General features: G+C 42.6%; 6 protein-coding genes and 1 pseudogene across 13 annotated transcripts; 3 read left to right on the forward strand and 4 right to left on the reverse strand.

Annotated features, from left to right (window-relative positions):
* The first annotated feature begins 978 nt into the window (after nt 1-978).
* LOC110525560 (E3 ubiquitin-protein ligase RNF34) lies at nt 979-28,093 on the forward strand. 3 transcript variants are annotated; one of them, XR_005052046.1, is made up of 10 exons: nt 979-1,613; nt 5,847-6,065; nt 8,727-9,116; nt 12,340-12,402; nt 14,870-15,071; nt 15,219-15,248; nt 15,530-15,574; nt 24,633-24,714; nt 24,990-25,327; nt 27,014-27,149. XR_005052046.1 is itself a non-coding variant. In XM_036979686.1 (8 exons), the coding sequence occupies exons 1-8, from the start codon at nt 1,608-1,610 to the stop codon at nt 27,199-27,201; spliced, it is 1,161 nt and encodes a 386-aa protein (XP_036835581.1). In that variant the 5' UTR covers nt 980-1,607; the 3' UTR covers nt 27,202-28,093. The 3 variants fall into 3 exon arrangements, 2 of the variants coding, with proteins under 2 accessions (XP_036835581.1, XP_036835582.1); XM_036979686.1 differs by lacking the exons at nt 24,633-24,714; nt 24,990-25,327 and having other exon boundaries at nt 980-1,613; nt 15,530-15,592; nt 27,014-28,093; XM_036979687.1 differs by lacking the exons at nt 24,633-24,714; nt 24,990-25,327 and having other exon boundaries at nt 984-1,613; nt 27,014-28,091.
* A 3,685-nt stretch (nt 28,094-31,778) lies between these two features.
* Nucleotides 31,779-54,864, reverse strand: LOC110525561 (lysine-specific demethylase 2B). 5 transcript variants are annotated; one of them, XM_036979691.1, is made up of 12 exons: nt 54,736-54,864; nt 54,106-54,201; nt 52,822-53,022; nt 38,863-39,087; nt 38,224-38,364; nt 37,315-37,401; nt 36,310-36,609; nt 35,321-36,129; nt 34,837-35,000; nt 34,567-34,728; nt 34,092-34,310; nt 31,779-33,607 (listed from the first exon to the last, which is right to left on the reverse strand). In XM_036979691.1, exons 3-12 carry the CDS (start codon nt 52,873-52,875, stop codon nt 33,426-33,428), a joined length of 2,343 nt encoding a protein of 780 aa, XP_036835586.1. In that variant the 5' UTR covers nt 52,876-53,022; nt 54,106-54,201; nt 54,736-54,864; the 3' UTR covers nt 31,779-33,425. The 5 variants fall into 5 exon arrangements, with proteins under 5 accessions (XP_036835586.1, XP_036835585.1, XP_036835584.1 ...); XM_036979690.1 differs by having other exon boundaries at nt 36,310-36,600; nt 52,822-53,236; XM_036979689.1 differs by having other exon boundaries at nt 52,822-53,236.
* Nucleotide 54,865: 1 nt separating this feature from the next.
* Nucleotides 54,866-57,422, forward strand: LOC110525563 (calcium release-activated calcium channel protein 1). Its single transcript, XM_021605779.2, has 2 exons — nt 54,866-55,212; nt 56,822-57,422. The coding sequence occupies exons 1-2, from the start codon at nt 55,099-55,101 to the stop codon at nt 57,374-57,376; spliced, it is 669 nt and encodes a 222-aa protein (XP_021461454.1). The 5' UTR covers nt 54,866-55,098; the 3' UTR covers nt 57,377-57,422.
* Nucleotides 57,423-58,920: 1,498 nt separating this feature from the next.
* LOC110525564 lies at nt 58,921-61,189 on the reverse strand (annotated as a pseudogene).
* A 7,781-nt stretch (nt 61,190-68,970) lies between these two features.
* LOC110525298 (histone-lysine N-methyltransferase SETD1B) lies at nt 68,971-85,003 on the forward strand. The gene is made up of 17 exons (XM_036981737.1): nt 68,971-69,108; nt 69,277-69,375; nt 69,486-69,750; nt 69,896-70,008; nt 74,167-75,238; nt 75,895-76,220; nt 76,357-76,473; nt 76,588-76,681; nt 76,797-76,993; nt 77,105-77,191; nt 77,282-77,828; nt 77,972-79,077; nt 79,277-79,423; nt 79,517-79,642; nt 79,746-79,865; nt 80,046-80,183; nt 83,391-85,003. The coding sequence occupies exons 1-17, from the start codon at nt 68,971-68,973 to the stop codon at nt 83,562-83,564; spliced, it is 4,866 nt and encodes a 1,621-aa protein (XP_036837632.1). The 3' UTR covers nt 83,565-85,003.
* Nucleotides 85,004-87,010: 2,007 nt separating this feature from the next.
* Nucleotides 87,011-91,628, reverse strand: LOC110525565 (4-hydroxyphenylpyruvate dioxygenase). 2 transcript variants are annotated; one of them, XM_036979693.1, is made up of 15 exons: nt 91,477-91,628; nt 91,086-91,188; nt 90,920-90,946; nt 90,548-90,610; nt 90,079-90,183; nt 89,931-89,973; nt 89,723-89,805; nt 89,432-89,521; nt 89,238-89,341; nt 89,031-89,108; nt 88,456-88,618; nt 88,203-88,274; nt 87,974-88,096; nt 87,678-87,794; nt 87,011-87,513 (listed from the first exon to the last, which is right to left on the reverse strand). In XM_036979693.1, exons 2-15 carry the CDS (start codon nt 91,086-91,088, stop codon nt 87,403-87,405), a joined length of 1,182 nt encoding a protein of 393 aa, XP_036835588.1. In that variant the 5' UTR covers nt 91,089-91,188; nt 91,477-91,628; the 3' UTR covers nt 87,011-87,402. The 2 variants fall into 2 exon arrangements, with proteins under 2 accessions (XP_036835588.1, XP_036835589.1); XM_036979694.1 differs by lacking the exon at nt 91,477-91,628 and having other exon boundaries at nt 91,086-91,363.
* Nucleotides 91,629-113,212: 21,584 nt separating this feature from the next.
* Nucleotides 113,213-115,398, reverse strand: LOC110525566 (apelin receptor A). Its single transcript, XM_021605782.2, has one exon. The coding sequence runs from the start codon at nt 115,210-115,212 to the stop codon at nt 114,115-114,117; it is 1,098 nt and encodes a 365-aa protein (XP_021461457.1). The 5' UTR covers nt 115,213-115,398; the 3' UTR covers nt 113,213-114,114.
* Between the last annotated feature and the right edge of the window lie 28,781 nt (nt 115,399-144,179).

A 144,179-nucleotide genomic window follows, 5' to 3' on the forward strand; every position in this document is an offset into this window, starting at 1 on the left:
GAACAGTGGGTTAACTGCCTTGTTCAGGAGCAGAACGACAGATTTTTCCTTTGTCGGCTCAGGGATTCGATCCAGCAACCTTTTGGTTACTGGTCCGACGCTCTAATACTGTATTCTAAACTATCTTCTGTATCTTAGTCTATGCTGCTCTGACATTGCTCATCCATATATGTATATATTCTTAATTCCATTAATTTACTTAGATTTGTGTGTATTAGGTATTTGTTGTGAAATTGTTCGATATTACTTGTTAGATATTGCTGCACTGTAGGAACTAGAAGCACAAGAATTTCGCTAACATCTGCTAAACACGTGTATGTGACTAATAACATTTGATTTGATTTGTTCAGCGATATATGAATGGGAGGGGTTGAGTGGAGCTGAAGGATAGGACTAAAAACAAACAAAAGATAACTACTGTAAAACATATTGTCTGTAAAATGTATATATTATGTATAAGCTGGAAGTAGAAGCCTAAGTGTCGTTGTCCATTAGTTTACTCCAATTAGGGTCGAGTTAGGGGAAATAATAAAGGAAAATACATACATACATTTTAAAAGTATATATTTTATATAGATATATTTACAAAAAGTATATATATATGCGGGTTTGGAAATGATGCAGACATTACATTGATAGAAGCCACAATTTATATGCAATATTAAAGCTGATCAACCCCCTAAAAATAAAATTTAAGCCAAGTTTAAGTTTTAAAAAACGTTATTCTTTACTTCGAAAATACATTAATTGCTTAATCAAACGATAAAGCTGTTAAAACAAAGTTATGACTGGATAGATAAATAAAGTAAGGATACAGGGTTGGAAGACCTAATGGATGGAGGGATTAATGTATGGTTGGATGAAACGAATATGAGGGCAGGTGTTCGGCAGTTGGGAGCGAAGGACACTGTTCATGCTCGATGCCCAAATGCAGAAACGCCCCTAATTGCGGCTTGCAGTTGTACACTATTGGACATGACGGGATATTTTTGTGGTGGTACAATTAGAAAATGACGGTGGAAGAAATGACGGTGGAAATATTTTGATTTGGTACATGAAAATGTAACAGGAAAAGTAAATTTGATGGAAACAAATCTCTGATGAGAAAATGTGCATATTGTTTTTATGCGGATGTGAGAATATGCGCATGAAATTCTGTCGACAATTGGATGTGAAGAAGACATACCTACACAAATCAAGTTTAAGACGGCTCTCTACTAAACGAGCACAAATTTTAGGTAGCCTATCGGTTATGGCTTGAATCCCCGAGCTGACTAGCTATCGATGTGCCCTTGAGCAAGGCACTTAACCTTAATCGCTACTGTACGTCGTCTGCTAAATTATTAAAACGTACAATGGTGGATAGCAGTGAACAGCAGCAGTAAAGTTAACGCCCTTAAAATTGTGATTGGACATTATGGATACTGCTGCACGAGACTTCGATTCAATTGGTGGAATTTATGTCCATCAAATTACTCTCGCTGTCTAGTTTAATGCTCTAAATGCTGGTGGAAAGAAGGAAGATGTACATGAAGTGAGGATTCCTGAGTTTTTGCAATGGTCAGACTATCCCTTTATTGCCACACATTCCACAACTCGGAGTTGATATGAAGGTACAATTATTTCACAATTATTTGTAGTTGAAATTATACTTTCCTCAATAATCAATAGGTGATTGCTGCCAAGCTAGTTGACTGTCAGCAAATGTGTTCGCTAGCTAGCTAGCTCTAGCTGTCTACCCAGATAGATATAGCTAGCTAGCTATGTTGAATGATCTGAGCTCAATCATCTCTAGCTCTTGGCTAGCTAATGCAGTTAGCGTTATTGCCAGCTACTGTACTGTCAGTATGTACAGTGCCTAAATAAAGTATCACATCACTTGTCCTTTTTACACATTTTATGTTACAGCCTGAATTTAAAAATGTATTACATTTAAATGTGTCACTGACCAACACACAAAACCCAATAATGTCGAAGTGGAATTATGTTTTTCGATTATTTTTAATCAAAAATGAAAAGCTGAAATGTCTTGAGTCAGTAAGTATTCAAACTATTTGTTATGGCAAGCATAAATAAGTTAAGGAGTGAACATAGGTTAAACAAGTCACATAATAAGTTGCATGAACTCTCTCTCTGTGCAATAATAGTGTTCAGCATGGTTTTTGAATGACTACCTCATCTCTGTACCCTACACATACAGTTATCTGTAAAAGGTCCCTTAGTCGAGCAGTGAATTTCAAACACAGATTCAACCACAAAGACCAGGGATGTTTTCCAAAGCCTCGCAAAGTAGGGCACCTATTCCTTTGAGTATGTTGAAGTTATTATTTGCACTTTAGATGGCGTATTAATACACCCAGTCACTACAAATATACAGGCGTCCTTCCTAACTCAGTTTCCGGCTCAGGGTTTCACAATGAGCCCAATGGGGAATTTAAAACAGAGTTTAATGGCTGTGATAGGAGAAAACTGAGGATGTATCAACAACATTGTAGTTACTCCAGAATACTAACCTAAATGACAGAGTGAAAAGAAGGAAGCCTGTACAAAATACAATTATTCCAAAACATGCATCCTGTTTGCAATAAGGCACAAATGTGGCAAATAAATATACTTTATGTCCTGAATACAAAGTGTTATGTTTGTGGCAAATCCAACACATCACTGAGTACCACATGGTGACTGTATCATGTTATGGGTATGCTTGTCATCGGCAAGGACTAGGGAGTTTTTGGGGATAAAAAGAAAGTAGAGTAGAGCTAAGCACAGGCAAAATCCCAGATGAAAACTTGGTTCAATCTCCTTTCTAACAGACACTGGGAGACAAATGCACCTTTCAGCAGGACAATAACCTAAACACAAGGCCAGATATTACTTACCATAATGAGATTTGCTTACCATGATGACATTGAATGTTTCTGAGTGGCCTAGTTACAGTTTTTATTTATATCTACTTGAAAATCTATGACAAACATGAAAATAGTTATATAGCAATAATCAACAACAAATTTAACAGAGATTAAAGAATTTTGAAAACAATAATGGTCAAGTGTTGCACAATCCAGATGTGGAAAGCTCTTAGAGACTTACCCAAAAAGACTCAGCTGTAATCGCTGCCAAAGGTGTTTCTATAAAGTATTGACTCAGAGGTGTGAATACTTATATTAATGAGATATTTCTGTATTTCATTTTCAATACATTTGCAAAAACGTGTACATTTTTTTTCTTCACTTTGTCAATAATGGGTATTGTGTGAGGATGGGTGAGATTTAAAACAATTTTTTTAATTAATTTTGAATTCAAGCTGCAACACAACAAAATGTGGAATAAGTCAAGGGGTATGAATACTTTCAGAAGGCACTGTAGCTAGCTAAGTTACAATGATGCCGAAATAAGGTTAGCTAGCTACTATTAGCTAGATTGTATTTTCTAACTGTAAGAGCTAGCTAGATTACACTATCTACTCATCTAGGAAATTCTCATTAACCAGCTTTAATTTGCAATATCAGTACTATTGAAGATTGCCCCCAAGACCAAGGGTAGCTTGATGTTTTGCATCTGTACCTACTGCTAGTTGTAGCCAGCTTTGTGAAAGCACAGCAGATTGATTGAAATCTTTCCTTGCTTGTGACTGATATTTGTGATTTGAATGGATATTTATAGCATAGTTCAAATCCTCCCTCCTAGGAAGCACGCTTCCTGTCAATGAATGATTCTATTTGTTTAATGTATGTTGCCATTGTCTGTAGGCTGTTTGGTTGCACATCTGTAGAAATCATGAAGTTCATTCATTGGGCATAATTTTGACTTGATTTATTAGGATCCCCATTAGCTGACGCCAATGACGACAGCTAGTCTTACTGGGGTCCGACACATGATGAAAAAAACATTACAGACAAAAGACTTCACAATTTACACACATTTAAAAACATGAACGTGTGTGTGTGCATCTATCAAATTATGTTTAGCCAAGTTTATAGCGGGAGTTATAATGTTCAAAAACAATCATCATCACATTGTTGCCCACCTAATGCAATTTTGTAATTGTTGTACTATCTCTCTTCAATCAATATGTAGTAGTAAAGATTATTGAACAAGTACTGTATTTCATTTCATCATAATACAATCTCAAACTGAGAGACAACTGAGGCATTTTGCTGATATGAATGAATGATTATTGGTAGAACTAGATCAGCAGGGGACTCAATGCAGATACAGGTCAATGTACCAGGATAAACTGCATCTTCAAGAGAAACACCCTGGCAACACATCCATTAAAAAATAAGTTAATATAGACTCCCATTTAGACTAACAACTTGAGAGCAGAAAATGCAAAGTTATTGGAACAGTAGTAACAATCATAATATAGCAATTGACCTGTTGCCTGAGTAACTACACTAATATATACAAAATCAAATTAGTGGATTCGATTATTTCAGCCACACCCATTGCTGACAGGTGTATAAAATCAAGCACACAGCCATGCAATCTCCATAGACAAATATTGGCAGTAGAATGGCCTTACTGAAGAGCTCTGTAACTTTCAACTTGGCACTGTCATAGGATGCCACCTTTCCAACAAGTCAGTTTGTAAAAATTCTGCCCTGCTAGAGCTGCCTTGGACAACTGTATGGGCTGTTATTGTGAAGTAGAAATATCTATGAGCAACAATGGCTCAACCGTGAGGTGGTAGGCAACACAAGCTCACAGAATGGGACCGCCGAGTGCTGAAGCTTGTAGCGTGTAAAAATCTTCGGTCCTCAGTTGCAACACTCACTACCGAGTTCCAAACTGCCTCTGGAAGCAGCGTCAACACAATAACTGTTCGTCGGGAGCTTCATGAAATGGATTTCCATGACCGAGCAGCCGCACACAAGCCTAAGATCTCCATGCACAATGCCAAGCGTCGGCTGCTGTGGTGTAAACCTTGCCGCCATTGGACTCTGGAGCAGTGGATGCGCATTCTCTGGTGTGATGAATCACGCTTCACCATCTGGCAGTTTGACGGACAAATCTGGGTTTGGCGGTTGCCAGAAGAACGCTACCTGCCCCAAAGCATAGTGCCAACTGTAAAGTTTGGTGGAGGAGCAATAATGATCTGGGGCTGTTTTTCATGTTTCGGGCTAGGCCTCTTAGTTTCAGTGAAGGGAAATCTTAAAGCTACTGCATACAATGACATTCTAGACGATTCTATGCTTCTAACTTTGTGGCAACAGTTTGGGAAGGCCCTTTCCTGTTTCAGCATGACAATGCTCCCGTGCACAAAGCGAGGTCTGAAATTGAGTATGTGGAATTATCTTCCCATGGTAATACAGGGCAATGCATTCTCTCGTGTTATATTTCCAGGGAACAGATATGGAGTTAAACTAACCTCGATGAGCTAATTCTATCTGATACATTAATCATTTCTCCACCACATGCCTCACAAATTTTCCCCTGCAGACAAAGTATCCAATTTAGGGAAAGAATGATAGGATGTGCTAGATGTAGGTCTATTAGGGCTGGTCTGCATGCGGTCCCTGGGCATGTCTATTCTGTTGTGCCATTCTCAACTTATGCTTTTAATTTCCTCAGCCATAACAACGTGATGCCCCCAGTTTCTCATGTGGCTGCATAATAGTCGGTGTTTCCATGACCACTCTATTTTTAGGAGATGTTATCAGACTTGCAGTAACCGTTGCAATACATTGTAGAACCTAGCCAATCCGTTTGTAGGTATCACTGTGAAAATGACTATAGGTGTTGCACAGATAGGTCTCAGCTAAAGGAGAGGAAGGGGAGACCCCTTCACACATCTGTGGAGCTCTGCAGTCTGAAAACTGCTGTCTGTATTTTGTGTTCTCCAGGCAGGGGCCTCGTCCATGTGGGCTTCATGCTGTGGTCTGCTGAATGAAGTCATGGGCACAGGGGCAGTGAGGGGCCAGCAGCCCGGGTTCGGAGCCAGTGCTGGACCCTTCCGGTTTGCCCCCAGCGCAGGATACTCCACATACCCACCCACAACCTCAGGGAGCCCCAGCCTTGTATGTAAGGCCTGTGGCCAGGCATTCTCGGTCTTCAGGAGGAAGGTAGGTGTTTGGTTTGGGGACTATTGAGGTAGCTAGTAGACTGACTGTGAATGTCCTATATGATTGTAGGCCAGTCCCAGATGGTTAGGGGTTGTTTGATGGGCTTTGGGGTGATGGTTAGGGGTTGTTTGATAGGCTTGGGGTGATCAAGAAGGAACCTGATAGGGTTTTTGATCCAAGGAATAGTTTATGAATTGGTATGGACTGAGAGACTATTACATTCAATACACCAATATTATTTGAGATTTTATTTGAGTAGGCTTTTGAGTAGCCATCATGTTTATTTTGCCACTCATCCTCAAACAGACACACTCTACTACAGTACTGTTGTAAAGTGAGGGCCAGTATTGATTAGTTACGTCCTAATACATTAACTGTCCTTGCAGAGAGCCAAGATAAGAGACGCCAAAAGCAGCCAGTTACTTCATGAGACTGCACTTACTACAGGCCTGGGGCACATCAGTTGTAATTGCTACACTCCACCACCATAGGTATTTTGTGAAAACCACGTTTTAATTAAGTGGGCTAAAAATAGACAATGACTTAGGCTATGTATTTAGTGTAGATTTACAGTGCATTCGGAAAGTATTCAGACCCCTTGACTTTTTCCACATTTTGGTACCTTACAGCCTTATTCTAAAATTGATTAAATTGTTTGTTTCCCCCTCATCATTCTACACACACTACCCCATAATGACAAAGCAAAAAACGTTCATTTTTATTTTTTGCACAGATCTGGGGAAGGGTACCAAAACATTTCTTCAGTATTGAAGGTCTCCAAGAACACAGTGGCCTCTATCATTCTTAAATGGAAGAAATTTGGAACCACCAAGATTCTTCCTAGAGCTGGCCGCCGGGAGGTGACCAAGAACCCTATGGTCACTCTGACAGAGCTCCAGAGTTCCTTTCTGGAGATGGGAGAACCTTCTCTGCAGCACTCCACCAATCAGGCCTTTATGGTAGAGTGGCCAGAAGGAAGCCACTCCTCAGTATAAGGCACATGACAGCCCGCTTGAAGTTTGCCAAAAGGCACCTAAAGACTGATGAAACCAAGATTGAACTCTTTGGGCTAAATGCCATTTGTCACTTCTTGAAGAAACCTTACACAATCCCTACGGTGAAGCATGGTGGTGGCAGCATCATGCTGTGGGGATGTTTTTCAGGGAATGGGAGACTAGTCAGGATCGAGGGAAAGATGAATGGAGAAAAGTACATAGAGATCCTTGATGACAACCTGTTCCAGAGCGCTCAGGACCTCAGACTGGGGTGCAGGCAATGATCGCTGAGATCTTGGTTGACAACAGCAGAGGTGTATTTAGAGGGCAAGTTGGTTAGGATGATATCTATGAGGGTGCCCGTGTTTACGGCTTTGGGGTGGTACCTGGTAGGTTCATTGATCATTTGTGTGAGATTGAGGGCATCAAGCTTAGATTGTAGGATGGCTGGGGTGTTAAGCATGTTCCAGTTTAGGTCGCCTAGCAGCACAAGCTCTGAAGATAGATGGGGGGGGCAATCAGTTCACATATGGTGTCCAGAGCACAGCTGGGGGCAGAGGGTGGTTTATAGCAGGCGGCAACGGTGAGAGACTTGTTTTTAGAGAGGTTTATTTTTAAAAGTAGAAGTTCAAATTGTTTTGGTACAGACCTGGAGAGTGGGACAGAACTCTGCAGGCTATATTTGCAGTAGATTGCAACACCGCCCCCTTTGCAACACCGCCCCCGTTCTATCTTGTCTGAAAATGTAGTTAGGGATGAACATTTCAGAACTTTTGGTGGGCTTCCATACCAGGATTCAGACACGGCTAGAACATCCGGAGAACATCCATCCATGCACTGTAGATCAGTCTGGGGTTTTGTTGATGAGACACCCTAATGCTATTGTTTGATAAAGTTCGTTAGAACAAAATGTAAAATTAAAAAGTAAGAATTGGCAGGTAATGAGTGTGAGACTGTGCCTTATCAAATTTCTAGCCAGAATTTAATCAAATGTGTGGTGGTCCCCTCCCACTGGTGAGACACACCTGTCTGTGATTTGGGAGGGGTTGTTCTGTTGTTATGACAGAGGGAGAGATCCTCTCCATATTGCAGGGTTGAATTCCATTACTTGTCTGGTTTGGTCCCTCTGATACTCTGAGTCACCATGCCAATACAGCGTCTAATCCCGAGGCTTGCATGTTATTACTGTTTGATGTTTGTGACATGAAAGAAATTAACTGCCTGCCTCCTGTCCGACTGTCTAGAGAGGGAGTGGAACAGATGCACAAGATTGAAAAATACAGTAACAAGACATTGATATTCTGCTTCCTGATGCCTTGTTTGAGCTCCAATACCCCACATTCCTCTCATCTGTCCACTACAGCCGGTGAAGGTTCTATTGAATATTAAACATGTGTAGCTTTGTTAAGAACAAACGACCGTTCAAGGTACTGTATATAGAGCCAGATGAGGGAGGTGATTGCTTATCTGAGATTTAATCATTTTGAATCTTCCTTCCGTGCTAATGTTTTAATGGAGATACATTCTAAATGCTGAATATTGGGCAGGCTTTGCAGATCCTATTAAGGCACAGTGTGCCCTGGAGCCTACATTACTGTCAATGTCACTTCTCCTGTATCTTCTACTTGGTTAATGCCTACACGCTCTCTATCACTCTCTCCCCCAGTATATCTGCTGCGACTGTAAGAAGAGCTTCTGCACGCTGTGCTCCATGCTTCAGGAGAACTTGCGTATATGTGCCACATGTCACCTGCTGAAGGGGACAGCCTTCCAGAGACCACAGCTGATGCGGCTGAGGGTCAGAGACCTGCGGCAGTACCTGCTGCTACGCAACGTCCCCACAGACACATGCAGGGAGAAGGAGGACCTGGTGGAACTGGTGCTGTGTCACCAGGGGACCGAAAGGGAGGGGGACCCCGACATGGCTAGCTTCAACTCCCGCTCCCTCTACACCCCGCCCCCTTCCACCACACGCTCCGCCTCCGAGCTGTCTACTCTCTCCGCCTCTCAGGGGGAAGCGCTCAGCAGGAGCGACAGCTCAGGGACTACCAACCAGGTACACATACTTCTTCTACACCCTCCCCAACTACCAACCAGGTACACATACTTCTTCTACACCCTCCCCAACTACCAACCAGGTACACATACTTCTTCTACACCCTCCCCAACTACCAACCAGGTACACATACTTCTTCTACACCCTCCCCAACTACCAACCAGGTACACATACTTCTTCTACACCCTCCCCAACTACCAACCAGGTACACATACTTCTTCTACACCCTCCCCAACTACCAACCAGGTACGTCATGCAGATAATGTGTAAAAAGTATTAGGTCTGCTCTGGAAGTGACTGAGGCAAAGACAGTACAGTATGAAGATAGGCAGAAACTGCTTCTCCAATAGAAATCCTGATCACACTTGTAGGCGATGTCTTGGCGACGTCCGCTTTCAAAGCTTATGTACAGAAACACGTAATCGTGTCTAACGGTCGACTCACGCCGAACTGCGCATGTGCAGGCTGTCAGATCAAAGGCATTCCTTCAATATATATATATATATTTTTTTACAAAAATGAGAACGGGTCAGTTTGACACGTTCAAGAGGTTTGAGTAATAACATGTTAAACTACTTAAGAAATTGGCTCGAATTGAATTGTGCCTTTAGAGTTCAAGAAAATTAACAACTAAGGAAGATCTTTTCACTTTTCTCATTGACTTCTCAAACTCTGACTGAGGTATACATTTCAGGGTTGTGATTCTTATGGATTAATCCGTAATGTCTGGTACTCAGACTAGCAAAGAGCATGTGAACACTGACTGTTGATGTTCTGTGTGTGAAAGTACATTCAAGACGTCTGAAATATGGAGCTTCACAGTTCGTTTCTACTTATGTCAGCTTTAGAAAGCATTTATTTTGCTTGTCCTTATCAGACTGTCAACCCCTGGTGACTAAAATTGATGGGAGTGATTTGGTAAATTCTGTTGATTTAATAGACCCATCATCTTCATTGTTGGACTCTTAGAAAGATGAGGCCTCCTGTTGGACTCTTCCCCTCCATAGAGAGATGAGGCCTCCTGTTGGACTCTTCCCCTCCATAGAGAGATGAGGCCTCCTGTTGGACTCTTCCCCTCCATAGAGAGATGAGGCCTCCTGTTGGACTCTTCCCCTCCATAGAGAGATGAGGCCTCCTGTTGGACTCTTCCCCTCCATAGAGAGATGAGGCCTCCTGTTGGACTCTTCCCCTCCATAGAGAGATGAGGCTTCCTGTTGGACTCTTCCCCTCCATAGAGAGATGAGGCTTCCCGTTGGACTCCCCCCACCCCCAATAGAGATTTTATTTTATTATTATTTGCTTTTTTTAAACCAGGTAGGCCAATTGAGAACAAGTTCTCATTTACAACTGCGACCTGGCCAAGATAAAGCAAAGCTGAGTGACAAAAATAAACAGAGTTACACATGGGATAAACAAACGTACAGTCAATAACACAATATAAAAATCTGTATACAGTGTGCAAAGGAAGTAAGGAGGTAAGGCAATAAATAGGCCATAGTGGCGAAGTCATTACAATTTAGAAATTAACACTGGAGTGATAGATGTGCAGATGAGGATGTGCAAGTAGAAGTACTGGTGTGCAAAAGAGCAGAAAAACAAATATGGGGATGAGGTAGGTAGTTGATTAGATGGGCTATTTACAGATGGGCTATGTACAGCTGCAGCGATTGGTAAGCTGCTCTGACAGCTGACGCTTAAAGTTAGTGAGGGAGATAGAAGAGATAGTCTCCAACTTCAGTGATTTTTGCAATTCGTTCCAGTCATTGGCAGCAGAGAACTGGAAGGAAAGGAGGCCAAAGGTGATGTTGGCTTTGGGGATGACCAGTGAAATATACCTGCTGGAGCGCCTGCTACGCGTGGGTGTTGCTATGGAGACCAGTGAGCTGAGATAAGGCGGGGCTTTACCTAGCAAAGACTTATAGATGACCTGGAGCCAGTGGGTTTGGCGACGAATATGTAGCGAGGACCAGCGAACAGGAGCATACTGGTCGCAGTGGTGGGTAGTATATGGGGCTTTGGTGACAAAACGGATGGCACTGTGATAGACTACATCCAGTTTGCTGAGTAGAGTGTTGGAGGCTGTTTTGTAAATGACATCGCCAAAGTCAAGGATCGGTAGGATAGTCCGTGTTACGATGGTATTTTTGGCAGCGTGAGTGAAGGAGGCTTTGTTGCGAAATAGGAAGCCGATTCTAGATACTCATTTTGGATTGGAGGTGCTTAATATAAGTCTGGAAGGAGAGTTTACAGTCTAGCCAGACACCTTGGTATTTATAGTTGTCCACATAAGTCAGAACCGTCTACAGTAGTGATGCTGGACAGGCGGGCGGGTAGCGATCAGTTGAAGAGTGTGCATTTCGTTTTACTAGCATTTAAGACCAGTTGGAGGCCACGGAACCAGTGATGTATGGCATTGAAGCTCGTTTGGAGGTTTGTTAACACAGTGTCCAAAGAAGGGCCAGAAGTATACAGAATGGTGTCGTCTGCGTAGCGGTGGATCAAAGAATCACCCGCAGCAAGAGCGACATCATTGATGTATACAGAGAAGAGAGTCGGCCTGAGAATTGAACACTGTGGCACCCTCATAGAGATGGCCAGAGGTCTGGACTCTATCTGAGAAGTAGTTAGTGAACTAGGCGAGGCAGTCATTAGAGAAACCAAGGCTGTTGAGTCTGCGGATAAGAATATGGTGATTGACAGAGTCGAAAGCCTTGGCCAGGTCGATGAAGACGGCTGCACAGTACGGTCTTTTTTCGATGGGTGTTATGATATCGTTTAGGAACATGGAATCCAGATTGCATAGCGCAGAAGGTACGGTGGGATTGGAAATGGTTGGTGATCTGTTTGTTCACTTGGCTTTCAAAGACTTTAGAAAGGCAGGGCAGGATGAATATAGGTCTGTAACAGTTTGGGCCTAGAGTGTCTCCCCCTTTGAAGAGATGAGGCATCTTGTTGGACTCTCCCCTAGCCTCCTCTCTCAAAGATGTAGGAAGTAGCCCTGCCCTGTTTTTCTATTCCTGTAAACAAAAAGCTTAGCTGGTGCAGACAGCAGTAGAAGCTTTACTATGAATGGAAGGTAAACATAGTAGTCCCCGAGGTATCTATGGACTAAGCAGCAGGTGACTGACTAATCCTTATCCCTGCCTGTACAGTAAGTATTTATAGTTCTCTGTGGAGGTTTCCGTCTGAGTCATGTGTTTTTGTGTTTGTTTTGGCTGTATAGGATATAGGAGACGCTACATCTCTCTCCACCCTGAACCTGGAACCCAGTGAACACACACCAGAGGTAAATAAACACAATCCAGTAGGCTCTACCTCTCACAGCATCTGGAGCTTATTCAGAGGGGTGCAACTTTCTCTCCAATGCAGTATGTGTCATGTACAGTTGAAGTCGGAAGTTTACATACACTTAGGTTGGTGTCATTAAAACTTGTTTTTCAACCACTCCACACATTGTTTGTTCACAATCTATAGTTTTGGCAAGTTGGTTAGGAAGTAATTTTTCCAACAATTGTTTACAGATAAATTATTTCACTTATAATTCATTTGTATCACAATTCCAGTGGCTCAGAAGTTTACATACACTAAGTTGACTGTGCCTTTAAACAGCTTGGAAAATTCCAGAAAATGATGTCATGGCTTTAGCAGCTTCTGATAGGCTAATTGACATCATTTAAGTCAATTGGAGGTGTACCTGTGGATGTATTTCAAGGCCTACCTTCAAACTCAGTGCCTCTTTGCTTGACATCATGGGAAAATCAAAATAAATCAGCCAAGACCTCAGAAAAAAATTGTAGAACTCCATAAGTATAGTTCATCCTTGGGAGCAATTTCCAAATGCCTAAAGTTGTAACGACCGTTGGTGGAAGAAGGTGAGGACCAAGATGCAGGGTGGTAAGTGATCATCATTATTTTAATGAACTGAACACTAAATACAACAAGGAACAAACGAAACAGCTCGGTCAGGTGCAAAACACACTAAACAGAAAATAACTACCCACAACCCATAGTGGGAAAACAGGCTGCCTAAGTATGGTTCTCAATCAGAGACAACAATTGACAGCTGCCTCTGATTGGGAATCATACCAGGCCAAAACCAGAAATACAAAACATAGAACAAAAACATAGAATGCCCACCCCAACTCACGCCCTGACCAAACTAAAATAGAGACATAAAAAAGGAACTAAGGTCAGGACGTGGCAAACGTTACCAAGTTCATTTGTATAAACAATAGTACGCAAGTATAAACACCATGGGACCACGTAGCCGTCATACCGCTCAGGAAGGAGACACGTTCTGTCTCCTAGAGATGAGTGTACGGTAATGAAACAGGCAGGGAGCAGGTCTGGTACCCTCAACCTTTTAGCCCGAAGTCCCGAGCACTATCGACTGTGCCCCAAAAGCATGCTCGAGTCGATATCCGCGCTTTTAAACCCAGGGTCGTTACACTACTCCCTCCTTTCAAAGAGCGCGTCCTCGCACTAGCTTGCGACTCTACGTCTTATAGGAACACGCTCACAGGCCATGCACACGCACTGTCGTGGATGCAAGGTCCGATCCCACTTCTGACACCAATGTAGTGAAACAGGCAGGGAGCAGGTCTCGAACCCTCGACCTTCTAGCCTGAAGTCCAGCGAGCTATCGACTGTGCCCCAAAGGCATGCTCGAGCGGCAGAGTCGATATCCGCGCTTATAAACCCAGGGTCGTTACAGTACTTTGGTGCGAAAAGTGCAAATCAATCCCAGAACAACAGCAACGGACCTTGTGAAGATGCTGGAGGAAATGGGTACAAAAGTATCTATATCCACACTAAAACGAGTCCTAAAGCAACATAACCTGAAAGGCCACTTAGCATGGAAGAAGCCACTGCTTCAAAACCGCCATAAAAAAGCCAGACTACGGTTTGCAACTGCACATGGGGAAAAATATCATACTTTTTGGAGAAATGTCCTCGGTTCTAAAGAAACAAAAATAGAACTGTTTGGCCATAATGACCATCGTTATGTTAGGAGGAAAAAGGGGGAGGCTTGCAAGCTGAAGAACACCATCCCAACCCATGAAGCACGGGGGTGGCGGCATCATGTTGTTTGGGTGCTTTGCTGCAGGAGGGACTGGTGCACTTCACAAAATAGCTGGCTAAATGAGGAAGGAATATTATGTGGATATTTTGAAGCAACATCTCAAGACATCAGTCAGGAAGTTAAGGCTTGGTCGCAAATGTGTCTTCCAAATGGACAATGACCCCAAGCATACTTCCAAAGTTGTGGCAAAATGGCTTAAGGACAACAAAGTCAAGGTATTGGAGTGGCAATCACAAAGCCCTGACCCCAATCCCATAGAAAATGTGTGGACCTACAAACCTGACTCAGTTACACCAGTTCTGTCAGGAGGAATCGGCCAATATTCACCCAACTTATTGTGGGAAGCTTGTGGAAGGCTACCCGAAAAGTTTGACCCAAGTTAAACAATTTAATGGCAATGCTACCAAATACTAATTGAGTGTATGTAAACTTCTGACCCACTGGGGAATGTGATGAAATAAATAAAAGCTGAAATAAATCATTCTCTGCTATTATTCTGACATTATACATTCTTAAAATAAAGTGGTGATCCTAACTGACCCAAGACAGGGAATTTTTACTTGGATTAAATGTCAGGAATTGTGAAACTGAGTTTAAATGTATTTGGCTAAGGTGTATGTAAACTTCCGACTTCAACTGTATGTAATGGCTCCCCTCTCTCATCCTATAGGTGATCCCTCAGACGTGGCAGCGAGCACGGGCCTCTCTCTCAGACATCTCTTGCCTGAGGGACATCGAGGGTCTGTCCGTCAGACAACTGAAGGAGATCCTGGCCAGGAATTTTGTCAACTATTCAGGCTGCTGCGAGAAGTGGGAGCTGGTAGAGCGCGTCAGCCGCTTGTACAGAGAGACAGAGGAGAACAGGAAGTCATGTGAGTAGCAGTGAGCCTGGTCCCAGATCTGTTTGAGCTGTCCCATCAACTCCTATGGTCATTACCACGCCATGTTTGCCAATTAAAATGGTGTACGATAGTTTTATTAGCTTGAGTACCTAAATGTTTTTTCTTACTTTCCTCTAGTGGAAAACGTGAACACAGCTGTAACTTCAGGTAAGAAATCACTGCTCTGTCTGTCTTTTGTGATGGTACATGATGATATGTAAAGTTTGGAACAGGAATTGAAAGTACAGCTACTTAACATGTAACCCTTCAGTCTCTGTCTCGTCAGTGATATTCTAGCTTAGGTATGTTCATATTCAGTATGTTTATTACCGTAGCTGCCTTTAATACTGTACCTTCAGAGTTCCTTCAGAGTTGATTTCTGTAGTGTTTAAAAAAATAATAATCAGAATCAGTATTTACTGACAGTTGCTTTACTCCTTCCTTTCAAGTGGTGGCCTTGCCCCTTCCTCCCATCTGCATTGGAGGGATTGGAGGTAAGGTATCTGAAAAAGGCAAGTGTGCCCCTGGTCACTCCTACTGTTGACCTGGTCACTCTTACCATCTCATGGCCCGGCCCCTCCGCATGCATGTAACACAGGCATCCATCCTCATATACAGCCCTTAGTGATGCATGCAGGAGTTTCACCTTACTTACTGCATCTGGTTCCACCACCACCACTACTACTCCTGCTGCACATCAATCATGGTGTTTTTGTATCTCATCCATACCAAGGGTACCTCCATGCATTCTGAGCATGTTTAGCTATTGGACGCCATCTTTGCCCCTTTCCATTGGTGTATAAGAACCGGTCACCCAAGTGCAATCCTTAAGTGTATTACCTCTTGGAAAGCCCAATATAGTATTTAATAACTTCACACACATACAGTGCCTTCAGAAAGTATTAGGGCCCTATGATTTCCACGATGTGGAAAAGACGGATGGAATCCCTGAATTTGGTATTAAAAATGGAATCAACTGTAAAATGTGAAATATTGCAGAATTGTCCATAATTTGCCTGAAATGTATTTAAAAAATAAAGTAGGCCTAATTATTGTAGTGACCTAAATTATTGAATAATTGTAAAATTACAGGTGAGTAGGCCTAGACAAATAATTTCATTTTCGATTGGGGTGTTTTGAGAGGGTGGTCGGTCGTGCGTGAGACCCTTACGTCACCTCACAACTTGGCTGTCATTTTGAGAAACATTTAGAAGAGGTCGTCTAAGACGTCCAAGTCGTAAAAAAAAAATTCAGAGCAGAGCAGAGCAATGCCCAAAGGACTATTATGAGTCAGGTGATAAGCTGTTTTGCAAATTCTGTCAACATAGTATTGATTGGACCTGTAAAAATATGTGTGATGACCACTTAAAGTGTAAAGCTCATGTGAACAAGAACAAGGAAAAGCACCGTGTTAGCCAGAGCATGCCTCTTCAAACGACCTATTACTTGTGCAAGCGCATCAGCAGATTCAAGATGAGAATTTATTCAGGACTTTGTGGCTGTGTGCGCTGAATCTGACATCCCCTTACACCGTACCCAAACTGGACGCGTGCGTGCCATCGTGCGCAAATTGATTTTGTCCCCCCACACCAAACGCGATCACGACACGCAGGTTGAAGTATCAAAACAAATTATATTAATTTGGGGACAGGTCGAAAAGCATTAAACATTTATGGCAATTTAGTTAGCTATCTAATTTTCCCTGGTATATAAATATTGAGTTGATATTTTACCTGAAATGCACAAGGTCCTCTACTCCGACAGTTAATCTACACATAAAACGGTCAACCGAATCGTTTCTAGTCATCTCCCCTTCCAGGCTTTTTCTTCTTTGGACTTTATATGGCGATTGGCATCTAATCTCATAGTATTACCACAACCGACCGACCTCAGTTCATCTTTTAATCACCCACTTGGGTATAACCAATGAGGAGATGGCACATGGGGATCTGCTTCTATAAACCAACGAGGAGATGTGAGAGGCAGGACTTGCACCGTGTTCAGCGTCACAAATAGAACTGACTTCTATTTTAGCACTTGGCAACCCAGACGCTCGTTGGCTTGCGCAACCAGTGTGGGTGCAATGATTGCATAACATGTAAACTCAGCAAAAAAAGAAACGTCCTCTCACTGTCAACTGCGTTTATTTTCCGCAAACTTAACATGTGTAAATATTTGTATGAACATAACAAGATTCATCAACTGATACATAAACTGAACAAGTTCCATAGACATGTGACTAACAGAAATGGAATGATGTGTCCCTGAACAAAGGGGGGTCAAAATCAAAAGTAACAGTCAATATCTGGTGTGGCCACCAGCTGCATTAAGTACTGCAGTGCATCTCCTCATGGACTGTACCAGATTTGCCAGTTCTTGCTGTGAGATGTTACCCCACTCTTCCACCAAGGAACCTGCAAATTCAAGGACATTTCTGGGGGGAATGGCCCTAGCCCTCACCGCTCCGATCCAACAGGTCCCAGGCGTGCTCAATGGGATTGAGATCCGGGCTCTTTGCTGGCCATGGCAGAACACTGGCATTCCTGTCTTGCAGGAAATCACGCACAGAACGAGCAGTATAGCTGGTAGCATTGTCATGCTGGAGGGTCATGTCAAGATGAGCCTGCAGGAAGGGTACCACATTAGAGAGGAGGATGTCTTCCCTGTAACGCACAGCATTGAGATTCCCTGCAATGACAACAATCTCAGTCCGATGATGCTGTGACACACCGCCCCAGACCATGATGGACCCTCCACCTCCAAACCCTCCACCTCCGATCCTGCTCCAGAGTACAGGCCTTGGTGTAACGCTCATTCCTTCAATGATAAACGCAAATCCGACCATCACCCCTTGGTGATACAAAACCGCGACTCGTCAGAGAAGAGCACTTTTTGCCAGTCCTGTCTGGTCCTGTGACGGTGGGTTTGTGCCCATAGGCGACGTTGTTGCTGGTGATGTCTGGTGAGGACTTGCCTTACACCAGGCCTACAAGCCCTCAGTCCAGCCTCTCTCAACCTATTGCGGACAGTCTGAGCACTGATGGAGGGATTGTGCGTTCCTGGTGTAACTCGGGCAGTTGTTGCCATCCTGTACCTTTTCTTTACATTTTTTATTTCACATTTATTTAACCAGGTAGGCCAGTTGAGAACAAGTTCTCATTTACAACTGCGACCTGGCCAAGATAAAGCAAAGCAGTGCGACAAAAAACAGAGTTACACATGGGATAAACAAAAGTACAGTCAATGACACAATAGAGAAATGTATATACAGTGTGTGCAAATGGAGTAAGGAGGTAAGGTAATAAATAGGCCATAGTGGCGACGTAATTACAAATAAGCTAATTAACACTGGGAGAGATTGATGTGCAAGTAGAAATACTGGTGTGCAAAAAAGTAAAAAACAATATGGCGATGAGGTAGGTAGTTGGATGGGCTATTTCCGGATGGGCTATGTACAGCTGCAGTGATCGGTAAGCTGCTCAGATAACTGTTGCTTAAAGTTAGCGAGGGAGATAGAAGTCTCCAACTTCAGTGATTTGTGCAATTCGTTCCAGTCATTGGCAGCAGAGAACTTGAAGGAAAGGCGGCCAAAGAGGTGTTGGCTTTGGGGATGACCAGTGAGATATACCTGCTGGAACGTGTGCTACGGGTGGGTGTTGTTATGGTGACCAGTGAGCTGAGATAAGGAGGAGCTTTACCTAGCAAAGACTTATAGATGACCTGGAGCCAGTGGGTCTGGCGACGAATACGTAGCAAGGGCCAGCCGACGAGAGCATACAGGTCGCAGTGGTGGGTAGTATATGGGGCTTTGGTGGCAAAACGGATGGCACTGTGATGGACTGCATCCAGTTGGCTGAGTAGAGTGTTGGAGGCTATTTTGTAAATGACATCGCCAAAGTCAAGGATCGGTAGGATATTCAGTGTTACGATGGTATTTTTGGCAGCGTGAGTGAAGGAGGCTTTGTTGCGAAATAGGAAGCCAATTCTAGATTTAATTTTGGATTGGAGATGCTTAATATGAGTCTGGAAGGAGAGTTTACAGTCTAGCCAGACACCTAGGTATTTATATATTCTAAGTCAGAACCGTCCAGAGTAGTGATGCTAGTCGGGCGGGCGGGTGTGGGCAGCGATCGGTTGAAGAGCATGCATTTAGTTTTACTAGCATTTAAGACCAGTTGGAGGCCACAGAAGGAGTGTTGTATGGCATTTAAGCTCATTTGGAGGTTTGTTAACAGTGTCCAAAGAAGGGCCAGATGTATACAGAAGAGGTGCGTAGAGGTGGATCAAGGAATCACCCACAGCAAGAGCGACATCATTGATATATACAGAGAAGAGAGTCGGCCCGAGAATTGAATCTTGTTGTACCCTCATAGAGACTGCCAGAGGTCCGAACAACAGGCTCTCTGATTTGACACACGGAACTCTGAGAAGTAGTTGGTGAATCAGGCGAGGCAGTCATTAGAGAAACCAAGGCTGTTGAGTCTGCCGATAAGAATACGGTGATTGACAGAGTCGAAAGCCTTGGCCAGGTCGATGAAGATGGCTGCACAGTACTGTCTTATCGATGGCGGTTTAGTACCTTGAGCGTGGCTGAGGTGCACCGGTGACCAGCTCGGAAACCGGATTGCACAGCGGAGAAGGTGCGGTGGGATTCGAAATGGTAGGTGATCTGTTTGGCTTTCAAAGACTTTAGAAAGGCACGGCAGGATGGATATACAGTGCCTTGCGAAAGTATTCGGCCCCCTTGAACTTTGCGACCTTTTTCCACATTTCAGGCTTCAAACATAAAGATATAAAACTGTATTTGTTTTTGTGAAGAATCAACAACAAGTGGGACACAATCATGAAGTGGAACGACATTTATTGGATATTTCAAACTTTTTTTAACAAATCAAAAACTGAAAAATTGGGCGTGCAAAATTATTCAGCCCCCTTAAGTTAATACTTTGTAGCGCCACCTTTTGCTGTAGTCGCTTGGGGTATGTCTCTATCAGTTTTGCACATCGAGAGACTGACATTTTTTCCCATTCCTCTTTGCAAAACAGCTCGAGCTCAGTGAGGTTGGATGGAGAGCATTTGAACAGCAGTTTTCAGTTCTTTCCACAGATTCTCGATTGGATTCAGGTCTGGACTTTGACTTGGCCATTCTAACACCTGGATATGTTTATTTTTGAACCATTCCATTGTAGATTTTGCTTTATGTTTTGGATCATTGTCTTGTTGGAAGACAAATCTCCGTCCCAGTCTCAGGTCTTTTGCAGACTCCATCAGGTTTTCTTCCAGAATGGTCCTGTATTTGGCTCCATCCATCTTCCCATCAATTTTATCCATCTTGCCTGTCCCTGCTGAAGAAAAGCAGGCCCAAACCATGATGCTGCCACCACCATGTTTGACAGTGGGGATGGTGTGTTCAGCTGTGTTGCTTTTACGCCAAACATAACGTTTTGCATTGATGCCAAAAAGTTCAATTTTGGTTTCATCTGACCAGAGCACCTTCTTCCACATGTTTGGTGTGTCTCCCAGGTGGCTTGTGGCAAACTTTAAACAACACTTTTTATGGATATCTTTAAGAAATGGCTTTCTTCTTGCCACTCTTCCATAAAGGCCAGATTTGTGCAATATACGACTGACTGATTGTTGTCCTATGGACAGAGTCTCCCACCTCAGCTGTAGATCTCTGCAGTTCATCCAGAGTGATCATGGGCCTCTTGGCTGCATCTCTGATCAGTCTTCTCCTTGTATGAGCTGAAAGTTTAGAGGGACGGCCAGGTCTTGGTAGATTTGCAGTGGTCTGATACTCCTTCCATTTCAATATTATCGCTTGCACAGTGCTCCTTGGGATGTTTAAAGCTTGGGAAATATTTTTGTATCCAAATCCGGCTTTAAACTTCTTCACAACAGTATCTCGGACCTGCCTGGTATGTTCCTTGTTCTTCATGATGCTCTCTGCGCTTTTAACGGACCTCTGAGACTATCACAGTGCAGGTGCATTTATACGGAGACTTGATTACACACAGGTGGATTGTATTTATCATCATTAGTCATTTAGGTCAACATTGGATCATTCAGAGATCCTCACTGAACTTCTGGAGAGAGTTTGCTGCACTGAAAGTAAAGGGGCTGAATAATTTTGCACGCCCAATTTTTCAGTTTTTGATTTGTTAAAAAAGTTTGAAATATCCAATAAATGTCGTTTCACTTCATGATTGTGTCCCACTTGTTGTTGATTCTTCACAAAAAAATACTGTTTTATATCTTTATGTTTGAAGCCTGAAATGTGGCAAAAGGTCGCAAAGTTCAAGAGGGCCGAATACTTTCGCAAGGCACTGTAGGTCTATAACAGTTTGGGTCTAGAGTGTCACCCCCTTTGAAGAGGGGGATGACTACGGCAGCTTTCCAATCTTTAGGGATCTCGGACGATACGAAAGAGAGGTTGAACAGACTGGTAATAGAAGTTGCAACAATGGCTGCGGATAATGTTAGAGAGAGAGGGTCCAGATTGTCTAGCCCAGCTGATTTGTACGGGTCCATGTTTTGCAGCTGTTTCAGAACATCTGCTATCTGGATTTGGGAAGGAGAAGCTGAGGAAGTTTGGGCAAGTAGCTGAGGGGGGTGTGCTGTGGGAGAGAAATGCTTCTTGAAATTCTCGATTATCGTGGATTTATCGGGGGTGACAGTGTTTCCTAGCCTCAGTGCAGTGGGCAGCTGGTAGGAGGTGCTCTTATTTTCCATGGACTTTAGTGTCCCAGTACTTTTTGGAGTTAGAGCTACAGGATGCAAATTTCTGTTTGAAAAACCTAGCCTTAGCTTTCCTAACTGACTGTGTGTATTGGTTCCTGACTTCCCTGAAAAGTTTCATTTCGCGGGTACTATTCGACGCTAGTGCAGTCCGTCACAGGATGTTTTTGTGCTGGTTCACTCCAGACCCGACTGCCCTCGACCAAGGGCTATATCTGTTCTTAGTTCTACATTTTATGAAAGGGTCATGCTTATTTAAGATGGTGAGGAAATGACCTGTCAAGAACAACCAGGCATCCTCTACTGACGGGATGAGGTCAATATCCTTCCAGGATACCCAGGCTAGGTTGATTAGAAAGGCCTGCTCGCAGAAGTGTTTTAGGGAGCATTTGACAGTGAGGGCTGGTCGTTTGACCGCGGACCCATAACTGATGCAGGCAATGAGGCAGTGATCGCTGAGATCCTGGTTGAAAACAGAGGTGTATTTAGAGAGCAAGTTGGTCAGGATAATATCTATGAGGGTGTCCCATGTTTACAGATTTAGGGTTGTTCCTGGTGGGTTCCTTGATGATTTGTTTGAGATTGAGGGCATCTAGCTTAGATTGTAGGACGGCCGGGGTGTTAAGTATATCCCAGTTTAGGTCACCTAACAGAACGAACTCTGAAGATAGATAGGGGGCAATCAATTCATATACAGTGGGGAGAACAAGTATTTGATACACTGCCGATTTTGCAGGTTTTCCTACTTACAAAGCATGTAGAGGTCTGTAATTTTTATCATAAGTACACTTCAACTGTGAGACTGAATCTAAAACAAAAATCCAGAACACCACATTTTATGATTTTTAAGTAATTAATTTGCATTTTATTGCATGACATAAGTATTTGATACATGTGAAAAGCAGAACTTAATATTTGGTACAGAAACCTTTGTTTGCAATTACAGAGATCATACGTTTCCTGTAGTTCTTGACCAGGTTTGCACACACTGCAGCAGACATCCATACAGACCTACTCCAGATCCTTCGGGTTTCGGAGCGGTCGCTGGGCAATACGGACTTTCAGCTCCCTCCAAAGACTTTCTATTGGGTTCAGGTCTGGAGACTGGCTAGGCCACTCCAGGACCTTGAGATGCTTCTTACGGAGCCACTCCTTAGTTGCCTGTGTGTTTCAGGTCATTGTCATGCTGGAAGACCCAGCCACAACCCATCTTCAATGCTCTTACTGAGGGAAGGAGGTTGTTGGCCAAGATCTAGCGATACATGGCCCCGTCCATCCTCCCCTCAATACGGTGCAGTCGTCCTGTCCCCTTTGCAGAAATGCATCCCCAAAGAATGATGTTTCCACCTCCATGCTTCACGGTTGGGATGGTGTTCTTGGGGTTGTACTCATCCTTCCTCCAAACACGGCGAGTGGAGTTTAGACCAAAAAGCTATTTTTGTCTCATCAGACCACATGACCTTTCTCATTCCTTCTCTGGGTCATCCAGGTGGTCATTGGCAAACTTCAGACAGGCCTGGACATGCGCTGGCTTGAGCAGGGGGACCTTGCGTGCGCTGCAGGATTTTAATCCATGACGGCGTAGTGTGTTACTAATGGTTTTCTTTGAGACTGTGGTCCCAGCTCTCTTCAAGTCATTGACCAGGTCCTGTCGTGTAGTTCTGGGCTGATCCCTCACCTTCCTCATGATCATGATCATGATCATTGATGTCTACAATTTTATCCCTGATGTCCTTACACAGCTCTCTGGTCTTGGCCATTGTGGAGAGGTTGGAGTCTGTTTGAGTGTGTGGACAGGTGTCTTTTATACAGGTAACGAGTTCAAACAGGTGCAGATAATACGGTTAATGCGTGGAGAACAGGAGGGCTTCTTAAAGAAAAACTAACAGGTCTGTGAGAGCCGGAATTCTTACTGGTTGGTAGGTGATCAAATACTTATGTCATGCAATAAAATGCAAATTAATTACTTAAAAATCATACAATGTGATGTTCTGGATTTTTGTTTTAGATTCCGTCTCTCACAGTTGAAGTGTACCTATGATAAAAATGACAGACCTCTACATGTTTTGGAAGTAGGATAACCTGCAAAATTGGCAGTGTATCAAATACTTGTTCTCGCCACTGTATGTCCCGCAGGTTTGATGTTTGGATGTACCGATCCTGTGCAGGTGTTGTTACACATGGTCTGCCACTGCGAGGACGATCAGCTCTCCGTCCTGTCTCCCTGTAGCTCTGTCTCTGGCGTCTCACATTACTGACATTGCAATTTATTGCCCTGGCCACATCTGCAGTCCTCATGCCCCCTTGCAGCATGCCTAAGGCACGTTCACGTAGATGAGCAGGGACCCTGGGCATCTTTCTTTTGGTGTTTTTCAGAGTCAGTAGAAAGGCTAAGTAGAAAAAGCTAAACTCCTAAGTTTTCATAACTGTGACCTTAATTGCCTACTGTCTGTAAGCTGTCTTAACGACCATTTCACAGGTGCATGTTCATTAATTGTTTATGGGTCATTGAACATGCATGGGAAACAGTGTTTAAACGCTTTACAATGACGATCTGTGAAGTTATTTGGATTTTTACGAATTATCTTTGAAAGACAGTGTCCTGAAAAAGGGACTTTTCTTTCTTTGCTAAGTTTGTGTAAATGTATTTTGCAACGCGAGCTGTGTGGTCAGCATGTTAGAAAAGCTAAGAAAGCTACAGCCCTTTCTAGTGAAGCATTTTAAACAGTGAGGAGCGTTGCCCGAAAATGAGAGCAGCCCCTGTCAAACTCACCTGCCTGTGTGTTCGACCAACATATGACTGCCGTTCTACAGAAGATCCGTGGCATGAAGTTTGAGGTGGTTGTTGACGAGACAACAGATGCAAGGGATTACAGCGTTCTAAACATCGTCATTGGTGAGTTAACTAAACAGCCTATTAATATACCATTGTAATAGCTTACATTTACATTCTGCAATGTGAATTGTCCGCATGCAAATTGTGATATTCCAAATGACGAGCTATCGTGTTGAAATATAGTGATGCATAATGTCAGCAGCTGTCTGCCTCTCCATCTAGCTAACTATCGCTGTATCTATATTGTGTTTACACTTGGAATTTAAATAAGACCTTTATTTTGTCACAGTATTATTTTAGGTTAAATCAAAGTTTTTCCTTATCTTTAATTACAGGTGTTGAAAACCAGTACTTTCTGATGGATGTCATTTTCATGGACAAATGCAACTACTCAACGTTTTCCCAATCATTACTAGCCTCCCTCCACAGCAACCATCTGAACCTGAATGATGCCTGGGCAGTGGTCACAGATAATGCCTCCTACTGACTGAAGGCATACAAGAAGGTTCTGAAAGGAGTGTTGCCCAACAGTGTTCATGTAGCCTGTCTCTGTCATGTCATCAATCTGGTGGGTGAGACCTAGCAGCACAACAAATACTTCTCTGAAGTTACATCACTTGTGACATGGATGAGATCTGTCTTCTTCGAGAAGTCTGCCAGAAAGAGAAGATGGGTGAGCTTCCTCATTATGAAGTAGTTTGTGCAGGACAAGGCTCCTCCTGAAGCAGTGAGCTCCAGATGGAATAGCTGGTTTGAGGCAGTGAAGTACCATGCAGAGAATGTTAATCTGTACAGAGATTTATTAAATAAAAAAATAGATAATGGAACATGGGACCAACACTTAACATGTTGCGTTTACATTTTTGCTCAGTGTATTTTGGAGCAGATTCAAAAGGGTAACTAGTTCACTCAGGAACATTTAATGTTGTCTTGGTAAGCAACTCCAGTGTATATTTGGCCTTGTGTTTTAGGGTATTGACCTGCTGAAAGGTGTATTTGTCTCCGTGTCTGCTAGGAAGCAGACTGAACTAGGTTTTTCTTTAGGATTTTGCCTGTGCTTAGCTCTATTCTGTTTCTGTTTATCCTAATAAAAATAACTCCTTAGTCCTTGCCGATGATAAGCATACCCATAACATGATTCAGTCACCACCATGCTTGAAAATATGAAAAGTGGTACTCAGTGATGTGTTGGATTTGCCCCAAACATAATTATTTGTATTCAGGACATGAAGTTTATTTCTTTGTCACATTTTTGCCAGTTTTACTTTAGTGCCTTATTGCAAACAGGATGCATGTTTTGTTATATTTGTATTTTGTTCTTTTCACTCTATCATTTAGGTTAGTATTGTGGAGTAACTACAATGTTGATACATCTTGAGTTTTCTCCTATCATAGCCGTTAAACTCTGTAACTGTTTTAAAGTCACCATTGGCCTCATGGTGAAATCTCTGAGTGGTGTTCTTCCTCTGTGGTAACTGAGTTAGGAAGGACGCCTGTATCTTTGTAGTTACTGGGTGTATTGATACACCATCCAAAGTGTAATTAATAACTTCACCATGCTCAAAGGGATATTCAATGTCTGCTTCTTTTTTTTTTTACCCATCTACCACTAGGTGCCCTTCTTTGCAAGGCTTTGGAAAACCTCCCTGGTCTTTGTGTTTGAATCTGTGGTTGAAATTCACTGCTCGACTGAGGGACCTTACAATTATCTGTATGTGTAGGGTACAGAGATGAGGTAGTCATTTAAAAAATCATGTTATAACACTTGCCCACAGTGAATCCGCACAATTTATGTGACTTAGGAAATGCTTTATTCCTTAACTTATTTAGGCTCTCCATAACAAAGGGGTTGAATACTTACTGACTGAAGACATTTCAGCTTTTCATTTTTAATAATAAAAAATAAAACATCTATTAACATTCCGTTTTGACATTATGGGGCATTGTGTTTAGGCCAGTGACACAAAGTCTCAATTTACTTTCTGAAGGCACTGTATTTCTATAAAGCTAAATATGTCCAGCTGCATGATGTCGGAATTCAAACATCCACTGATACACCGTCAGGATGAGGAAGAGGTCTCGTTGTCATGGAAACTCCTCGTATGGAAGCCTTTTTATCCAGCTCTGCTATTTCCAGGAGCCTCTATGGAGCTTGCCCTCTGCTTTGTACCAGCCAGGACCTTCCTATGATAAGGCACCCTAGATAAGAGAGAGGAGATATTGGGATCTCTCTTCAAGGCAGTGTCACTCTCTTCTACCACTTCGGGGCATGACATCATCATTGCTCTCCTCCACTCTCTTCTGTATGTCATGTTGTTCTTTTACTTTTTTCTGATTCCTCCCCTCTGTCTTCCTCCAGATCGGGAGAAGGCCCAGCTGACCAACCTGGATGACAGCCTGTGTAGGATCTGCATGGATGCTGCGATTGACTGCGTCCTTCTGGAGTGTGGTCACATGGTCACCTGCACCAAGTGTGGTAAGCGGATGAGCGAGTGTCCCATCTGCAGGCAGTACGTTGTGAGAGCTGTGCACGTCTTCAAGTCCTAATGTCTCAACCCATCACCACCGTCTCAGAACATCTTCAACAAAACATTAATCTCCAGAGAAACGGAGATCTGTTCCGTCACAGTCCATACTGGGAGACTGCCTCCATGCTCTTACCACCAGTACTTCTTGTTGTGGGACTTCATGTTTTCATCCCCTGAAACGCTTACATTATTTGCACACTTAAACATGACTATTAAAAATGCAGTGTTCTCTTTTTACCTTGTATTATTTAGTCTGACTAATCAGTATTTGAAGGAAAAAAGGGCAGCAGTCTACCCTCGTATTATTCCATTACTAAACACAACCTTGACTTGTTCCTATCAAGAATGTGAGCTATTCAATCACATGTGCATTGTTGTCTAACATGACGAATCACTTTCGAATCTGCCTGCTATGAACTGTAGCATTTGCTGCAAATAACTGCATATCTTAGTAATTCTGAAGAAAATACTGTACTGTGCAACAGGATGGGGGATGAGCAAATTAGAGGTCTATTTGGATTCAAAACAAATATCCAATGTCATTTGCTCTTTTGTCATGTCTTAGCACTGAGTGTTAAGATGGAAAAGAAAAACAGGTGCTAAATACATTCAAATGTTTTTCCAACTTAAAAATTGTGGATTTCTTTTTCATTAATATTTTCCATTTTCTTTTGAAAGTGGAAGGAATAGTTTGTTATTAATTGATAAATGATTGTAGTCAACACAGAACTAACTAATCAAAGAGAGCTACAACTTAATTAACACTGGAATATAAAGTGTGTCTATACATATATATATATATTAGTACCATTGTAGAATAATAGGGAAGACATCAACACTAGGAAATAACACATGGAATCATGTAAAAATAAATAATGTTAAAGCAATCTATTTTACATGTGATATTCTTCAAAGTAGCCACCCTTTGCCTTGCACACTCTTGGAACCTTTTTTTTACTATTTTCTACATTGTAGAATAATAATGAAGACATCAAAACTATGAAATAACACATACCAAGAGTGTGCAAAGGTTGGCTGCTTTGAAGAATCTCAAATCTATTTTTAACACTTTTTTTTGTTACTACACTATATGTGTTATTTCATAGTTTTGATGTCTTCACTTATTCTACAATGTAGAAAATAGTAAAAAATAAAGAAACCCTTGAATGAGTAGGTGTGTTCAAACAGAGTGCAAGTGAGAGAGAGGTGACTTGCAGTACATTTGCATATGTTTCATATCACTATGAGATGTTCATATCTATATTTTTTTCCATTTGATTTGAACGTGTAATATTGAATTATTTAAGATGTCCCTCAGATTAGGCTAGTTTATAATGAAAGAGTTGTTTCACTGTCAGGTGGATTGAAATGTGTTGTTACTGCATTGGTTTGCTTGAGTTGTGTTCCCAAATGAGAAGCAGAGTATAAAGACATGCACAGGTGCGTCTGAAATGGCACCCTATTCCTTATCAAGTGCACTACTTTTGACAAGAACCTATGGGGCTTTGGTCAAAAGTAGTGCACTTATATAGGCCAGGGAATAGGGTGCCATTTGTTACATAGGGTTAGAGATGTTATTTGCATACTGATCTGTTTGTTTTCTACCCTTTTAAAATACTAAGCACTGTACTGTATCACACAAAGTCAACGTTGCTGCTATTTCAGAAAATGTCACATGCAAGCACCTAGAGTAGCTGAGCAGGTTGTACTTCACTTTGGAAGGGTATGCTAAACAGTGTGTAAGGTCTGGTCTTTGGGAATGTTGAACTTTTTATTTTGGTAATTAAATATTTTTATTAAAATACATGACTGTTTACTTGTCTAGTATGCTGTGATGCGCAGACCACTTGTTCTTGGCACCCTTTGAAAAATGTAATGAACATAATTTGATTAATGGGGAAATGCTTTAAGAAAATTAAAGCAATCCTGTAGGGCAGTGGTTCCCAAACATTTTATAGTCCCGTACCCCTTCAAACATTCAACCTCCAGCTGTGATACGCTGACCCCTAGCACCAGGGTCAGCACAATCTCAAATGTTGTTTTTGCCATCATTGTAAGCCTGCCACACACACACACTATAAGATACATTTATTAAACATAACAATGAGTGTGAGTTTGTCACTTTCCCCTAGCCGGGTTGTGACAAAGAGCTCTTATAGGACCAGGGTACAAAATATAATACATTTTTCTCTTTACTTAGCCATCTTACATATAAAACCTTATTTGTGCATCAACAATTGTGAATAGCTCATCACAGGTTAATGATAAAGGTGTGTTTGAAAGGATACACATAACTCTGGGCTGTATTGGAGAGAGTGTCTTTTTCTACACAGTCTGTGCCTGTATTTCGTTGTCATGCTAGTGAGGGCCGAGAATCCACTCTCACATAGGTACGTGGTTGCAAAGGGCATCAGTGTCTTAACAGTGTGATTTGCAAAGGCAGGATACTCTGAGCGCAGCCCAATCCAGAAAAGTAAGTGAACTGGAGGCAGGGCATGAAACGGATAACGAATCCAGTTGTTTGTGTCATCCGTTTCGGGAAAGTACCTGTCTAATTGCGCACCCAACTCACTCAGGTGCTTTGTTATATCACATTTGACATTGTCCGGCAAGCTTGAGTTCATTTGCACACAAAAAATGATACACTGATAGAAAGACCTGTGTGTTGTCCTTAAGCTCGTCTCTCAATTCAAAAAAACGTGTCACTACTTTGCACCATGATAACCAGCGCTCTTCTTCTGTATGTTGTAAAAGCGTTAAATTGTCGCTGCCCATATCATTGCATAGTGCAGAAAATACATGAGAGTTCAGGGGCCTTGCTTTAACAAAGTTAACCATTTTCACTGTAGTGTCCAAAACATCTTTCAAGTTGTCAGGCATTCCCTTGGCAGTGAGAGCCTCTTGGTGGATGCTGCAGTGTACCCAAGTGGCGTCGGGAGCAACTGCTTGCATGCGCATTACCACTCCACTATGTCTCCCTGTATTGGCTTTTGCACCATCAGTACAGATACCAACACATCTTGACCATCAAAGTCCATTTGATGTCACAAAGTTGTCCAGTACTTTAAAAATATCCTCTCCTGTTGTCCTGGTTTCCAGTGGTTTGCAGAAGATGTCTTCCTTAATCGACCCCCCATAAACGCAACGGACATATACCAGGAGCTGTGCCAGGCCCGCCATGTCTGTTGACTCCAGCTGTAAAGCACAGAATTCACTGGCTTGTATGTAAAGCAGTAATTGTTTCAAAACATGTCACTAATGCGTCGTGAAACAGTGTTGTTTGATGGCATTGTCTGTATAGGTTTTTGGGCCTTTTCCCCCAGCATTGTCCCAGCCATATCCGCAGTAGCAGGAAGAATGAAGTCCTCCACAATAGTATGGCGCTTGCCTGTCCTAGCCACTCAGTAGCTCACCATATAACACGCTTCTAGCCCCTTCTTATTAATGGTATCTGTTGGTTTTATACATGTCTTACTACTCGAAATTCATCTTAATTCTCACTCAAATTGGCGTGTTTTGTTTCTAAATGTCTGCGCAAGAGTGAAGGTTTCATCGAGTTGTGAGTTATGTGCAAAAGTACTATAACACACAGTGGCTAAGGAAAGGCACTACTTCCAATACAAGTGAAACCCAAATCAATGTAGTTCTCATCATATTTGAGCCTCTTCGATGTTCCAACATCCCTGTCTGTTGTTAGGTGCTTTCCCGGGCAAGGGGGCAGTAGCTCTTCAGCTGCATCAGATTCACAACTGTCAGTGTCCATGCTAGCTGGGCTAACAACAAATGTAGAACAAAACTGGTGCTAGCATTGGATGTGCTCGTGGAAGCAGAACAACTTGTGTCATCAACAGATGCAGTACTGCTACTACCAGCAGTACTACCAGTCTCTATGGATGAGGGCCTTACTTTTTTTTAACCATTTATCAAGTTTTCGAGCAAACTGAATGAGCAGCAGCTACATTTGGCTACATATGGACCTTTAGTGGAATTCCCGCGAGAGAGTAACGGTTAATGTGATTGGATGTTAATTATTTGACTAGGCTACTTGTATTTGACATTGTTATTTCGCTGAACACTAGATGGTTTAATTTTATTTTTGGCAGTGAAACGAGGCTACTCAGTTGAGAAAAAAAACTCACCAAAATGTATCGCCCCGTTGGAATATATAAATGGACTGTTTGAAAATGTGAAGATTTTTTTTTTTTAAATAACAACATTTTTATGTGAATCACATTTTTATTTGGCGTACCCCCGACGGCATTGCGCATATCCCAGTTTGGGAATACCTGCTGTAGGTTGAACTAGTGTTTAGAGTGCCAGATTAGGCCTTTGTCTAGGAGAGGACAGCTGCAGACAGCAGCTTCCATGTGACAGACGTTTGAATGTAAAACTAAAAAACATGGTTAATACATGACCCGAGTTGGGTGAGAAGGTTCCAGAAAGGTCCATTTACCAATGTCCTTTCCTGCTCCTTGAATGCTAAGCCACCCGAGGTCACCAGTGTTACCCTGGCATTTAGGAAATTCTCTGCTGTGCCTTATCAAAAGGCCACACAACTGAGGGTAAAAACAAAATGTTATAGTATATGAAAATACATTTTATACATAGAAATATACTTTTAATGACAATCATAGCACTAGATTTTAGATTTAAACAACTACATCTTGTGCATCTGTATTCAAGGTGGCCAATATCATTCACTTGTGACATTGTAGGTCACGGTCAACAGAAAATGGCAAATTATAATTACATCACAATTATGGATGATAACTAATATAAATAAATACAAAATGAATAGATAGTCGATCTTGAATTAAAAATAGGATGATCAAATGCTCTTTCAAAGAAACTCATTACATGCCAAGTCTGTGGAGGCCACTGTGACTGTATGCACCTGTGGAAACAGTGAAGGGGCAGTCTGCAGTTGCTACACTCATTTTTGGATTAGAAATTAATGATATATACTCATTGATTCTTGAATATACCTTACAAATGCCTCATGAGCTTAGTTCAACTATCGTATCCCATCAGAACTCAAAATATAAGCTTGTATTCCTCCAATGTTTGTAAACAAACTGTATTGCCTCAAAACATGGTTAAAACTATAATTATGATATCATGGATGGTCAGTCTTTGCATTCTTGTAAGTCTTCGATTAGAGAGGGATTACATTTCTCCAGGCCCAGCCCTCAGCCTTTTACCAAAACAGAGGCGGGGAACGCTTGGTTATTGTTTTAAATGTGGATTGGCCCTTTAAAGCAGATGATTCAATTACTTGACAGAATCTCACATTATGGGCTCTTGAGTGCTAAAACATGTGAAACAACAGATTGGCATATGTACGAAACATAGGAAAATGCAGAAGGTACTGAGAGATTGAAAAAATACATTTGACTAACATTCCTTATGTCAATATTTATTGACTGATTAATTTCAAGATATATTCATTAACCTAACCATATTTGCAACATTTATTTAATTCTTATTTACTTAAACATTTAAAACATGTATTATTTTATAATAATAGTCTTATGTTCATTTTTGAAAGTAAAGTATTAAATTAATTCCAGTCCAAGTCAGTAACTACCATTAACTTGTAATGTCACCATCAGAATTTGGCACATGATATCAGGTAAAAAAAAATAACATCCAAAAATATATATTACCATCGGTGTCAAGGCAAGCTGATTTAAAGTACGGTAGGTCAATATTCAGATGTAAGAGTTGAAATCTGGGGTGTGTATGGTACTGCATACTTAAAACTTCACTATAACCTCAAATGTTAGCCCAATGCGTGAATTATTGTTGTACAAAAAAATGTCTTAAACATTTAACATGTATAAGTAATAGAAAACAAATCCCCCAACAAATGAAATCCAACAAACACAAGCCTTTGAAAAAGGTACAATCTTAACACCAAAATGAACGAATGCATGCTTTGTTTTCCCTCCCCATCTCCTGTCCAGGACATCTTTGCCTTTCAGTACAAGGATGGGTTTGTAACATCCAGAAAGACATTGATGCAAACATTTTGACCATCCCCCTTGTTCATTTACACACTTCTGCTCCTCTCATCAACTCGTGTGACATTGTTCGTTCACAAATCTAACACAGTAGATTCTCCAATGAAGAAGAAACAAACATACAAAACCAACCAGTGCAGGCTTGATGGGGGAAACCTTGTCTTGCTCCATTTAGTGCAAAGGGTAGTTCTTTTTTGCTGTTTGGCCTTGATGTCAATGTCTAACTGAGTTTCTGCAGTAATTTGTCCTCTTTGAGTCCAAACTGTACACTCACAGACATCTCTGCTATGAACTGTTCACAGGCCATCTTGGTCACCTGTTTGCAATAGCGCAGGTCAATGTGACAGATGCTTCCACAGCGCTTGAAGAAGGTAAGGGATTGGTCTGTCACCCTATTACAAACTTGAGGCGGAGACAAAAACAGAGCCAGGCATGAGGAAACTGAAGAGCCGGATTGAATATTATGAAGCCTAAATGCAACATAAAGACTTGCAAACTATTATAGAAATAACTGAAATCAAGATAAGACAGAAAATAAATACATCTTCGATATTCTTTAATATTAAGAGAAAAATAAGTGAAATAGCTTGATCTATAATAGTTATGACTGATAACACGATGTATAATGTAAAATTGTATAATGTAACTACTGTAAAAAAAATAAAGTTTAAATAAGTGGTATGTATCTAAAATGTGTTTAGAATGTACATGTAACAACAAAAGAAAAAGCTGTAAAAAGTTACATTTTGTCCTCCGAAGGTAGCCCAAAAAAATAAACAAGTGACAGCAGAGTAAATAAAAACAGCCTCTGTGCTGTTGTATTACTCTAGCCCCTAGTGCTAATACTGAGGTTGTGAGAGTGGTGTGATTGACTGAGGGTTCCTACCTGACAGGTTGATCTCCGTGAGTGAATCTCTGGTTGTGGTCCCTGCGGCCGTCAGCAGGTTGACCGAATGGTCGTTGATGTGGTTGCAGTAGCTCAGGTCCAGTCGGGAAAGTAGCGGCATATGTCTGATAATCAGACGCAGAGAGGCATCTGTGATATCCAGCCCGGCCAGACGCAAGTCCAGGATGTTCCTCAGTTTACAGCGGTTGTCCAACTGACCTGAGGGTGGAGAGCAGGAACAAAACAGGAGTGATTTCTCATCTCGCAGTCAAACATGGCGAGTAATCTCATACATTTTCGTTAACATCCTTTAATTAAACGTGAACTATCTTAAGATACACTCATTTTTCTTCTTAATGGGTTTTTAGAAAGAAAAGCCTCCCAGTCCTGTCACACCCAGGAGAACCACCAGAGGTTGCTATAATACACTCATGTCAATTTCACCTAACTCTCCCCTCTTGTTGCAGGTGGTTACCTGGTCTGTTATCGGTCGGGGGCGAGAGCAGGTCCCTCATCTGGGCATCTTTGAGCCCTTCCACCCACTGCACATCCAGGGTGCGCAGCAGAGGGCAGCTAGAGGTGCAGAGGGCAGACACAGCCACCCACGAGCACCCTGAGAGCAGCAACACCCGCAGACCTGCAGGACACAGAGCGAAGACACAATCACATATGGACAGTCTCTGGTGTCTGGCCGAAACATTTTCCTCTCCCATAGATCACAGGTTCACGTGGTCCTGGTATGTACCTGGTAAGCGGTTTATTAGCCAGCTCAGCTGCTTCTTGGAGATGTTGGTCCAGCTGAGGTCCAGTGAGAGGGGCTGTCTGCGGATGATGCCACTCAGCATGAGGGGAGTGATAGATTTACAGCGGTTCAGATCGATGTTGGTCCACAGTCTTTTATCACAGCACCTGTCAGAGATAGACAATATAAATACACACCTACTATCTGGCTTGGACTAAAATTCACAATGTTCTAGATAATTAGTATATTTGAATGTGAGTGTTAAAGAGATTGAACGGGATCTTAAGCACTTACAAATTAGTAACATATTTTACGAATTGGAATTCCTAACAATTTTTTGTTACGTTTTTATGACGTAACACATCATGACGTGCACAATGGTGCACAATTATCAGGGACCCAACTTTTATAACGCATCTTTATTTTATGTTTTATAGGCCCTTAAATGTAAAGTAAAAATATGAGTGGGAATAGTAAGAGCTCTCACCATCTATTCCATGTCTTGCAGACACGCATGCAGACACACAGCTCCTTGTGTGTGAAGTGCCCAAAGAGCTTCATCCAGACCTCTCGCTGAACTGCATGGGTCTTCCCGTCCACCAGGGGCAGTCTGTCCGGCGGGGGGCTGATGGGGGGTGGCCGGATTACGTGCCGCTCCATTTGGACACACTTGGGTGGGGAGCGTGGGGGCAGGGGCCGGGTGCCAGGGGAGCTCCTGTTGAAGCCCAGAGGGGTGATCTGGCTGGGGTAGAAGTGGCGCAGCTCCCAGGGGGTGCCGTTCATTTCCTTGGTCCGGAGGTGGGGGCGCTCCCCTCCCAGGTCACTGCCGATGCGGAAGCCCCTCTTGGGCTCCTCATTCTCACTCTCTGGCTCCACCTTGAGGGGTTGGCGGTTCTCATTGGCTAGGCAGTCCTCAGTCTTTTGGATCTCCTGGTTCAGTGCTTTGCTCAGCTCCTTGTTGGGTAAACGGCGTTTGCGGCGCGCTTTGGGGCGTGGGCCCTTCTCCTGGGGTTCACTGCCACCCTCGCTGCTGGGGCCAGCCTGTGGAGAGCTGCAGTGAGACTGGTCACTGTCTAGAACAGGAGTTTTGAGAGGAGGCCTTGGAAAGTTTGTCTTTGTGTCTTTGCCATCCCCGTCCTCTGCCCAGTCCTCGGTATCTTCTAAACGATCTCTCCTCTCCAGGCCTCGCCAGAACAGAGAGTCTGTCTCCTCCTCATCCACTTCCTCCTCCTGGTCTTCCTCCTCAGTCTTGATCTGATGAAGGAGTTTGGGGAACAGAGGTTCATCTGCCTTTCCCTGTGGAGGAGAGGGAGGTTTAGTTAGAGAGCATGTTCAACTATGGATACCAGAGCACATATCAACATCCAAACATTTTACAAAAGGAGTTGCTTGGCACAGCATGAAAATTGCCATGCATAGTCAATGAGTAACATTATACTAACAGACACTGAAACATAAACCACATTCGGAGTCTACCTTCTTCCTCACACTGAAGTCCTCTTCCTCGTCATCGTCGAAGAGCTTCCTCTTCTTCCTCAGTTTATCCTCAGGTCTGGGCCGAGGCAGGGTGCTGGGGGTCAGGACAGGGGGGTGTCTGTGGAGGGGCTCCCGTTCCTCAGGTCTGTGTCTTGAGATTTCATCCCCCTCAGGCTTCCTCTTGGCTGTAGACGTAGATGTGGCCTCACCCTCCTCCTTGACTGCCTTCTGCTCCTTCAGCAGGGAGCCAGGGAGGTTAGACGCATACTTGAACCCTGGTCCCCTTTTTTGCTTGCAGACCAAAAGGTGGAAAAACAGGGAAGACAACTTTATATATTTTGCCTATCACGACAGGGTCACCAAACTGAGACACTGTACTTGTTTCAATGGTGAAACAAGTCAGACATTGTAAACTACTTAGACTGTGACTGTGCCACTACTAGAGAATTAGATGTTTGTTTCCTTCCCGTGTAACAGACACAGGGCATTGAACCATGTGATATAGTAAGTAGATGAACAGGAAGTAAGAAACCACAAAGTAAAGACATTATGAAATGCCTCTGACGTTAAAGAATAATTATTTGGAGAGTGTTTTCCAAAGATGGTTCACAGCACTGTTTCCTAATCCAACATCAGATGACAAAATTGGTGTGTGCTTTATCTTTGGAGAAAGGGGAAATTAAAACATCAATTTCAAATTAATGCTTTTGAACTTGAGAATATATAGTATTCTATGATGGGCTGCCTACAGTAAGTCCTTAAAATGATGCATTCATATACAGATGTATGATCATCCTGTTGCAGGAGAACTGTCCTGCAAAGCAGGACATTTAAAACTTGTAGTGAATTTGAGGTTTAAAAGGTCTTCTGAAGTTTATAATTTCAAATGTATCAACCGCTACAAAGTATCAAAGAACTATAATCCACATATCCTTTAGCTGCAGGATTAAGTTCCTGCTGTAGCAAACAGGCTCAAATTACGATCCTACATTTGTAGGTACTCACTTTTCCGGTTTTCCCAGCGTAGTTGCATTTGGGACATTCCCAACAGTTAGGAAGTTCATCGTTCACCACGCCAGAAGCCTCTTTTACCTGAAAAGCATGAAGTAAAAGAGAGAGTTAAGACGAAAAGGGCAGAAGGGGAGTCAGTCTAATGTACAATGTGTTCAGCACAGAGAGAAATTAACAGGGAACTGAAAGTGACTGTTGTCACCTCTTTGTGTGAGGCAGTTTAACACTTTATTTTCTGACACATTTAAAAAGTGAGAAACTCTAGCAAACAACCTCCTCTAACAATGAAAAATCAATATTCTCCGGAAATACCTTACCATAAGTGTGTTATGTGCCTGGAATACAACAAACACAAAGGCTGTGTTCCTAATATCTGATGTAGTTCACTTCACTTCATTAGAACAGGTTCGAGCAAGGACATGCTATGTATGACATGTTATGCTTTGGCTGAATGGCTCCTAAGAGTGCATGGGCAGCTTTGCATTTTATTTGCATCCGGCTCCACCCAGCAATGTCGACAACACTGCAAAGTCGTATTCAAGCATTATGTGATTTCAACTGGACACAGCAAGTCTGGCTGGAGGAGGGAAAATGATGAGGGGATTCAGTGTCAAACAACAACAGGAAGTCCCCACCACACCAATGACTCATCAAGTTGCCTTGTAAAACTGTTTGACAGTCAAAACACAGTGAATCACCTGCCGTTAGTACAAAGGCAAACATTCCAGGATTTTGCCTTCATTTGTGTGTCAAAGCATATAAATCCCTCAACCGTATCATAAACATTCAGGTGAATCTCACTCACACAAATAAGGAATCATCAAACTCATCAGGTGGAGGCTTGGCCTCGTGTTCAGTCATGGTTGTGTTCAATCACGACTCGACATGCTCATCTTGTCTCACCTTTAAGCAGTTGGGGTGGACAATCTCATTGCAGATGGAGCACTCCATGAGCATGACGTTGAACTTGTCCTCCTCCTCCAATGTGTCCTCCTTCCCTGCTTCTCCGCACACCACACACACAGCTGTGTGGGGCAGGACAGGCTGCAAAGGACAAATACAAAAACACATTCACTGACAACTGTCAAACTCATTGACAGTAACACACACAGTGTCTCCATTATGCCGGTGTGCAATAATATTTGCAAATAGTGTTGATAAGCTGCTACTGGTCATTCTGTTTCCTGTTTTAGGAAAATCATTAACAGACATTGGCGACTATGCCAAGCCGTAGACAAATATCCACTGAATGGACTCAACAGAATCGAGATACCTTTGACACATGAATGAGTCATACTGTTGCAAAAATAAAAATGTTAGCACTCACTTCCTGAGGTCTCGCTCTGTATCATTGTACTTCTGGTTGGTTCTTGCTTACACTGACCATTCTTTCAGACCCTGAACTGTGAACCTGTCTTATGGTTTTCATTGCATTTGTGACACAACACTGTAGCACTGGATAAGACAATATAGGCTAACTGAACGATCTGCTAAATAGTATGAATGATGAAAAGCCTGTGTGGTTACTATGGCTTTACTCACTGCAATGCACTGCCTCATGATACAGGACTGCTTCATGCGCCCAGGTCCTCCAAACTTCTTCATGTCTTTACAGAAGTGACATTCTCCACACTCAGTTCGGAGGCACGCCTCACACTTTCGGCAGCGTGTTCTCCTGCGTCTGGCACCAGACGCACTGCGATTGGACGGAAGCTTGACCGCTGCTGAAGTCCCCATCTTGGGCTTTGGCCGGTTGGCTTCTCGTTGCTGCAGAGAGAAAAATAACACAATTTATGTTAAAACATCCATTAGCTCTTGTCCCTGGAAGTAGACTTTTTGAGTCCGGTCATTGGCTCCCTGGTCCTCTCCAACCAATATTCAAACCTGAGTATTTGGAAACTACTTTAGAAAGGAAATTCAAATGGGCATTATTGCCTAAGACAGTAACCTACATTCTGCTTCATTATGGAACACAAAACATCTAGTATGGTCTACTCCTGACAGTCATAAAGCTAGTGAAACAGTACTGCACTGAAGCCACCGGCTGCAAGCCACATACAGTACCTTTCTAAACCTCTCTAAATGCCAAATCTGTAAATCAGCCTCTGTCCAAGAAAATAAAAAGATTCTCTCCCACCCCGTGACACCACAAATAGTTAGAGGTTCACAGGTAAAAATTAATTTCAATGCTCTTTACCCGAGCCTAGAGCCACCAGAACAATAAACATGAGATATTCCCTACGCCATTACTGAGAAATGTATTTTTTGCTGCAGAGGCGAGTGTTTCCTTGGCAACACAGTTCCCCTGCTTTTCCTAACCATTTGAATAGAATAATGAAAGGAGATGAGAACTAGCAGAGACATATTGTACTTTAGCTTTAAATGGGAGGGCTGTGGAGAGGTTAGGATTGTTTTGAAATTGAACATTTTCATGGCTCCTCTGGCAGTACTAAAACTGTTACTTTATTTTCTCATAAAGTACAAATATCGCTTCAGGCCCTAGGAGACACACTGGAAAAACAGAGTTGAATATGCTACTGTAGATTGGGTCATTCATTCCTCTGGAAGCTGTTCTTACTGGCACTAAAAACACTGTTTATGGGGTGAGATTGATTAGTGTAGTGTAGAATCTGCTGCTTGTCACTCAGTCTCAGTCGAGCATTATGTCCTGCCTCTGATCTCCTGCAAAGGACATCTATAAGGCTGATACGCTGTTTACACAACCTACTCCACAAAATAAAAGGAGGTACAACCAATTCCATGGTGTAAAATATGAATGTTTTCATCTGGAGGTTTGCATGTGTATTTCTGGGAAAATTATCTACCACTGTGTGAGCCAGTAGGTCCATCCATTAAAGAAACTAAATCACAAGACAGCAACACACACAGGTCCACAAAATATGTCTTACCACCTGGCAATGCTCCTCAGTTAAGGATTAATACACAACAGTGAAAACCTTCCACTCCCAAACAAATACTGATAAACATTGCCACGTCACAGCCCTTACATAACCATCCTCCTGGAACAGATATAGCTAATAGGGACCAAACCGCCATCATATAAAAGCAGATGGAATTCTTGCAGAGGGCTTAAAGAGAGAGAAGAAAACCCCTAGACCAGGGTCATTGAGAACAAAGTGTTCCTTCATGAATCCTAGAATAAGATGTCCCTGGAGAGACATACCACAAGACGATCCTTCACCAGAAAACTTTTCTTCAGGTCTGGAAAGAGAGTTGTTATAATAACCTTTCACCTTCGTCTCATCTTTGGCCATCCTCAAGCATCACTCCAGATCCTAAACAGATTCTCAAGCCTACACGGTTGTTGTTGAAGCAACATCCAACTGGAAATGGGAAACAGACTACAATCTGATGGTTTTCCGAAGAAATCTGTTCAACCAAGGAGTGTATGGAAAGGTGTACAAGGAAGACATCAGAAGGAGGGCTGAGGCTGCAAATGCTATGACTATCAGCATTGCGCAACATTCAAGTGTGATTGGCACATTCCTGGCATTGTCTTAAAATGTTGAAATTCCTCTGATTTTTTAGAGAGCTTTAAACAGAAATCTCTACAACATTATATCCAACACAACAGATCACCAAAGCAATCAATGTGGGACTATTAGAAACCCACGTGTGCTATATGACCTATTTTCCTCTCAAACAAACTCCTGTTCACCCTGAAGGAGTCCTTGAATAAAGTAGCCGATACCCTCTTGTTCCAAATATTCAAGTTAATTGTGCAACAGCGTTAGCATGACAAAATGCTTAACAAAGTGTTCTGTGTATGTGAGTTATGAAAAGAGTGATGTTCTTCAAATATCTGTTCTGCCAAGGGGGCATGAGTTTGTTTATCTTTTATTTAGTTTAATCAACAAGTGTATGGTCCATCCAGGCCATGTTATGTGAAACCTCTGAATTACAGGAGAAAGTATTAAATATGGTGGCTAAAATGAGGAGTGATCCTCCTCCTATGCCTCTCTTCCAAGAAATCATAACTCCAATCTTTAAGACGTGTATCGTCTTTAAAAAAAAAAACTAAAGTCGTCTGAGTCAAAAGTAGGCCTATGAAACACTAATGTGTTGATTGTTTACAAAAGCATCTTGACCTATAATAGACCCAGACTGATTACCAACACTTACTGTAACTTGGCTGACTAATGTGCTAGGAATGTTAGGTTTGTTTGATGAGGCCCTAAAACACTAGGCCGAGATGGGGGCCTTATCTGATCAGTTTCACTGTGGATCCCAGTGCTGTGGGAGGAAGTCACTGGGTTCACCATCTGCCTGGCTTCAGTGGACCACAGCACACCACAACAATGCACACAAAAGGGAGGGAAGTCCATGACATCTCCACAACTGCGCCAAAAGAATAACATTAAAATAACCCACTTCATAAACAATGACTGAGTGGGTGTGTGGGTTTCATTTTGTATTTCACCTTTATTTAACCAGGTAGGCTAGTTGAGAACAAGTTCAACTGCAACCTGGCCAAGAATAAACCAAAGCAGTTCAACACATACAACAACAGAGTTACACATGGAATAAGCAAACATACAGTCAACACCGTAGAAAAAAATGTATATACAGTGAGTGCAAATGAGGTAAGATAAGGGAGGTAAGGCAATAAATAGGCCATGGTGGCAAAGTAATTACAATATAGCAATTAAACACTGGAGTGATTGATGTGCAGAAGATGAATGTGCAAGTAGAGATACTGGGGTGCAAAGGAGCAAGATGAATAAATAAATACAGTATGGGGATGAGGTAGTTCGATGGGCTATATTACAGATGGGCTATGTACAGGTGCAGTGATCTGTAAGCTGCTCTGACAGCTGATGCTTAAAGCTAGTGAGGGAGATATGAGTCTCCAGCTTCAGTGATTTTTGCAGTTCGTTCCAGTCATTGGCAGCAGAGAACTGGAAGGATAGGCGGCCAAAAGAGGAATTGGCTTTGGGGGGTGACTAGTGAGATAGATCTGCTGGAGCGTGTGCTACGGGTGGGTGTTGCTATGGTGACCAGTGAGCTGAGATAAGGCGGGGCTTTACCAAGCAGAGACTTGTAGATGACCTGGAGCCAGTGGGTTTGGCGATGAGTATGAAGCGAGGGCCAGCCAACGAGAGCGTACAGGTCGCAGTGGTGGGTAGTATATGGGGCTATGGTGACAAAACGGATGGCACTGTGATAGACTGCATCCAATTTGTTGAGTAGAGTGTTGGGGGCTATTTTGTAAATGACATCGCCGAATTCGAGGATCGTTAGGATGGTCAGTTTTACGAGGGTATGTGTGGCAGCATGAGTGAAGGAGGCTTTGTTTTGCGAAATAGGAAGCCGATTCTAGATGTAATTTTGGATTGGAGATGCTTAATGTGAGACTGAAAGGAGAGTTTAAAGTCTAACCAGACACCTAGGTATTTATAGTTGTCCACATATTCTAAGTCAGAACCGTCCAGAGTAGTGATGCTGGACGGGCGGGCAGGTGCGGGCAGCGATCGGTTGAAGAGCATGAATTTAGTTTTACTTGCATTTAAGAGCAGTTGGAGACCACGGAAGGAGTGTTGTACGGCATTGAAGCGCGTCTGAAGGTTAGTTAACACAGTGTCCAAAGAAGGGCCAGAAGTACACAGAATGGTGTCGTCTGCGTAGAGTTGGATCAGAGAATCACTAGCAGCAAGAACGACATCATTGATGTATACAGAGAAGAGAGTCTGCCCGAGAATTGAACCCTGTGGCACCTCCATAGAGACTGCCAGAGGTCCGGACAACAGGCCCTCTGATTTGACACACTGAACTCTATCAGATAAGTAGTTGGTGAACCTGGAGAGGCAGTCATTTGAGTAACCAAGGCTGTTGAGTCTGCCGAAAAGAATGTGGTGATTGACAGAATCGAAAGCCTTGGCCAGGTCGATGAATACGGCTGCACAGTAATGTCTCTAATCTATGGCGGTTATGATATCGTTTAGGACCTTGAAGTCGGAAGTTTACATACACTTAGGTTGGAGTCATTAAAACTTGTTTTTCAACCACTCCACAAATTTCTTGTTAACAAACTATAGTTTTGACAAGTCGGTTAGGGCATCTACTTTGTGCATGGCACAAGTAATTTTTCCAACAATTGTTTACAGACAGATTATTTCACAACTCCAGTGGGTCAGAAGTTTACATACAGTAAGTTGACTGTGCCTTTAAACAGCTTGAAAAATTCCAGAAAATGGTGTCATGGCTTTAGAAGGTTCTGACAGGCTAATTAACATCATTTGAGTCAATTGGATGTGCCTCTTTGCTTGACATCATGTAAAAATCAAAAGAAATCAGCCAAGACTTCAGAAAAAATTAGTCCTCCACAAGTCTGGTTCATCCTTGGGAGGAATTTCCAAACGCCTGAAGGTACCACATTCATCTGTACAAACAATAGTAAGCAAGCATAAATACCATGGGACCACGCAGCCGTCATACCGCTCAGGAAGGAGACGCGTTCTGTCTCCTAGAGATGAACGTACTCTGGTGCGAAAAGTGCAAATTAATCTCAGAACAACAGCAAAGGACCTTGTGAAGATGCAGGAGGAAACAGGTACAAAAGTATCTATATCCACAGTAAAACGAGTCCTATATCGACATAACCTGAAAGGCCGCTTAGCAAGGAAGCCACTGCTCCAAAACCGACATAAAAAAGCCAGACTATGGTTTGCAACTGCACATGGGGACAAAGATCGTACTTTTTGAATGTCCTCTGGTCTGATGAAACAAAAATAGAACTGTTTGGCCATAATGACCATCGTTATGTTTGGAGGAAAAAGGGGGAGGCTTGCAAGCCGAAGAACACCATCCCAACCGTGAAGCACGGGGGTGGCAGCATAATGTTGTGGGGTTGCCGGAGGGACTGGTGCACTTCACAAAATAGAGATCATGAGATAGGAAAATGATGTGGATATATTGAAGCAACATCTCAAGACATTAGTGTCTTTGCTATCCTAGGATATATTGAAGCAACATCTCAAGACATCAGTGTCTTTGCTATCCTTTGCTGCTGTTCTGGGATTGATTGAGTTAATGCTTGGTCGCAAATGGGTCTTCCAAATGGACAATGACCCCAAGCATACTTCCAAAGTTGTGGCAAAATGGCTTAAGGACAACAAAGTCAAGATATTGGAGTGGCCATCACAAAGCCCTGACCTCAATCCTATAGAACATTTGTTGGCAGAACTGAAAGAGCATGTGCGAGCAAGGAGGCCTACAAACCTAACACAGTTACACAAGTTCTGTCAGCAGGAATGGGCCAAAATTCACCCAACTTATTGTGGAAAGCTTGTGGAAGGCTACCCGAAAAGTTTGACCCAAGTTGAACCATTTAAAGGCAATGCTATCAAATACTAACTGAGTGTATGTAAACTTCTGACCCACTGGGAATGTGATGAAATAAATAAAAGCTGAAATAGATCACTCTATTATTATTCTGGCATTTCACATTTCACATTTCACATTTCTGGCATGTTATTAGTATTATTGGATAGAAAACACTCTGAAGTTTCTAAAACTGTTTGAATGATGTCTGTGAGTATAACAGAACTCATATGGCAGGCGATAACCTAAGAAAAATCCAACCAGGAAGTGGGAAATCTGAGGCTTGTAGTTTTTTAACTCAGCCCCTATTGTAGATACAGTGGGGTATTGGTTGTTGCACTTCCTAAGGCTTCCACTTAACAGTCAACAGTCTTTAGAACGTTGTTTCAGGCTTCTACTGTGAAGTGCGACCGAATGAGAGAGGAATGAGTCAGGTGTCTGGCAGATTGCCACAGGCTCTGAGGCGCGGTCACGAGAGAGTTAGCTCTCGTTCCATTGCTTTTCTACAGACATAGGAATTCTCCGGTTGGAACATTATTGAAGATTTATGATAAAAACATCCTAAAGATTGATTCTATACTTAGTTTGACAAGTTTCTACGGGCTGTAATGGAACTTTTTGAACTTTTCGTCCAATGTTCGGCTGGACCTGAACGCACTTTTGGATTTGTTTACCAAACGCCCTAACAAAAGAAGCTATTTGGACATAAATGATGGGCATTATTGAACAAAACAAACATTTATTGTGGAACTGCGATTCCTGGGAGTGCATTCTGATGAAGATCATCAAAGGTAAGTGAATATTTATAATGCTAATTTTGACTAATGTTGACTGCGCAACATGGCAGATATTTATTTTGGCTGGTTTGGGCTCTGAGCGCCGTACTCAGATTATGCTTTGTCCGTAAATTTAAAAAAAAATCTGACACAGCAGTTGCATTAAGGAGAAGTGTATCTCTAATTCCATGTATTACACTTCAATTTTCATCAACATTTATAATGAGTATTTCTGTGAATTCATGTGACTCTCTGCATAATCACCGCATGTTTTAGAACTACTGAACGTAACGTGCCAATGTAAAATGAGATTTTTTTATATAAATATGCACTTTATCGAACAAAACATACATGTATTGTGTAACATGAAGTCCTATGAGTGTCATCTGATGAAGATCATCAAAGGTTAGTGATTAATTTATCTCTATTTGTGCTTTTTGTGACACCTCTCTTTGGCTGGAAAAATGGCTGTGTTTTTCTGTGAGTTGGTGGTGACCTAACAATCGTTTGTGGTGCTTTCGCTGTAAAGCATTTTTTAAATCAGACACTGTGGCTGGATTAACGAGAATGTTATCTTTAAAATTGTGTAAAATACTTGTATGCTTGAGGAATTTTAATTATGAGATTTATTGTTTTGAATTTGGCGCTCTGCACTTTCACTGGCTGTTGGCGAGGTGGGACGCTACCGTCCCACATATCCCAGAGAGGTTAATCTGATTAGGCTGCTTCAAAAGTCTAATGTAGGCATGCGGTTTGCAACACCCTTGCCAATATATCCTCCAAACATGTATTTTTGGGAATTATCACTTAAATAACCACTATTTTGCACATAACACATTTTATTGACACAAAAAGATCCCACCTTATCTAGCATATTTTGTTTTGTCAACAAAATACTGACATTTGCTGCTTCCATCAGGACTGTCGTGCCATTTTATATCCGGCATGTACTTGACTCGCATAAAAATATTGGATGGAAACCTGGTTAATCTGAAGCCATTTTGAGGATGCTAGAATTACATTTTGTCAAGACATTTTGCTAACTGTGGATACATCCATAACAATGAGCTAATGAGGCACAATTTTGCCTTGCATAGAAAATGTGCTCACTCGTCAGGACACTGTTGTTCAGAGGAGCTAGCCAACAACAGCTAACCAACAACACAGATAACAAAATCACTCCAAACTGAAGCTGGAAAGACTGCAAACTAGCTACACTTAATTTTGTTTGACTTTTTTACAATTTACATTTCTTTGTATATATCCATAAAAATTATGCCAGCTGATTCATGAATTTGACTAGCTGAGAAACGCTGCCTGCCTGCCTTGTCTAGTCCCGACACCTGAGTTCATTACTTTTGGACAGCTGGAGATCGAATTTGAATATTGAAACAATGTTACAAATTGTTGGAGAGACAGACAGCAAGGTTTATACATATCTCTGCGGTTGAAAACAAAATGTTAGTTTAAAAGAAATGTGAGAATGTCTAGATACTTTTTATAGTGAAGATCAAGTTTATCAATTGCTTGGCTGGGCTGATGAGACAGTGGATTGCGCAGTCAGATGGAACAGAGTAAACAGGCATTTTAGCATCATAGATTTAGCCGGTGGTAATATGTTTTAACCAATCAGGATTAGACATTATTATTTTATCATATTATACAAGTAAACTTGGAGTCACGTGATGGTATGTTGTGTGGTCCTCCCACTATGATTTGGGAATGGTTGTAATTTATTAGGCTACAGATTAAATAAATGATGAACTTCACAGGGTGGTGAAAGTGCACGGGATGAGCATGATGCCTAATAAATATCTAGGGTCTTATTCTGGTGACATGATGATCAATGGTTGGCAAATACAAAGTGCCAATACCAGGCTGGGCACATTTGCTATACCGACACATTTTTTTGTGACAAATGCGATGGAAACCTATTTAACTTTAACCGTACATGGGAATTTAACCGCAAAAGTAATTTTCATGTGCACTATGTATTTACGCACAGACTTTCATCTGCAACAAGTAAATTTGATGGAAACAACTCTGAAAATGTGCATATTGTTTTCATGCAGATTTTTTAATATTCGCATGAAAATCTGCTGCCAATTGGATGGAGCCCTAGCTATAGACACCCTAAAGACTCTGCCAATTGGATGGAGCCCTAGCTATAGACACCCTAAAGACTCTGCCAATTGGATGGAGCCCTAGCTATAGACACCCTAAAGACTCTGCCAATTGGATGGAGCCCTAGCTATAGACACCCTAAAGACTCTGCCAATTGGATGGAGCCCTAGCTATAGACACCCTAAAGACTCTGCCAATTGGATGGAGCCCTAGCTATAGACACCCTAAAGACTCTGCCAATTGGATGGAGCCCTAGCTATAGACACCCTAAAGACTCTGCCAATTGGATGGAGCCCTAGCTATAGACACCCTAAAGACTCTGCCAATTGGATGGAGCCCTAGCTATAGACACCCTAAAGACTCTGCCAATTGGATGGAGCCCTAGCTATAGACACCCTAAAGACTCTGCCAATTGGATGGAGCCCTAGCTATAGACACCCTAAAGACTCTGCCAAGTGCGCTAGTCCAGTGTCGCATTGATAATGCCTGCAACATCATGGTTCACCAGCAGCCCCAAACATCTAAAGAATAAGATACAGACCAGCCAAAACAAGCATGTAAGAATTGTACTTAAACTCCCCCTCCCCCCATCTGGAGGTTGAGCATTTCAAGCAGCTAGGCTGGCTATCTGTAGAAAGAAATAGTATAATTAATTCAACTTGGTCTGATCCACAGAATTATCAGACTCAGCCCCCTGGTACTAACCAAAAATGTTTACATTTGTCAGAGATGTCCATCAGCATAATACTAGAGCCAGAGACACTAATATTCACTGTTTTAAATTTAAGAGTCTAACTGGTAAGAACACATTTGTATATACTGGCACTGTTGAGTGGAACAAACTACCACAGGAACTCAAAGTCATAGCAACCATAACCACTTTTTAAAAGAATGTCAAAAGCTGGCTTATGTGTGAACAGTAGAATGTCTGTAATGTGTCTATGTGAAAACAAATAGGGACCACAATGGAAATAAGCCCCGACTTTATGGTGTAATCCCAGTCACTTTAAAAAATAGTTGTATTCTGTATTGTGCATTTTTATTTTTTACTGGCAAATAAAAATCTAATCAATCCAAATTGTGCATCACGGTCATTTGATGAATGGAAATAAACATCTGTTAAAAAACACCAAAACGTTTAATGATATTCAGAGATTGTCAAGCCAAACCTTCGATACTGGGTAGGCCTTCAAGGTAGGGTGGGATAAATGTTCTGTTTGTCGAGATTGACAGTCTTTTTATTCGTATTAATTAGGGATCCCCATTAGCTGCTGCCTATTCTTCCTGGGGTCCAAACACATTTAGGCACTTACATTACATATAAAACATAAGATAAACTGTACATTATAACACCACTACATATCTACAATACAAAATGTATAATACCACCATACAACAACATTACAATGTACGTGTGTGTAGAGGGCGTGTGCTAGCGCTTGTGTGCGTATGCGTGTCTGTACCTTTTTGTCTCTCTTCACAGTCCCCGCTGTTCCACAAGGTGTATTTTTACCCGTTTTTTATTTTTTTTTTACATCTGATTATACTGCTTGCATCAGTTACCTGATGTGGAATAGAGTTCCATGTAATCGTGGCTCTATGTAGTACTGTGCACCTCCCATAGTCTGTTCTTGACTTGGGGATTGTGAAGAGACCTTTGGTGTCTTGTGGGGTATGCATGGGTGTCCGAACTGTGTGTTAGTAGTTTAAACAGACAGCTCGGTACATTCAGCTTGTCAACACCTCTTACAAAAACAAGTAGTGATGAAGTCAATCTCTCCTCCACTTCGAGCCATGAGAGACTGATATGCATATCATTGATATTAGCTCCCCGTGTACATTTAAGGGGAAGCCGTGCTGCCCTGTTCTGAGCCAATTGTAATTTTCCTAATTCCCTCTTTGCAGCACCTGACCACACTACTGAACAATAATCAGGTGTGACAAAACTAAGGCCTGTAGGACCTGCCTTGTTGATAGTGTTGTTAAGAAGGCAGAGCTGTGCTTTATTATGGACAGACTTCTCCCCAGTTTAGCCACTGTTTTATCAATAGGTTTTGACCATGCAGGTTTACAATCCAGGGTTACTCCAAGCAGTTTATTCACCTCAACTTGCTCATTTTCCACATTATTCATTACAAGATTTAGTTCAGGTTTGGTGAATGATTTGTCCCAAATACAATTGATTTTATCTTTTGAAATATTTAGGACTAAATTATTCCTTGCCATCCATTCTGAAACTAACTGCTGCTCTTTGTTAAGTGTTGTAGTCATATCACTCAATGTAGTAGCTGACATATATAGTGTTGAGTCATCCGCATACATAGACACACTTGCATGTTGTTAGTAAAGACTGAAAAAAGTAAAGGGGCCAAATCATCTGCCCTGGGGAATACCTGATTCTTCCTGGATTATGTTAAAGGCGCTTCCATTAAAGAACACCATCTGTGTTCTGTTAAACAGGTAACCCTTTATCGACAATAGAGCAGGGGGTGTAAAGCCATAACATACGTTTTTCCATCAGCATACTATGATCAATAATGTATTTTGGTGCTGACAACGCAAACCATGATATTGAAGCACACAAGGTCAGTATACTCAGTTTATTGGTTGTTTGGTGCATTGGCCCATAACCCTGTGTGTCATCAACTGTGAGCATGCTGAAGTGGCATAGTCGATATCCACGTTTATAAACACAGGATCGATATTGTTATTTGTGGTCATAAATATTATTTTGAGTTCATTCTGAGGGAGAGGGAGATAAAATTCGAACTAACCCTTAGCTAGGTTGCATGCCTAACTATGCTGCAGAGCTGTCTGACAAAATAATTTGACTAGTTCATCAAATAGATGAGGCATATGTAATGGATGTGAAACAGCTAGCTAGTTAGCAGTGGTGCTCGCTAAATAGCGTTTCAATCGGTGACGTCACTTGCTCTTGCTCTGCAAGGGCCGCGGATTTTGTGGAGCGATGGGTAACGATGCTTCGTGGGTGACTGTTGTTGATGTGTGCAGAGGGTCCCTGGTTCGCGCCCGGGTATGGGCGTGGGGACGGACTAAAGTTATACTGTTACACACTTTCACGAAATCGCATTGTGTACTTTCCTCTCTCAAAGTCTATGCGGTCTGTGTGTATCTAACCTGTAGCAGGCGTTAAAGTTGGTGGAAACGCCTTTATGCGCAAATATTGATATAACAACCATCACATGGAAATAAACTTGGAGTCACGTGATGATATGTTGTGTGGTCCTCCCACTCGGGAAAGGATGCAGTTTATTAGGCTATAGCTGGAATAATATACACTTTTCCAGTACACAGATGCACGCAGTAAGAAACCATCTCAATCTGCATAGCTTACACTACGTTATTACTTCTGAACAAAATATTTTTGGGGGGTTTCTCATACCCTTCCAATTAAGTTTTGGTTCTTGATTGTATTATGAAATGCACTCAAATAAGATGTAAATAAAGGCTTTTTTTTGCAGCGTTCTAGAACTCTCCCTTGTTCTGCCACAAACGGCAATGTTTGTAAACACAGAAAGGGGTCGACACATTATGAACTTCACAGTGTAGTAAACGTGCAAGGTGATGAGCTTGATGCTTCTTTACAATAAATATCGAGGGTCTTATTCTGGTGACATGATGACCGATGCTTGGCTGCCGTTTGACAAATACAAATAATAGCGCTCATCCATAATAATCTCAATGTAGGTCGCCTACACGCACCGTATCTGCGAGCTGTTAGCTAGAGCGCATATGCCAAGACAAGAGTGGTCACATTTGCTATACAATAACAGTTGTGAAAAAGCCCTCAGAGTTGAAAATGCGATGGAAACCCATTTAACTTTTCCATTCGGTACATAGGACTGATGGTAAATTATTTGTATGTGCGCTACGTCATGACCCCCAGCCTCTTATCCGCAAAAAAGTCAGTTTGATATAAACATCTCTGGTGGGAAAATGTGCATACTGAATATTTGAATATTGGCATTTAAATCTGTCGCAAATTGGATGGAAACCTAGCTACTGTGTGTAGTTAAATACAATGTTTATGCGCTAAACTATGTTGATTATTTGCTTCATGAAAACTACAACTCCCTTCAACCCAGCGTCCCGCATAGTTCTTGACTTGAATTCTCTCGTAAATTATTTTATTTCCCTTGAGAAGGCACCATGGGCTCACAATAAACATAACTAAATGGAATTCAAGTAACTGAACCAATGTCGCTCAATTTGTTGTTTAATAACCGAAAAAAAACGACATATCGGTTAATCGTTCAGCACTATTGTCGCGTAATGTACAACTAAAAGTCTCCAAACAGGCAAGAGCGGTCAACCGCTGTAAGAGCAGCTCATTGTTCCCTCTCCCCATCCCCCTCCCCAGTTCGGTTCCTGCAAAATAACATTGCCTCCAGCCCTCTTAAAGGCACAGAGCATGGTTAGGTGTGAGTATGAGCAGTTAAACACGGAAGGAATAAGTATGTCTGTCCAGAGAGCTAGACCTGAATGTGACAATGGTGCTACATCAGGCATGGTCTGATTTAGCGTAATCTATTTACTTTAGTTTTAGAAAAAGTCAACACAGCCTCAGGTGAAGTGTAGTGAAAGGCCTCACAAGTATAGTCATGCTACACTACTCTCCCACACCCTGACTGTTCACACAAAAATACAGTCACAATGACCGAACCTCTTCCATGATCACAGTAACTTGACCAAGAACACAATCTGACAGGTCAGTGTGTGAAAAATAGCTGGTAGACAACAGAGGGGGACAATGTATATTCATTGTCCTCTTCAGGGTTTTTGTTGAGAAAGGTTTGTTCCAAAGGTGAGAGGATTCTGGATCACATTTAAAGCCAAGCAATTATTGGGATCAACTAACTACTTTGGTGAGCAGCTCATTCTTTTCTAGCTAGGGTCTGAGATAGGTCATCTGGATACAACAACATGAGCCAGGGACAGGAGAAGGTGTCTGTATGACCTCTTAAATAGCTATCTCTTGCCCAGTGGATTAGTTCTCTTACCAAAACAACAAACCATGTTTCCCTTTTCCATCCATTCCCTAGTCAAATGATTACCCTATTCCTGCTTATGTTACTGAGTGAGTGGGGATAGAGAAAAGAAAGAGATAGAAGGCAGGGAGAGAAAATACATTCTACTCACAGGATTACTGGTCTAAAGCCCCCCCCCCCCCCCCCCCCCGAGAAAGACAAAACAGAATGCAGATTAGAAACCCAACGTGGCTAATGTTCTGTTCTCTGACCTGTTCAGATTCTGAATCATAATCCTCTTCGTCTGCACTCAGTGACAAGGCCATTGTTCCTCTCTTCTCATCGTCTGTCCAGCGTTGTAGAGAAAACTGACATGGCTGAAGCCTCCAGCCCTGCTGCTGTTCCCTGCTCACTCGTCCCCCTTTCTCCGTCTCTCTCCCTCCCCTCTCCACACACAGTTCAGAACCAAGCAGCTGTACAGGCACACACACGGCGACAGGAAGCCTCATGAATATGCACAGGAAAGGTCAGGAGAGACAGGGGGCAGGCAAAGCCAATGGAAAGGCAGATTGCATTTGCTTATAGGGTTGGTTACAAAGGGCACCCAGAGTCAGAGTGGGACTGGAGGGTGGTAGGGAGGGAATGGTCAAGAATAGTACAGATGGGCAATGTGAAGACATCTGGCTCCTTGGGAATAAAGGGAGTGGCATGTTATCACACAAAAAAAATCATAATGATTGAGGACATGTTTCACTTTACTACAGTGACAGATATACAGGTTGACGTTTATTGTTATGAGTCTTGTCCTGGAGGCAGAATTTAGTGATTTCCCTTTAGATAGGCCTACTGCAAAGTCAAAAACAAAACATATACTTCTTGGTCTTAATTTAAGGTTAGGCGTTAGGGTTAGCAGTGTGGTTAAGAGTAGGTTTAGAAAAACTCTAAACTGCGACAGACACAGGAAGCAATCAGCTGCTCTGGGTTTGATTGCTCTGCCCTTAATGTCTAGAGATAGAGGACAAAGTACCCAACTCATGATTACTTGGTAGTTCAAAGCAGAAATAATTAATTGCCAGTAACTAAAGTACTCATGTAGGACATTATTGAGTACTTTCATTGGAAGATTTACATCTCATTTCTGCACAAGTATTGCCAATCTAACAAGAGTGTCATCATGACCATCATTATACTGTTTAAGTCTGATCTAATAATGTCCAGAACCCTATTTGCTCTTGTTGACATTTTGTGAAATTCTTGCATCTATTCATATGAACAGATTGCACAGTAGGAGATTCTAATACAATTGTTAGATTAAAATATAATGGACAAAGAGTCAGCTGCACACTCCTTCCCCCCACCACCACCACCCTTCATTTGTTGGGGCATGGACTCTACAAGCTGTTGAAAGCATTCCACAGGGATGCTGGCCCATGTTGATTCCAATGCTTCCCGCAGTTGTGTCAAGTTGGCTGGATGTTTTATAGGTGGTGTACCGTTCTTGATGCTCACGGGAAACTGTTGAACATGGAAAAACCCAGTGGCGTGTCCTCACCTACCTTGTCTTTAATACCTGGTCAGTGCATTCAGTGCAGAAACCTGCTCCCAAGACCAATGAGAAGTTTCACAGTGCAGATACTCAAAGCCAGCAGCACCTGTTTGTGAGGGAAGAGACAAGTATTGAGATCCAGCGCACATAAAATTAGAGCAATAAAAAGGGCAAAACATATTGTACTAGTAGAAAATGTTCATCAAATAGATTAAAAGGGATACCAATAAAGAAGTTAAACACATGAAAATATTTGATAACAAGCACTCGACTACAAAACTATTTCTAGGCCTTTATTCTCAGGGCTTCATCGAGTTGTCATGATAGCCTATGGCATCCACTAGGTGTCAGTCAAAGATGGCTGCTCAATAGCACGTCTTCCATCATATCCATTAATTGGATAATTAATCCATAAAAACGTGCTAGTTTGCCTTAAAGAATGCGACCATCCAACAGCACATATTGCACATATAGTTTACCAACACGTTCAATGTCACAGATGCATCGAATTATTACAGATGGAATTCTGGTACTAGAATATTGTCAATATTATATGGTTGAAATGCAAGTGAAAAAGTATGGTAGCATTTATGCAATACTATAGGCTATGGACACACACATTTAAATATAATCAACCCACGGTATTCAACACGTTGTTTGCATTCTTTAGGCGAAGTTGATGTGACCTATTCAAAAGTGCACCCACAGATCTAGACATACAACCCCACCGAGGAAATCTACAGGAATGTTCATAGGCGCACTACAACTACCGCAAGCAGTAAACTGCGCCGCACACAGAAACAGCATTGGATTGTGGGTAAAATAATATCTTGTGTTTCCTGAATTAGTTATGGCAACAGTAGCAGAAGGTTAACGTTTATAGAAATAACGTTTTTTTTTTCTTCTTTAGTTTAGAAGTTCAATTATATGTCAATTCGCATGAGACCGCATCTTGTGTAGAACTACAGGTTGACAGCTTGAAAAGTTATAACGGTAGCCAGCAATGAGTTTGAACGAACACTCTTTGCAAGCTCTGTCATGGAGAAAACTTTACTTGAGTCGAGCAAAGCTGAAGGCTACGAGCAGAACTTCAGCTCTCCTGTCGGGTTTCGCGATGGTGAGTACTGGACTCAGAGTTTGGAGAGGATTCTGGCAACTTTGCCAAAATTGAGTTATATGACGCACAATTTCTTGACACATGACACCTACCGGCCTATTTGACTATCTAATAATGTAGCGTTCGTAACCGAGTGGGAAGGTAGTAATTACCAGTTGTAAATACCAATTCAAATGCTTTGAACTTGTTGAGAAACGCCGATTGGCTAATGTAATGGCCAACAAGCCGTGTCAACCATAAACTGAAAGTGGGCTCACAGCTATCATGTCTATAAACAAATTATAGTGTTCAAAAACCATCATTAATAGATTCGTTTTTATAAATAATATTTTGTTGTTAAATATATCTGCTGAAAATGTTATCGAGGTCATTCCCTTAGTACGTGAAGTCAGAGGTCAGCATGTGGGAGAAGTCGGAGCTCAGGGATGATGTCTCATTCAAATCAACTGGGAACTTGGAATTCTCAGACTACAGTGCATTCAAGAAAAAGCCATTTGATGGACCTGAATGATTTGATCTTGTTTTTAGCATTCAGGGCTTTAACCACCCGATTTGTCATGGCCATTATAAACTGGGTGGTTCGAGTGCTGAATGCTGATTGGCTAACAGCCGTGGTATATCAGACCGTATACAACGGGTATGACAACATTTATTTTTACTGCTCTAATTACATTGGTAACCAGTTTATAATAGTAATAAGGCACCTCGGGGGTGTGTGATATGTGGCCAATATACCACGACTAAGGGTTGTATCCAGATACTCCGCGTTGCATCATGCTTAAGAACAGACATGGTATATTTAAGCAATAAGGCACAAGGGTTGTGGTATATGGCCAATATACCACGGTTAAGGGCTGTTCTTATGTACGACGGGAAGCAGAGTGCCTGGATACAACCCTTAACAATGGCGTATTGGCCATAAATCACAAACCCCAGAGGTGCCTGTTGCTATTATAAACAGGATACCAACATAAATATAATAGTAAACAACTAGTTTTGCTTCATACCTGTGGTATATTTTCTGATTTACACATGGCTGGAATGTTGTTTCAGGATCCAGGACCCAAGCTACCTGGTTTATAATGCTGGATAAACCACAACTTTTTGATTGAAAATAACTGGTGGACAGATTTAACGATACAATTAAACATTTAAAATAAATCTGTATGAAACCGGATACATTGCAATTTGTGACGCATAGATTTGGGGCATAGTTGAATGCATTGAAATGTCTCTGCAAGTTTAAACCTCTATGCAAGGCCAGATACAAAGTAAGGATGCCATTAGTGAGTCAGAGTTCTATCTAAACCTTCACCTACCACAAATTAACTACAGAATATCCTACCGTACCATACAAGCCAATAACATTTAATCTGACAGTCACTCACCCAACAGACAGTTAGACCCAGTACAATTGTCACCTGGCCACAGGGGTTAGGCTACATCTTTCTGTACAGCCGGCACCCAACAGAGAAAAACATGGAATTGTCACTTGCAGTGGTTGAGCTATAAAATAGATAATTGTCTCTGTTCAAATTGTTCTGAATCAGATCCTGGTCGTTGCTCTCTCGGTCAGTGTTTCGTGTTAAAATGCCTCTCTGTATTTCAGGTGGCTATGGTGGAGGTGCAGCTGGAGCCAGATCATGTGTATCCCCCAGGGCTGCTGATAGCCTTCAGCGCCTGCACCACTGTCCTAGTGGCAGTGCACCTCTTCGCCCTGATGATCAGCACCTGTATCCTGCCAAACCTGGAGGCCGTCAGCAACGTTCACAACTTGAACTCGGTCAACGAGTCACCCCATGAGCGCATGCACCGCCACATTGAGCTGGCCTGGGCCTTCTCCACTGTTATTGGTACCCTGCTCTTCCTGACCGAGGTGGTTCTGCTGTGCTGGGTCAAGTTCCTGCCCCTCAGGCGCCCAACTGATAATGGCACCATCAGTTCTGGTGAGGCGGCAGCCATTGCCTCCACCTCCATCATGGTGCCATTTGGATTGGTGTTTATCGTCTTCGCTGTGCACTTCTACCGCTCTCTGGTCAGTCACAAAACTGATCGTCAGTTTCAGGAGCTGGAGGAGCTGTCCAATATCACCCGGCTGCAGAACCAGCTGGACCACAGGGCAGAGACGACCAGTCTGCAGCCCTCCTCTGTCCACTTCCCCTAACGGGAATTAGACAGCTGTAAGAAATCTATAATGAAGCTTTTTTTTTTTTTTTTTTATCTATTTGCATGAGCACCATGAGAAAGGATACTTTATATAGTAATATATCATTTATACAGATGTTTTGTATTGGGATTTGGACTGCTCTAGGCCTTTTCTATTTGCTAAAATGGTTGTGGAAAGGTCAGGACAATTTGCTTTGTATTGTTCATTCGATTGGACTCAAGCAACTTTTTTTATTTTATTACTTTGCTGCATGTCTATTGTCGTCCTTATGTGTTCAGAAACAGATCTGAATGTGAGTGTGACATTTGTAGTTGAATATTTTTGGATATCTTCATTAAATAGATGATATTTGTATTTATATCACAAAGTTTTGTCTATGGCGGCTGGGGAACACTAAAAGTGTGGGATGAACATTTTGTGAAGTAGCTAGAATTATTAATTTACAAATGATAACCGGCCAATTTCCATGAAAGTGAAACTCCCCAGGAGAGTATAACATGTAATAACTGCTATAATAGTTATGGTGCAAGCGAAGTGCAGAATTTCAGATATTTTTTAGTCAGGTGACCTTAATCTGTCCATCAGGGTTGGAATATTTATATTTAAACTTTTTAAACTCAACATTATTGATAATTAAAGATATGCTCTGGTGGTTTTTTGATAAGTTAATGCATTTTAAGCACACTCCTCATACTGTTGTTACATGGTAGGTGAACTCTTATAGTGTGGTTGTGAAAATATTAGGCTGAAATATTGTCCTCAACATAATGTACTTCCTTTTAACAATACTGTAAAGCACTGATTGTTTTGCATGTATGTGAAGTCACAAGTAGCTACTTCTAAATTCATTTAAATGGAGGCAAAACTTCAGATCTTTATCGTCAACCTTTGAATGTGATCCAAGTGCACATATTACTTTAATAAAATAATGGCATGATTATTTGTGTTTTTTTTTAAATTATTTTATGCGTCAGTATATTGGATGATGGTTGACGCCTTTTTTAAAACATCCCCTTTAAATGCCATTTGATGTTTTTAAGATGTTCTGTTTGAGGGCTTATTAAGCCCCACTTAATTATGTTTACTCTGACTATACTGCCTTGTGTCTGTTGCCAAATCCAAGGGGTTGAATAGTTTTATAGTCGTATACTGTAAATCTGTTACAATGTGCTGAGTCTCCCCAAAGGTAAGTGAATTGGATTGAGAAAACCTCTTTATTAGGCAATCATTAACATTTCTGAAATACATTATACATATTTTGTATGTCATATCTGATTACATTCATTGTCATTAGATGGACTGGAGTCAAAGTGCAATTGTTATTATGCATAACAACCCTAGGCTTATGGAAGAATGAATTCTACAAGCTAATCCAGATTTATGTTGCTTCATTTAATCATGTTTTTTAAAAGTTTTCATTACATCAATGAGATGTACTATGTGAATTACTGTTTGAGTCAACCTTCTCTTTTGTATAAATTAAAAGATTTGGATACATCCAAATGAAAAATACAATGGAACCTTCAATTATTATACAATGGTACCTTCAACTTCTTCCTCATGCATCCTTAACTTTCTAAGACCAACTGTCCCCATTTGTGGTTCTATAACTTGAGGGCGTTGTTCATTTCTATTAAAGAAACACATTTTGACAATATGTCAAGAATTAGCAGGAAGGAACAACAAAGGAAGTCAGTTAGCAGAAGGGTAAAATGCAGAAACAATATTATAAGAGGACTCGTAGGGAGAAGTAGTCTCATCATCTGTGTTTTCCCTGAGTAGGGCTAGAGTATTGTCTGTATCAGGAGCTCACGGTGGTGGATAGCATTATCTCTTGGGTCACAGAAGGGCACAGAATCCGTTCCTCTTTGCCTTTCTGGATTTCCTTGTTTGCTGCAAGGGCTTGTTTGGTAGCCTCTCTGAATATGTCCTCCACGTTCTCCTTGTATTTGGCTGAACACTCCAAGTAGAGCTCAGCTTTGATCTTCTTTTTGGTCTCTTCACCCTGCTCAGATTATGAAAAAAGTTGTGATATTCCTAATTGAGAGGCCAAAAAAACATAAACCTTGTCCTACTACTCTGAGGTAACTCTTCCTGTTGGGTGTTTTTAGAAAAAAAAAACCTGAAGGCACAGTGATGCAGAAACATTGGTGTTTTTTGAACCAGTAAATAACAGGGAGGTTATAATAATGGAGTCTGCAACTCTCTGTTTTTATAGCTTACAGTTTATTCTCTGTTAGTCAGCACCTCTACACTAAATAATGTTCTCTGGGTGTGCGCCAGCTCATGCTGTTTATAAGAAAAATATTGTAAGACAAAAGTTCCCTCTCTGACATGAACTAGTTCTGTTGTCAAAAAGCAATTGGCAGATATATAAATTAAGTCCATTAGAAATTGAATTACCACTCACAAATGTGGGGATTCGCCTTGTAATTACTCTCACAAACATAACATCATCAATGCTCTTGATGTTTTTGTTCAAACACTTCTGATCAGTCTCCCATTCCAATCGCACAACCCTAATTCAACCACTTGTATTGCATTTTCAATAAACCCAATACTAATTACTTATTATTATGTAAGTGGCATGGCAAATGTACATTGAATGTATATAAGTTATACATACATAATGTATGGCTATGTATGAAATCTACCTGGATGTATGTGATGGGGTTTTGGCCTGAGGACCACAGTTTCCTTGCCAAGGCCTTTGTCTTTCCGCAGATCTGTTTTGCATCCTACCAGGATAATGGGCACACCATGGCAGAAGTGATGCACCTCGGGGTACCACTGAAATATATGTAAACAGAGTTAGATATTATAAACATTCTACGTCATGCATTCTTGTGAGAGTGACTGCATCTACTGTGCAAAAAGAATTCACCATGAACCTGATAAATACTTGCTTGAGCAAGTATTCAAATATATTTCTGGTACTGACATATCTTCATATACATACTTGTATATCATATTCATGTATGATACTGACATCTTCAGCGACATTCATTCTGTTGTAAATGTCATAAAACTTTATATGGCATGTATGTTAATAAGGTTTCTTCCTCGTTCTGGGGATTTAAACCGACAAACAAGCAGTAAAGTATGAAGAGAAGACAGTGCAGTACCTTTATTAGGACATTGTCATAACTTGAGGGGCAAATTACATCATAGCAGATCAATACCAGGTTGGCATTCGGATAGGACACGGGCCGTAATCGGTCATAGTCCTCTCGACCTGAAATACACAGAAACAGATGGATGTGCATTTTTAGTCTGCCATGAAGTCCTGTATTTATTTATTTTTATTTCAGATATGATAGCTAAAAAGGTTGAAATTAACTTTGCTCTTTTCGTCATTTTCTGTGGATATATACATATTATTTTTGTCACATACAGTCAAGCACTTCTCACTATAATTTGCTTACATGCAGAGTAAAAATAGTGCTGAAAAACGAATAAAAATAGATAAAAAGAGAAAAGAGAAGAGAGAAGCAAAAAAGAGAAGAGAAGCAGCCAGATGATGAGCTGGCTTTGTCAATTGTCTTACCTCTGGAAAGTCTTTTTTTAGTGTAAACCATGAGGAGGGAGGTTTTCCCACATCCACCATCACCTACTATCACAACCTTCAACTACTCTCGCCGCCTGGTATGCCCACTGCTCATGCCTGACACGTTCTGTGGCATGCCTCTTTCTGAGAGCTAGATGAAAATGTGGCAAAGAGCCTCCTCTTGTTGAAGAAGATTTGGAGATCTGGATAATGGCCGCAGACACTTGAGATAAGAATAAATGACAACAAACCCTGAGTGAGAAAACTAGCTTAACGTAGTGTGAATAGCTCCTCTTGGTTGAGTACTTACCCCTCCCACGACAGAAAAGTAGGACCTCCCCTTTTCTCTGCCCCACCCCACCCATTTATTAATGAATGGGCACATCACCAATGCCTTATCCAGGAATAGGGTTGGGTAGGTTACTTTCTAAATGTAATCCGTTACAGTTACTAGTTACCTGTCCATCATTTTTATCAGTAACGTAACTTTTGGATTACCCAAACTCAGTAATGTAATCTGATTGCATTCAGTTACTTTTCGATTGCTTTCCCCTTAAGAGGCATTAGAAGAAGACCAAATGTATTACCAATTGAACGACATCTATTGCAGGATAAATCAATGTTAAAGATTACATAGCTGGCCATATATGGATATTACATTTTACTTAATGGGTTGGTTATGTAGGCTTTTTCTAACCCATCACTTTCTACTACATATAATAATACAATTATATCTTTACATTAAAAATAATTCCAGTCACTCTGTTTTGGTAAAAAGCTGAGGGATGTGTCTGGAGAAGTTAACCACTCTCAATGTCACACCCTAATCTGTTTCACCTGTCTTTGTGATTGTCTCCACCTCACTCCAGGTGTCACCCATCTTCCCCATTATCTCCAGTGTATTAATACCTGTGTTCTCTGTTTGTCTGTTGCCAGTTTGTTTTGTTTCATCAAGCCTACCAGCGTTTTTCCCTCTGCTCCTGTCTCTCGATTGTTCCAGTTTCCTAGTTTTCCCAGTGTTGACCATTCTGCCTGCCCTGACCCTGCCTGCCGTCCTTTACCTTTGCCCCACCTATCTGGATTACTGACCTCTGCCTGCCCTGACCCTGGCCCTGTCTGCCGTCCTGTACCTTTGCCACACCTATCTGGATTACTAACCTCTGCCTGCCCGGACCCTGACCCTGCTTGCCGTCCTGTACCTTTGCCCCACCTATCTGGATTACAGACCTCTGCTTGCCCTTGACCTGTTTCTTGCCTCCCCCTGTTCAATTAATAAACTGTTGTTCCTTCGATGTTGTGGGTCTTACATGAGGCGTGATAGTACGAACTGGCCATGACTGAGCAGTGGACTCTGACCAGCTGCGCAACACCATCTCCAAAGGAGCCACCATTGGTAGGCATGAGGAATTGCTTCGTGGCCTATTGGAGGGGGTCCACACCTTTGCCGAACACCATGACCGGGCGTTGGACATCTTGCTGGAGCAATTCCGCTGGTTGGCTGGGAGGCAGCCTACTGTGATGGTAACCTCACAGCCCCTCAGTAGCTCGGCTGTTAGCAGCGCCGCCTCACCGGCCCCTCCGCTTTCCCGGGAGCCCCGCTTACCTCCCCAGAATGCTTCAATGGAGAGCCGGGCACCTGTCGGGCATTTCTAGCTCAGTGTGGCCTCATCTTCGAGATTCAGCCCACCTCCTTCCCCTCGGACCGCTCTAAGATAGCGTACCTTATCACGCTGATGTCCGGGAGGGCGCTCGCCTGAGCTACAGCTGTATGGGAGCAATAGCCGGCCATATGCGTAAGTCTGGGGGAGTTCGTGGGAGAGGTTAAGAAGGTGTTTGAAGCCCCATTTTCTCGAAGAGAGGCTGCCCGGAAGCTACTCCAGCTTCGGCAGGACTCCCGAAGTGTGGCAGACTATGCAATGGATTTCCGCACGTTGGCTGCTGAGTGCCTGGAACCAGGAAGCGCTGTTCGACATGTTTCTACATGGAGTCTCGGAGGAGGTCAAGGGTGATCTTGCAGCCCGGGAATTACCAATGGATATCGATTCCCTCATCACCTTGACCATCAGGATCTATGGGCGACTACGGGAACAACGGAGAGAGAGGAGATTAGATTTGGCTCGCCCGTACAAGGATTCCACCTCGCCTCCGAAGCCTCCCAGAAGTCCCCGACGGCCCCATTGCGGAAAGAACCAGAGGCTACCAGAGGTTCCCCGAGAGTCGCCGAAGACAGCCGAGTCACCGTTTCATGAGCCTATGCAACTAGGCAGAGCTGGGTTGTTTCCAGCAGAACAGCTACACAGGCTCAACACTAAGAGTTGCCTGAATTGCGGCACTCGTGGTCATTTTGTGTCCTCTTGTTCGTTAAAAGACCAGGCTCAGCTTTAGGAGCGAGTACTCTGGTGGGCCATATTGAGAACTTTTCTGCTTCCCTTAATCGCACTCCATTTCATTCCATTCTGCTCTGGGGAAACCAGTCGAAATCTCTCCGGGTCCTCGTCGACTCTGGGGCCGATGAGAGCTTTTTGTACACTACCCTGGCGTCCGAGCTGGATATCCCCACTCAGCCCCTCTCCATTCCCATGGACGTTAGAGCGCTGGATGGGTGCTCTATTGGTCGGGTCACCCACAATACCACTCCCATCAACCTACGACTGTCAGGGAACCACAGCAAGACTATTACATTTCTGCTCATTAAGACTCCTCAGATTTCTGTGGTATTGGGATTCTCCTGGCTCCAGCGACTTAATCCTCTCATTAACTGGTCTACTGGGGCCATCATAGGCTGGAACCCGTTCTGCCACGCCCATTGCCTGAAGTCAGCATAACCTGCCCCGGGACGTCTTCCTGGGGGCTCGGAAGTTGCCCCGGGCAACCACAATTCCCGTGGAGTACCAGGACCTTCAGGAGGTGTTTAACAAGGCCCGGGCCACTTCGCTTCCACCGCACAGACCATATGACTGCGGGATTGACCTTCTGCCCAGCTCTACTCCGCCCCGGGGATGACTATACTCTCTATCGCGACCAGAGACCAAGGCTATGGAGACCTACATTGGGTACTCCCTAGCTGCAGGATTTATCCGTCCTTCTTCCTCTCTGCCGGCGCAGGGCTCTTCTGTGTGGAGAAGAAGCACAAGACCCTGTGCCTGTGCATCGACTGCTGGGGACTCAATGACATAATGGTGAAGAACCGCTACCTGCTACCACTCATCTCCTCGGCCTTCGAGCCGCTCCAGGGGGCCAACATGTTTTCCAAGCTAGATCTACGGAACTCCTAACACCTGCTGCCGATAGGAGAGGGGGATGAGTGGAAGACCGCATTCAACACGACCAGCGGCGACTACGGGTATTTTTGCCATGCCATTTGGCCTTACCAACGCCCCTGCTGTGTTCCAGTCTCTGGAAAGTGATGTTCTCTGCGACATGTTGAACCAGTTCGTCTTCGTCTACATTGATGACATCCTCGTCTTTTCCGTCTCCCACAAAAAACACGTGCTCCACGTTCGACAGGTTCTTCAACGCCTCCTGGAGAATATTTTGTTTGTAAAAGCAGAGAAGTGTGAGTTTCATCGCTCCACCATCCCCTTTCTGGGTTACATAATCTCTGCTGGGAGTGGCCAAATGGATCCCGGGAAGGTGAGAAAGGTGGTGGATTGGCCCCAGTCTACGTCCAAGGTGCAGCTGCAACATTTCTCCAAGTTCTCCAACTTGTATCACCACTTTATCTGGGATTACAGCACACTTGCTTCCCCCCTGTCAGCACTCACCTCTCCCAAGGTTCCGTTCACGTGGTCCCCTGCTGCTGACCGGGAGTTCTGGGACCTCAAACATTGCTTCGCCACTGCTCCCATCTTGGTTCATCCTGACCATTCCCGTCAGTTTGTGGTGGAGGCAGATGCTTCTGATGTAGGAGTGGGGGCGGTCCTGTCCCAGCGTTCTACCCTGGACCTTAAGCTACAGTGGCTTGCGAAAGTATTCACCCCCCTTGGCATTTTTTTGTGGGGTTTGTATCATTTGATATACACAACATGCCTACAATTTTGAAGATGCAAAAATATTTTTTATTGTGAAACAAACAAGAAATAAGACAAAAAAAACAGAATACTTGAGCATGCATATCTATTCAAATGTTAGTCTCATCTGACCAGAATACTTTCTTCCATATGTTTGAGGAGTCTCCCACATGCCTTTTGGCGAACACCAAACATGTTTGATTATTTTTTTCTGGCCACTCTTCCGTAAAGCCCAGCTGTGTGGAGTGTACGGCTTAAAGTGGTCCCATGGACAGATACTCCAATCTCCGCCGTGGAGCTTTGCAGCTCATTCAGGGTTATCTTTGGTCTCTTTGTTGCCTCTCTGATTAATGCCCTCCTTGCCTACTCTGTGAGTTTTGGTGGGCGGCCCTCTCATGTCAGGTTTGTTGTGGTGCCATATTCGTTCAGTTTTTTAATAATAGATTTAATGGAAAAGTACTCTGATCTGTACTTTTCCACAACTTTGTCCCTGACCTGTTTGGAGAGCTCCTTGGTCTTCATGGTGCCGCTTGCTTGGTGCTGCCCCTTGCTTCGTGGTGTTGCAGACTCTGGGGACTTTCAGAACAGGTGTATATATACTGAGATCATGCACGGTTTGTGCGCAGAACATGACTCCTCGGCAAGCTCGTCTTCTTCAACCATTGCCTGTTCCTCACCATCCCTGGTCTCACATATTACTGGACTTTGTCACGAGTCTTCCCCCGTCTGATGGCAACACCCCCATCCTGACAGTGGTCGACCTGTTTTCCAAGGCCGCCAACTTCATCCCTCTCCCCAAGCTACCCTCGGCCAAAGAGACGGCCCAGTCGTGCAGCACGTCTTCTGGATCCATGGACTCCCGGTGGACATGGTCTCTGATTGGGGTCCTCAGTTCTTGTCCCGGGTTTGGAAGGCGTTCTGCATGCTCATTGGTTCATCGGCCAGGCTGTTCTCCAGATTCCACCCCCAGTCCAATGGCCAGTCACAGCGAGCCAACCAAGACTTGGAGACGACCCTTTGCAGCCTGGTCTCTGCCAACCCCACCACCTGGAGTCCGCTCTTCCCTGAGTAAGAGGAAGATGTTGGCGTACCTTCGGCCCAGATGTTTGTCCTCCGCTGAAGAACACCTCCAGGTATCAACGACAAGCAGACCGCCACCGGACCCCGGCTCCCCGGTATCGTCTTGGGCAGATGGTGTGGCTGTCAACCTGGGATCTGCCCCTCCAGGTGTAGTCTTGCAAACTGTCCCCTTGCAAACTGTTTCATGTGTATAAAATCAAACCCATGTCTCACAGCCCTTTGTCTCCTGTTTCCAGACCCACCTCTCTTCCCCGGCTCATCGATGGGCAACCGGCGTATACGGTGAGGCGTCTCCTGAAGGTTCGACCTCGGGGCAGGGTATTCCAGTACCTGGTTGACTGGGATTGGTTATGGCCCGGAGGAGAGGTGCTGGGTCCCCGCTAGGGACAACCTGGACCCAGACCTCATCTCTGAGTTCCAATGCAGGCACCCTGGTCAGCCAGGTGTGCGCCCAGGTAGGATGCCAGGTGGTGTACCTAGAGGGGAGGGTACTGTCACACCCTGATCTGTTTCACCTGTCTTTGCGATTGTCTCCATCTCCCTCCAGGTGCCGCTCATCTTCCCCATTATCCCCAGTGTTTTTATACCTGTGTTCTCTGTTTGTCTGTTGCCAATTCGTTTTGTTTTGTCAAGCCTACCAGCATTTTTCCCTCTGCTCCTGTCTCTCAATTGTTCCAGTTTCCTTGTTTTCCCGGTGTTGACCATTCTGCCTGCCCTGAACCTGAACCTGAGCCTGCCTGCCGTCCTGTACCTTGTTCCACCTATCTGGATTACTGCCATCTGCCTGCCCTTGACCTGTCTGTTGCCTGCCTCTGTTCGATTAATAAACTGTTGTTCCTTCGATGTTGTCTGCATCCGGGTCTTACCTGACGCGTGATACTCAGATTAATAGACAGAGTTATGGATGCAAGGACTGACCATCCATGATATCAAAATGATTGTTTTAACCATGTTATGAGGATATACAGTGTTTGTTTACATTGACAATGTTTACAAACATTGGAGAAAAATAAGCTTGTCTTCGATGGGGTCTCATGGAGTGTGACAGTTGAACTAAGCTCATGAGGCATTTATATACTTCAAGAATCAATGGATATATGGATGTCGCAACTACAGACTTAAGTATATCAAAAGTGTGTGAGTTTTTCCATTAGACCTTGGATTTTTTTTATAAGCATGAATTAGATTGAACAATAAAAGCCCCACTTTTATTCCACAGGCTGGGATCCGCACGACGTGGCTGTTGCAAGAATGCATTTTCACTGGCTGTCTACTGGTTTCAAAAACAATGATTGATAAGCAGTAGTGTGTTCAAATACACTTTTAGATTTGTGAACAGCTATCCACAACAACCACAGAGAGCAACAGATCACATCAATGCGCTATGTAGATATCAATAACACGTGATATCCATATCACAGTAGACTACACTATTGCTGTCATCCTGATACCCCCAAGCTAAATTTTTTGTCAAATTGGATACATTTGGATGCCGACAGCAGTCGCACCATTGGAAGACATAGCTTGGACTGTAGCCTACAAAAGCCTATTCCTGCTCTTTTCCCTCGATCCATAAAACACATTTGGTGTGTCATCATAGTGGTCTCTGACTTGTGGTCAGACTCGCTCAGGTGGAACAAACTTACATTTGCGCCTTTTTCAATGTTGATTTGAATGTCATTGAGAAAACAGGTGTCCAAGATTTTTTTTTCACAAACATCCTTTCTGAATTTAAAAATAATCCTCAAGTAATCATCTAGTTTTTCAAAAGTATCTGTAATCTGATTACAATACTTTTGCTGGTAACGTAACGGATTACAGTTATCGGTTTTTGTAATCCCTTACTTGTAACAGATGACATGTAATCCGTTACTCACCAACCCTGTCAAGGAACACATGAAAGCCAGAAGAGATACAATCAAAATAACCTGGAAAGCCCTTGTTCATTAGCTCCAGAACAAAATCAACCTTTTGCAGGAGAGTGAACAAATGGAAATGTTTTAATATGGGTCATGGAAACAGACCCTTTAGTATTATGGCTGTCTGTTCCACCCTTTCAAAACAGATTAAATATATATGCCACCTAGTGGATCAAATGCTAAAGTATGTACATCAATCAGATAGTAGATAATTTATGTACGAATACTCGAATGCTTGTTTGTAGAATCCATATACCGTAGGTAGAATCCAATAATAATTGAATAATTTATATTTTATAAAAATGATTTAATAAAACACAGTGATCAGTAACTGAGGTGGGTGACCTGTACCGTGTTTGTTTTCCTTTCTTTTTTGGGGAACACCTGATGAATGATTGTAGATTTAGGTACTTTCTCCAACAATTCGTCGTCTAGATCCTACACTCTCCATATTTCTATAACTTTACATATAGTAAACCTTTTATATTTTAATGAAGGCCTATTTTATTGACAGAAGCTTGACATTATTTTCTTCCGTTCAAAGTATCGAATGTGCGGAGTGATTCATAAATAGGCTCCCGTCCCCAGTCCCCAATACTGTAAACTGGAAGGAAAAAAGTGCTATGACAACAGGTGCACAATGTAGGTCCGTGGGAGGCAGCTTTCGGTGCAGGTAAGAGAAAATTAGAAATAAAAAACATTGCAACATATTCTCGATTAAAAGAAAAGCGCGATAAAAATGTGCTTAAGACCAGCAAAACATGTAAAAGATCACGAATTACAATAACATTGTATTGGTAGCTACAGGTGAATCGCCATCTCTCCATCACCTGTCAGGGCGTGTTTCAATGGCTTGGACCAGATGATAAAATCTCTAACGAGTAGTCAGTCAGTCTACCATCACATTTGTGCATTTTATCGTGTCGCATAGAACAATGTTTTTTTGTTTTACATGTTGTTAAATAAATATAGGCTATTGCGTATGCCGTATGTTCAATAGACCTACTGTTTACGTTTTCAGGTGTGGTGAATGTAATGGAAATCAACCATCAGGTAAATCACGGAGAAAAACATCCTCAGCACTGGAGGAGCTGCAAGTTGATCGTAGACCCTGCGTTGAAGAATGGGTTTTATAAAGTGTATCGTTACGATGGGCATCATTTCAACATGCCAGTGAGTAAATTTAATTTTCGATTTTTACATCTAGTTGTGTTAGGCTACTTGTTGAATGTTATTACAGATACTGTTGCCCTTGACCTAAACTTTCTTTTGACAACACACTTTTTTTCTGTTCCCACATGAGTGTTCTTATCTCCTTGATGTATGCTATATCAGGTTCAGGACTTAGGGGCATTTCCTGTGGATACTGTCCGGGATCCCAGAATCTGTCGTCTTTGGACCAAATTCAGAGACACTGACCTGCTGGTCCCCAAATTTAAGGTAACACCTCATTTTCTGTGATGACATCATGTGAAATGCAATCTTAGATGGATAATAATAATAATAATTGTTTACCAACTGACAATCTGTTATCTGATTAATGTTTATAGATTGATGAATACTATGTCGGCCCACCCAAGGAAGTGACATTTGCCAGGTTAAATGACAACGTAAGGGAGGGTTTCTTGACTGACATGTGCATAAAGTACGGACAGATTGAGGAAGTGGAAATCTTGTATAATCCTAAAAACAAGAAGCATTTAGGAATTGCTAAAGTCATCTTCGACACAGTCAAGGCTGCAAAGGACACTGTGGAACACCTTCATGACACCTCTGTCATGGGGAACATTATCCACGTGGAACTTGATCCAAAGGGTAGGTTAATATAATTGATTGATCATTGAAAATAGGCTTAATTACACATACATAACTAATGTCAATAAATGTGGTAATAGATTATGATTTATGATTTTCAATTGGCTTTTGGGTAGTGATCCATCTGACTCTAATCCTTTTATAGGTAAAAACAGAATGCGGTACTTCCATCTTCTTGTTAGTGGACTCTACACCCCTTCGACATTGCCACTGGGCAGTGATGAGCACACCCTCCAACGCCTAACTGAGAGATTGCAGGTAATAGAGTTTTACTGCTCTACTGTTCTAATGTGTTCCATTTATAGTTCTTTGACAGACAGAATTCAATCTTACGTTTATTACTGCTCATTAAAATCAAATCAAATTGTATTAGTCACATGCGCCAAATACAACAGGTGTAGTCCTTACAGTGAAATGCTTACTTATGAGCCCCTAACCAACAATGCAGTTTAAAAAAATACAGATAAGAATAAGAAATAAAGTTAACAAGTAATTAAAGAGCAGCAGTAAAATAACAATAGCGAGACTATATACAGAGGGGTACCGGTACAGAGTCAATGTGCGGGGGCACTGGTTAATTGAGGTAATATGTACATGTAGCTAGAGTTATTGAAGTGACTATGCATAGATGATAACAACAGAGAGTAGCAGCGGTGTAAAGGGGGGGGGGGGGGGGGGGCAATGCAAATAGTCTGTGTAGCCATTTGATTAGATGTTCTGGAGTCTTATGGCTTGGGAGTAGAAGCTTGCCGTGCAGTAGCAGAGAGAACAGTCTATGAATAGGGTGGCTGGAGTCTTTGACAATTTTTAAGGCCTTCCTCTGACACTGCTTGGTATAGAGGTCCTGGATGGCAGGAAGCTTGGCCCCAGTGATGTACTGGGCCGTTCGTACTACCCTCTGCCTTGCAGTTGCCATACCAGGCAGTGATGCAACCAGTCAGGCAGGATGCTCTCGATGGTGCAGCTGTAGAACCTTTTGAGTGGAGATGCGGGGTGGAGATGTTGTTGCCTACCCTCACCACCTGGGGGCGGCCCGTCAGGAAGTCCAGTACCCAGTTGCACAGGGCGGGGTCGAGACCCGGGTCTCGAGCTTGATGACGAGCTTGGAGGGCACTATGGTGCTAAATGCCGAGCTGTAGTCGATGAACAGCATTCTCACATAGGTATTCCTCTTGTTCAGATGGGTTAGGGCAGTGTGCAGTGTGGTTGAGATTGCATCGTCTGTGGACCTATTTGGGTGATATGGTCCTTGACTAGTCTCTCAAAGCACTTCATGATGACGGAAGTGAGTGCTACGGGGCGGTAGTCGTTTAGCTCAGTTACCTTAGCTTTCTTGAGAACAGGAACAATGGTGGCCCTCTTGAAGCATGTGGGAACAACAGACTGGGATAGGGATTGATTGAATATGTCCGTAAACACACCAGCCAGCTGGTCTGCGCATGCTCTGAGGGCACGGCTGGGGATGCCGTCTGGGCCTGCAGCCTTGCGAGGGTTAACACGTTTAAATGTTTTCCTCACGTCGGCTGCAGTGAAGGAGAGTCTGCATGTTTTGGTTGCGGGCCGTGTCAGTGGCACTGTATTGTCCTCAAAGTGGGCAAAAAAGTTATTTAGTCTGCCTGGGAGCAAGACATCCTGGTCCGTGACGGGGCTGGTTTTCTTTTTGTAATCCGTGATTGACTGTAGACCCTGCCACATACCTCTTGTGTCTGAGCCGTTGAATTGAGATTCTACTTTGTCTCTATACTGACGCTTAGCTTGTTTGATTGCCTTGCGGAGGGAATAGCTACACTGTTTGTATTCAGTCATGTTTCCGGTCACCTTGCCCTGATTAAAAGCAGTGGTCGCGCTTTCAGTTTCACGCGAATGCTGCCATCAAACCACGGTTTCTGTTTTGGGAATGTTTTAATCGTTGCTATGGGAACGACATCTTCAACCCACGTTCTAATGAACTCGCTCACCGAATCAGCGTATTCGTCAATGTCGTTGTTTGATGCAATACGAAACATATCCCAGTCCACGTGATGGAAGCAGTCTTGGAATGTGGAATCAGATTGGTCGGACCAGCGTTGAACAGACCTCAGCGCGGGAGCTTCTTGTTTTAGTTTCTGTCTGTAGGCAGGGATAAACAAAATGAAGTCGTGGTCAGCTTTTCCGAAAGGAGAGCGGGGCAGGGCCTTATATGTGTCGCGGAAGTTAGAATAGCAATGATCCAAAGTTTTTCCAGCCCTGGTTGCGCAATCGATATGCTGATACAATTTAGGGAGTCTTGTTTTCAGATTAGCCTTGTTAAAATCCCCAGCTACAATGAATGCAGCCTCAGGATATATGGATTCCAGTTTGCAAAGAGTCAAATAAAGTTTGTTCAGAGCCATCGATGTGTCTGCTTGGGGGGGAATATATATGGCTGTGATTATAATCGAAGAGAATTCCCTTGGTAGATAATGCGGTCGACATTTGATTGTGAGTAATTCTAAATCAGGTGAACAGAAGGACTTGAGTTCCTGTATGTTGTTGTGACCACACCACGTCTCGTTAACCATGAAGCATACGCCCCCGCCCCTCTTCTTACCAGAAAGATGTTTGTTTCTGTCGGCGCGATGTGTGGAGAAACCAGCTGGCTGCACCGACTCCGATAGCATCTCTCCAGTGAGCCATGTTTCCGTGAAGCAAAGAACGTTACAGTCTCTGATGTCCCTCTGGAATGCTACCCTTGCTCGGATTTCATCAACCTTGTTGTCAAGAGACTGGACATTGGCGAGTAGAATGCTAGGGAGTGGCACGCGATGTGCCCGTCTCCGGAGCCTGACCAGAAGACCGCTTCGTTTCCCCCTTTTACAAAGTCGTTTTTTGGGGTCGCCGGCTGGGATCCATTCCGTTGTCCTGGGTGAAAGGCAGAACACAGGATCCGCTTCGCGAAAGTCATATTCTTGGTCGTACTGATGGTGAGTTGACGCTGCTCTTATATTCAGTAGTTCTTCTCGACTGTATGTAATGAAACCTAAGATGACCTGGGGTACCAATGTAAGAAATAACACGTAAAAAAACCTAAAAACTGCATAGTTTCCTAGGAACGCGAAGCGAGGCGGCCATCTCTGTCGGCGCCAGATGTGAGTGCTACGGGTCGGTAGTAATTTAGGCAGGTTACCTTAGTGTTCTTGGGCACAAGCACTATGGTGGTCTGCTTAAAACATGTTGGTATTATAGACTTGAATAGGGAGAGGTTGAAAATGTCAGTAAAGACACTTGCCAGTTGGTCAGCGCATGCTTGCAGTACATGTCCTGGTAATCCGTCTGGCCCTGCAGCCTTGTGAATGTTGACCTGTTTAAAGGTCTTACTCACATCGGCTGCGGAGAGCACGATCACACAGTCTTCTAGAACAGCTGGTGCTCTCATGCATGTTTCAGTGTTATTTGCCTCGAAGCGAGCATAGAAGTAGTTTAGCTCATCTGGTAAGCTCGTGTCACTGGGCAGCTCTCAGCTGTGTTTCCCTTTGTTGTCTGTAATGGTTTGAAAGCCCTGCCACATCCGACAAGCGTCAGTGCCGGTGTAGTACGATTCGATCTTAGTCCTGTTTTGACACTTTGCCTGTTTGATGGTTCGTCAGAGGTCTTAGCGGGATTTCTTATAAGCTTCTGGGTTAGAGTCCTGCTCCTTGAAAGCGGCAGCTCTAGCCTTTAGCTCAGTGCGGATGTTGCCTGTAATCCATGGCTTCTGGTTGGGTGGGGTATGTACGTAGGGGACGATGTCATCGATGCACTTATTGATGAAGCCAATGACTGATCTGGTGTACTCCTCAATGCCATCGGAGGAATCCCGGAACATTTTCCAGTCTGTGCTAGCAAAACAGTCCTGTAGCTTATTTTTCTTGATCTAGTCACTGGTGCTTCCTGCTTTAATTTTTGTTTGTAAGCAGGAATCAGGAGGATAGAATTATGGTAAGATTTGCCAAATGGGGGGCGAGGAAGAGCTTTGTATGTCTCTTTGTGTGTGGAGTAAAGGTGGTCCAAAGTTTTTTTTTCTCCCTCTGGTTGCACATTTAACATGCTGATAAAAATGAGGTAAAACGGATTTAAGTTTCCCAGCATTAAAGTCCCCGGCTACTAGAAGCGCCACCTCTGGGTGAGCGTTTTCTTGTTTGCTCATGGCAAAATACAGCTCATTCAATGCTGTCTTAGTCTGTGGTGTTATGTAAACAGCTACGAACAATACAGATGAAAACTCTCTAGGTAGATAGTGTAGTCTACAGCTTATCATGGGATACTCTACCTCAGGCGAGCAATAGCTTGAGCAATAGCTCAAAAACAACTTCTCTAAGTTGTTTTTGGTTATGGTGATGTGAGTAGACTCGGCTGAGGCGATGTGAGATGCTTCGTTGCTTCATTTTAGCCACTCTGTTTTGTTTCCTCCATCTTCAGGACAGCAAACCTCTGCAAAAACTGACTGATGGGAGTTCATCATTGACAAGGTCTATTTCCAGTCCCACCAGCGTGGCTACACCTCTCTCCCTAGACACAGCCTACTCCAGTATCTGGCAGGACACACCGGGCAGCTTTGGGCAGACACCCCTCTCTCAGGGCACCCCACATACCCCCTGCCTGTCTGGGACCCCCCTCTCTCAGGACTCTTGCTACTCTAGCCAGCACACCACCCCAGTCCACCAAGTCACTCAGGGTGAACACTCCTCATACGGTGCTCACAGACGCTTGAGGCGCGATGTCTGCTATCGTCAACCAGGGAGACCTTATATGAGATCCCACCATCAGAGCTCAGAGCTGAGCTCTCTCCTCAAACACCTCCAACCTCACCGTCCTCTCCAGCCCCAAACCCAGGTTGCTAGCGGCAGCTACAAATCTTCCGTCTTCTGGTATCAGAACCGCCTGCCCTCTGCTGATGATAACCCTGCCACAGAGCCTCCCCTCTCCCTTCCTGAACAGGAGTCCTGGAGGGTGCCCTCTCTACCTCCTGCCTCTGAGGCTTTCCCTCTGAGCAACAGCTCTGCCAGTGCCACAAGTATGAACGTGGTACCTCTGAGAGAGAGACCCCAGTCTCCCCCTTCTGGACCCGATGCGGGCCTTATAGAACCGCCCCCTTCCCCTCCCAATAACTCTCCTGGAAGACTCATCCCAGAGGCAGAGAGCCACAGCCTGGACTCACGCATTGAGATGCTTCTCAGCAAGACTCAGAGTTCCTGCCTCCCTCTACATGGTGAAAGGGGTTTGGATGCTGAAGTGCACTCTCAGGACAGCCCTGTTTCCCCATTCTCCCCTGTCTCGATGTACTCTCCTGAGTCTGACCACACCCCAGCCCGTAGTGGATCTCCTGTGAACTGTACCCACCCCACCACCAGTGATGGTCTGGAGGATGTCAGTCCCACTTCCCTCCCTGAGTGGGAAGGAGACGAGTCCCTTCCAGGGATGCCTTCTCTAACATGGACCTCACAGCCCCCCTGGCCTCCTGGGACGCTCTCTCTCACTCAAAGGGAGAGAAGTAAAGGAACAGAGATGGACCATGCAGATCAGTCAACCTCTAGTGAAAAGTATATGGGACGGGCACTCCATTCCTTATCATTTTCTCAGGTATTGGAGAAAATAGAGAGTATGAACACATTGATATGTTTAACGAGATTTAACAAACAACATCACAGATAAAGAATTAGGGACAGATTTCTTGCATTGCACATTGGGGAGAGGGGTTACAATCTATTAATTTATCATTTCTTTCACAGGGTCTCCATTTGCCAGGGGAAGACAAGGACATCTCAAATGCGGGGCAATCTGGAATGTCGAATCTCAAAAGCCATTGTTCCAGGAGCATCACAGTCAACTCCTTCATTCCCTCCTTGCGACAGCCTCTTCCAATCTCCTCTCTCAATCACCCTGCTCCAATCCCTCCCTACAATCCTCACTCTTCAGTTCCCTCTTCCAATCCTCCCCCATCAATCACCCACTCCAACCTCCCCATTCGATTCTCTCCCTCCAACCCTCACCCTCAAATCCACCCTTCCATCCATCCCATTTCTGCTCCTCTTTCTATTCCAATCCCACCTCCAGGATTCCATCTGCTTCCTCCACACATTCCTCCCCCCCTCACTATCCTTGGGCCTCCTCCAACTATGGCAGCCCCTCCCTCTATCCTACATCCAGTTTACCCATATCCCTTGAATACGCTGCACACTGTGCATATGGACAAGGTGAATGGTCTGCCTGGGTGTGGCAGTGTGCCAGTGTCTTTTACTGGGCAACCCTGGCCCCTGCCTCCCTTCATGCCCACCTTCAACCCCTCTGTGCCCCCGCCAGGCTACCTGCCTCTGCAGGAGGACCCTCATAAGGCCACAGTGGAAAAGGTGCTGGCTGTCATTACGGAGGAGCTTAAGTCCATCGTGAAGAGAGACATCAACCGTAAAATGGTTGAGGGGGTAGCCTTCAGGGCGTTTGATGAGTGGTGGGATGGCCAGGAGCAGAAAGCTAAGGTGAGCTACTACCTAGTTGAAGTTCAGTATAGTTGAAGATACAGAACTCTTCTACACCACAGCAAATGATCTGTTTTGATACTTGTGTTTTTTTGCTATAATGTTCATAATGCTTCTTCATTTCGTCATTTTTCAGATTGCTGTAAGTCTTGTGAATGCCAGAGAGGGTAGAGTGGAGGTGAGGGCCAAACCAAGAGACTCCCTAAGACAGAACATTGGCCCGCGTGGTGCCACCAACCTGCCTTCCTTCAAGGTAGGCTTCTGCTGCTACAACTAAACGTATCATGAAGGAGCTCAAACAAGGTACAGTGTGACTGTGTCTGTGGAGGTGATTATCATGATTATCGTGACTTGTGTTCATGTGTAGGTAAAGAAGAAAGAGTCCGACGAATCGACTGCCTCAGAGGACCCCAAAAGAAAGTGTCCCTACACACCTGTTAATGATGCACATGAGAGTGCTGGTTAGTGCTGTGCATTCGGACAAGGCAACATATTTACTCCCCAGTATGATTTCAATTGGTTTTACAATGAGAATATTGTGAATGCTTAGCACGCTTTCTTTCTCTTTCCCCTTAGAGCTGGAGAGTAATATAACGAATCACACATTGGACAGGTCCCCAAAAACTGGAACTATTCCAGCTGTGAGGCGAAGACATGCAAGGCCACTGGAGCTGGACAGTGAGGGGGAAGAGGAGAGCAGAGAGAAAGAGGGGGAGCCAACAAGAGACAAAGAGGAGGATACTGTGGAAGCAGACAAGGTTCCCCAACGCCAGGTGCACAGAGGTTTCCAGCTGTCAATCAACAGCAATACCGAAATGCCAAATGTATTTAATCAAATTATATGTTTAAGTTGCATTAACTAGTTTATTTTTAATTTTTTTCAGCAGAGGGATGAGAATGATGACAGTGAACAAAAAGAGGAAGAAGTGGACGAGGATGAAGATGATGATGAAGATGATGATGAAGATGTGGTCTTCTCTAAAGTTACAAGAGGATTACAGTCTCCAAATGAGGGTAATGTTTAAGAAGCTTTGAGTTTTTGTCTTAAGGGGCTTTAATAGTTGCTTAATAAATCTACTTCAATAAATCTGTTACACATACTGAAATGCACATTATTGTTTTCTCATTTACCAGAAGTTGCCAGGGTAAGCCTCTCAGAGGTAGAGTCTTACTCCTCAGAAGACAGTGAATACCTCTCAGAGTCTGACTCCTCTGACTCCTCCTTTGAGGAAAGTGAAGACTTCTCAGACTATGACTCCAGTTCTGACCAGGAGACAGAGGAAGAGGAGGAGACAGATGGAGATGCTGATGAGGTCAACAGGGAGGTAGAGTGTGTGGTGTTGTCATCAGATGAGGAGGAGATGGATCTGGAGCCCCCGGCTACACCCTCAGCCCCTCTTACCCCAGGCACAGAGCTGGACCTACTGGATGGGTCAGAGCCGGTCCTGAGGGATCAGCCTTGGGAGGAGAAGCACTCAGTCTGTCTGACTCGAGATGTCTTTGGGCGCACCAGCTGCACAAGCCGACCTGACCCAGGGATGGAGCTCCTGTCCAGTGAGCACCACCATGATCTCCAGGCCCCCTCACCCATAGGCCTGCCAGGTAGATTTTAAATACATGCATGTATTGGTAAATAATAATAAAAGTGCTCTTCAATAACATTCAAACAACTCTTATGTATGCATTTAAAGCCTGACAGCAATTACAGGGATTAGATTCAACAAAACAGAGTGTTTATTTTCCTCTACCAGCAGTGGTGGAGCCTGATTTTGCAGTGGAGATAGATAGCCCTGAATGGAGCGTTGAGTCACCAGATAACGTGGAGAACCTCCGGCCTCTCACCCCCACTGGCTCTCTGGGGGACAGCGACTCAGACCTACTGTTCAAGAGCAAACCAACCCCCCCTGCTGTGGAGGAGGTGGAACTGCCACACACTCCTGGTCGGGGAGCAGAGGCCCTCCTTGAGAGTGAGGAGGACTCTATGGACCACCTCCTCTCCTTTTCCCGCACAGACAGTGAGCCTTTGTCCCAGAGCCGCCCCACTCATCCCCCTGCCTTAGCCTCGTACCCAACATACGAGGACATGCCCAAAACACCAGGGACAGATGAGAGGGGTCTATGGAATCCCCTTACCCCCTGGAGGGTGCCAGTGACACCGGGGAGAGATTCAGGCCTCACAGAGGGAGGCCCGGGGTTTAGTCCCACTCCCTGTAACCCTTTCCCCCTTCCCTCCCTGTGCACCGGCCTTTACATCAGGACCCCACAAACTCCTGGGAGGGACTTCATCCCAACCAAGAGAACACACAGGAATACCACCGTTATGTTGGCCTCTTCACAGAGGACAAATGGTGCTCCTTTATCCCGTGATGAAATGCTTACAGACTCACCTGTTTTAGCTTCTTCTCCTAGCAGCCTGTCTGAGTCATCAGCAGAGACTTCTGGCCATGGGTATGTGTGGCTTAATCCTAATCCTGGGTCCCAGAGGAAGTTACCCCTGCAGGGCCTGGAGAACTGGTCAGGGCTGGCGGATGTGGAGAACCAGAGAGAGATGGAGGAGTGTTCCTGGAGGAGGGTACAACCAAGAATGAGGCGGAAGATGAGGCGGAAGATGAGGCGATGGCAAAGGATGAGGTCAGTGCAGAGAGCCATGCCCTCTGTCTTCTCGGCCAGTCCCTGTCGTCGGTCACGAAGTGAGGAGATGACTGTCCTCCACAGTGTCTGGAAGGAGGGCCTGGATGAGGAGGATTCCAAGCTGCTGCAGGTCACCTATGACAGGCTGCTACAGCAGGACAATGGCTTCAGCTGGCTCAGTGACACTCTATGGGTCCCCCACCCTCATATCCTTTACTACAGAGCTGTTATTACCATACTGTCACTGGACACTGATACACTAATGGGATCTCAACTGTTATTGTGTATGTTTTAGAAATAATTTCTTATAGACTAAGTGTTGCAAATTGAAATTAATTAAGAATTGCATACATATTCCTCTATACATCAGTGAATTATTGTCTAGTTCCCTTGACCCCTTTGCACTCACCAGAGTCTTGACGGAGAAGAGGAAGGAGCTCAATGATTGGATGTGGGACCATGTGACAGGATCTGCCCGCAGCGAGGGCTTTTACAAAATCAGCAAGAATGACAAAATAAAATACCTCAACAGCACGTGTTTGAATACAGACCAGCCCTCTGCAGACACCCAGGTATTCAGAGAGGAACAGCTCTTACCCCATGTTAATGTATGCCATACCTGATAATTGACTGCTTTGATAATGGACAATATTTAATTTCTGCAGGGGGTAGGTCTTTCAGGCCAGCCGCACCCTTCCCTGCGGTCTGGGTCTGAGTTCAGGTCTGAACAACGCCGTCTGCTCTCCTCCTTCAGCTGTGACAGTGACCTGCTCAGGTTTAACCAGCTTAAGGTCAGTCAACCACTCATCTGTGCCCAGACAGACAGTACAGTTCAGTGTATCTCTCTGCAGACGACATGAGGCTTTAGTCACAGACGATATTCCTGTGTTTCAGTTCCGCAAGAAGAGGATTCGTTTCTGCCGCAGTCACATCCATGACTGGGGCCTGTTTGCCCTGGAGCCCATAGCAGCAGATGAGATGGTGATTGAGTATGTGGGCCAGTGCATCAGACAGGTGAGACACAGACTGGGCCACAGTACCCAGTAAATAGGTAGGACAATAAGGGACATGAAGTAAGGGGCACAGCAGACTGGTGTAACATTTTGATACATATTCATTTACATGTACATTTCATCTAGAGCTAATTCTGAACTGAGTGACTTGTGTGAATGGACACGCCACCCCTCTCCTCAGGTGATTGCAGATATGCGGGAGAAGCGCTATGAAGATGAGGGGATTGGGAGCAGCTACCTGTTCCGGGTCGATCAGGATACCATCATCGATGCCACTAAATATGGGAACTTGGCCAGATTTATCAACCACAGCTGCAATGTGAGTGGTTTATGGTCTATGGAAATGTTTTGCATTTCAGAACTATTATGTGTTGTAAATGGTTTGATTTATAGTACTGATCATTTATGAAACATTTTGTAAACAGATACAATGGTCAGACTATCACACATAGGGGTTGCAAATGGCGGGTATATTACTGGAAACATTCAAAGTTTACCAGTAAAATACCAGATTTTTGTGGGCATCTTTCAATCTAGCACAAGACACCTAGTGACCCTTTTTGGGTACTTCAGATTATTACAGGTGTCTAATTCAAATCAAATCAAATTGTATTAGTCATATGCACCGAATCGAACAGGTGTAGACCTTACAGTGAAATGCTGCTTACTTACGAGCCCCCAACCAACAATGCAGTTTCCCAGAATACGGATAAGAATAAGAAATAAAAGTAGCAAGTAATTAAAGAGCAGCGGTAAAACAACAATAGCGAGACTATATAAAGGGGGGTACCAGTACAGAGTCAATGTGGAGACTATATAAAGGGGGGTACCGGTACAGAGTCAATGTGGAGACTATATACAGGGGGGTACCGGTACAGAGTCAATGTGGAGACTATATACAGGGGGGTACCGGTACAGAGTCAATGTGGAGACTATATAAAGGGGGGTACCGGTACAGAGTCAATGTGGAGACTATATAAAGGGGGGTACCGGTACAGAGTCAATGTGGAGACTATATACAGGGGGGTACCGGTACAGAGTCAATGTGGAGACTATATAAAGGGGGGTACCGGTACAGAGTCAATGTGGAGACTATATAAAGGGGGGTACCGGTACAGAGTCAATGTGGAGACTATATACAGGGGGGTACCGGTACAGAGTCAATGTGGAGACTATATACAGGGGGGTACCGGTACAGAGTCAATGTGGAGACTATATAAAGGGGGGTACCGGTACAGAGTCAATGTGGAGACTATATAAAGGGGGGTACCGGTACAGAGTCAATGTGGAGACTATATACAGGGGGGTACCGGTACAGAGTCAATGTGGAGACTATATAAAGGGGGGTACCGGTACAGAGTCAATGTGGAGACTATATACAGGGGGGTACCGGTACAGAGTCAATGTGGAAACTATATAAAGGGGGGTACCGGTACAGAGTCAATGTGGAGACTATATAAAGGGGGGTACCGGTACAGAGTCAATGTGGAGACTATATAAAGGGGGGTACCGGTACAGAGTCAATGTGGAGACTATATACAGGGGGGTACCGGTACAGAGTCAATGTGGAGACTATATAAAGGGGGGTACCGGTACAGAGTCAATGTGGAGACTATATAAAGGGGGGTACCGGTACAGAGTCAATGTGGAGACTATATACAGGGGGGTACCGGTACAGAGTCAATGTGGAGACTATATAAAGGGGGGTACCGGTACAGAGTCAATGTGGAGACTATATACAGGGGGGTACCGGTACAGAGTCAATGTGGAGACTATATAAAGGGGGGTACCGGTACAGAGTCAATGTGGAGACTATATAAAGGGGGGTACCGGTACAGAGTCAATGTGGAGACTATATAAAGGGGGGTACCGGTACAGAGTCAATGTGGAGACTATATACAGGGGGGTACCGGTACAGAGTCAATGTGGAGACTATATAAAGGGGGGTACCGGTACAGAGTCAATGTGGAGACTATATAAAGGGGGGTACCGGTACAGAGTCAATGTGGAGACTATATACAGGGGGGTACCGGTACAGAGTCAATGTGGAGACTATATAAAGGGGGGTACCGGTACAGAGTCAATGTGGAGACTATATACAGGGGGGTACCGGTACAGAGTCAATGTGGAAACTATATAAAGGGGGGTACCGGTACAGAGTCAATGTGGAGACTATATAAAGGGGGGTACCGGTACAGAGTCAATGTGGAGACTATATAAAGGGGGGTACCGGTACAGAGTCAATGTGGAGACTATATACAGGGGGGTACCGGTACAGAGTCAATGTGGAGACTATATAAAGGGGGGTACCGGTACAGAGTCAATGTGGAGACTATATAAAGGGGGGTACCGGTACAGAGTCAATGTGGAGACTATATACAGGGGGGTACCGGTACAGAGTCAATGTGGAGACTATATAAAGGGGGGTACCGGTACAGAGTCAATGTGTGGGGGCACCAGTTAGTTGAGGTAATATGTACATGTAGGTAGAGTTATTGAAGTGACTATGCATAGATGACAACAACAACAGAGAGTAGCAGCGGTGTAAAGGGGGGGGGGGGGGGGGCAATGCAAATAGTCTGGGTAGCCATTTGATTAGATGTTCTGGAGTCTTATGGCTGGGGGTAGAAGCTGTTTAGAAGCCTCTTGGACCTAGACTTAGCGCTCCGGGTACCGCTTGCCGTGCGGTAGCAGAGAGAACAGTCTATGACTAGGGTGGCTGCAGTCTTTGACCATTTTTAGAGCCTTCCTCTGACACCGCCTGGTATTGAGGACCTGGATGGCAGGAAGCTTGGCCCCAATGATGTACTGGGCCATTCACACTACCCTCTGTAGTGCCTTGCGGTCAGAGGCCGAGCAGTTGCCATACCAGGCAGTGAACAACCATGCTCTCGATGGTGCAGCTGTAGAACCTTCTGAGGATCTGAGGACCCATGCCAAATCTTTTCAGTGCATTTTAATTATCTCTGGTCCTCTGTGTGTTCAATTAATTAAATAATTGATTAAATAAGATGAGTGCTGTAAAACATTATCCTAAATATTTACCATCAACTTAGTTAATACCATTGGTGTTTAATATAAAGTTTTCAGCATGAAATATCCTTTATATTTTTTACAGACTTATTTATTTTACTATGTCAATATGTGTTTGTTGTAAATGTTTTGGCGTCAAACTGCTGGCAGTTGTGAAAAAGTCAATAGTTGGAAGAGTTTCAGAGTTCATTGATAATAATGCCATTGTTGATTAGATGCTTTTATCATTAATTAGGATATTTTCTCTTTAGCTATATGTTAGATCTACTACATACTAATTTACAATATGGACATAGATATAAAAAATGAATTCTACACATTATTACATTTTTCAAAAGTTATTCAAGTATAAATTACCAAAGTTATAATAGATTGCCATATATTTTCTGTTAATTACCAAAATGATTGAATATTACTTTAACTATGGTAAATTACCGGTAGCTTTGCAACTCTAATCACACTGATGACTTAGTAATACATTTTCTCTCTTCAGCCTAATTGCTATGCAAAAATAATCACAGTGAAATCCCAGAAGAAGATAGTGATCTACTCCCGGCAGTCCATCAGTGTCAATGAGGAGATCACGTATGATTACAAGTTCCCCATCGAGGATGAGAAGATTCCCTGTCTGTGTGGAGCAGAGAACTGCCAGGGCTCCCTCAACTGAACTCTGAACCCTTGTCTCCATCCCACCTCTCAAGCACTGTCCTGCTGCCTTACAGTTCCTGACATAGGAATAATAAGACCTCCCTTTCCAACCAAGGTTCATGAAGAGTGGAGCAAGCTGAAGATTCAAAGATGTTCAGCAACTCTTGGGCAGACAATTGAAGTTCCTTTAAAAAAAAGTTATTTATTGTTAAAACAGTTTGTGGAAAAAACACACACCGTGGGCGCTGTTCTCCTCTCCCTTAAAATGACTACACAGGATGGGGTATGATGTTGCCTTGCCCTGTAGAGGTGATTTCTTGTGCAAATGTGTACATGATGAGTTAAATGTTTTCATTCATGAGAGCTAATGAAGATGTATTCAGCTTGTGTCAAGCATTTTATTAAGTTGTTTTGGTAATTGTTCTCTCAGGTTGGTTGTTTTAGGCAGAGTGGTCACTATATTTATAAATCATTTGGCTCATTATGTCTTTTTCACAAGTTCTCTCTCGCACACACAAACACTGTGAATGAGGAAGGAGTCACAATGCAGTTGTATTTTTATTACATGCACTAAAAAAGTTTACGAAAGCAATTGGGGGAATCAAAATGAACAAGTAAAGTGTAAAAAAGACTTTTAGTTCATGGAAAGGATACAATAAACTGACATGTTGTCATTGTGCATCTTATTGAGTCATGTTGTGGTTTATTACTTCCTTCCACTTAAATATGATTTTTTTTTCAGAAGTAAGGCAAATAAGACAATGTGAAGCTAAGACAGAGTTAATGTCATACTTAAAAATTGCTTGTTAATACCAGAATTGATAACATAGCTGGCTCAAATCTAATGATGATGTCTGCTCTTTTTCTGTTGCTTTGGATTGTACATCAACATATTTGATCATACTTTGATTGTCACAAACATGTGTTGTTTTCTAAGCCAAAAACAAATACACAGCCTTCGGAAAGTTGTCACACTCCTTGACTTTTTCCATATTATTTTGCATTACAGCCTGAATTTATTACATTGAGATTTTGTGTCACCGGCCACACACAATACCCCATAATGTCAAAGTGGAATTATGTTTTTAGAAATGTTTACAAATGTATTAAAAATGTAAAGCTGAAATGTCTTGAGTCGATAAGTATTTAACCCATTTGTCATGGCAAGCCTAAATATGTCCAGGAGTAGAAATTTGCTTAAGAAGTCGCATAGTAAGTTGTATGGCCTCAGTCTTTGTGCAATAATAGTGTTTAACTTTCAAATGACTACCTCGTCTCTCACATACAGATAATTGTAAGGTTCCTCAGTCGAGCAGTGAATTTCAAACACAGATTCAACCACCAGGGAGGTTTTCCAATGTGTCGCAAAGAAGGGCAACTATTGGTAGATGGGTAAAAACAAAACAAAAAAAAGCAGACATTGAATATCCCTTTGAGCATGGTGAAGTTATTAATTACACTTTGGATGGTGTATCAATACACCCAGTCACTACAAAGATACAGGCGTCTTTCCTAACTTAGTTGCTGGAGAGGAAGGAAACCGCTCAGGGATTTCACCATGAGGCCAATGGCGACTTAAAACAGTTACAGAGTTTAATGGCTGTGATAGGACTGAGGATGGATCAACAACATTGTAGTTACTCCACAATACTAACCTAAATGACAGAGTGAAAAGAAGGAAGCCTGTACAAAATATAATACAGTGCCTTGCGAAAGTATTCGGCCCCCTTGAACTTTGCGACCTTTTGCCACATTTCAGGCTTCAAACATAAAGATATAAAACTGTATTTTTTTGTGAAGAATCAACAACAAGTGGGACACAATCATGAAGTGGAACGACATTTATTGGATATTTCAAACTTTTTTAACAAATCAAAAACTGAAAAATTGGGCGTGCAAAATTATTCAGCCCCTTTACTTTCAGTGCAGCAAACTCTCTCCAGAAGTTCAGTGAGGATCTCTGGATGATCCAATATTGACCTAAATGACTAATGATGATAAATGCAATCCACCTGTGTGTAATCAAGTCTCCGTATAAATGCACCTGCACTGTGATAGTCTCAGATGTCCGTTAAAAGCGCAGAGAGCATCATGAAGAACAAGGAACACACCAGGCAGGTCCGAGATACTGTTGTGAAGAAGTTTAAAGCCGGATTTGGATACAAAAAGATTTCCCAAGCTTTAAACATCCCAAGGAGCACTGTGCAAGCGATAATATTGAAATGGAAGGAGTATCAGACCACTGCAAATCTACCAAGACCTGGCCGTCCCTCTAAACTTTCAGCTCATACAAGGAGAAGACTGATCAGAGATGCAGCCAAGAGGCCCATGATCACTCTGGATAAACTGCAGAGATCTACAGCTGAGGTGGGAGACTCTGTCCATAGGACAACAATCAGTCGTATATTGCACAAATCTGGCCTTTATGGAAGAGTGGCAAGAAGAAAGCCATTTCTTAAAGATATCCATAAAAAGTGTTGTTTAAAGTTTGCCACAAGCCACCTGGGAGACACACCAAACATGTGGAAGAAGGTGCTCTGGTCAGATGAAACCAAAATTGAACTTTTTGGCAACAATGTAAAACGTTATGTTTGGCGTAAAAGCAACACAGCTGAACACACCATGCCCACTGTCAAACATGGTGGTGGCAGCATCATGGTTTGGGCCTGCTTTTCTTCAGTAGGGACAGGGAAGATGGTTAAAATTGATGGGAAGATGGATGGAGCCAAATACAGGACCATTCTGGAAGAAAACCTGATGGAGTCTGCAAAAGACCTGAGACTGGGACGGAGATTTGTCTTCCAACAAGACAATGATCCAAAACATAAAGCAAAATCTACAATGGAATGGTTCAAAAATAAACATATCCAGGTGTTAGAATGGCCAAGTCAAAGTCCAGACCTGAATCCAATTGAGAATCTGTGGAAAGAACTGAAAACTGCTGTTCACAAATGCTCTCCATCCAACCTCACTGAGCTCGAGCTGTTTTGCAAGGAGGAATGGGGAAAAATGTCAGTCTCTCGATGTGCAAAACTGATAGAGACATACCCCAAGCGACTTAGAGCTGTAATCGCAGCAAAAGGTGGCGCTACAAAGTATTAACTTAAGGGGGCTGAATAATTTTGCAGGCACAATTTTTCAGTTTTTGATTTGTTCAAAAAGTTTGAAATATCCAATAAATGTCGTTCCACTTCATGATTGTGTCCCACTTGTTGTTGATTCTTCACAAAAAAATACAGTTTTATATCTTTATGTTTGAAGCCTGAAATGTGGCAAAAGGTCGCAAAGTTCAAGGGGGCCGAATACTTTTGCAAGGCACTGTATTCCAAAACATGCATCCTGTTTGCAATGAAGCACTAAAGTAAAACTGTAAAAAAATATAGCAAAGAAATGTACTTTATGCCCTGAATACAAAGTGTTATGTTTGGGGCAAATCCAACATATCACTGAGTACCACTCTTCATATGACGGGTGACAAAAACATTTTTTTAATCCATTTTGAATTCAGGCTGTAACACAACAAAATGTGGAATAAGTCAAGGGGTATGAATACTTTCTGAAATCACTGTATTTAAAATTGGCATCAAGTCAAATATATTTTTGTTATTTTAGCGTCACTATATTATTTGAATAATTAGCAATCATTCCTACGTTTGACTCCAGAAGGTATGTCAATCATAATTTAAATTTGAATAGTGTGTGCATAGAGCAGCAATTTATCCATCAAAGTCATTTAACTAGATTCTGGTTCACTTCAGATATAAATTGTTGAACAAATTATTTTCAATAGTTCTAAATTAAATGTAAGCTTCAGAGATGATGGACATTATATAAATTGTGTAAATCAGAGCAGTACTTCAAATTTGGTTAGACACTCCATTAGGTTTCAGGATAGTCAAGTTCCCTCTAGCGTTCTGGTCTGCCTCGATGGCCTCGAAAAGAGCCTTGAAGTTGCCTGCACCAAAGCCCTAGGAAGAGTACAAAGACATGTTTTCACATAGTTTTCAGTCTAAATGTAGATCGGGACATCAATCTTTATCAACATTACATACTTTAAATTGTTTTCAATACACTAACAAAGTCCTAAAATCAAACTGGTTATATATTGTTTCATTGGTAAGGCTCCTCTCACCTGATGGTTGTGTCTCTGAATGACCTCCAGGAACACTGTGGGACGGTCCTGAACAGGCTTGGTGAAGATCTGGAGCAGGTAGCCATTGTCATCAAAATCCACTAAGATCTTCAGCTCCTGTCAGAGCAACAGACATAAGAGTGCTTTTCAGGCTGCGTAGCTAAGAACCTACCATAGAAGTTCAAATTAACTGAATTATCATTATAATGCAAATAACTATCAGGTATTTTGATCATTGAAATATAACAAATCATTGAAACATTTATTAAAACATCAGAGAAAGTTGTGTCTCTGACCTCCAGAATGTCCAGGTCCTCAGTGACCCTGACTTGCGATTGTTGGAGATTCTTTCTCAGCAGCTGGTAGTAGGTGTCTGGCACACACATGAACTCCATGCCACGCTCCTTCAGGTTACGGATCTACAACAAAGAGAATATACTAACCACACCAATCTTTCAATCTTCTATTAATGTGTATGTAAAAGTAACCGGGTTGAGCTTAGCCTTTATGTGTGAAAAGACTTACTGCGGTGATGATGTCTGATGTGTTCATGGCGATGTGCTGGACACCTGGGCCACCATAGTACTCCACATACTCCTGCTAAGTCCAGTGAGTTTAGCGAGGTACAAGTTCTACTCATTACTTTTTGTAATGCTGTTTTTTAAAGGTACGGTACCGAATACGTGTATGGATGACAATGGCATGACTTTGTTACGTTGGTAAACACCTCTTTACATAGTTTATATATTTTATATTGAATAACATGGCGATGACTTGCCTGGATCTGGGACTTGCGTTTACCCATGGCTGGCTCATTAATGGGCATCTTCACTGTCTCTTCATAATTGGCCACAACAATGGAGCGCAGTGCACTGAAGTCTGTCTGCAGCTGCTTGTCGTCTACTGACCAGAACCGGTGGAAGAGCAGGTTTTTCTGGTACCTATGGAAACAAAACCTACTCCTCAGGAACCCCTGTGTGTTGGATGGACAGGTGAAAGACCACAATATATCTATCCCACAGCCCTCTTCCCTGGCCCTTCCCTTCAGAGATCAAACCCATCCCTGTTTTTTATCTCAGAGCTGCATGGTGGAGCTCTAACTGACTCCAGATGTGCGGAACCCCAGTGACCCAGCTCAAAAACTGTTAAGTCATAGTAGCATCTGGCCTATGCCAAACAGCCTGGGTTACATGATACTGACACCTCCCCCATCCACCCATTGCAGGTTTTTTTATACTGCATTTAGTGTGTGCTAGAAGAACTCTGATGTTCATGGATGTTTTTGTCTGGAATAAAATGTACAGGCCAGTGTGTGTGTTAATACATCCCTATGCCCTTACCACAATGCCTTACCATTCCACTACAGGCACCATCTCATCATCCGGCTGGTTCCCCACAACATGGTCAATGAAGTTCAGTAATCCACTGGGTCTGTAACGTTAGATAAGGCTTCACAGTGATGTCAACTGTTTAACTGAAACACTCAAATTCTGTCTTGTTTACAATGGTCTGTAAAGAGCACTCTAATCTCTAACACCAGATAAAATAGTTCATACTCACAGCTTGGCCAACAAGGGGTCCCGGTGGAGAGGAGTATGGAACCCTGGGAGGAACAGCCCATTGTAGGCAGTCCTCTCCACAAATGTGTGTGTGGTGTCCCCATACTATAGAGATATAAGAGAACATCCCAAATCTTGAGCATACTGTAAATCTCCTTTTTGGCACTCAGATTCACCAGATATTGATCGTCTTACCGTCTGGAGAACAGCTAGTTTTACCCTGCCATATTTGTCCTCCAGTACATAGGGCTCTTTCACTATGATGGCACCACGCTCTCTGGCTTTCTGAAGAGTATAATAGACAGATAAACATATGCATGTGATGAAGATCCAGGAAGATTAAAAAATTATAATATTTTCAATAAATCAAAGAAAACGATTGCAATCCAACAGAATATTTTTAACCCATCTCATTAGGAAAGAGGCATTCTCCTCATTCCAGAAAGAGCAGTGACATTGGTTTAAATGGTAAGACTGCTATGGTACCTGCACAAGGTAATCACAGTTCTCCACAGTGAATGCAATGTCCTTGGCTCCATCCCCATGTTTGACCAAATGCTCCCCCATTTCTGAATAAAAGAGGTGGACAAAAGTATACTCAAATCGGAGTGAGTGAAGTAGCACACTAGTCAGTGACAGCCAATCTCATCATATCTAACCACATGAAGGATGACATTTTTGTGTCATACTGTACCTTTGTTTCCAGGATTGAGAGCGGATGCGAATACATAAATAATCTGGGAAAGAAAAAGAGCCAAAAAGTTACAAGTTACATGTATCAAGTTACCTCACTATTATAAACATGTGCCATAACAAATTCAGAATGCCGCAACTCTGCTCACCTTGTCTTGTTTGACCACATGGGACACCACATCCCGGCAGCCTGTCTCTAAACCCTGATAGGCCAATGGTTCAAATCCAAGCTTGTTACAATAGTAAGATGCTGCCTGTTGAAACAGAAGAAAAAACTCTATTGCCACTCACAATCAATCCCCAAGCAATACAATATTTGTACATTTACTATCAGGAAAAAAAAACGTAATAATAGTGTGTTGTGAACTGTAAAGGACTGTGGTGGGGGCGCCACCTCCTGGTGATGGTGTGGAAAACCTACAGTTTCTGGATCAAATTAAGAGCAGGAAGAATGGTGAGGTCTACTCTGAGGTTGCATGCCTATTTCCCCCCACCCCTTTAAGAGAGCCAATAACCACCCCTCAGTGAATACTCCTTTAACTTGGAGAAAGTTCAGGAAAATATTTACCACATGCAAAAAAAGTGAAAAACAACCATAATGGCACATGATTCTCATACCTGTTTGGCATTTCCAACCCAGAATGTGATGTGGTCGAAACAGACGAACTTGCCGTGGTCGTGCTATGAACAAATCCAGGACAATTTAATACTGGTATGTAGGAGGGGGGGGGGGGGGGGGGGGGGGGGGGGGGACACTTAGCATCAGCCCATTCATTCATTTATGACATAGCAATTATAAATTCTTAGATGTAAGATAAATATTATTGTACATTTAAACATCTTGGTAGGCTATTCACACATTTTAAATAAATGTTTAAGTTTCTCAACTACTGAATCATACTTTGAACTTGTTGAAAGTCCTGATAATATTTATGTGTTCATTTAAATGTCTATGGGCAATTCAAAAATATTAGTAATTAAAAAACTAACCTTTTCACCTCTGTCCATGTAGGTAGTCTAAATAGATAGATACCAAACATTACACATCAGCATTAACGTTAAAGACCATTCTTTCAATAGCTCAAAAATCTTGTAATGCGAAATTGAAATAAGACATTGAATAAGACAATTTGAGTAAATATATATTTTATCTTACCATCCTGTACCCTTAGCCTTTCAACTGCTTGAAAAGAAAATCGGTACAATAAAGTCGAGTGTTTAAACGTTCAGAATCAAGTTCGAACTTCCACGCCCCCGGTCTTCGAGGAGGAGGAGAGTGGGAGCGAGGGAGAAAGACAGAGAGAAAGATAGAGAGAATAACAGTGATGCTCACTTTAGGTAACACAATCATGTCGCATCATAATTTACATAAACAAATCATAGTTATCGAACGCTTGACTCTGCATAGAGATTTGAAGACATTTTATACCAAACGTTTATATTGAGTGAATCACATAACTTATAGGTGTGTACATCACATATAATATCAGAAAAGCACGCACTTACCTTCTCTACTCAAACACACTTCTCTACTCAAACACACTTACCTTCTCTACTTATGTTATATTTCAAACTGAAATGCAAAGACACAGACATAATGCACTCCCAATCATTTCAACAGTCAGGCCGGCCATGTGTTTGTATTTAGTCTCGAGAGGAGGTTCACTCATTGAGGTTTCCTATTGGCTGTTCGTTGGGAAGTATGTTGGAGTCAGTTATCCACAATTTTGACATGAAACAAGTTTATGCTTATTGTGGACCATTGCAGTAATTACTATTGGTAGGCTACAATAGCCCCCCTCCCCTTTTCACAATCAGTGGCCTAATCTGTTAATTAATTAGTATGTATGAGAAAGTGTTTTTTACCTCTTGCATCATTCTTTATAAATCCTTTATCATCAACATGTGTATGAAAATGGTTCTTCCATAAATGTTCATTGATCTATTTGTGTGTGTGAATACAATGTACATTTGCCCAATGTGCCAATATTGACAGCCCGCACAACTGATTTACTTAGTAGTGAATATGATACACTACAACACTACAGTTCTTCTCCTCAAGTGACCTATTAGTCTCAAAATGTGATGGGAATAAATTGTTTAAATTCCTGCATAAATGGGGACACCATGTAACCCTAGTGTGGACATGTAATGGGATGGCTGCTGAAAAATGTATTATTCCTACAGAAGATGACATTTGACAGATTGTCAAATTTCACTACAGCAGAAATAGACACCGATTGAGCTATTCATTGTTTCCTAGATAGTGAGCAGCTTAAGTTTCATAGAGTCAACCAGATCGACACAACAAGAGGTTGCACCTTGTCAAAGCCATGTGGCTTTATGTCCCAATGGGGGTGACATCAAATACATCAATGAAACAATGCATTTCATAACTCTGTAATTCCCTTCAAGCATAGGGTCATTACACTGACTGACCCCTTGTATTCATAGGACTCAGTTTTTGAGAAATAAGTGACACTATCCGACAGGTGGTCAGAATGTTGGGCCAGTTACCAAAAGGTTGCTAGTTCGAATCCCGAGCCGACTAGGTGAAATCTGTCAATCTGCCCTTGAGCAAGGCACTTAACCCTGATTGCCCCAGGGTTGCCATCAATAATGGTTGATCTCTGGCCGTGACCCCAGTCCCAGGGCGAGTGGTATATGCAAAAAACGAATGACCATTTCCCCCCAACACACTTATACAGGTTATACACATGTACATGTGTGAAACAAGACAAATATAGGGAAAGGGGGGATACCTAGCCAGTTGTACAACTGAATGTCTTCAACTGAAATGTGTCTTCCCCATTTAACCCAACCCGTCTGAATCAGAGAGGTGAGGAATATAAGCAACCCCTATTTGACATTTGACCGTGCAAGCTCTCTGGTGTAACAATATGTACCCAATGTGTACCCGATGTGAGTAAGACCTTTAAACAGGTTAACATTCACAAGGCCGCAGGGCCAGATGGATTACCAGGACGCATACTCAAGAGCATGCTCTGAACAACTGGCAAGTGTCTTCACTGACATTTTCAACCTATCCCTGATCCAGTCTGTAATATCTACATGTTTCAAGCATGTCCCTGTGCTCAAGAGTGCCAAGCTAACCTGTCTAAATGACTATCGCCCCATGCACTCACATTTGTAGCCATGAAATGCATTGAAAGGCTGGTCACGACTATTTGCGTTGACCCCCTTTTTCTTTGCACTTACTCTCTTGCACTGGCTCTATGCACACTCACTGGAATCTACCCACACACTCACACATACTACACTGACACCCAACACACACACACTTTCCCACTCTTCATATACGCTGCTGCTCCTCTGTTTATTATCTATTCTGATTGCCTAGTTACTTTTAGCCCAACCTACATGTAAATATTACCTCAATTACCTCATACCCCCCTGTACATTGACTCGGTACAGATCCTCCTTGTATATAGTCTCTTTACTGTTCTTTTATTCTGTAACTATTGTGTAACCTTTTTTATTTGTAGCAAATGTTTCTTACTTTTTAACTCTGCATTGCTGGGAAAGGGCTAGTAAGTAAGCATTTCACAGTAAAGTCTACACCTGTTGTGTTCAGCGCATGTGATAAGTACAATTTGATTTGATTTGATTAATGAAAGTCCAATGTCACACTAATTAGCATTTGACACCCTCCCTCTGCAACTGTCCCTGATGTGGTTGGTTTTTCTTACCAATACCAGGAGGCCTTTTGCTGTCAAGAGATGCAATTAGAGACAGTAAATGATGATGGTGCTGCTTACACAACAGTGTGATGTTGGAGTGGTAGATGGTTACTCTTCATATTCTGTACATTAAAGAGATTCTCTGGTACTTTTGTATACTTTTTAGCCAGAAATTCTAAAACTAGTGCTCACGAGCAAAAGGTGGTCCCCGAAATTTGCGTACTACGTCACATATTTGCAGATATGTGCACCACATCATTGCTCTCTCTCTCTCTCGCACTGCTGTGTGTGCATTTTGCTAGCTGTCACTCAAATGGCGAGGGGCTGAAGCTCATTGGCTGGAACTTGAATTGCTGGGGGGGTGGCCCACTTGTAGGGAAAATGGCACTGCACAGCTAGGGATTTCATGGCTAATTGAAGTAAAACAGTAATTCTGCTCATAGATAATGCATGTATTAACTACAAATTGGCACACCTAGCCCAAAGCGGGAGGTTTAAAAAACACTTTCTAGTCACTAAAGTTACGGAGCATGCCTTTAAAAAAAGAAGGATTGTTCATGGTTTAGAAACAATGCCTACTGATTACAGCTTATTCTATGTTTTAAGTCAACTGATCGAGAAAAGGCACAAATATTACATTATTGTCTAATTCACATACGATATATAACGACATAATCCAAATACATAATCCAAAAATGTTCAATACAGGCAGTTTAGGAAAAACGAAAACAGTAGAAGTCGGAAGTTAACATACACCTTAGCCAAATACATTTAAACTCCGTTTTTCACAATTCCTGACATTTAATCGGAGTAAAAATTCCCTGTCTTAGGTCAGTTACGATCACCACTTTATTTTAAGAATGTGAAATGTCAGAATAATATGATTTAGTTCAGCTTTTTATTTCTTTCATCACATTCCCAGTGGGTCAGAAGTTTACATACACTCAATTAGTATTTGGTAGCATTGCCATTAAATTGTTTAACTTGGGTCAAACGTGTCGGGTAGCCTTCCACTAGCTTCCCACAATAAGTTGGGTGAATTTTGGCCCATTCCTCCTGACAGAGCTGGTGTAACTGAATCAGGTTCGTAGGCCTCTTTGCTCGCACACGCTTTTTCAGTTCTGCCCACATATTTTCTATAGGATTGAGGTCAGGGCTTTGTGATGGTCACTCCAATACCTTGACTTTGTTGCCACAACTTTGGAAGTATGCTTGGGGTCATTGTCCATTTGGAAGACCCATTTGCGACCAAGCTTTAACTTCCTGACTGATGTCTTGAGATGTTGCCTCAATATATCCACATAATTTCCCTTCCTCATGATGCCATCTATTTTGTGAAGTGCACCAGTCCCTCCTGCAGCAAAGTACCCCCCCACAGCATGATGCTGCCACCACCGTGCTTCACAGTTGGGATGGTATTCTTCGGCTTGCAAGCCTCCCCTTTTTTCCTCCAAACATAACAATGGTCATTATGGCCAAACAGTTCTATTTTTGTTTCATCAGACCAGAGGACATTTCTCCAAAAAGCACACTCTTTGTCCCCATGTGCAGTTGCAAACCATGATCTGGCGTTTTTATGGCGGTTTTGGAGCAGTGGCTTCTTCCTTGTTGAGCAGCCTTTCAGGTTATGTCGATATAGGACTCGTTTTACTGTGGATATAGATACTTTTGTACCTGTTTGTACCAAAGTACGTTCATCTCTAGGAGACAGAACGCATCTCCTTCCTGAGCGGTGTGACGGCTACGTGGTCCCATGGTACTTATACTTGCGTGGTACCTTCAGGCGTTTGGAAATTGCTCCCAGGGACGAACCAGACTTGTGGAGGTCTACAATTTATTTTCTGAGGTCTTGGCTGATATTTTTTGATTTTGCGATGATGTCAAGCAAAGACGCACTAAGTTTGAAGGTAGGCCTTCAGGTACACCTCCAATGGACTCAAATGATGTCAATTAGCCTATCAGAAGCTTCTAAAGCCATGACATCATTTTCTGGAATTTTCCAAGCTGTTTAAAGGCACAGTCAACTTAGTGTATGTAAACTTCTGACCCACTGGAATTGTGATACAATGAATTATAAGTGAAATAATCTGCCTGTAAACAATTGTTGGAAAAATGACTTGCATTATGCACAAAGTAGATGTCCTAACCAACTTGCCAAAACTCTAGTTTGTTAACAAGAAATTTGTGGAGTGGTTGAAAATGACTCCAACCTAAGTGTATGTAAACTTCCGACTTCAACTGTATTAACATCAATTTGATAGCTTGGGTCATTTGCAAAAACCCAAGTCAGAATGAGACAATTGGGCGTGAAATGCTCACATTTGATTTAATTTGATTTAATCTTTATTTAATTAGGCTAGTCAGTTAAGAACAAATTCTTATTCACAATGACGGCCTACCAAAAGGCAAAAGACCAACTGCGGGGATGAGTCTGGGATTTAAAAAATAAAGAAATAGAAAATATAGGACAAAACACACATCACAACAAGAGAGACACCACAACACTACATGAAGAGAGACCTAAGCCAACAACATACAGTGGCATGCGAAAGTATTCACCCCCTTTGGCATTTTTCCTATTTTATTGCCTTACAACATGGAATAAAATACATTTTTGTGGGGTTTGTATCATTTGATTTACAGAACATGCCTACCACTTTGAAGATGCAAAATATTTTTTTATGTGAAACAAACAAGAGATAAGACAAAAAAAATGAAACCTTGAGCGTGCATAACTATTCATCCCCCCCCCCCCCCCCCCCCAAAGTCAATACTTTGTAGAGCCACCTTTTGCAGCAATTATAGCTGCAAGTCTCTTGGGTATGTCTCTATAAGCTTGGCACATCTAGCCACGCTGATGTTTGCCCATTCTTCAATGCAAAACTTCTCCAGCTCCTTAAAGTTGGATGTGTTCCTCTGGTGTGCAGCAATCTTTAGGTCATACCACAGATTCTCAATTAGATTGTGGTTTTCACTTTGACTAGGCCATTCCAAGACATTTAAATGTTTCCCCTTAAATCACTCGAGTGTTGCTTTAGCAGTATGCTTAGGGTCATTGTCTCAAATCTCTGGAAGACTGAAACAGGTTTCCCTCAAGAATTTCTCTGTATTTAGCGCCATCCATCATTTCTTCAATTCTGACCAGTTTCCCAGTCCCTGCTGATGAAAAACCTCCCCACAGCATGATGCTGCCACCACCATGCTTCACTGTGGGGATGGTGCTCCCGGGGTGATGAGAGGTGTTGGGTTTGCGCCAGACATAGCATTTTCCTTGATGGCCAAAAAGCTCAATTTTAGTCTCATCGGGTTTGTTGTGGTGCCATATTCTTTTTGTTTTTTAATAATGTATTTAATGGTGCTATGTGGGATGTTCAAAGTTTCTGATATTTTTTTGTAACCCAACCCTTATCTGTAGTTCTCCACAACTTTGTCCCTGACCTGTTTTGAGAGCTCCTTGGTCTTCATGGTGCCGCTTGCCTGTTGGTGCCCCTTGCTTAGTGCTGTTGCAGACTCTGGGGCCTTTCAGAACAGGTGTATATATACTGAGATCATGTGACAGATCATGTGGCACTTAGATTGCACACAGGTGGACTTTATTTAACTAATTATGTGACTTCTGAAGGTTGCACCAGATCTTATTTAGGGGCTTCATAGCAAAGGGGGTGAATACATATGCACCACCACTTTTCCGTTTTTTGTTTTTATAGTTTTTTGAAACAATTAATTTTTTAAATTTCACTTCACCAATTTGGACTATTTTGTGTATGTCCATTACATGATATCCAAATAAAAATCAATTTCAATTACAGGTTGTATTGCAACAAAATAGGAAAAATGCCAAGGGGGTGAATACTTTTGCAAGACACTGTTGCATGGCAGCAACACATGACAACACAGCTTGGTAGTCTTTGAATGAAGAGATGGAGACAAAACTGTCCAGTTTGAGTGTTTTTTTGCAGCTCGTTGCAGTCGCTAGCTGCAGCAAACTGAAAACAGGAGCAACCCAGGGATGTGTGTGCTTTGGGTACCTTTAACAGAATGTGACTGGCAGAAAGCGTGTTGTATGTGGAGGATGAGGGCTGCAGTAGGCATCTCAGATAGGGGGGAGTGAGGCCTAAGAGGGTTTTATAAATAAGCATCCACCAGTGGGTCTTGGAACGGGTATACAGAGATGACCAGTTTACAGAGGAGTATAGAGTGCAGTGATTTGTCCCATAAGGAGCATTGGTGGCAAATCTGATGGCTGAATGGTAATGAACATCTAGCTGCTCAAGAGCACACTTACCTGCCGATCTATAAAGTACGTCTCCGTAATCTAGCATGGGTAGGATGGTCATCTGAATCCGGGTTAGTTTGGCAGCTGGGGTGAAAGAGGAGCAATTACGATAGAGGAAACCAAGTCTAGATTTAATCTTAGCCTGCAGCTTTGATATGTGCTGAAACAAGGACAGTGTACAGTCTAGCCATACTCCCAAGTCCTTGTATGAGGTGACTACCTCAAGCTTTAAACCCTCAGAGGTAGTAATCACACCTGTGGGGAGAGGGGCATTCTTCTTACCAAACCACATTACCTTGGTTTTGGAGGTGTTCAGAACAAGGTTAAGGGCAGAGAAAGCTTGTTGGACACTAAGAAAGCTTTGTTCTAGAGAGTTTAACACAAACTCCGGGGAGAGGCCAGCTTAGTACAAGACTGTATCATCTGCATATAAATGGATGAGAGAGCTTCCTACTGCCTGAGCTATATTGTTGATGTAAATTGAGAAGAGCTTGGGGCCTAGGATCGAGCCTTGGGGTACTCCCTTGGCGACAGGCAGTGGCTGAGACAGCAGATGTTCTGACTTTATACACGGCACTCTTTGACAGAGGTAGTTAGCAAACCAGGCCAAAGACCCCTTAGAGACACCAATAAACCTTAGCCGGCCCACAAGAATGGAATGGTCTACAGGATCAAAAGCTTTGGCCAAGTCAATAAAAATAGCAGCACAACATTGCTTAGAATCAAGGGCAATAGTGACATCATTGACAACATTTAAGATTGCAGTGACACATCCATAACCTGAGCAGGAGCCAGATTTCTTACCAGAGAGAATACTATAGACATCAAGAAAGCTAGTCAGTTGATTAACACTTTTGATAAACAGGGCAAAATAGAAATTGGCCTATAAGAGTAGTGTTCTTGCTCCTGTTCCCTCATGTCTAAGTCAATGGATCACTTGGATCCCCCATGGCTCCTGAAAGTATCAAATCAAATTGTATTGGTCACATACACGTGTTTAGCAGGTGTTATTGCGGGTGTAGCGAAATGCTTGTGTTTCTAGATCCAGCATTGCAGTAATATCTAACAAGTAATATCTAACAATTTCACAACAATACACACAATGTTCACAAATCTAAGTAAAGGGATGAAATTAAAAATATATAAATATATGGACGAGCAATGTCAGAGCGGCATAGACTAAGATACTGTAGTATAGAATACAGTATATACATATGAGATGAGTAATGCAAAATACATGTACGTATGTAAACATTATTAAAGTGATTAGTGTTCCATTATTAAAGTGGCCAGTGATTTCAAGTATATATATATAGGCAGCAGCCTCTAATGTGCTAGTGATGGCTATTTAACAGTCTGATGGCCTTTAGATAGAAGCTGTTTTTCAGTCTCTCGGTCCCTGCTTTGATGCACCTGTACTGACCTCGACTTCTGGATGATAGCGGGGTGAACAGGCAGTGGCTCGGGTGATTTTTTGTCCTTGATGATCTTTTCGGCCTTCCTGTGACATCGGGTGAGGTACAGTATCTGTATGACGGTCCAGTGACTTAGTGAATTGGGACTTAGCCTAGTTATTCAGTTAGACTGTGTTACAAATGCTGTTATTATTTCTAAGTCTAAAGTATCCAAACTATTAAAAAATACAAATGTGATTGTTCCCTTTAAACACAAAGGCCTGTGACAAATTCCAGGTTTGTGAGAACTATTCATATAACTGAATATAAGGCAGATTGCAGTGTATTCCTATGACATCTTGACCCCCTGGGGGAAATAAGCAACACCTCAGGCAATTAAGACCCTTGTAGTCACAGGGCTTAGAGAACAGTGTATAGTCACAGAGTTTACAGATCAGTGTATATATTTAGTGCAGGAGAACAAGACAGCAGCACAGACCAAGCACAGAGTTGAGGTATAACAATGAGTGAGTTATCTTCAGATAAACCACCACAGCAACTGGATGCAGGGACACCAGGAGAACAGGATGGAGCGGAGTCTCTTGACAAAGCAGTTGACGTTTCTCGACCCATCTCTCTCCTAGTTAATTCTGTCAAACTCAGTGACGAAGGCTTGGAGGACTGCATCCCTGCAGAGAGGACTACTCAAGCAAAGATGCAGTCTGTTTTCCAGCAGGTGCGCAAGCAGGTCAAATCCTAGCTGAGCATGAACGTCCCAAGGGATGGCATTCGGGAACTAGTTCAGAAGGTCAAAAGCAGAGAGCTGGAGATGGCATAGGTGAACGGCCCCAATGACACTGAGAAGGCAGGTGCAGAATTTTGGAAGATGAGTGTACAGGTGAGATGGATGTCAAAAGGGAGGAGCTTATAGCGTTTTTTCAACAGGAGCTGGAGGCCAGTAAAGAGGTAATGAGGGGTGAGTTTAAAGAGCAGATAACCCAACTGCGGATAGAAATGCAAGTCTACACAGGCCAGATTCTGAAGGGTCTGGAGTTCAAGGTGCAGAACAGGCAAACATACTCCCACAGTGTACTGTGTATCAAGCAGAACAGTCAGAGACCAGAGGTCTTGAGAAGAAGAAGTTTCCAGCAGCACCCTTACTGGGCCCTGGTAAGACCAGAGTTCTGAGCAGAACCATGACAAATCTCACTCCCAAGACATGTCCCCCGATTGTCCTCTTGCCATGCTCTAAATCAGAGACCTTGATCTCCTCCATGGAGAACAGTACTCTGCTTCTCCTCAAGGATCCAGACTTCTTTGTTCTCCTATCTCTGAACACCTGTCACGACTTCCGCCGAAATTCGGTCCCTCTCCTTGTTCGGGCTGCGTTCGGCGGTCGACGTTACCTGCCACCGCCGATCCACTTTTCATTTTCCATTTGTTTTGTCTTAGTCTTACACCCAATTACCTGTTCATTATTTAACCCTCTGTTCCCTATGTTTGTTTGTGAGTGATTGTTCTTTGTAAATCGGTCCGTTATTGTGGGCTCGTATATTTGCCTTGTATTTTTGAATTTTGAGTAAAGTACGTTGATTACTCATGTCAGCTGTCCTGTGCCTGACTCTCTTCACCAGCTACACACAGGACCCCATTACAACACATCAGTCCTGTGGACCTCTACCCCTACCTGCCCTTCTCATAAGCTGCCTTATTTGATGTCAGTGCAGCCAGCCACACAGACCTATTGAGTTGGTGGGCTCAACATCAGGTGGGATGCAGTTGTTAACATTATATATTCACTATAAGTGAAATAGTACTTTCACTTATGTTGCAAATAAATGTTGCATATTAGGTTGCATATAAACGTCTACAGAAAAGAAAGAAATGCCAATGGCGGAGGTGTTGCTGTTTATATTCAGAACCACAGTCCTGTGAAGCTTAGAGAGGATCTCATGTTAAATAATGTTGAAGTAATATGGCTACAGGTTCATCTGCCTTACCTAAAGCTAATTTTTGTGGGACATTGCTATAGACCACCACGTGTTAACAGTCAGTGTCTGGATAACATGTGTGAAATGCTTGATAATGTATGTGATATCAACATAGAGTTATATTTTCTGGGTGATTTAACTATTGACTGGCTTTCATCAGGCTGCCCACTCAAGAAAAAGCTTCAAACTGTAAACAGTGTCTGCAACCTGGTTCAGGTTATCAGTCAACCTAAAAGGGTAGTTACAAACAGCACAGGAATTAAATTATCAACATGTACTGATCACTGATTTACTAATGCTGCAGAAATGTGCTTTAAAGCAGTATCCAAATCCATTAGATGTAGTGATCACAATATAATAGCCGTATCTAGGAAAACCAAAGTTCCAAAGTCTGGGCCTGATTTAGTGTCTCTCACAGTTGAAGTGTACCTATGATAAAAAATTACAGACCTCAACATGCTTTGTAAGTAGGAAAACCTGCAAAATCAGCAGTGTATCAAATATTTGTTCTCCCCACTGTAACTGCCTTAATGTTGCTGGACCCCAGGAAGAGTAGCTTCTGCTAACAGTTTAATATCATTAGCACAAAACACTTCACAAGGTGAACAATAAACACAGATATATTGTTCAAAACAGCCATTAAAAACAACCCATTGCTCACTCTGCTTTACATCCTTGTTTTCATGTGCAATTTCACGTGTCACAACTCAACCATATTAGCTAAACTGACTGGTCTCCATCATAGAAGGCCCTTTACCATAGACAGCTGTTGTCTACTATATTTTTCTTGTCAAATCTTTTACTTGAAACAGTCAATAAAACTTAGAAGGCAAATTTATGTTGTCTTTTATTTCATACAAATTCTGAATTGATGCCAATTGTTAAAATAGCTTAAAATTGGGTATCAGTGACAATGCAAGTTAGCATACACATTCAGTGGTTAGGTTACTAAAATGACAAATACATATATTTTACCCATCAATAACCGATTTCCAAAAGTACATAGGCTGCACCTTTAAAATCCTGTTGATGTGGCATGTGAAAACTGTTGCTGAGTCATCCTCTCATTTCAGGATTATGGGTGGGCTATATATTTAAATAATTTCAGTCAGTTGCATTTTAGCTCACCCTTTTCCTAACCAATACCTAATTCTCATAACGGAAAGTAAATGAACATATTTCGTACTGTAGTACCAAAGTTTTCTATAACTGAACCAAGATAGAACAAAGCCTGTCGTTTCCAATGGGAACAAACGAGCCATAGTGGTAGAACAAGCAAGGAGGGGGGTAGGGCCAAGCACGAGCTAGTGAGATCCTATTGGCGCGTTCTAGCATCATCTACATATTTCCGTTAGGGAACGCCAACTCTGTGAAGTTTGCGTGTGCGACGACTCAATTCACCTTTGCACTCCTTCTAAACAATAAGAATATAGGGTAGGGTATAGTCTTCAAACCTTAGTCAACTCTGTTCATAACAGATTTTAGTTTGGGAACAGAAAACTGTATTGAGATCAAATGTTTCATCGATGAGAAAATGTGCATAATTTCAGCCAAAATTAATCTCGTTCCAGGTTCTCCTTCTGCCCACCAGTGGGCTTCCTTTTCACTACCATATTTGGTAGTGAGTGGAAACACCAAGCGGATGTTTCAAATTTATACATCCAGTGAAATTTCTGTCTCATCGTTCTGTCTCATCGTCTCATCTGTGGTACTACGGTGTGTAACCGCAGTCTGAATCTGGAAATTGACGTTGATTGGTTCAAATGGTTTCGCGGCTCGCGCTGAGGGTGCAGGAGGATTTCTTTCTTCAACTTCTGCTGCCATCTGCTGACTAAAGTTGGGATTTGCAAACTGCTCTGTTACCTCTTTTTGGTCAGCAGATGGCAGCTTCATAAAATACATGTATTTTCATCAACAGAAAAGGTTCTGCTGGAAATGTAATTGGAGTAGGTGTTTCAATTTGTAGTTTGTATTTGCAACATGAAGTAATGACTTTATACTACTTTATACTTTATATCGAATCCCCGAGCTGACAAGGTACAAATCTGTCGTTCTGCCCCGGAGCAAGGCAGTTAACCCACTGTTCCTCAGGCGCCGAAGACGTGGATATCGATTTACACCATGCCCAAACCGGACGCTATTTAGGCAGCACCCGCACCTCTCTGATTCAGAGAGGGTTGTGTTAAATGCGGAAGACACATTTCAGTTGAAGGCATTCAGTTGGACAACTGACTAGGTATCCCCCCTTTCCCCATCTGTCCCAAGCTCCCTGCTTGCCTTAGCTCGCACATGAAGCTAACTTACATTGAGGCACCTGTCAGGAAGAAAGGATGGGGGAAGGGGCTATATGGCGGTGGTTTGTTGTCTCTACAGGCCCTAGGATTCACGATGCAGGAGAATGGAAGGGTGCATGTGAGAGGAAGGAGGTGTAGACAGAGCATAGCATCACACCAAGTAATAACTGAGGCAGCTTTGTTCTGTTATATTTGTGTAGCAATGGCCCCTATTGATATCTGCTCAAATCGAGGAAACTGTCAAGGGTACCTGGCAAGGGTTAGAGACAATAATGTTAATGGTGTTGCTTGAGGTCTACAGGGTGAGACATGGTGAGAAATATGGAAGAACACCGATATATATTATAATGATCTATCTAAGTCATAGCCTCGGAAGCCCAGGCTTTTCACTTCAACGAGATGAGATATGGAAGGCTGGCCATGTGAGACTATCTAAATTTCCTGAATAAGTCCAATTCGTATATATCAGAACTTATCATTTGAGTTTAGGGACAATTGGTTTAAAGTTTAAAAAATTCAAGAGTTCTCCTTTTTTGAATGTTTTTGCATGATCCGAGCACCTGAATGCATCCAGCTGAACTGGCACTGGGTATGGGCAATGACAGGAGATGCATTTAAGTCTGTAACGGGCATGGGGGGCCGTGTGCCCAGAGGCACCCCTCTCTCACAATGGATGGGATAGAAGATGTTGTGAAGAGAAGCTTTGTACCCCAGGGAGGATGAGCTCTGAGCGCCCAAATCCGGGGGACCATGAGCCGAGCACATTCAGTTCTGGCCAAGGCGCGCTGTCATCGGAAGCATCGCATCTCTGCTAACGATGTCCACCCAAAGCAATGCTAATTAACATCTGTATGCCTTGGTTATTTGACATTTCTTAATATTATAAGGAATCTAGTCATCACTCAGTCATCACTCAGTCATCACTCAGTATAGTTCAGTAATAATAGAAGTCAGCAGGGCTTCAAACATTAAAAAAATATTTTTATGACCAGGTTGATTTTTCATCCATCCCTGCCCAATGATTTTGAAAACCAAGGTGTAAAAACAGGAAAGCTCGCTGAAGACCACATGGTCATTAACTGACAGGATGAGGGATCCAGGCGGCACCGTGTCTGTCCATCCGTATTACCCCGCTTCCCCATTGTTCATTTCCCTCAAACCACATATGCACTTCCTCTTTTTTGAACCTTTTTAACTGCTTATTGATGTTTATTGCAAAGTTAAAACTGATGACAAAGTTATTGGTGTTGTGTTGGTGTTGACGTGTTGTATTGACATGGGAGAAGAGTGATTTTACTGCTCCCTTCCTTCATACAAGAGTTGCTTTCTTTAAAAAAAAGATCCCCCGAAGCTTTTTTTAATGGGGCATGATTTTTACCTTCTCAATCATATTTGAAAAGTGACAAATATATCAAATTATCAGCAAAGAACACAGATCATTAATGAGTCAAGCTTTATTCTATGCATATCTAATTTGGACTTTACTAATTATCATACACCCACACCACCAATGGATGATCAGGTCCTATTAAAAGCTCACTAGAAGGACAATTAGAAGGACAATGAGGAAGGAAGTCCCCCATTTTGAGGTCAATCAGTGTCACGCCCTCTGTGTTTATATCAGTCTCTTCTACAACACAGCTGTCTCTCAGGAATACACACGTTGTACTCTCTGTTGTGTAGAAAAAGCATGTTATATTTGACTGAGATAGGTAGTATTATTGCTGAGTTTATGACGCTGCTTAAAATGTAGAGTATTCTACTTTCCTGTAAAATGTCCATCATCAGAATTCTTCTAGAGGTGAACACTATTTACATTTAGTGTTTTATGCTTCACTTATTGTACTACAACATGAAAGGGTCTTAGTCTTCATGGTTTATATCCTCTTATGCACTCATCGAACTGACTGAAATCCTTCTCACCCAAACAGACCTGTATGATACTGGGTGGTATAAGGTGTGGTCCTGGGCCTGAACAAAACAAGAAGTCAAAACAATGTTGGTCCATTCAGAGAATCGGCTTTAATTAGATACCTGTTTGTGAATTTTCAGATCTCCCACCCAGTGAAGGCCCAAACGGCCAAACTACCATTATCATTCCAATGCTACGGCCTTACTGTAAACAGTACACATGTCTTGACCATCTGACCTGTATTGTAAAATGTGTTGGTGTAACAGGTTAGTGAGGGCAGGGCACTTCCTGGTCGAGCAGGACAGGTGATTCTGTAATGGATCACTACTCAACACACAGCCTTGGGGCACAGAGACTATCTGGAAAAACAACTTCTTTACATTACACTTCTAGAAAGAAACACAGTACAGTGTACTACAGAGAAAAACAAACAAATAGAGAGAGAGAGTGAGAGATCGAGAGAGGGAGGGAGGAGAAGGGAAGAGAATGGTTCTAGACTGTAACATCATGTGTGTGTATTGGCCATCCAGTGGCCCTCCTTTCCATTGTAATGCAGAAAGACCTGCATTTTTCAATTAGCTCAGAGTACAGGATCTTTAATTGCCATCTTTGTTTGGGTTTAAATCCCAATCATTGAGTGATAGTTGACAATTTGCTGGACATGTTGTGCTTTTTTTAACTCTCCCCCATCCTCTAATAAATTACACTATCTTCATTTTTCAACATCCATTGGCCATTATGGTTTTTATTTTAGTCACCATTCATCAAAGCACGAGTGTCTCACAGAGAAGACAGACAGTAGTACCATGACAGTATTATTTAAGAATGGTTATTCCTATCGATCATTATCAATGGAGCTTTGTGTTAATGTTTTGCTCTGCAAACCGATTTCAAAACTATAGTGACATCTATAAATGAAACATTGGGTCATATGAAAAACCTCATCTTCAAATAAGCGACAGGAGTGTTGAGATAAACTTGCGGTATTGATCAACAGTGATAATCTATGCCTGGGGTTCCTTTTGTCCTCTCTGACCTTTCAGAGTGTAGAGAATCAAGTCCAAACGGAGGATAGAGGAGATCTGCCCTGATAGCTCTGTGGATGGATCTGCTCTCGTGAAATGAGTTAAGGTTTGTGCTGCAGTCATAAAATGATTATGAGGGGGTCCTGACAGAGTGGACGTGGACTGTCAGACTGTATAGGGGTTCTGCCCTTTGATCCCAACAGATTGGAACCAGCCAGGTGGATTAACGGGCTCCCACCTGCCTGCCCTTTTGCTGAGGGTTGAAAAATACCAAATTAAATCCGAATTTTCTCTATCTGTGTTTTGCTCATCTATGTTTCTCCTCTTTTCATACACTCACAACCAAGCATTTTCTTGGGATATGCCACACACAGGTGAGCATGCTGGTTGTGTATCAGAGTCGGGGCTCTGGTGGGAGCATGTGTGCAGAGTGAGTGCTTCATGTACGTTAAGAACGGGGGAGAGTGATCAGAATGCATGCAACAGAGACTGATGTTGCCACACAACACAAGGCAGCTGGTAAGGCTGAAATGCGTCGGACATAGCTGAACAATTGTTCAAGCACTGCAATGGAGGCTTGCCTTGGAAAATGCCAAATTAAGTTTCCAGAATGTGTAAAGGTAAATGTCATGAAATTAGAGGAAAATTATGAAATGTAATCATGAAGACTCAAGCAGAGGTTTAAATCTTAGAGGAGATATTAGGGTGTTGAACTTTGAGGTTCCAAAAGATGAACTGTTCTCAGTGTCAGTTGTTTACTTTATCTTTGTAAGCTCTTTGAATATTTATTACACTGTGACACTGTCTGCTCTCGTTTACAGAAGGATAGACGGCTCCTTTGATCTGGGGTAAAGTTGGAGATTGTTGACATTGGTTGAGTAGGTTCCTGTGTTGTTAAAGTGTTTAACCTCAGCTAATGTACTTTTCTCTATTCTATTCAATTTAATTTAAGGGTCTTTCTGCTCGTTACAGTAGAGAAGCAGGGTTGGGTGGGGTGGGGGGGATATCTAAAATATCAAAGGATCTCACTTTGGGGGCACCTCTGTGAGAGAAGAGAGAGACAACCCACAGAGTGGAGGGGTGTGTTTAAAGGTTTGGTCAACTGCAAATAACTTGAAATATAGGCTGTACAAGCACTTCTAATGAATTACCAATATGTCCTTATAGAGGATAAAGCTAACTCAATCTTCTAGCGAGGAAATCAGACAGTTTAACCCACCCAGACAGGAAAGGTGTACCTGCTACTTTCTGGGGTCCTCTTCCAGAGCTCAGACTTGGTCATGGCGAGCCCACTTGTTTTGATGGATCAGAGGCTCTATTGTCTAGACTAGCGTGGAGCCCATACACAGACACATTAAGTTATTAACAGTGATGTGTGAGTCCTAATCCTCCAGCCAGATAGGGTTTCCCCTCAAGGACAAGCAGACATCAGTCCCCCCACAAGCCCACAGTCTCCACTCAGCCTGTTTTTATCATTAGCTAGCATACATTTATATAATCACCAATAACACACTGCTTGTGCTAGAGATCACAGTCAATATACTGTACTTCCAATTACATCACGCTTCACATCAAACCTGTGGCTTATGGTGATATCTGATGTTGGTTCTATTTTTTAAATGGCCACTCAAATCTTGTTGAATCTGTTGAATCTGACACACTCTGTCATTCTACACTTAGCTTATGTTAACTTTCCATTAGATAGATATCCTGTCCTTTCATTCTTTCTATCTATCCCTCTTTTTCTTTCCCTCCCAAGTGGGACCAAATTGTGTTCCATTAAAGTCCCCCTAACCTGATCCCCTGATCGTGGGCTACAGTAGATCCAGGGTGTTCCAGCTCACAGGTACTCCTCACCCTGTGCTAAGCATGATGACACCCCAGGCCTCTTTGATCTGTGGATGGAGTGGGGGAGGTGAGGGGTCCCTAAACCTCTGTCCTCACAGCTCACTTTAAATCAAATCAAATCAAATTTTATTTGTCACATACGCATGGTTAGCAGATGTTAATGCGAGTGTAGCGAAATGCTTGTGCTTCTAGTTCCGACAATGCAGTAATAACCAACGAGTAATCTAACCTAACAATTCCACAACTACTACCTTATACACACAAGTGTAAAGGGATAAAGAATATGTACATAAAGATATATGAATGAGTGATGGTACAGAACGGCATAGGCAAGATGCAGTAGATGGTATCTGGTACAGTATATACATATGAGATGAGTAATATAGGGTATGTAAACATAACAGTGGTATAGTTTAAAGTGTCTAGTGATACATGTATTATATAAAGATGGCAAGATGCAGTAGATGATAGAGTACAGTATATACATATACATATGAGATGAGTAATGTAGGGTATGTAAACATTATATTAAGTGGCATTGTTTATAGTGGCTAGTGATACATTTTTTTTACATCAATTTCCATTATTAAAGTGAGCTGGAGTTGAGTCACTATGTTGGCAGCAGCCACTCAATGTTAGTGGTGGCTGTTTAACAGTCTGATGGCCTTGAGATAGAAGCTGTTTTTCAGTCTCTCGGTCCCTGCTTTGATGCACCTGTACTGACCTCGCCTTCTGGATGATACGGGGTGAACAGGCAGTGGCTCGGGTGGTTGATGTCCTTGATGATCTTTATGGCCTCCTGTGACATCGGGTGGTGTAGGTGTCCTGGAGGTCAGGTAGTTTGCCCCCGGTGATGCGTTGTGCAGACCTCACTACCCTCTGGAGAGCCTTATGGTTGTGGGCGGAGCTTGTTCCATTCTCTATGGTAACTTCACCAATGGGTTTCGTGATGTAAGTCTTAGTGTGTACAGACATGCCTTTGGGAAGTGCTTTTTTAAAATGAAAATTAGAGTATTTGAGGATCTGTTTGTATTTTGATATGCCTATGTATGTGTGTAAATGTGTTATGGGCTACATTCTCTGATCTCAGTGTATTTTTTAGAACTTTATTTTGACATATGATACTGTGTGTGCATGTATGTATGTATGTATGTATGTTGAGACAGGTGGACGGGTGGACGGATGCTGGGGGGGAAGTAGGCACAGTGTTGACAGGCTGTCGAACGTGTCACATCTCTGTTTACACGCACACATTAATTACTTTGTGTTTCTGTGCACTTGGGTGTGCTCGAAATGTGTATGTGCATTTGTCACAGTGTGGGTGGGATAGGAAAGCAGGGAGATCTGAGGGGAGGTCCAGAGTAGCGGCCTGTCTGTGTTGTGTTTAGTTGTGGGGTGCTCAGATGCTCCATTTGGGTGTGGCAGCTCACACTGATGACACCACTCGAAGACAGACAACTGTTGGACTGGTGGTGAACATCGATTAAGCAGGGTATATGCTGCAGGGTTTTCTCCATTTTGGCAAGGTGACAGGTGACAGCTGTGTGACCGTTGAAGATAAACACAACCGTCCTCCCAAGCAAGCCCCCACCCTGATGAGGCGTTTCTGTTATTCATTGGGTTGGCGTCTTGAACACTGAAAAAAAGGTTGAACAACAACAAAACATGAAGGATTTCATTTAGAACACAGACAAATCTGTCATTCTGCCCCTGAACAGGCAGTTAACCCACTGTTCCTAGGCCGTCATTGTAAATAAGAATTTGTTCTTAACTGACTTGCCTAGTTAAATAAAGGTAAAAAATAAAATAAATAAATAAATAAATGTAAACATGTATAATGCACCTAAACACACACACACTCACTCAGGCACACACGCACGTGCTCACGCACACGCAATCACAGCAAGCATGTCTGTGCTTTTAAAGAGCTAACATTTGTGTTTTTGTCACTGGCTTTAGCGTTCATATCCCCACGCTGCCTTGGTCAGCTTGTATTCTGGGTGAGTTATTCCAAAGGGGCCTTACTGGCTAACACCATCAGACAAGCTGTCAGTCCAATTCGTCTCAATAACAACAACAGGTCTGGCCAGTCTTCCATGTGCAAGATTCACTACACCCTATCTTTTATTACATTATCCCTTACCAGTCATTTGTTTATAATCAGCTAATCAGGTGTAATGATCAATATGCTTAGTCTGTCAAACTTAAATGCTTGAATTTACTTGTGTCCTTTAAGGGATGAGGTTATGGCATAAGGACAGAATAACAATCATATGTGATTTATTTCATGCTTTATCATTGTCAAATATTTTCCATTTCCCCAATATGATCTCTCACACACACAAAAAGATGAATTACTTCTCTCTCTCACTATTTCACATATGTAGTTTGTTTTGGCTGTGTTAAAGGATAAAATATGAAAAACTGTAAATATATGATCCTTTCCAATAACTCTCTATCTCTCTGTCTGTCTCCCCCTCTGATCACCCCAGGAAGAGTCCTCCGCTCTTATCACCGGCGTCTGTTGGTTTGAGCATCTGCAGACACCCCACTCCTCCCCCCACCTCCTCCCCACTCAGTGCTTCTGACTGCAATCTCTTGTCAACAGGGACAAACATTGACTTGTCCTGCAGCCCAACTTCTGCCAGGATTAGCAACCTAGACCCCCTCTTCCATCCAATCTAAACTCAGTGATTATGTCCAACAGAGCTCATTACTGTCAAATCAAAGGGCCCCTTAGAGGAGTCACTCATTGGTAATTACCCCATTATTCAGCCAACATGTGGGGGCTTGGCCTGCAAACTGCTCAGTGAATACAGCCCAGTCCAGTAGAACTGGAACTAGAGGTTCCCCTACTGGTGCTATGGGGTAGACAGTGATTCACGATGTGACAATATTTGTTTTTATTTGTATGGCATGATACATGTGGTCCCTGTATTTTTTTGTTATTCGTTATTCACTGTGTATTTATTCCTTATGTCACTATATATACAGTACCAGTCAAATGTTTGGACACACCTACTCATTCCAGGGTTGTTCTTTATTTATTTTTACATTTTCTACATTGTAGAATAATAGTGAAGTTGTCAAAACTATGAAATAACACGTTAAATAAATCAAAAATATTTTATATTTGAGATTCATAAAAGTAGTCACCCTTTGCCTTGATGACAGCTTTGCACGATCTTGGCATTCTCTCAACCAGCTTCATGAGGTAGTCACCTGGAATGCAATGTATTTTCTTCTTAATGCGTTTGAGCCATCAGTTGTGTTGTGAAAAGGTAGGGGTGGTATACAGAAGATATCCCTATTGGTAAAAGACCAAGTCCATATTGTAGCAAGAACAGCTCAAATAAGCAAAGAGAAACAACAGTCTATCATTACTTTAAGACATGAAGGTCAGTCAATCCAGAAAATGTCAAGAACTTTTAAAGTTTCTTCAAGTGCAGTCGCAAAAACCATCAAGCGCTATGATGAAACTGGCTCTCATGAGGACCGCCACTGGAATTAGATTTTTTTAATTGAACCTTTAATTGAACCTTAACTAGGCAAGCCAGTTAAGAATAAATTGTTATTTAAAATGACGGCCTACCCCGGCCAAACCCTAAACCGGACACTGGCCAATTATGCACCGCCCTACGGGACTCCCAATCACAGCCTGTTGTGATATAGCCTGGAATTGAACCAGGGTCTGTAGTGACACCCCTAGCACTGAGTGCCTTAGACCGCTGTGCCACTCGGGAGCCCAGAGTTACCTCTGCTGCTGCAAAGGATAACTTATTTAGAGTTAACTTTACCTCAGATTGCAGCCCAAATAAATGCTTTATAGAGTTCAAGTAGCAGATGCATCTCGAAATCAAATGTTCAGAGGGGACTGCGCAAATCAGGCCTTATTCTACAATGTAGAAAATAGTAAAAATAAAGAAAAACCCTTGAATGAGTAGGTGTGTCCAAACTTTTGACTGGTACTGTATATATATGATTAAAAAATTGTTTTTACTCTGCATTGTTGGAAAAGGACAAGTAATTAAGCATTTCACTGTTTGTCTACACTTGTTGTTTACGAAGCAAGTGGCAAAAAAAACATTTGATGTAATAATCTCTAGACATCGTTAAGTACTACACTTTTTTTCAAACCTCTGCATGGAATATACGTTCGCAGGAGAATTTTTTTTTCCTTATCTTTCAGATCTGTATATTGGTTTTGATTGAATAGGGTCTAGTGTTTGGTGCAGGGCTGTAAACCAAGAGGAAGACATTCATGGCAGATCTGTATATTGGTTTTGATTGAATAGGGTCTAGTGTTTGGTGCAGGGCTGTAAACCAAGAGGAAGACATTCATGGCAGATCTGTATATTGGTTTTGATTGAATAGGGTCTAGTGTTTGGTGCAGGGCTGTAAACCAAGAGGAAGACATTCATGGCAGATCTGTATATTGGTTTTGATTGAATAGGGAGGGTCTAGTGTTTGGTGCAGGGCTGTAAACCAAGAGGAAGACATTCATGGCAGATCTGTATATTGGTTTTGATTGAATAGGGTCTTGTGTTTGGTGCAGGGCTGTAAACCAAGAGGAAGACATTCATAGCAGAGCTACAGCCCTCTGGGCATCCTTATCACTGAAAAAACAGGATGATGTTGAAATCCTATACTCTCTGATGAAACTAATGTGAAAGTTCACATGTGCAGAATGAATGAAGCATTAACACACCATAACGATTAATCATGAATTTCCTCAAAGACTGAACTTTGTGTGTTACTTCAAACAGAACCAAAGTTAAAGAGAATACACATACTCCTATTCCTTGAGATAAAATTCTACATAAAGATCAACAAGGAGATCCATTTCATAGATCATATTTATTTAATACAGTAGTTAGTTACACAGATGTCAAAAGCATATATGCAATACAATAAAAAATTCATGAAGTCCCCTTTCCTCCCCGGCACCAGAGGGCACTGTAAAGCCCCCACCCACTTCCCTGACAACATTTGTCAGCTGCCATCTGCCTGTCTGCCCCTGTCTCCTCCTCAAACTCTGTAATTAAGCTGCAACACCTTTCCTCCTCTTACACCCCCCCCCCCCTCCTCTGCCCAGTCTCCTACCTTCACAAACAACAACCTGAAGAAGATATGGTCTCTTTGCAAACACATTTTCCCCTCTTTTACATTTCATTCATTTAACAAGTGCTTGTAATAAAACAAAATATCAACACATCTGAAACAGCAAAAGTATGAAAATACTGTACATTTGTGATTTACCCAGTGTAAACAGGTTTGCATGTGACATACATAACAACAACAGAAAAAACCCTCTGGTCCCTTATACAGTAAAGAATAACAGGGAGAAGAGGAAAAATAGAGTCCGTCTGAAAAGTATATTTACCTTTCTGAGACGTTGTGGGGGAAAAAAAGCAGCTATATGGAGCTCAGTCAACTCTCCCCAGCTTCAGAGTCCAGTCCAGGGGTTAGAGGGAACCTTTGTAGGACTCCCTGGGCTTCTCCCCTACCCACTGAAGCACCCGTTGGGTTGAAATGGGTGAGAAATGTACATATACACAAGAATGAAAACATACTGTATATGAAAACCCATGTTTCGGAAAACAAAGTCATTGTTCATTGTCTGTTACGCCTTAAAAGCATTTGAATAACAGACACCAAAAAACTGTGTGTTTACCAGTCAGTGTTCCTGTGGTGGCAGCAGGGAACCAGCCAGCAGTCCCACTCCACCTATCCCTCCCCTCTCTTTACACTTTGGTGGCCAGAGACTGTATCTCTGACTTCTGTGTCTGGGCGCTGAGCGTGGAGGACATGGAGCTCATCTGTCCATGCATGGCCTTCTTCAGGTTGAGCAGGCACAGGCACTGGGAGCGGAAGCGTAGGTCGAAGAAGGCGTACAGGAAGGGGTTGAGGCAGCTGTTAACATAAGCCAGGCAGGTAGCATAAGGATGGGCCACCAGGAGGAAGCGCTCAAACCCACAGGAGCTGGGAGACAGGTTCAGGTAGGAGAGGGCGTCCATGCTCTTCAGCAAGTGGAATGGGGTCCAGCAGATGGCAAATACAACCACCAGGGTGGTGATGATCTTCAGCAGACGACGCTTCTTCTGGTCCTCCTTGCGCAGGTTGTTAAAGTGACGCGTGACGGTGCAGCCGATGAAGCAGTAGAAGATGGTCATGGCCAGGAACGGCAGGAGGAAGCCCAGGGCAGAGGACGACAGGCTGAGTCCTGCGATCCACAGGGACTCATGCCTCTCGTTTAGGGTGACCAGGCTGAAGTCCATGGCACAGGTGGTGCGGTTGCTGTTGATGTCGTCCACGGTGGTGCGGAACAGCAAAGTGGGCACAGCCAGCAGGCCTGAGAGGAGCCAGATGGCCCCCAGGGAGGCCAGCATTGTGCCCCGCGACCGCAGCCGGCTGCTGGACAGAGAGTGGACGATAGCCAGGTAACGGTCAAAGCTCAGGCAGGTGAGGCAGAAGACACTGGCGTACATGTTGACCAGCACCACGTAGCTGCTGATCTTACACAGGGCCACACCAAAGGGCCAGTGGTAGCCCAGTGCTGTGTACACGGCCCAGAGGGGCAGAGTGATCACAAAGGTGAGGTCAGCCAGGGCCAGGTTGCCTATGTAGACATCTGCTGCTCGGCGCTTGGACTTGGACCTCCAGACGGTGAAGATGACCACTCCATTCCCAGACAGGCCCAGGATGAAGATGAGCATGTAGAGGACAGGGATAAGGGAGTAGGATGGCTCCCACTCAGAGTAGTCACACATAGTTTCGTTGTCACCATAATCATAATCATAGGTATCTCTATACTCCACAGTGGGATCCATGTTCCAAGTCATGAGTATGAAATGGAAAATAATTTCAAACTTTTAAAATCCTTTCTGTACAGTCCAGAGCTGGTTGAGTAAAATTCAAACAAACCAAATGTCAACACTGAAAACTAGAAAAAAAGTCACGTTTAAGGAATGGTCCCCATCAGTCACTGGAGGAGAGCACAGGCAGTATGAGTGAGTGGTGCAACGCTGCCTGGCTTTTTAAACTCGGTGCTCCACACCCCTAGTTCCCTCCCTCCCAGGACGAATCCCCCTCCCCCATGAAACACTTAGCCCTGCACCCCCTCCTCTCACCTCTCTCTAGAGCAGCACACACCAGCCTTTATCCAGTTGCGATGAATCATGAAGCACGTCTGGCTTTATTCATAGCATTTGAAAATGGAATGGGAAAATATAAACTTCAATTGTCTCCCTAAAAAGTGATCTATTTTGAAATATTCTTGAAAACATTATTGTAAAGAATTTTCATCACTTTCAGTTACGATCATTGATGCTGAATAACCTTTCATTTTCAAAATAGTGCAGAAAACCCCCACATGTAAAATAATGCAACTAGACAAGCTTGTGAGACACTAGACAATTAGCTCATAGAGAAAAGTGTTACATTCAATGTAAAAAAAATGTAAATAAAAAAATAAAAAAACATGTGTTTGGTGCACCAAGCTGCCTCTGCTTTAAATTCAACAATAAATCAAACACACCTTTTCAATGCTTTTCAATTGATTTTGAGAACTATTGCTCAATCTTAAGGGTTCATGGCATGTCTGGACAAGCAAGTTTTGTAATTCACAGATTAACTACTAAATTACAATGTCAATGCCTCAATGCTAAAAGTAAATGCCTGGAGATTTCCTAACCTGATGGTCTTGTCACTTACATTTGGTTCTCAACGTGTTCTATTTAAAATGTAATAAAGTGTAACAATTTAGAAATAGGGTAATTAAAATATGACAATAATAAGGAATACTATTCAGCTGCCAATGCAACATGCAGAGCATCGGTGTGTTTTGATAAAAACATCAAATGGTAATTAGATTGATAGGCGGGCACTTTAGAATTGGTTAAACGGGTTTAATGATTAAATTAAATGTAAACAGACAGCTCAAGGGGTGTGTGAATTAAATTCTCACTCTGGATTAATTTCCATGATAAAAAGAAGAAAGGAAATGTCACATTCGGTTTAACTTGCTTTACTTTGATCGTGGTTGGCCTATAGGTTTAACTTGCTTTACTTTGATCGTGGTTGGCCTATAGGTTTAACTTGCTTTACTTTGATCGTGGTTGGCCTATAGGTTTAACTTGCTTTACTTTGACCGTGGTTGGCCTATAGGTTTAACTTGCTTTACTTTGATCGTGGTTGGCCTATAGGTTTAACTTGCTTTACTTTGATCGTGGTTGGCCTATAGGTTTAACTTGCTTTACTTTGATCGTGGTTGGCCTATAGGTTTAACTTGCTAATGCAAAAATTAAAACATATAGGCCTAAACTACTCCGGCTTTAAAAAAAAAAAAGAAAAGTGAAAATGCTAGGTCTATTTGGCTCTCCCCCCACCACCCAAGCTCTGCCCAGTGCCTATGCGCTTGAGAAAACCAGTGCAGTGATTTTTCAATAACAGGCTACAGCTACTGAGCTCTTCAAAAAACATTATAGGAAAGAATGCATACCCTAATCAAGGTCATTTGGCAATTGATTATAAGATTTAAACTCATCCCCTATCCTAGCGGTTAGAGCGAAAGGTTGCCAGTTTGAATCCCTGAGCCAACTAAGTGAAGCATCTGCCAATGTGCCCTTGAGCAAGGCACACAACTCAATACATTGTTTTGAAATAATGTTATTTCAGCTGCTCAAAGTCCGACAGGCTAATGCTTATGAACCACACAAAGCTACCCTATAGGCTACTAGAGCGGTTGGACACTTGTTGGGCTCCAGAAGGAACTGCTCCTCCCAGTGGAGACCGTGGTGTTGTGCAGGGGCTCTGACACATAATGCAGGCAATTTTGTAATACTCCTCCCAAAAGAGAAGACTATTTATATTCTCAACATTGTCATGGAGGACAACATCAGAGTGATGAAATCCCTCCAGCACTGATGCCCATTGGACATTGGCACCATCCCATCCTTCATGGCAAAATCTCTGGCTGCAGGTCAATCTAACAGACAACCAGTGTAATCTAATGTTTTGGACAGTAGTAGTTGCTTAACCCTTAAGAGGGAGAGGACGTGAGGGAGGGAGAGAGAGAGAGAGAGAGAGAGAGAGAGAGAGAGAGAGAGACAGACAGACAGACAGACAGACAGACAGACAGACAGACAGACAGACAGACAGACAGACAGACAGACAGACAGACAGACAGGGTAGCATGGGGAGATCTGGGAGGATCCAGGGAACACAGAGGATTGGACTCACTCTACACTTCTGATCCATCGCTCATCAGCAGGGAGAAGCTGGCGCCCAGTCGTTGCTCAGCAGAGACACAACTACCCCTCAGCTCAGTAGCAGTAACTACTGTCTAATGTCCTCCTGAAAGTTAACAACAGCTCTCAGCTATTCTGTGTGTGTATGTGTGTGTTCGAGAGAGTACATTACAATCTTGGCAGAATGTTTTTCTCTCCAATACATATGGTTTGCAAAGGCAACATAATAAAGGTGAAGGAAATATTGTCAGGCAAAAAAGCAACTTCTAGTCCCAGATGCACCACAAATATAAAGTTCATTAATTAAGATACACACACATACAAGCTCACACACACACACACACACACACACACACACACACACACACACACACACACACACACACACACACACACACACACACACACACACACACACACACACACACACACACACACACACACACACACACACCTACACACACACCTACAGCTGAAGTCGGAAGATTACATATATTTAGGTTGGAGTCATTAAAACTCGTTTTTCAACCACTCCACAAATATCCACAATATCCACAATATAGTTTTGGCAAGTCGGTTAGGACATCTACTTTGTGCATAACACAAGTACTTTTTCCAACAATTGTTTACAGACAGATTATTTCACTTATAATTTACTCTATCACAATTTCAGTGGGTCAGATGTTTACATACACTAAGTTGACTGTGCCTTTAAACAGCTTGGAAAATTCCAGAAAACAACGTCATGGCTTTAGAAGGTTCTGATAGGCTAATTTACATAATTTGAGTCAATTGGAGGTGTACCCGTGGATGTATTTCAAGGCCTACCTTCAAACTCAGTGTCTCTTTGCTTGACATCATGTGAAAATCAAAAGAAATCAGCCAAGACCTCAGAAAAAATTGTAGACCTCCACAAGTCTGGTTCATCCTCATTTCCAAATGCCTGAAGGTACCACGTTAATTTGTACAAACAATAGTACGCAAGTATAAACACCATGGGACCACGCAGCCATCATACCACTCAGGTAAGGAGACACGTTCTGTCTCCTAGAGATGCACCAACGTACTCTGGTGCGAAAAGAGCATATCAATCCCAGAACGACAGCAAATGACCTTGTGAAGATGCTGGAGGAAACAGGTACAAAAGTATCTATATCCACAGTAAAACGAGTCCTATATTGACGTAACCTGAAAGGCCGCTCAGCAAGGAAGAAGCCACTGCTCCAAAACCACCATAAAAAAAAGACAGACTACGGTTTGCAACTACACATGTGGACAAAGATCGTACTTTTTGGAGAAATGTCCTCTGGTCTGATGAAACAAAAATAGAACTGTTTGGCCATAATGACCATCGTTATGTTTGGAGGAAAAAGGGGGAGGCTTGCAAGCCGAAGAACACCATCCCAACAGTGAAGCACGGGGGTGGTCATGTTGTGGGTGTGCTTTGCTGCAGGAGGGACTGGTGCACTTCACAAAATAGATGGCATCGTGAGGGTGGAAAATGATGTGGATATATTGAAGCAACATTTCAAGACATCAGTCAGGAAGTTAAAGCTTAGTCGCAAATGGGTCTTCCAAATGGACAATGACCCCAAGCATCCTTTCAAAGTTGTGGCAAAATGGCTTAAGGACAACAAAGTCAAGGTATTGGAGTGGCCATCACAAAGCCCTGACCTCAATCCTATAGAAAATGTGTGGGCAGAACTGAAAAAGCGTGTGCGAGCAAGGAGGCCTACAACCCTGACTCAGTTACACCAGCTTTGTCAGGAGGAATGGGCAAAAATTCACCCAACTTGTTGTGGGAAGCTTGCGGAAGGCTACCCGAAACATTTGACCCAAGTTAAACAATTTAAATGCAATGCTACCAAAAACTAATTGAGTGTATGTAAACTTCTGACCCACTGGGAATGTGATGAAATAAATAAAAGCTGAAATAAATCATTCTCTCTACCTTTTATTCTGTCATTTCACATTCTTAAAATAAAGCGGTGATCCTAACTAACTGACCTAAGACAAGGAATTTGTACTCTGATTAAATGTCAGAAATTGTGAAAAACTGAGTTTAGATGTATTTGGCTAAAGTCTATGTAAACTTCTGACTTCAACTGTAGGTTGGGATCTGCCTCGATCTCACTCCCCAGGGAGAGGATTGGCTGCCTGCTGTTTTCAGGCCCAGAATCCGTAAGATAAATAAATTCACAAATAAATAAATAAATAAAGCAGGGCAGATAAGAAACAGATGGTCAGGTTAGCCCATTGTCTGGGTCTTACAGATAATACATACCCTACTAACCTATAATGAACTTGTGAAGCACATTACACTCCCTTTCCATCTGATCATTAGCTTACATTTGTGTTTATTAGATTGTAATCAAATCAGATTTAATAGACTTTCCTTGCTTAATCTATTCACGTATCTGTACAGATCCCTAACACTGTGCATTTTACTGGTTGGTGTAACAGCGGTGGAAGTGTTTCCCTGTCCTGGTGTTGTTTTGCTGTCTCTGGGTTAGACCACACATGTGAGCGCTGGCTAAGGTGGCCCTGACACAGCTGTGAGTGCTTTTGATCTGGCATTCAAATGACCCTGCTGTTGCAATATGACTGCTTCTGTCTCACAGCAACCCTGGTCACACCACGGCTGTGTTGTTCAGACGGCAGACTTCCAGAAACAAGTCTTAGGGGAGAGTGGGGTTAGTTGAGCCATTTTTTTACATTCCGCATCACTCCATCAAGGGAAATATAGTATTCTTTATAACAAATATATATCTACATATATTTCAGGATGTTAATGTCTCCCTGAAAATAATGAGAGTTTAGACAACATAGCTTGTCCAAAAGTGGTGTCTTGGCACAACTTCCTCCAGGTACAGGGTAAATTAAGCCACCTACAAATTACCACTACCTTTTTAAAACCATTTCTACCTTTATTTCCCAAACACAATTCAACACAGTCACAATAGGTGTTTTGTCTTTTAATAATTTTAAGCATCTTTTAACACAGGATTAACACCTGACAAACACTTTGTACTTTCTAAAATACTTTGAACCTAAGCCAGGCACTGTTGTTACCTCCCAGTGGGTCCCAGTTGGAGTCATGGCCGTGCACCATCAGTAAGTTTGCAGACGACACAACGTTGGTAGGCCTGATTACAGATAACGATGAGACAGCCTATAGGGAGGAGGTCAGAGACCCGGCAGTGTGGTGCCAGGACAACAACCTCTCCCTCAATGTCAGCAAGACAAAGGAGCTGATTGTGGACAACAGGAAACGGTGGGCCGAGCAGGCCCCCATTCACATCGTAGTGGAGCTGGTCGAGAGTGTCAAGTTACTCAGTGTCCACATCACGAAGGATCTTTGTATCATGTTCCTAGCACACCAACACCGTTGTGAAGACGGCACGGCAAAGCCTCTTCCCCCTCAAGAGGCTGAACATATTTGTCATTGGTCTTCAGATCCTCAAAAGGATTTATACAACTGCACCATTGAGAGCACTGGCTGCAACACTGCCTGGTATGGCAACTGCTTGGCTTCTGACCGCAAGGAGCTACAGAGGTTAGTGCGGACGGCCCAGTACATCACTGGGGCTGAGCTCCCTGCCATCCAGGACCTCTATACCAGGAGGTGTCAGAGGAAGGCCCTAAAAATGATCTAAGACACACAAGTCATAGACTGTTCTCTCTGCTACCGCACGGGAAGCGTTACCGATGCACCAAGTCTGGAACCTATAGGACCCTGAACAGCTTCTGCCCCCAAACCATAAGACTGCTAAATAGTTAGTTAAATAGTTAACCAAACAGAGTCATCACATACGCTACTGCTACTGTTTATTTATATATATATATATATATATATATATATATATATATATAGTATCTATCGACTCGGTACTGGTAATCCTTGTGTATAGCCAAGTTATCATTACTCACTGTGTATTTATTATGACCTGTTTTATTTGTCTATTATTGATCTATATTCTAAGTAAGTATTTCACTGTTAGTCCACACCTGTTGTTTACGAAGCCTTTGACAAATACAATTTGATTTGATGCATTGCATTATGCCTGGGAAGAAAACACTTCAATTCGCTCGACTTGCCATTTGCTCAGCTTACCCCAAAGCAAACATTTTGACTATATTAACCCACACAGCTACAAGAATACACTTTCATGCTAGATCTCACATTGAAGCTAATAGAGACCTAAACTGATGTATAGAACGATCTTAAAACTATCTACTTGGTTTAGATACAGTACAAGCATCATGAAACCTCTAACACAGTTAATTCATTTGACTTGGTGAAAATCAGTTTGCTTACCACTTTTTCAATGTGGTTTCTTACTTCACAGACTCCATGAAATTATGACCTCTTCCTAAATATTTGGTCAAATGATACATTTTGTGTACTGTTTCCTAGAAACAAGGGTGGCTAAACTTACCCCACTCTCCCCTAACCTGCTTAGGAGCTGGAGGAATCAGCCTCATTGTTCCCTTTTCAAGAATCCAAACAGAATATCAGTCATCTTGAGTGTTCTGGAAAGAACCAAACTCCTTAATCACCTCTGGGAGTGGGTGTTCCAGAATTAAAATATGTCATATTCTTTGCATTGAGTCTTGACTGCCATCTTTCGCTTCAACTTGGTCTCAGAGCATTTCGTATGATTCTGTACGTAAATATGTAACACTCCATTTATTATGATATGTAACGCTTGGTATGGTTACAGAAGACAGACGGTTAAAAAAAATTCCAAAAGGTTGCAAGTTCGAATCTCATCACAGATAACTTGATAATTTTAGCTAATTAGCAACTTTTCAACTACTTACTCCTTTTTAGCTACTTTGTAACTACTTAGCATGTTAGCTAACCCTTACCCTAACCCTAAACTGAATCTTAACCCTTTTAGCTTCCCCTTCCCCTAACTCTTTAACCTAACTCCTAAACTTAACCCTAACTTTACCCTAACCCCTCAGCCTAACCCCTAGCCTAGCTAATGTTAGCGAGCTAGCTAACGTTAGACACCTAGCTAAAATTCATAACATATTATACGTTTTGCAAAATCGTAACATATTGTACATTTTGCAAATTCATAACATATACTCTGAATTGTAATTCATAACATATCATATGAAATAGGTGATGGACATCCACAAAATAATACATACTTTACGAAATGTGATATATCACACTAAATGGTGTGTCTCAGATTTACATACAGAATAATACAAAATGCTCTGAGACCAGGTTGTTGGCTCAGATCGCCTTAAATTACCTCACTATAAAACAATAACCGGTTCTATGTACACAGCTGGATTTTTTGAACGTCCATTATACCCTAAACAGCAAGTGAGCAGAGGGTGCAATTTGTCCGTTGTGCATCTCACTCACACAAAGTTCAGTGGGATCAATAACAGGGAACTAGTGGACATTTATAATGGACACCTGTCAGCTCTAGTCTGGTGAGGAGTGGTTGGGGGGAGACATAAGTCATGGAGGGTGTAATCTGTGACCAGGGACCTGTTTGAAGTGTAAAGCTGTCAACCACAAACAGATTGGCCCTCCTGATTTGTCGACCAATGCACCAGACCCCAGGCCCCACAAATCACGCCCAGGCGCCCAGGGACAGGGGGACGAGGGGGCCGGGGTCACAGCCTGGTGTCACCTGAGTAGGCCTGGGGCTGGGGCTAAGGTAAGTCGCTGGACATAGCGTGTCTGTCGGCTCCTGAAGAACTATGGGGAAGGTTGTGTACATGACTCTGTCTGACACTTTGAAATAAGTTTCTAATAAGAATCTAATATTTCTAATATTTGTCCCACTGGGGACACACTGGTTGAATCAACATTGTTTGCACATCATTTCAATTAAATGACATTGAACCAACGTGGTATAGATGTTTAATTGATGTTGTGCCCAGTGGGGTTTGTATATCTCTTCTCCCTCGTGCCGATGCCTATAGCAGGTTGCTATAAACCAGTGCTTCTGACCTTTCACATCAGCTTGCTAAGCATTGGGACTGCTGTGTCAGCCGACATCACACTCCTGTGTCACGAGCCCACATCATCACCCCACCCCCTATGTAAGGGCACAGCTCCTACTGTGGTGATTGGCAGAGCTGCTAACCTGTCACAACCCCATTTGATTTACAGAGAAGGTGAGCACTCTCCTGCTTTTTTGGGGATAATATTGCATGCTCCTACTCTTGATACTAGGTCGCTTGAAGTGACCCACTTGTGGGTGAGTGACTGTATCTTGTGCAAAAAGTCATAAATGAATGAGTGAATCCCAATGGGAACAAGGGAGAGCAGAAAATGATTTAGCTTTATTATAAATCAAACTTACGGCCCGCCGTTTCCCTTACCGTAACTAGGCCTGTAGGAGCTTACTCTCCTAACAACTTCCTGGAGACGTTGTTCTGACCTAATTAGCTGCTCAAACATGAAGTCACAGACCGGTTACACGAACGTCTATCCTTTTCCCACAGCTGTCTTGCCTTGACTTCACCATTGAATTGACTAGAACCCCACCTGACTGTAACAAGTGTTTGGGTTGATAAGGTTCACCTATTGTTTCATTTCTGCTTCCCTCAGCACATTTCTGTTAATGAGCAACACACCTGTTTTCAGTCTGAGGTCTCCTCTAGATTTTCACAAACATTTGTTGTTGTATGAAGGAAGATGATAAAATCTTTCACAGTGCACTGCTACACACCACATCACAGACAGTCAAAAACATTGACTTTATTTCTCGGATGGGGAAATACTCAAAATGTCTGCTTACTTTTTTAAACAAAGCTGGGTTAAAATAACATCCCAAAACTGGACGAGGGCATCTGCTTATGTAAAAATACCATCATTATCTCGTCTGGAAACTTCAGTCTGTCCCCTCAGCAGTATTTTAGCCTCTATTCCTTCAATGTTATAAAAATCATATGTGTAAGAATTGTCCTGGGGGTCCATAAAATCAGAACTGTAGCTCCATGGATGAGTTGGCCAGGGCAGTCCATTCACTACCCACTAAGCACTTATCGACTGCGACGTCTTTTAGGCTTCTTTTTTTGGACCTGTCCGGACCTGGCGTCTATGTTGGGTTCAGATTTCATCCGGTCTGGACCGGCCTTGATTTCAACGTCCACAGACATCCGGTCCAAACGGGGCCAATATTTGGCGCAAACAAAGACCTGGATAATTGGTTCAGATTTGGTGTACTGTATTGCACCCTACTTTACTCTAATTTACTCTAATCTATTAATCTCTACGGTCACACATTATTTGGATAGTCCCATATAGATGATCTACAGATTTTCATACTATCAACAAATGATATGTTGATAAGTAAAATGCCTACTTAAAAAAAGGTTAAAGGTTAATAATAAAATGATTGCTAAGGTTCCAGTTAGGGATCGGGTTTGATTTAGAATAAGGGCTAGGATAAGGTTTAAGGTTAGGATTAAGGTTACATTTGGGGTTAGGATAAGGCTTAAGGTTAGGATTAAGGTTACATTTGGGGTTAGGATAAGGCTTAAGGTTAGGATTAAGGTTACATTTGGGGTTAGGATAAGGTTTAAGGTTAGGATTAAGGTTACATTTGGGGCTAGGATAAGGCTTAAGGTTAGGATTAAGGTTACATTTGGGGTTAGGATAAGGCTTAAGGTTAGGATTAAGGTTACATTTGGGGTTAGGATAAGGTTTAAGGTTAGGATTAAGGTTACATTTGAGGTTAGGATAAGGCTTAAGGTTAGCATTAAGGTTACATTTGGGGTTAGGATAAGGCTTAAGGTTAGGATTAAGGTTACATTTGGGGTTAGGATAAGGTTTAAGGTTAGGATTAAGGTTACATTTGGGGTTAGGATAAGGCTTAAGGTTAGGATTAAGGTTACATTTGGGGTTAGGATAAGGCTTAAGGTTAGGATTAAGGTTACATTTGGGGTTAGGATAAGGCTTAAGGTTAGGATTAAGGTTACATTTGGGGTTAGGATAAGGCTTAAGGTTAGGATTAAGGTTACATTTGGGGTTAGGATAAGGCTTAAGGTTAGGATTAAGGTTACATTTGGGGTTAGGATAAGGCTTAAGGTTAGGGTTAGCGGATAGTTAGTTGAAATGTTGTTGACAGTTATTGAACATTACTGAACTGAACATCTACAAACCATCTACTAGTGACTTATCCAAATAAAGTGTTACCAACTCTACTGTACTCTTCTGAATTAAACTATACTGTACTGTACTCTACTGTAGTCTACTCTCCTGAATAAAACTCTATTGTCCTGTACCATACCATACTGTACCATACTCTACTGTACTCTACTGTACTAAACTGTGCCTTACCGCACTGTGATGTTCAAACTTGTGTAACATAGCCTAGATGTCTATGATTCAGATATGGATCTGGTCCGCACCAACAAAATGTTTACTTGTTTGGGGTGGAGCTCATTACAATAGTGCCCAGCATGGTTTACAAGTAGATATTTTATTTTTGACATTTACATTTTGTTCATTCAGCAGTTGATCTTATCCAGAGCAACGTACAGTGCATTCCACTAAAGGTTAACCTAACATAGCAGGCACAGGAAGACGCCTGAGCGGACTCCCCACTTCCGTTTTTCAGGACAAAGTTAGATTGAAAATACTGTATCCCTGAAAACCAGAAATATCCTCTTTCTGTCGACTACGGTGAGAGTGGATGAACAATAACATATCACAGTCATAGCTATTTTAATTATAGAACCATTACTGTGAATATTACTGTAGTTGAAGTGGTCAGTAGGTTTATTCGGTAGATTGGACTACTTTGAACATCATCGCTGCCAGTTTTAGAGCTTTTTAAAAAGCTAACATAAATGCATGTGACAGATGGGAATAATAATAATACACATTCTGTTGCGGTCTTCAGTTGACTCCTCTTTCCTCTATTAAGAGGCTTGAACAATTGATTTTGTGATATAATGTTTACTTCATTGAGCATTTTTGACGTCCGGAAAATCCTTATTTTTGACTCGCGGAAAATACGCCTTTTGACCTTTAATTCAGCATCTAAAATGCTCCTGAAGTCAACGTCTGAAAAAGACACATAAAAACATATTTTCAACGTAATTGTGCTTACTGGGTAGCCTGTGTTTCTGCACCAGGGAGCATCAGAACATTCTCTGTACGCTGGAAACAATGGAAGCCAGCTATCAAAACCCAAACAGCAGGCAGAGATAAACTTTGAGCTGATGGATTGAGACCTCATTGTTGTTGTTGCTATGAGAAACAAGATGCTGTTTGTTTACTTAATACGTATCTATCTTCCTAGCAGCTGTATCATTGGCAAGAAAGGCATAAAACAAAACAAAATGGCTAGATTTACGTAAGGTGTCTCTTCCCAGTTGTATTTCAGTTTTCTCAATTAATTTCTGCTGTGATCAAGAAAAGCCTAACAACTTGTTTCACTTTTTCAATCTGATTTCTTCTCATACTGTGTTTGACCTGCAGAGACCAACAACCTGCAGAGAGCATCAATCCGTTTATAGACATTAATAATAATAATAATAATCGCTCCCTATCCCAGTCTGCTGTCCCCACATGCTTCAAGATGGACACCACAGTTTCTGTACCCAAGAAGGCAAAGATAACTGAACTAAATGACTACCGCCCCGTAGCACTCACTTCTGTCATCATGAAGTGCGTTGAGAGACTAGTCAATGATCATATCACCTCCACCTTACCTGCCACCCTAGACCCACTTCAGTTTGCATACAGCCCCAACAGGTCCACAGATGATGCAATCGCCATCACACTGCACTATGCCCTATCCCATCTGGACAAGAGGAATACCTATGTAAGAATGCTGTTCATTGACTACAGCTCAGCATTCAACACCATAGTACCCTCCAAGTTCATCATCAAGCTGGAGGCCCTGGGTCTCAACCCCGCCCTGTGCAATTGGGTCCTGGACTTTCTGACGGGTCACCCCCAGGTGGTGAAGGTAGGAAACAACATCTCCACATCGCTGACCCTCAAACTGAAATGGACCACCCACATAGACAGTGTGGTGAAGAAGGTGCAAAAGCGCCTCCTCAACCTAAGGGGACTGAAAAAATGTGGCTTGTCACCCAAAACCCTGACAAACTTTTACAGATGCACAATCGAGAGCATCCGGTCGGGCTGTATCACAGTCTTGTACGGAAACTGCATTGCCCTCAACTGCCAGGCTCTCCAGAGGGATGTGCAGTCTGTACTCACCACTCTCACCACCAGGGGCAAACTACCTGCCCTTCATGACACCCACAGCACCCGATGTCACAGGAAGGCCAAAAAGATCATCAAGGACAACAATCACCTGAGCCACTGCTTGTTCACACCACTACCATCCAGAAGGCGAGGTCAGTACAGGTGCATCAAAGCTGGGACCGAGAGACTGAAAAACAGCTTCTGTCTCTATGCCATCAGACTGCTAAACAGCAATCACTAACTCAAAGATGCTGCTGCCTACATTGTGACCTAATCACTGGCCATTTTAATAAATGGATCACTAGTCATTTTAAACAATGCCACTTTAAATAATGCCACTTTAATAATGTTTACATATCTTACATTACTCATATCACATTTACAGTTGAAGTCGGAAGTTTACATACACTTAGGTTGGAGTCATTAAAACTCATTTTTCAACCACTCCACAAATTTCTTGTTAACAAACTATAGTTTTGGCAAGTTGGTTAGGACATCTACTTTGTGCATGACACAAGTAATTTTTCCAGAGGGTCAGAAGTTTACATACACTATGTTGACTGTGCCTTTAAACAGCTTGGAAAATTCCAGAAAATGATGTCATGACTTTAGAAGCTTCTGATAGGCTAACTGACATAATTTGAGTCAATTGGAGGTGTACCTGTGGATGTATTTCAAGGTCTACCTTCAAATTCAGTGCCTCTTTGCTTGACATCATGGGAAAATCAAAAGAAATCAGCCAAGACCTCAGAAAAAATTGTAGACCTCCACAAGTCTGGTTCATCCTCATTTCCAAATGCCTGAAGGTACCACGTTAATTTGTACAAAAAATACTAGACAAGTATAAACACCATGGGACCACGCAGCCATCATACCACTCAGGTAAGAAGACACGTTCGGTCTCCTAGAGATGCACCAAGGTACTTTGGTGCAAAAAGTCCATATCAATCCCAGAACAACAGCAAAGGACCTTGTGAAGATGCTGGAGGAAACAGGTACAAAAGTATCTATATCCAGAAGTATCTTTTCTTACCAAAGTTTGTTAATCTCTAGGAGACAGATTATGGTTTGCAACTGCACATGGGGACAAAGATTGTACTTTTTGGAGAAATGTCCTCTGGTCTGATAAAAAAAAAATAGAACTGTTTGGCCATAATGACCATCGTTATGTTTGGAGGAAAAAGGGGAAGGCTTGCAAGCCGAAGAATACCATCCCAACAGTGAACAGGGTGGCAGCATCATGTTGTGGGGGTGCTTTGCTGCAGGAGGGACTGGTGCACTTCACAAAATAGATGGCATCATGTGGCAGGAAAATTACGTGGATATATTGAAGCAACATCTCAAGACATCAGTCAGGAAGTTAAAGCTTGGTTGCAAATGGGTCTTCCCAATGGACAATGACCCCAAGCATACTTCCAAAGTTGTGGCAAAATGGCTTAAGAACAACAAAGTCAAGGTATTGGAGTGGCCATCACAAAACCCTGACCTCAATCCTATAAAAAAAATTGTGGGCAGAACTTAAAATGCATGTACGAGCAAGGAGGCCTACAAACCTGACTCAGTTACACCAGCTCTGTCAGGAGGAATAGGCCAAAATTCATCCAACTTATTGTGGGAAGCTTCCGGAAGGCAACCCAAAACGTTTGACCCATGTTAAACAATTTAAAGGCAATTCTAGCAAGTACTAATTGAGTGTATGTAAACTTCTGACCCACTGGGAATGTGATGAAAGAAAAAAAGGCTGAATAAAATAATTCTCTCTACAAATATTCTGACATTTCACATTCTTAAAATGAAGTGGTGATCCTAACTGGCCTAAGACAGGGAATTTTTACTAGGATTAAATGTCAGGAATTGTGTTAAAACTGAGTTTTAAAGTATTTGGCTAAGGTGTATATCCGACTTCAACTGTATATACTGTATTTTATACCATCTATTGCACCTTGCCTATGCCGCTCGGCCATCACTCATTCATATATTTATATGTACAGTACATGTTCTCATTCACCCCTTTAGATTTGTGTGTATTAGGTAGTCGTTGGGAAATTGTTAGATTGTTTGATATTAACTTGAAGCATAAGCATTTCGCTACACTTGCATTAACATCTGCTAACCATGTGTATGTGACCAAAAACATTTGATTTGATTTGATCTGATAAGTTCATAACCTAATATGGGAAGACAGTTTTGCATCAAAACATACTATAGATGTAGTTTTTGTCTTGGCAGTGTTCCTCTATGTCCGTCCATGTTTCCATACCTCCAGTAGCTGTGTCATGTCATGGGAGGAACAAGGGGGTCACAAGGTGTTTCCCCTCTCCCTACTCAGAACCCTGTACCACCCCCGCACCCATCCTCTCTGCACCATGCCCCCTGTCAATGGACAAAACAGCAGGCCCAACAGGATGTGCTATAATGGGACAGTTTGTCCAACAAAAAAACAAGATGCTTCAGTCAAACTTTTGTTTAATGGTTGCTCAAGGTTAGCTATTTGTTTTAGAGGCCGCGTGATTGTTGATAATATAAATATTGTGTTTAAATAAAAGCTTGCATCCCCGGTCAGTTTTCATAGTGTAGTAGAAATAGGTCAAAGCTTTATTCATGAGATAATATTCCACATGGAAGAATACTGAACCATCTCAACTTAAAGACACATCTATTGCAAGGTGCTGAAGTCCTTGGATATTAGTGATATTGATTAAAGGTCCAATGCAGACATTTCTATCTCTATCAAATCATTTCTGGGTAAAAATTAAGTACCTTAGTGTGATTGTTTTCAATTAAAATGGTCAAAAATGAACAAAAATAGCTTCTGAGCAAAAAGCTATTTCTCAAGCAAGAATTTTGATAAGACTGGGAGTTGTCTGAGTGGGGTGGGGGAAAAATGAAAACTAGATGTTATTGGCAGAGATGTCACCAGGCAGGCCAAAACTGCATTCCACCAAAACCCTGAACAGCTCTTACACTTAAAGGGCATTGGGGACAGTTTGAAATAGGGTAGGGTTTCTAAATGTATTTATCTTTGTTTTGGGGAGGGTTCTGTGATTTTTTTTATTGGGCATGGTGGAGGGTAGTGCATTCTTTGGGTGAATATTTGAATTATTGTTTTCAAGTGAGTACTATTGAGTACAATTCTACTCTAGGCTGTACACTGCAGTGAAAATGTCATTTAAATAATGGCGCAAAAGTCCTGTTATTTGAATGTTTCATTCCATTTGGATTAGTTGCGGGTCTAATCTCGAACAGATTATAAACTCTAGAAAGGCACATTACAGGACAGTCTGGCTGTATTTTTACTCCTGATAAATATGTGTCATTTATCATTTAAAACGCATTAGCTTTTACATGTGTGACATAAACACAAACATTCACAATGTTTTAATATGTAGGTCTGAAAGACATTCATTTGCAGTAGAAGGTGTACGATTGAGAGAAGAGGGGAATGAAACCTCAGTTAAAACATGTGAATCAATAACATGAGAGGAGAAGAATAGAGGGACAACAGATAAAGTTGACGAAGGAGGGGAGAAGACGGGCGAGACTCCCCTCTTTTAAAAGAGAGGAATAGAAGGACAAAAGGCTGATGAGAGGGTTGGGGTTGGCGGATGAGAGTCTCCCTTGTTTAATGGCCCAGGAAGCCCAGCTCTGTGGATAATCACAGGGATTAGGAGCTGGAGACTGCTGGGATCCACTGGCCCTGATAGACACCAGAGGGTTTAAACTGCCCTGCCTACCCATCCCAGGAGACCTATGGAAATCTGACTCCATTTGGCCCAAACTCTTGACAAAACAAAACACCTTTGGCTCAATTAGGTGGAAATAAGCTGCTTCGAGGCTAGCCTTTCTCTGTTTAGCATTACGGTTACCATTCTAAACCGTTAGCCAACCTCGGACATATGGTATGAGGTGGCTAGGATATACCATTTACCCATTTATACATGAGGGTGTCACATTCTGTTATTTTTCTTCCCCAAAATTCAAAGACACTCAGAGGGTATCCCTGTCATGCAGAAGCATAGTGGAAACCCAAACACTGGCCCACGCAAAACCCAGGTGCTCAGACTTTCCACAACCAACGTCCACCCGGGAACCTCTGGCCGTCATACGATACCTTCCATCAGGATGGGAATGAAAGCCCAGTTTCAGGCCTCACTGGCACTGACACAAACCAGGAGGGAATGAAAGCCCAGATTCAGGCCTCACTGGCACTGACAAAAACCAGGAGGGAATGAAAGCCCAGTTTCAGGCCTCACTGGCACTGACAAAAACCAGGAGGGAATGAAAGCCCAGTTTCAGGCCTCACTGGCACTGACAAAAACCAGGAGGGAATGAAAGCCCAGTTTCAGGCCTCACTGGCACTGACAAAAACCAGGAGGGAATGAAAGCCCAGCTTCAGGCCTCACTGGCACTGACAAAAACCAGGAGGGAATGAAAGCCCAGTTTCAGGCCTCACTGGCACTGACAAAAACCAGGAGGGAATGTCTCATGATCAGATGCCACCTTCGACTCTTAGAAATACATCTCAAATGATACATTGACTTATTTAAAAAAAAAATTGAACTGAACATTTTGTGATTTATAATACCCTATATGGATCAGGTCTGAGAAAGCAACATTAAAGTCTACTTTTATTGCATTCAATTTAAGCATTTTAATCTAATCCTAAACTGGAGCCCTGCCAGTCAAAACCACAGAAACCTCAAAACAACCCTTTTTACAAAATGTCTAAACTGAGGAGTGTGTTGTGGTTGTGGCCTGTGGCATGCAAGGAATAAGGCATCATATTTAGTATCTACAGTAACCTCCAAAAGTACTGGTTTAGTGACATTTTTGTCGTTTTGGTTCTGTACTCCAGCACTTTGGATTTGAAATGATACAATGACTGTGACAATAAAGTGCAGACTGTCAGCTTTAATTTGAGGGTATTTTCCATTTAGAAATTACAGCACTTTTTGTACATAGTCACCTGTTTTAGGGGACCAAAAGTATTGGGACAAATTCACTTATATGTGTATTAAAGTAGTCAAAAGTGTAGAAAAGAATGCCCCATTTACTTATCCTTAGCATTCCAGTTGGTAGTGAAATGGAGGGAGTTGGAAAGTGATGTGTCTGCTGTGCTGCTGAGGTTGCAGTGCAGTGTCCATCTGTCAGCTGCTTGATAGACAGCTCCAAACTATAAATCAGGCAGTGTTGAAACCAGCTCAGCCCACCTCCCCAAGCTGGGAGTAAACAAACAGTAGGGAGTGTGTGTATTCGCCATGACAGTGCTTCTCTCACTTCCTTAACCCATGTCAGCTGTTCTCAACTGTTCACCACTTTTACCAGGTACCATTAAAACCTTCAAACACCTAACCCACTATCAAGCATTATCGCCTTTTGGGTTAAATGACAATGGCCAGTGGCTGCACAAAAAGCTGCCTATGTTACAAATAACACTTCTAATTAGGGTTAACCATTGTTCCAAGAACAGTGTTGTCCAGGGGCTGTCTGTGATCTCACCACTCTCTGCAGTCCGAGTTCAGGGCTCCTTCATTTACAGACTACTGCTTCAAGGAGCTAAACAACCAAATCAATCACAGGCACTTTAACACTTACTCTACAACGTTGATGTGCAATCACAAGGCGAGGGGGAGAGAGGGAGTGCAAACATCCCCAACACCCCTCTAACTGTTTCTACATCTGTTTTGGCATTTCTATTGTCTTGGTGTCTGAAAACAAAACTTAATCAAAGTGCTCATGTACACACATTCACAATGTGGGTCTGCTGCGGACATATGTATATCACTCACACACATTTCAGTGGAGTGAAGAGGACGGCTGCATCATGGAAACCATTAATGGAAGAACAGGCCATGTTATTACACAGAGTTACAGTTGAGAAGGCTGCATGGGGGCCAGGCTTTCAGAGTGGCCTTGGGACTGGCATATGTGCCGTGCAGGCTGGCTATGGCACAAAAGAATAGGTGTCCCCTATGAGCCCCCTGCCTAAACCACCCCACTCCAGCTGACTCTGATCCATTTGATCCCGACAGCTGCAACACCCCCCCATGCCCATACACCCATCACACCATCCCTCCTTTTGATCCCCGAGCTCACTTCTAACGGAACAACCAACATCATTTGGCAGGATGGGAAAAAACCCTGATGCAAAGCAAAAATAACAATGTTCCAAAGTCAAGTCATGGGTAAATCTGTGTGGATTTAGCTAGTGGCTAGGGGTACAGATTTGGCAACAGAAGACCTGTATTTTAGATAATACAGTACATGAAGAGAGACAGTTTGAAACAAACCCTTAGCATTTTGCTGGTTTTGCAGCTACGGTCAGTCATGCATGGTCAAATAAAATAAAATTTTATTCCTCACATGCTTCGTAAACAACAGGTGTAGACTAACAGTGAAATGCTTACTTACGGGCACTTCCCAACATTGCAGAGAGAAAGAAAATAGAGAAATAACAGAAAAGTAAAACACTTATAATAGATACACAATGAGTAACGATAACCTGGCTGTATACACGGGGTACCAGTACCGAGTCGATGTGCAGGGTGTGCGAGGTAATTAAGGAAGATATGTCAAATCAAATCAAGTCAAATTTTATTGGTCACATCTGGTTAGCAGATGTTAATGCGAGTGTAGCGAAATGCTTGTGCTTCTAGTTCCGACAGTGCAGTAATATCTAACAAGTAATCTAACAATTTCACAAAGACAACCTTTTACACACAAGTGTAAAGGAATGAATAAGAATATGTACATATAAATATATGGATGAGCGATGGCCGAACGGCATAGGCAAGATGCAATAGATGGTATAGAATACAGTATATACATATGAGATAAGTAATGTAGGATATGTAACATTGTTAAAGTGCCGTTATTTAAAGTGACTACTGATACTTTTATTAAGTCCATTTATTTAAGTGGCCAGAGATTTGAGTCTGTACGTTGGCAGCAGCCACTTAATGTTAGTGATGGCTGTTTAACAGTCCGATGGCTTTGAGATAGAAGCTGTTTTTCAGTCTTTCGGTCACAGCTTTGATGCACCTGTACTGACCTCGCCTTCTGGATGATAGCGGGGTGAACAGGCAGTGGTTGTTGTCCTTGGTGATCTTTTTGGCCTTCCTGTGACATCGGGTGCTGTAGGTGTCATAGAGGACAGGTAGTTTGCCCCCAGTGGTGAGTTGTGCAGACCGCACTACCCTCTGGAGAGCCTTGCGGTTGAGGGCAGTGTGAGTGTTTTAGGTGACATATAACTAGGAATAAAGTGACAGATAGTAAACAGTTTCAGCAGCGTATGTGATGAGTCAAAAAAAGTTACTGCAAAAAGGGTTAATGCCGATAGTCAAAATCAAATCAAATCAAATCGGTCACATACACGTGTTTAGCAGATGTTATTGCGGGTGTAGCGAAATGTTTGTGTTTCTAGCTCCAACGGTGCAGTAATATCTAACAAGTAATATCTAACATTTCACAACAATACACACAAATCTAAAGTAAAGGAATGGAATTAAGAATATATACATATTTGGATGAGCAATGTCAGAGCGGCATAGAATAAGATACATTAGAATAGAAAAGAATACAATATATACATTTGAGATGAGTAATGCAAAATATGTAAAGATTATTAAAGTGACTAGTGTTCCATTATTAAAGTGGCCAGTGATTTCAAGTCTATGTATATAGGGCAGCAGACTCTAATGTGCTAGTGATGGTTATTTAACAGCCTGACGGCCTCGCCTTCTGGATGATAGCGGGGTGAAAAGGCAGTGCCTCGGGTGGTTGTTGTCCTTGATGATCTTTTTGGCCTTTTTAGTCTGGGTAGCTATTAGGTTAACTATTTAACTAACTATTTAGCAGTCTTCTGGCTGGGTCCAGATAGAAGCTGGGTCCTGTTGTCACGACTTCCGCAGAAGTTGGCTCCCCTGCCTGTTCGGGTGGTGCTCGGCGGTCGTCGTCACCGTCCTACTAGCCGCTACCGATCCCTTTTTCGTTTGTCTGTTGGTTTTGTCTTATTAGTTTCACCTGTGTGTATTTTGATTCAATTAGCTTCCCTATATGTAGTAGTTTGACCCGCCCTTGTTTTGTGCGGGATTGGCTTTTGTTACTCTGTTGGTTGTGGTTTCATGTTGGTATTCTCCGGACTGTTTGGTTCTGTGTTTGGGCTGGTCTGTTTTATGACCGTTTTTTTCCGGAGAATAAATGACGATTTACCGAACCCTGCTCTCTGCGCCTGATTCCAACCCACCACTCCTAGTAGGCTGTGACACCTGTTGCGTCCAGACTTGGTGCAACGGTACCACTTGCCGTGCGGCAGCAGAGAGAACCTTCTATGACTTGGTTGGCTGAAGTCTATTTGAGACTCAGCGTTTAATTGAAGTTTTACGGGTCAGCAAGTTAACATCCGTCCATTATCCACACAAGTGAAATCAGCGTGATGTTTATGTTTTCCATTCCGGGGGAAGACCTATGGGATATGTCAAGTTTGCACACAGCACACTCTGTGGTGTGGAGGGAGTCTATGTGTGTGTTTACATTCCTCTGCCGACCCCTGGTGAGCCTTCCTGTGTTTCCAGAGAGGGGTCCTCTTCTCTCACACAAAGAATGCTTCAACAGGAAAAACAGCCTGTATTGCCCATCGTTATGCTCCTCCCTGTGTGTCCTTACAGTCAATGGCCTGTACACAGGGCTGAGTGGACGGGAATGCCTTTTTCTAGGGAGTAGGGGTTCAATGCCCCTGCCCTTCCTGCCTTTGTGGGAATTTGTTTAGGGTGGTGCCACTTCATCAACAAGGGGTGCCCTGGTGAATGGCCCTTACCCTACATGTTCGTCTAGTGAGGTCTAACCATACATCATATGGGGAATGGGACATCAGCAGGCACTTCTGTTTGCAAGGCCCTAACAGCTTGACTGATGTTTCTAATAATACTGGTGGGTGTCATGATGAAGAAGCTTCCCTTGGGGCAGAGGTGGATTCCTCCTGCCTGGGGACACAGGATTCTCCCTGACAATCTCTCTGAGCTCTCTCTGACAATGCATTAAAGCCCATTAGATGTGCCTCAGATGATGAGGTAAATAAAATGTAAGACTCCTGGAGGACATCTAGTAGAGGGATCAAACACAAAATGATTATCCAAAACATTGCTCCACCATGTCCTCTGTTGTTGTGACCAAAAACATTTACTTACCCCCCATTATACAAATACAGAATGCTCCCGCACTCACCTGTGCCACAAAGAGCTCACAGGTCAGTGCGGAGGCAGAGAGATGGGTGAGTGCCACCCAAAGTCAGAGGATTTGAGAAGAAGAGAGTGACATGTAGACGTCTAAGTTTTACTCTAGGATCATCCTTGTTACCGGGGTACTGAGGGGCTGGCTTTTACCAGCCCAAAGTCAAGTCAGTCCTCAGCATTCCAGAATCTCAGGTTGGTGTGTCAGAAATATTGTTCTATTCATAAGCAGAGTGAAAGACACCTCAACACCTCTCTCTTCCTAACACACTGGTGGGTTTCAGGAGGATTTGTCACTCAGGAGAGCTCGCCTGATTTCAAAAAGGCTTTATGGAGAAAGCACACCAAACGATTATGTTAGGTAAGCACAGCCATTTTTCCAGCCAAAGAGAGGAGTCACAAAAAGCAGAAATAGAGATAAAATGAATCACTAACCTTTGATGATCTTCATCAGATGACACTCATAGGAATTCATGTTACACAATATATGTATGTTTTGTTTGATAAAGTTCATATTTATATCACAAAACCTGAGTTTACATTGGCGTGTTACGTTCAGTAGTTCCAAAACATCCGGTGATTTTGCAGAGAGCCACATCAATTTACAGATATACTCATCATAAATGTTGATGAAAATACAAGTGTTGTACATATAACTTTAGATAAACTTCTCCTTAATGCAACCGTTGTGTCAGATTTAAAAAAAGCTTTACCAAATAAGCACACCATGCAATAATCTGAGTACAGCGCTCAGACAACAAAACAGCCAAACAGATATCCGCCATGTTGTGCAGTCAACAGAAGTCAGAAATAGCATTATAAATATTTGCTTACCTTTGATGATCTTCATCAGAATGCACTCCCAGGAATCCAAGTTCCACAATAAATGTTTGATTTGTTCAAGAAAGTCCCTCATTTATGTCCAAATACCTCCTTTTTGTTCGCGCGTTTAGTACACAATCCAAAATAACGACGCGCAGGCAGGTCCATGCGAAAGTTCAGACGAAAAGTTAGATTACAGTTCATAGAAACATGTCAAATTAAGTATAGAATCAATCTTTAGGATGTTTTTATCATAAATCTTCAATAATGTTCCAACCGGAGAATTCCTTTGTCTGTAGAAATGCAATGGAACGCAAGCTTACGATCACGTGAACGCGCGTGGTCAGCTAATGGCACTCTGCCAGACCTCTGACTCAATCCCCTCTCATTCGCCCCCACTTCACAGCAGAAGCAGCAAACAAGGTTCTAAAGACTGTTGACATCTAGTGGAAGCCTTGTGAAGTGCAATATGACCCCATAGACACTGTGTATTCGGTGGGGCATGAGTTGAAAAACTACAAACCTCAGATTTCCCACTTCCTGGTTGGATTTTTTCCCAGGTGTTTACCTGCCATATGAGTTCTGTTTTACTCACAGACATCATTCAAATAGTTTTAGAAACTTTAGAGTGTTTTCTATCCAAATCTACCAATAATATGCATATATTAGCAACTGGGCCTGAGTAGCAGGCAGTTTACTCTGGGCACTTTATTCATCCAAGCTACTCAATACTGCCCCCCAGTCCCAAAGAAGTTAACGCCCTAAAGCATTTGACATTTGACAATTTTTACTTACACAATCCCCACCACACACACACACACACACATATGCTTTCATTCAAGTTGCCAAAAGGGCAGCTAAAAAGATTTCTGATCAAAATGATAATGAAAAATAGACAATTAGTATTACTAGTATTACTGCATACAAAATTCCAATTGAATTTCCGTCTTATTGTTTGAAAAAGGTCATCTGTTAAAAATGTGTATTTCTTGTTTCGTTTGTGAACGATAAGCCTTTTGCGTTCTTTGTTCGAATCGAGGAGAATCCCCCAAAAATTTACCTCCCACCCCCCTCGCTCCCTCTTCCTCTCTTCCCTGTGTCTGTCTGGGGGTCTCTGGTGAAGTGCTGGCTTCTGTAGATGTGATGGGGAGATGTTTCCTGTGGCAGATCAAATCAAATCACATTTTATTCCTCACATGCTTTGTAAACAACAGGTGTGGACTAACAGTGAAATGCTTACTTACGGGCCCTTCCCAACAATGCAGAGGGAAAGAAAATAGAGAAATAATAGAAAAGTAAAACACGTAATAATACAAGTAATAATAAATATACAAAGAGCAACGATAACTTGGCTATATACACAGGGTACCGGTACTGAGTTGATGTGCAGGGGTACGAGGTAATTGAGATAGATACTATATGTATATATAACTAGGAATAAAGTGACAGATAGTAAACAGTAGCAGCATATGTGATGAGTCAAAAAAGGGTCAATGCAGATAGTCCAGGTAACTATTTGGATGACTATTTAACTAACTATTTAGCAGTCTAATGGCTTGAGGGTAGAATCTGTTCAGGGTCCTGTTGGTTCCAGACTTGGTGCGTCGGTAACGCTTCCCGTGCGGTAGCAGAGTGAACAGTCTATGACTTGGTTGGCTGGAGTCTTAGATCATTTTTAGGGCCTTCCTCTGACACCTCCTGGTATAGAGGTCCTGAATGGCAGGGAGCTCGGCCCCAGTCCGCACTACCCTCTGTAGCGCCTTGCGGTCGGATGCCAAGCAGTTGCCATACCAAGCGGTGATGCAGCCAGTCAAGATGCTCTCAGTAATGCAGCTGTAGAACTTTTCAACCTCCTGAGGGGGAAAAGGTGCTGTCGTGCCCTCTTCATGACTGTGTTGATGTGTTTGGACTATGATAGGTCCTTAGTGATATGGACACTGAGGAACTTGATGCTCTCAACCCGCTCCAACACAGCCCCATTAATGTGAATGGGTGCTCGGCCCTATATTTCCTGTAGTCCACGATCAGCTCCTTTGTCTTGACGTTGAGGGAGAGGTTGTTGTCCTGACACCATCGTGTTGTCGGCAAACTTAATGATGGTGTTGGAGTCGTGCGCGGCCATGCAGTCGTGGTTGAACAGGGAGTACAGGAGGGGAATGAGCGCACACCCCTCGTCTGTCTGCTGCTGATTACAGCCTATCAGCCAGACATCCTCAGAGTAGAGGAGAGGGAGCAAGAGAGAAAGCGAGAGAGAAATAGGAGGGAAACAGAGGGGGGTCAGGATAGTGGCCCCAGCGCCCCCTCCCAATTCAAACCAACCTTTCACACACAACTGCAGTTCAGATTGGAGGTCAGAGTTAACCTGACAGATCCCCATTGAGTGGTTATGGAGCCATTCTTATCTCTCTTTTTTACAAATAGAATTATGGGCACTGATATTATCAAAGGAACATGGGCATAAATCAGGCATGAATACGCACGCTCATACACACACTATACACCAGGTCACCCAGTGCAGGAACCAAGTAGGTTCTATATTACAATAGAGCTTGACCCAGGGGTCAGACGAGTGTACTGGTGTCCCTGGTGAAACAGGACCCTGCCATAAATCTGGACCCCAGGTCCCAGGGAAATTACCCAATATCCCAGCTCCCAGGGCAGAAACCACCCAGCCCCTCATCAACTCAGCCCCTTTGTGACTGATTACTTTCAATAACATTAGGTGGGTCTCTCACAATACGGTCATTATGCCACCCCTCGGTATAAGACCCACAATGACAGGATGGCTCTGGTCAAAAGAGACCCTGACAGCCCTCGTTACTGCACTGTGGCATTTCTCGTCACCACTTTCGTTACCTTGAACCAGGCGTGTAAACAGGATGTTGTGATGTCTCCTCCCAGCACAGTGAGAGGAAACCACACCAAGACCTGGGGACTCCACACACCAATGGTCAACTGGTCAACTGTTGGTCACACTGTAGCGTGTTGAGTCTGAAAGACTGTGTTGAGCCTACTGCCTATTGTGTAGCGCCTGTGTTTGTGGATATTTGTATGAGAGTTGTGTGACCTTGGATGTGAACGCGAGCATCCTCTTGCCTTGGCTATTTGGGAGGGCGCCAATAATCCCAATGGTGATAAATTACTGCTAATTACTCTAAAATTAAGTCATGCTTGTGCTTTACAGAAAGGCTAAATAAATTGTCTATTCCCATTGCTCTCCTTTCCTGCCTTTGGTGTCCAAACTAAGCTCAATTTATTAAATCAGCAATTATCACCGGCTTTCAGTAAAGACACAGATCTATCTAGAGTACAGTACATCTGTCACTGAGTGTGCAGTACAGACCCCTAATTTGCAGGAGGCTTCACTGCAGTACCTGGTTCGAATCCAGGCTGCATCACATCCGGCCGTGATTGGGAGTCCCATAAGGCAGCTCACAATTGGCCCAGCGTCGTCCGGGTTTGGCCTGGGTAGGCCGTCACTGTAAATAAGAATTTGCTCTTAACTGACTTGCCTAGTTAAATAAAGGTTAAATAAAATAAAAAATAAATCATTTTCTTCACTCAATGAAAGTACATCTCACTCAGTTCTGGGCTACAGCTGTTGTAGATAGCATAAAATATCTCCCTTTGGTTTAATAACGTCTTGTAGCTTGTAGACAATATTTGGATATAAAACACATTGTCACAAAGGTTATATAGAAGGTCTATAACTATATTTAACGATAAAACACAACTAATGAGCAGATGAATAGCAGGAGGATGCAGTTTATGGCCCAAAGCCAAGCTCTGACCCTTGTCTCAATCACTTCTTCAAGGCCCCTCCAGGGCAGGAGGATGTAATGATGGAACATTCCTCAGGGAGTTGTGACTGAGTACTGCTGACCACACTCACCTCTCCACCTGACATGTTATTCAACCTAAGGCTGAGATAATGCCCTGGTCGACAGGTCATCTACATTGTTATCACTACAGGCAATGCATTCCATTAGCAAGAGCTGACCTTTGACTTTTATAGTATTCTCGGAGTGAGGTCAAAGAATGGAACCCGACTAAGACAAGTCAGAACACAGTCATGTCTCATTACAGCCCTCAGCTACCTATAAACAGGGAAACACGTCAAGAGTGTTTTCACAAAATACTCCTTTTGCTCTTTAGACACACATCAGTGATGTAGATTACATCGTGTCCCATTGCATTCGATGTCTTTTGATGAATACAGTGTCAGTGCTACCTCACTAACCCCCATTTCCATGACCAGTGTGGCAGGAGACTGTTTCCCCTCTGGCAGGATGCCATCCGGGAAACAGGCTAGGCAGAAGCACCTGGACAGGGACAGGGAATGACCCCCAAGCACCGGAGGAAGTGAACAACTTGAAGGGAGAGTTATTTAAGAGATGTGGGGTGACAGGGGCAGAGCAGGGCATCAGAGTGTGTTTCTACTGGTCTGACAGAGGAAAGACAGCAGGAGGGGAGGGAAGGGAGAGATATTCAGACAGATTTATAACACTGCTAATACTGTACATTTCAACAGGGGGATTACTCCATGACAATATAAGTGGGGCTGTTTTGGAGGAGCTTAGCACCGGGGGACAGTATTGTTTATAGCCTGATGCTGGTATGATTGTTTGGTAGCTAGAGTTTGGATCAGAGGTTGGCTCCTCTGTGGGTCAGATAGTGGGGTTCTCAATGGCAGCCAGGGTAGGGCTCTCTCTCCCACTGCAGCAAAGCTGCTGCCTGGCTGCCTGGTCCCCATCATTAGGGAGCCCCTCTGAAGTCAGAGCCAGCTGCCCCAGTCTACATGAACACTCACCCATGCCCCTGTAGCTGCCTGTAGACAGCATTCTGCTGAAGCACCTAGTTGCACTAGATGTGCACCATGAATCTAACTTATAAAAACCTTCAGCACCATTACCCTTTCTCCATCATGCATAGTTAACCTTTCTCCTCCATCTCCCCACAAATCACTCCAGGGTCAGTTTTGTAATGCCTGACATTCCGTCTGAAATCATGTTGGACTTGGAATGTCTATGAATCCGGTCAAATTCCACAGCTAATGAGTCCAATAGAGTGGGTCTGAAAGGGAAGGATACATAATATTGCTTAAGAAGAGAAATAGAGAAATAACATTGTACTGTTGAGGAGCCGGCAACAGAAGCATTTCTCTGTGTACGTGACCAATACATTTGGATTTGAACACCATAACAGACATGGATCATTACATTACAGAAAACTGTTTGTACATACTGTAGCTAGTTAATGTGTGTAGATACTACATGTAATATGACCAGAGGGAAATGTTACGTAACTCTCTCCCTCTACAACTATGAATGGTGCTTCCACTGTGAAGTAAGGGAACTGTCCCAGAATCACAACAGAATCATCCTGAGAATGCACTTTCAAAACATACAAAGTGAATATGTTAAATTATATAAATTACTTCCAGATTCTACTGGGAAGAACTCAGTTTTGAAATGGCTGTGTGGAGATTACCGAAGAAGGTAATCGATAGAGACTCAACCTCCCCTTCCTCTTTTGTTGCTCCACCGTGGGTTGTTAGAGCATGTGTATGTTGCCTGCTGTACATTGTGAGAGAGAATGCTGTGACCAGCGTTCAAGGCTGCCGGTGCTGTGACCTGAAACTGTCCCCTGACCTATACCCAATCAGAGTGAGGCTGGGTTGACATGACAGCTCCTGCTGTTAGGGGTTGGTGGGTGCTGGGCACTAATCTCTCTCCAGCTCCACCAGCCTGGTGTCCCCGTCGTCCGACACATTCCTGCACATCACAGCGGCAGCCCCTGCTAGGCCCCAGGATGAACACCTGCTGAGTGCTAAGGAGCAAGACAGTGAGAGGGCGAGAGAGAGAGAGAGAGAGAGAGAGAGAGAGAGAGAGAGAGAGAGAGAGAGAGAGAGAGAAAGAGAGAGAAAACTATTATGTAGGGCAAGAGACACAAACATTTGCATACATACAGTAAACAAATTTGAATACATGTCGTATGTATGTGCATAAGCATGTGGAAAATACACTGAAAATAGTATATATACATCCGTGCGTCCCATTCAGACATGAGCTGGCTTGTTTATCATAGTCTACGAGGACTTCAGTGTGAGGCTACAGGCGTGTGTACCTGCAGGGCTGAGGATGTGGCGTTTGGGGAACATGTTCAAGGTACTGACTGCAGGACCTCAAAGGAGATGAAGAAAAGTGGATAAGTTACTGAGGGGCTTCCTAAAAGTAATTACCCTGGCATGCATATAAACAGAGAAAACACACATCCATGTTCGCACACACACACACACACACACACAC

The sequence above is a fragment of the Oncorhynchus mykiss genome, chromosome 6, assembly GCF_013265735.2.
Source record: "Oncorhynchus mykiss isolate Arlee chromosome 6, USDA_OmykA_1.1, whole genome shotgun sequence".
NCBI classification, from domain to species: domain Eukaryota; kingdom Metazoa; phylum Chordata; class Actinopteri; order Salmoniformes; family Salmonidae; genus Oncorhynchus; species Oncorhynchus mykiss.

Bases quoted from the DNA above. Each gene is read 5' to 3' on its own strand.
- LOC110525560 (XM_036979686.1), top strand. The intron at 6,066-8,726 runs GTAGGTGTTTGG...TCTCTCCCCCAG, and splicing joins TCTCGGTCTTCAGGAGGAAG to TATATCTGCTGCGACTGTAA. The intron at 9,117-12,339 runs GTACACATACTT...TTGGCTGTATAG, and splicing joins GCTCAGGGACTACCAACCAG to GATATAGGAGACGCTACATC.
- LOC110525561 (XM_036979689.1), bottom strand. From the start codon at position 53,058: ATGAGGCTTCCTGTCGCCGTGTGTGTGCCTGTACAGCTGCTTGGTTCT. The intron at 37,402-38,223 runs GTGAGACAAGAT...CATGCTTTTCAG, and splicing joins TCCACCCCAACTGCTTAAAG to GTAAAAGAGGCTTCTGGCGT. The intron at 34,729-34,836 runs GTACATACCAGG...TGTGTCCTGCAG, and splicing joins GCTAATAAACCGCTTACCAG to GTCTGCGGGTGTTGCTGCTC.
- LOC110525563 (XM_021605779.2), top strand. From the start codon at position 55,099: ATGAGTTTGAACGAACACTCTTTGCAAGCTCTGTCATGGAGAAAACTT. The intron at 55,213-56,821 runs GTGAGTACTGGA...TCTGTATTTCAG, and splicing joins TCCTGTCGGGTTTCGCGATG to GTGGCTATGGTGGAGGTGCA.
- LOC110525298 (XM_036981737.1), top strand. From the start codon at position 68,971: ATGGAAATCAACCATCAGGTAAATCACGGAGAAAAACATCCTCAGCAC. The intron at 76,994-77,104 runs GTGCACAGAGGT...AATTTTTTTCAG, and splicing joins ACAAGGTTCCCCAACGCCAG to CAGAGGGATGAGAATGATGA. The intron at 79,643-79,745 runs GTCAGTCAACCA...CCTGTGTTTCAG, and splicing joins TCAGGTTTAACCAGCTTAAG to TTCCGCAAGAAGAGGATTCG.
- LOC110525565 (XM_036979693.1), bottom strand. The intron at 89,109-89,237 runs GTGAGTATGAAC...CTAACGTTACAG, and splicing joins GACCCCTTGTTGGCCAAGCT to ACCCAGTGGATTACTGAACT. The intron at 88,275-88,455 runs GCAAGTCATCGC...TGGACTTAGCAG, and splicing joins AACGCAAGTCCCAGATCCAG to GAGTATGTGGAGTACTATGG.
- LOC110525566 (XM_021605782.2), bottom strand. From the start codon at position 115,212: ATGACTTGGAACATGGATCCCACTGTGGAGTATAGAGATACCTATGAT.